The sequence below is a fragment of the Pyxicephalus adspersus genome, chromosome 9 (assembly GCF_032062135.1).
Source record: "Pyxicephalus adspersus chromosome 9, UCB_Pads_2.0, whole genome shotgun sequence".
In the NCBI taxonomy this organism is placed as follows: Eukaryota; Metazoa; Chordata; class Amphibia; order Anura; family Pyxicephalidae; genus Pyxicephalus; species Pyxicephalus adspersus.
The window spans coordinates 40,455,389-40,568,431 of NC_092866.1; the positions used below are offsets into that span (position 1 = coordinate 40,455,389).

Below are 113,043 nucleotides of genomic sequence, written 5' to 3' on the forward strand. Positions count from 1 at the left end.
ATATATACAGTATGTAAAGATTTATTTCTTTAAACTCTTTTATTGAACTCTGAAGCTGGGACAAAAATACTGAAGTTATACAATATGTCATTGCAGAATTCACAGCACATAGTAACATTTTGGCTCATGTAAATGATTACAAATACAGTATAAAGAAATGTAATTTATTATATAGAATACATGATCATAATATATGTCACCATATGCAGTTCTGAAAATAAAAAACAGGCACAGTAAAAAGAAAAAAAATGAGCAGGCTCGGTATGAGATTAATAAATGATGAAAAACATGCAAAGCAAAATATTGACTTCTGCCCAGCTATAGCTATAAAGTAAGTTACCCACAGAAATGGATTCATTTGCACTTATTCTATGAATATTCAAAGTGCAAACAATAAGAATAAAATACAATAAAAAACGTGAATGACTGAAGTGAGTCTAAAAAGTGAGTCAAAGACCCACACATCCAGTCAGCCATCTTTGTAGACAGCAAATTTATCATAACAAGAATACCAAAAATATTGCATGAATACACAAAATTTGTTTTTAAAAAGCAAGCAGTGTAATTTCCCCTTTTTTGGGGTCAGCCTTTTTGCAATCCCTACACAGCAGGGAAGGCGTGGAAGTAAGAGCAGCTCAAGCAGCCAACAATTTTATGTGCTGACAAGAAGCATGAATTTTACCTCTGGATTAGTGCTGAATATTGCAGCAGAAGCTCATTTTGAAATTTTATTTTTTTTAAGATACATTATTTTTTACGTTATTGAAGAGGGGACATATAAAAAATGCTCTTTGTTTACTTTCTACTTCCCTACACACATTACAACCTATCCTATCAATAAAAATTGTGGCACAGTGTTTAGGCAGCAAACACTCTCTTTATATAAATTATTCCCCCAGCCGAATTCTCTGAAATTCGCTGGTGGTATTTTTCTACAGGTCTCCTATTAAAGCAATGACTGTCGCCTAGTGTTCAATCATCAAAAGTGCACAACTGTCACAATAGGAAAATAATTGGAAAGAAACTAATTTTATGAGCAAACTGAAGATGGAATAATTTATAAATAGAGTTCACTGACAACTCAATGGCTACTTATAATGAACATATCTCTGTAGACTTAGGTGATCTATATTGTCAAGTGATTCCCCAGTGATCCATTTGTGAACTGCAGTGCATAAAAAGTTCTGGTCCCTGGGATACCAGTGGTGAACATTGTAACTCCAACAACTGTTTTGGATAAAAAATTTTCTACCTGGAATATGATAATACTGGTATTCCAGTGAAAAGTGACCACCAATGTCCAATGTCTCCAGTATCCTAAAATTGAGAATTATAATGTATATAATATTAAGCAAATTCTTTGTTTATTTATTGTGATTATTTCTGTCCCTTAATACCTACTGATTGATATCCTGAATCAGATATGCATATCTGGGGACGTAGTACCAGATGGTGGAATAGTTTATTGCAACCTGGAATACCACCACCAGAAGGAGATGGGCAGGGAAATGGTTAACCTGCAAATACTGCTCTTCACCACTATTCCAGAGCCTAGGTCAGTGGCCACCAACCTTTTGGAGCTCACGGAGCACTACATTCAAAATTTTAAATCCTGCACATGCAAAGGGGAAGAAATTTCCCCAGAGTGACATCATGATGCCAGAACCGCCCACTCTCCCATCGCAGGCTCAGACCTGCTTGCTATACAACCTGGGGGATCAGTAGCGCAGGGCTGTGACTATGGGGGACATGATCACCAGGGCCAGGTGAAGGACCCCACTGGGGTGCGCATCGGCCAGGTAATTTTTCTGTGGACCACCAAAATTTTCTCAGGTCTAGTTCACTAGACTAACACAGGTGTAAATAATTATGTGTGTATTAAAGCTGTTAGCCATTACCCTTGTGACCTGTTGCATGTTCTGAACCATTATTACTTGACCTCTACTTGACAAGCTGATTTCACTTGCTGACTTGCTTCTTTCTATCAGCACTATCCTCCATTACTATCCTTGTTTGGGCATGTATTTTAATGGAAGCAACCTGGTATCAGCCTACAGTGCAATACCCTTATTACTAGAGGCTCTGGAGACGACTGATACTTGGATTCTGCATCTAATGGTGGCAATCAAACAAGATAACTCCTCTAATGAAATTTACAGTTGTTGTTGTTCACCTACTCTTACAGCATCATCCAGCTAGATTGAACCCTGATGGGGAGACACTGTTCAAAATTCTGACCCAACAATTGGCTTATTTTACTGAAGAAGTGCATGGTCCATATACAACCGTCCAGCAGATGCGATTCTAGTTGGTTACACATTAAGCCACCCTTACAACTCACTGAGATTTCTGCCTCGACCCAAGCATTGGTTGTTTCTCCTGTGCCTCCAGTACCTCTTGAACCTTGGGTTCCCCTTTCATTGAAGTTTGATGATGTCTACTCCAAGTTTAAGGCCTATTTTCTTAGCTGCATTTTGTTTTTTTTGTGTTGCAACCTCGTACCCACACTAAGGAACAAGTTTGTGTCAAAGTGACTATTTCGCTCCTGCAGGGGAACCCTCATGCCTGGGTTTATCATGTTTCTGACACTTGCAGTCCTCTTTGAACTCAATGGACTCCTTCTTCTCAGCTATGACCCAGGCTGGGCATCTATGTCTGAGAATGCTATTTATAAACTTCAGCAGGTCCACAGACCTGATAAAAATATATTTCTGAATTTCGTTGTCTCTCTCTGACAAGATCCAGCGGAGGATGCAGCCCTCAAACACTAGTTTTAACAATTAGATCCTTGGACCTTGGTGGAATTCGTTATTTTGGTGACCATGACAAGGTAGGATTTCCAATTTTGCTTATCTTGACCTTCACATTACCTACCACCCAGGATACAAAAATGGTAAACCCAATATTTTATCTTCTTTGTATCTCCCATCTCCTAAGACTTCAGAACCCAAGGGCATTCTGAGCAAACATCTGTCCGGTTCTTTTGCTGACCTTTTAGCCTGCATTAAAGATGCCAGCCCTCTGCAGCTTCATTGTCCCCCCAAGACTGGCCCCAAGGGTGGTCATCTGTTCCACTGTAATAAAATCTTCATTCCTGAGAACCTCTGCCAATAGATGTTCATGTTCACACACAACCTCCCCCTGACAGGGCATTTTGGCATCCAATGTACCAACCAATGTGGCCTGGTTCAGCTAAGGAGTGTGAAATATTGGTACCAGAAATAATGGTTTTCCAGACAAAGTTAAAGGCCGGTTTCCTTGTTTCTTTGCAAAGCTCACAACATACCATGCAGCCATGTTACAATGAGCCTAATTCGTAAACTCTCTACTGTTAAAGCTTTTTTATACCAAAATTGCCAAAGATGGCCAACTTTGTCCCTCTTCAAAGCCTCCCAACCTCTCCTGAACTTGCTCAGATGTTCACCAAGGAAATCATCAGGCTGTATAATAAGTCTGACTAGGTGACTTCTGATCATGGATCTTATTTGGTATCTATGAGCTTTGAAAATCAAACTTTCCACCCAACCCTCTTTCTGTTCTTCCTAGACCCTCTAGCTCCAGGATTTTGTTGACAAGACTTCCTGACATGAACTACTGCATACCAGTCTGGAAGCTAGTCAAGCTAAGAACAAGAAATTCTCCGACCAGAGAAGCCTTCTCTGTCAGTTGGGGACCAAGTTCTGTTGTCCACTCTCAACCTTTAACAGTGTTACCATTCCAAAAAACTTGATCCCAGATTCATTGACCCATTTCAAGGTATAAAAAAGATTAACCAGGCAGCATACAAGCTCTGCCTTCCTGCTCCCTCTTTCAGGGTAATTCTGTTTTTCACATTTTTCTGCTCAAATCATGGTATCCAGGATTACGCTTTCCAGAAACAACCTACCTGTACTAGTTGTTGAATCCAAGAATTGTATATGAAGTTGTCACACTTACCTCCTCCTCGCTAGCGACAGTGTCTCTCCTCTTCACATGCAGACAGTTTTGACCTTGGGCGCCCCTGCTCTTCCAGATTGAATCAGTATCGCCCCTACCGCGGGCCTTGGCAATTTAGCTGGCTCAGACACAGCGCTCAGCATTCGTGCAACATGTCTCCAGTAGTGCCGAGTTCCCTAGGTCTGCTGAGCATTTGCAATACACTTGTTAGTTATTGAGTGTTTTCCCAGTCCTGCTCCTGTTTTAACCCCCTGTCACCCAGTCTATCATTTCTCTGCTTGTTTCCTTATTTCCTTGTGCTGTGTCAGTGTTCCCCTTTGTCTGCAGTGCCTCCTGTGTCTCCTGCGTTCCCCTGTGTCTCCAGTGACACCCATGTCATTTGTTATTTTTTGCATTTCTGGCTCTTCACCACTAGCTTTGTTCCTGATTTCCCTTGGCCTGCCTTGACCCTAGCCTTTTTTGACTATTCTGCTTGCTGCGTATTGTCCCACTTAACCTGGTGTGTGCAAAGACCGCAACCTGGCAGAAGCCTGCAATGGAATATCCTCACCACTAGAGGCTCTGGCGAAGACCATGCTGCTTTCTAGATTCTGCACCTTGACCCTTCTCAGGGCTCACACCACTATTATGCAAGCCACGGCGCCCCCTAGATGCTATGTCTCTCCAAGTATGAAAGAAGTCTATCTTGAAAATCAGTTGCAGATGCATACCCCACATTACCTGCTCAATGTAAAGTCTTCAATATAGAAAATAATGTATAGCCCTCATCAAAAAAGACCCACATGAAAGTCTTTTTTTGAACTCCATCCTAAAAAAGCACATTTAAGGGCTCATCTGGAGTCCTCCTTTCAGAAGGGGGCACTGTCAGGCCAGCACCTTACAATGCACATGCCTGAGAAAGTAAAACATAGTGGTCAAATAGTTTATCACAACCTGTAATACCAGAACCATTACCAGTAATCGGCAGTGTAATTCTTTGTAAATTTTTTAGTGCATAAAAAACTTTTAGTCTATTGGTATAAAATTATGTTCCAGTGTTTCCATTTTTGCATGAGGTCAAAAATTCTGATCTGCTTACCTTTTCTAGTTCAAGTTTTTTAATTTACTGGATCTGGAACAGAAAAAAAAATGAATATTTTTAGAAGAAACCCTGCATATTTTTTTCCATACAACTTAGTCCTTATGAACAGAAGATGGCACTATAGTTCTAATGTAGAAAAATAATACGCCTATTTGTTGCCTAGCTTAGTTCTCCAATGTTAGCATTGGGACTAGCATAGGTCATCCTTGTCTAGTTTTATAATATTTTTGATTGAAATAAACTTTATTGTTTTATAAAAAACATTCTGTGCCCTAAAAAAGCCTGTCTTTTCTCTATCCCTAAAAATTCACCTTCTCGTAGAAAAATATTAGTTAAATAATGTCACATCCATTGTATGTGCTAGTGTAAAGTAAATGACAGAAGGCAAATTTCAAATAAAAATGCTATTCCTATTTACAGCCATTAATTATTTAATATTTTCAGTAACAGGGTACAATTTATTCTAAAAAGGAGACTAGCAAATCCCAAATCCTGGCAGGTATAGGCAGTTCAGTTCTATTTCTAAACAACATATCCAGGCCCTTTATCCCATTTTTCAAGTATAATTGAACTAAATGCTGCCAAATACACTCACTATGTTTAACACACTAAAGTGCATCAAATAGGTTTTTGTACTCTAAATGAAAAAATATGTTTTTTCATTTAGTGTACAGCAAGATATTGACCTTAAAGTGTCAAAAAGTACCTATCTGTGCCTCTAAAAGATAAATCTCTCTGTAGTGCTGTTTTAGTGTAGTGAGGTCACATTAGGAAATTTAGGGGTAGACTTAGTAAATTCTGGATAAATTTGTAGCCTGGTACTTCACGGAAGTGATAGTTGGCTGTCTGATGCTGCATAGGAGGTACTGTACATATTAGGATAGCAGTCCATTACTGTCCTGATGCACCACCTTTGTGGCCAATGTTATGTGACATGTTATTGGGTGGGTAGTTGATAACAATTTGAATGGTTGGAAAACTGGGACCTGGACGTAATTGTGGGGACCCCTAGAGGTATGGAATGCTGACAGAGTAAAAAGACTCTTAGACCTGGCAAAGGTTGGGCCTAAAGCTACGTACACACATTCAATTTTTCTCGCCCGATAATCGGCTCAGGGCAGATATCGGGCGAGAATCTGGCGTGTGTACAGCCCGCGACGTTCATCGTCCGTGGATTCACCATGAACTACGAGCGATCCTAATGCAAGGGAAGGGGAAGAACGCGCAGCAGGGTGCTGGTCCGTCGCTCTCCCCCTCCCCTCTTTATAGAGCAGAACGGTGCTGCACTCGTTCATACATTGTGCGGTTCATACATCGTGAAAGATCCTTTCCAACGACAAGAATTGCACGTGTGTATGCAGCTTAAATCTTCAACTTCTTCAACAAAGACAGGATCCTGTAAGTGCTCGAATTCAGGACTGGGACTTTATGGACAAAGTTGCTCAGGCTTGGATATACTATTCCCCTGGAGCTATATAAGAATGTCAGTGGTATTGTGACTGAGATATACTGCAAGGAAGTAGAATGTGTTCTATTGATACTCTGCTGCCCTCATTCTCCTTATTGTGTGTGTTGGATTTTACAATAAACCCCCAAAGATGTAGTTCAACAAGCCCGTGGGAGTTTTTTCATCACCCCCCTACCCCCACCCCGAGGGAATAAGCGCTACTTTTCTATGACATTTTCCACAAGTATCAATGTTGTGGTCCTCTGATTTACTCCATTGTTACTCCTAGTGACCCCTAGTCATTGCTGTCCCATACAGGGTCACTATCTCCCCCACCACCAAATGGAGTGGCAGGAGAGTGGATGCAAGGTAAGTACCTTACTAATTTAAAGTGGAGGTATTGCTGTAACCTGTGTGAACTTATCTCTTATAGCCTTGTGTGCTCACAAAAAATAATTATTCTTCACTACAAATATGGCAAATATCTTCTGCCATAGAATCATAAAGTGTAAGTTTACCAAAAAGCAATATTTTCTTTTTAAGTGAAATCTGATTTGCTAGGTCATACCCTGGCTTTTTGTATGTCTTTGATGGCTTAATGCAATGCAAGTTACGGCATGACATAGATATTAGAAAGTCACAACTCCTGATCTGATGTGTTCCAGCTAACTGACATAAAAATATTAAAGCCATTGGATCATCATGGTCAGTGGAGAAGTAGAGGTCAACCAATGCAAGTTGGATATTCGCAGTACAGATTTTCTTCTGCCGAGCTCATAAATCCAACAAGCTGCTCACCATAAATTTCATTCTGTGACTGCCGTGTGGATATGTTCTTTTCAGATTAATTACCCAATAAACATGGGGCCAAATCTTATAGCTCCACCAGAAGCTAAGAAATTTACATATTGCAAATTGTAAATAATTAGTGGTCACATGTTTCCCATCTGTTGTAAAAGTGTTAACAATAATGGTTTTCCAGATGTTTAAATACAAAATATTGGCCTTTATTGTGCAGACCAGCCAACCTGCTGGGTAGCAAGCTGTGTCCTAAAAGAGTTTTAGATATGGAAAATCGCCAAAATATAAAACAAATCACATTATGATAATAATTGAGATTTAAAGATCAGCAGGGTTTTGCAGGTCCATACTGTGTACACCTGATGCCACCAAAATTAATTAACCATTAAGGGTACAGGAAGGTTTGAGGAGGAGGAAGTAGAAATGCCTTCTAAAATAACATTTTTCAATATTTATATGGACATTATAATCCCAAAATTATTTCTTTTTACTTTATTGAGGATCAAATTTAAACACTGGACTGCCCATGCACACCCAAAAAATAGCGCCTCCTTGTTCAAGCTTCAAATACCTGTAGAATTATTTTAGTGAAAGCTGCTAGAATGTGCGATTTGAGGAATCATGTAAGCTGTTATAAATGTATCCATTTTTAACTGTTTACAACCAATAAACAAGTGAAAGAAAAGGTCGTATAACATTTTTTAACACACTAAGAAAATCAAAAAGTCAATGTTTGATGCCTGTTTACTTAAAATCCAGCAACTATATTTTTCTGCTGCAAAATGACTTTAGTCTGATGATCAACCTTCATCCCCTAAACCTATGCTTGCCCTACAGGGTGCTGATACTAGGTCGAATTCTGGTACATAAATTGCTTACATTTGTACTATTAATCCATGTTCTTCATAATAGGAGACAATCCCTCAAAAACTGAAAGGTATTCATTTCAATAAAGCCCACCAATAACAAAAATAACAAAATAACATTTTATTTAATGATGACCATTGGCAAGTCCCTGCCCATGTCCTTTCCCAATGCCAGTCAGCGGACGCAGCAGTTATATCAAGTTACCAGAGACTGTAGTGCTTGTCAGTTGATCTCATAGCCTGAAATAAAGAATCCCACCAGTACCACCATTGTGGAGCTAGTTGCTTAGATATATTGGTGATATCCCCAATTGTCTGGTCCTATTCGTTTTAGAAATCAATTTGTAATGACCCCAATGAAACTAAATATTTTGTACCTGTAAAGTAACATACACACAATTGGTAAATACATAAATATATATTTATACATATATTACTTGTGATCTACAGACAAAACTTTTTTTTTCGTTTTAAATGTGGTAGGGAATGGTTAAATCCTTTATTTTTGCTGTCTGTTTGATGCCACAACAGGAAATGAGAGAAACTCTCCTAAAAGGAGTGAAAGAATTTGCCCTCTTAGCTGTCTGAACAGTGTCCCCATTGGAATATTTCCTCTTACTTCTGGGACAACACTTTAACTTTTTGGATTTCCCCTCCCTTCCTTGCTGACAGTAGTTTGCAGTACGAGTATAGGGATGATCTCTCCAATGGAAACCCAGACAGCAATCACAACAGAAGATCTTACTTTTTCTCACTGTATTCATGTTTTGCCTTTAGATAAACTTAAACAAATAACAGGTTACAGCCTATAACAGCCTTTCTCAAACTTTTTCACTTAGGGAACCCTTGAAACAACTTTCTGGGAACCCCTTCTATAATTACTATAGCCACAGCTTACAGCACATTATCTCGGTGGTCAGTAGGATGAATGCATACTTATATGAAAGTTATTGCTGACCAGTAGGAAGAATGTCACTATACAAATAACTAAAAATATTATGGTGTTACTTAAACTGACCCTAGAGACAAAAAGTATTTCGTAGGGAACCCCTAGTAACCTCTGGAGGAACCCTAGGGTTCCACAGAAACTTGGTTGAGAAATTTTGATCTATAGCAAGGGTGCCCCACCTACGGCCACGTCGGGCCCGCAGGGCTGTCAGATCTGGCCCTCTGCTCATTGCCCCTCCCCTCTTTCTGCACATTGTCTTGCAGGGGATGGGGTGTACATCACCTAAATTCCTCTATGAGATTGTGCTGCCAGGAAAGGGAGAGAGTGAGCATGTCCTATAGACCTAGCAATCAGCTGAGACTGCTCCCCGCCCACCTTGTACTGTGAAATAATCCCAGTCGCAACAGTATGAGAGTTGTGTCTGTGTCCATGCTGCTGTCATTATACCCATGTATAAACCTTTATTTCTCCTACACTGATTATCATAAAAAATGATATTTTCAGGGTATACAGTGGACCCTGAGAGCTGTTACTAAACTAAATTTCAGCCCTCTAAACATAACAAGTTGCCAGATATGGGGTCACAAGAATAAAATCATAAAAACAAGCAGGGATATTTTCACATTAAGGGGAGCTATTTCAGACCTAGGTCCCCAAGTTTACATATTAGGGACCTCGGGGGTCACTTGCATGGCAATGAATATTAGGGTACTGTCAGTTCACTCTGTGACTGACTGTGGCTGTGTTCAGAGGTTGCAGTGAGGTTACCCCTTCCTCATGCCATAAAACCTGCCTAAGGGGGGATACTCAATACCTCAATACCTCCACCTGGAGTCAAATCTACAGATGCTGCGGTGTGACAGACTGAGCGGCTGGTGGGGTGCCTGTTAAACATAGCTGACTGCTGACCTTCTGCGACCTTCAATTTATAAGAAAAGGGATATTGTAACTGCAAGTAGGGGACTCTTGTGAATAACTCCCCCTAAAATGTAATCACTACAGCACCATCCCAAGATATGAAGAACTATACCTGTTATACCATGCTATCCTGTAACACATATCTGGCCACTTACCTTCTGTGAACCCTCAGGAACAAGGAGATGTAGGGACCTGGAGATGTAATAGTAAGGACATGTCCCCCTTGGCTATCTGTTATATGAATTGCATTTCTCTGGAAGTATCCATTGCAGAGATTTTGGAGTAAAAAAAAGGTTAGCGGCCCCCTATAACATACAGGACGCATTGTATGGTGTGGTTTCTACCCTATGGTACAGGAATAGTGAGCAGGGAGCAATACATGACCGGCCAGCACTATATGATAGCTTTAGTTTTGTATCATTCAATAATAAAATGAGCGTCAAAAGGTAAGTGCAGAAATTCTTTATTTGTCATTTCTTTTTTATTTAGTGCATGTACATTACAGTAACTAGAAACATTTGAATTTATTTTTATATTAAATTAAAACTATCCTAGTTTTATACATATATCTTTAATGTTTGTTTGTATTGTGGACCGCAATTTTTATCTCAGTGTCATCAGTGGCCCCCAGATGCAAAAAGGTGGGCACCACTGATCTATAGCCTCATCCCTTGCCCAGCAAGAGGCCAAACCTGTAGACATCTTGCACCACAAACCAATATGATCCAATGGTTACAATAGCATCTCTTGCATTGAAGAGTCCCGTAACCATCAGTACAATTGGGCTGGTTCAATGTTACAAAAAATAACATTAGGATTTACCATCTTTAAATTATTTTCACAAATATGTCACTTAGCTGATTGGTCAGAGATAAATTTGGTCTCTGTTAGACAGTTCTCTGTGAATTCTGATATGTGCAATCCATTCTAATAACGTGATATGATTACATAGGAATTAAGCTTTACAGTAGTGAACATTAGTTGTGATGCATGTAGCCAGACACTTGTATGTGAATATTCTATAATTGTATTTATTAATCTCTGACTGACACATACGTGATATAAAAGCCAGGAAATATGAAAGCCAGCCAAGACATCCAGCAAACTCAAAAGTGTCAGATCCTGCAGATTTCAGTGGATTGTGCAGCTCTGCAAAAAAGTACTAATCAACGGATCAGGTATTGCTAATTAATATTAATGCACTTTAATATATTTTATTGTTTCTTTTTTCAACAATGTGACTTGGAGTTAGTGTCAGAAATGTTTTATTCTTTTTGTAATAACTACTTAGACATATCATTATGACTCCCACACCTAAAAAGCAATTAAAGCTGTCCCTTTTTAACATGACCCCTTTGTATTACAGCAATTTTTCAAATTCTGCTCGTTATTTCTGCTCGCTACTCGTTATTAAATGAAGAGAAACTTTACTTCTTACCAACTATGAGATAACAAGATGGAGACAAACTGGGCCTTCTTCTGATAATGTTGGTTTTTAGAGTTATTTTCTTCTCTAGAATTTTTGATTAGTTGTATTAGTACTAGTAGTTGTATTAGTATTATTTGTAAGAAAAAGGTATTTTTAGTGTAAAATCCTGTAAAATCTTGCTTCTGTGCTGTGCCAGATCGGGTGACATGTCTTCCTGGAAATGTAAAAATAAAGTACCATCCTTTTATATAATGTTACAAATCTGTTGATAAATGTGCTTTAACTCCCTCCAACAACTGTAAAACAAGTATATAATGTTAGTGGTTCTTTAAAGTTTCAGAAAATGAATGTTTTTCCAAAATGATATGGAATGTTGCAAGGGGGAATTGTTGTTCCTCGGGTTAAAGAAGTATGGAAAGTGCAGGCCTATGTTATCACAGCTCTGGAGGGATGTAATTAAAAATTATGTTTTTGCTTGGATTCTGCAGAATAATGAAATTTATGCTTCAATAAATGTGGTTAATTCCTTCTGAATCTGTAATTAACCAGTACTACACAGCAATGTTTGGTATGCAGAAACAGCTACAGTAAACCAGAGCCATATCGACATTTCACAATGCGTAATAAAACCAAGGTTTATTAATATAGAGTAAAAAATAAATGTGCCACATTCCTAAATAATTAAAGTGTAACTTTTTCTTATGTAACTTGGTTACGTAACTTGGTTACTGAAGAATGTATAAATAAAGTAGGCTCAAGTATGAGTGGCAACATGTATATGGCACCTTTATTTATCATAACCACTTATCCTCATTTTAGGTACAGTTTACTCCCTTGCTAATTACTAATTTAGTTCCGTTTCTTGAAATCTCCTTAACAAAAGAACCACCATCTTCAAGTAAATCCTTCTATTTTTTTATTTACCCATTATACTGATACCAATGACAATCCTACTTGTTAATTATCCATTAATGCTGGGTGCAATTAATGAGGTATACTTAAATCAGTTAACTTTAATAACTGTTTCTATACTTCACTCAAAAGTTTTATAGCACTGACACACCAATTGTTCAAACACAACTTGCTCCAAAACGTATTTGCCTACAAATAAATTGTTCTTTACATCTAGTACCAGCTGAATGATCTCTAAATTACCCAGAGGAAGCCAGTAAGTATAATGTGTCAGGTGAAGAAGAGACATTTGGTTCCTCTTCTCTCTAAAAATACTGATTTATCAGGAAATTATATGTAAAGCCCTGTGGTCATCAACCCCAACGTATTTTATGAGGCAGACCTCTTACCATTGTTTCCCTGCATGTAACCTTTTGTATAATATTGTATGACTTACCAAGCACTGGTTACTTCATTCCTTGCTTTTTTCTTGTTTATCTCGACAAGTGAGTGGGGTTTGGCTCCTCATATAAAATTACCCATGGAAATAAGTCTGTGATTTCCTATGTATAGCTATGTGATAAAATTAAAAAACGTAATGCCCACCTTAGCTTTACCTAAGTCTGAAGTCATGTGACTATACGTTTATTAATGTCTTCTCTCGGCCTTGATTTAAAGGTGTAGAGGTCTTTCTTTGGATGTCTACTTCACTCAAGCAGTGCAAATCAGTTCTCCATTGACAATGCCTTTAAAGGATTCAAAATAGTAATCATAACACTTATGTTGGGAACTGCAGGCCTATCCAAATCACTGGGCCTATGGTCCCATATCTCAGGATACAACACTTACAATAAGACCTGGATGGCAGACTTACATAATATATACATATATATATATAAAGGTGTCAGGTAGGCTGAGGGTGTTAATTTTTGCTGGAATTGGGCTTTAAATGGGATATTTAAAAAAAGGTTCTTGTTTCATATTATGTTTATACTCAATACACAGCAGGCCACATGAAAGCTTTCAGACCTGGAAAGGGTTGTCAAAATGGATTGTGACTTCAGACGTCACTTGGAGGTCAGCTCTGCCACTTGCTGACTGACACCAGAAGGACGTTATAACACAGAATCTCACAATCCCTTTAATTCAATTAGAACTATCAGTACTGGGTACAGATCAACATCTCTTTATTATGTAACACTCCATAAACAGCTTTTCCTACATAAACTCCCTTATTCTCAGTCAAAAAATAAAATACAAACCATCAATAATTTGTAATACCATCAGGACTTCTTTGAACATTTCAAGTGACTGAACATGTTGACCTGCATATTTGCATTACAGGATATTATTTGTGTTGTGTCTTTGTATACATTGTATTTATTATAAAAAGCACATAAAGCCATGACATACAGACTCAGATAAATGTGCCATTACCTTTTTTTTATACAAGGACCTAACATACACTTAGCAGAATAATGGCCTTCCATTAAAAATAATGTGTGCCGAAACATCTAATTATAAGTACATTTGTACTTGTAGTTTTACTTTTAGCCCCTTGCAAAGACTAAGAAATACCTCTTTATGTACATGTCAAGTCTCCTCTTTCACATTCATTTTTTTTTCTTTTACCCTATGTTCTTTTCTATCTTTAAACTCCCATTTAAATCTATTAAATTCACATTTTTCATTTTTTTTTTAGAAAAAAAGATAACCCAGCATTTGTAAAAATACAAAATGCAGCCTTTGCTGGAATGCTCCACTTCTCTGCACAATACCTCACTGCTTCATGATCAAGTGCAGTTCCACTTCCTTGGTAAATAACATACAGGTTTATACAATCCAATCCCTATGAGCCCAGAGGATAATGAAATCACCCTTGCATTAACAGATAATGCAGAAAAGAGTAGCAATCTCATTATGAATGCCATGCTCTCTGCATCTTAGAAGACCACCCAGTGCCAGTGAAGAGCACAGGAAGACCATGTGTGCTGTCTAACTTGCATTAGATCTTTGATCAGTCTTTGGATAACTTATTAAAAATTCAACAATTTCATTTAGGATAAAAAAAATAACTTACATAAAAAAAGAGAATAATTAGAGTCAGCCAGCGCCATCCAACCTAATTCCCGTGGGGCCTTTCTGTCATTACATGAGCATTAGTGTAAGGTAGTGGGTAAAGAATAGCAGCCTATTTGCAGTACCCAGCACTTGGAGAAACCAATCAACTGTAACTGTATTCATATTTTTGCTGCTTAATCCTTACATTTTCTAATTGCATGAGAACTTGTTCCTCCTGCATACTAGATTTATAGTGCAACATTGCACATATTTAGGACCTGTACAATTTGTTGCATGGTTTCAGAAGCACAATACCTAAACTCACGACAGTATCCAGATATTTTGCATGCCAACATTACCCCTGAGGAAGCCTGTTTAGGCTAAACGCGTCAGAAAATATGGGAAACATTTTGAATTAAAAAAATGTCATGAAAGATATTTTAGGAAGCCCCTTTGAAATTTTTCTTGATGTCTAAAGGAGTGTCAGTGGAATAGCAAGCAAAATAAGAAAGATTTGTTTTATTTGGGTAGCTTGCAAATCATATATAATGAATGCCTGCATTAAAGAGGACCAATAAACGTATTTTTTACTTTATATAATGGTAGATGTGTAAAAAATGTGTTAGTTCTTTTTCCTAAAACACTATTTTTTTACCGTCACAGTGGTAAAGACTAAGTGGGAAGCCTGCAGCCTCCTGGTATACATATGACACGTATCCCAGGAGGCTTCTGCTGCTCCTTCTGCGGATGCTTGGCCTTGGGCATGCACAGAGGGGGCTTTTTCTGCAATGTTAAAAAAAAAAAAAGATCGGGTAACGTTAGCAGAAGCAGGGAGAAGACGCACGTAGATTGTGGCGCCCGTTGGTTCCTCTGCACCAGAACAAAGAAAGAATCTAAAAAGTACATAACCAAATCGAATCTGATTGTGGGGGGGATTGAGGGCTCTGTGAAGTTAAAGGTAAGTGTAATTTTTTTTATTTTTTTGAAAGTCCTGTAAATGTCTATTTACTGTATGGGTAAGTGTGTCTGTAAGGTTTTGTGTTTGTCTGTATATGTTATGTGTTTGCCCTACATATAGTTCATGATTTCTAGCTTCTTTACCCTTTCATTTATAAATAATCTCGGAAGTCATCAATAATCATATTAACCACATCTGGTAACTGGTAATAAGGTTATCATCAAGCAGGTGCGTCATTTTGCTGGAAAGGAGTATAGCTCTTCATATTATTTGTTTTTCTATACAAAATGACGGGACATGAATGTGTTCTTTAAACTCAACGGTTCTAATAGGCTTTAGTCTGTGCTAGAAAGTTACTGTGAATCATGGTTGGGCGAAGGTTTAGGATTAGGCTTCATCTCACTTTATAAGCATACCCTCCGACATTTTCAGGACTTGAACCTGGGTAATCCAGCAAACCTGGAATGGATCTGGTCCTGATCATACATTTGCCAAATAATAGCAAATAATTTTAAGAAATCAATTCCAGGTTTGCTGGATCAGCCACGATAGTCTATCTCCTGCAGTCTTGGAGAGCTTTAATACATCAGGCTTACTTTGTCTTACACATTTTTTTATCGTGGCATCACCCAACAAGAGATTGGCTGAATATTAGATAGAGAATGATACTACTCCCAGTATACACTGAAGACCTCTATAGCAGATTTTACAGCCTAGAATCACACAATAGGGGGAGGGGTGGTCCCCTGGGCCCCTAACCTATCCTCCTGTGCGTGGTGGCGAAAGAAAATAAACATGGCATGCTAAAAATGTTTTTTCATTTTTCATTAAAAAGCAACAATAACCGTTTTCAGTGCTAAAACTATGTTTCAGCGCCATGGAAACTGATAGTCAGCAAGTGAATGAATGGATTCCCCTTATTTAACAGGATTATCCAAAACATTTTCAAAATAGCTACTTTTGTAGTATCAACATTCAATTTGGCAAGATTCATCTGAAAAGAATTACCCAGTTAATGTCATATTGTATAATACATGAATACTGGTGAATACTGTCAAATTTTACTTGCCTAAATTTGCTATTTTTTTAACTGGATGAATTTTATGAATTTTTTAACTGAAGTGAATAATTGGTAACCAAATTGTATTGTTTTACAAAAATACATTTTTCTGATGGAATGGTATTTTTCTTAAAGGGTACAAAGAAATAAACTGATAAGTGTATGGTGTAATACCAGGTGCAAATGCACAAACCTAAGCCAATTACCAACAAAAGAATGGCAACATTAGGAACTCTCCAGCTTGCCCATTCTTTGGACGTTAATGCATGCCATATAACAGATCTGAAATCTAATGGACCCTCCATCACATTAAATCTGCTTGTCATTATGAAGTCAATGGAACTGGAAGCAGTGTGAAATGCAGTCATACTGACCTTGTTTTTCACAAAATCTCTAGAAAACAGCTGCACATTGATTTCTTTTTGACAAAAAGACCACTTTTCATAAAAAAAAAATCAGGTCATACTGACACTTTGTCTAGTATTAACATTGATGCAAGGTTTACTGAGAAGCACTTAAACCATTGTACATAAATGCCAATCACAGTTTAAATGGTGATCTCTGAAATTTAACTAATATGCCTGTGATTAATGGTCTTCCGTAACTTGCGGAACACCAGGTCCATATATATCCACCACACAACTAAAAAAAAAATGAGGCTACAGTATATTGTATGTTCAGGCATTTTCCAAATTTAACCCTGACTTCCCTTTCTTCCTTTAAAACAGGAGTGTCAAACTCAAATACACAGTGGGCCAAAATTAAAAACTGAACTGAACGCTACTACAATTCCCTGCGTCTATAAAACAGTCCAATGCTGGGCCACGCATAGGCAGAGAGGCCGCTGGTCTATAGAAGCGAGTGATGCCGGGGAGTGCAGTAGCGGTGCTATTTCAATGCAGCGGTGTGCCAGCTGCAATGCCTATTTAGGATTCCTTTGGGGGCCAAAATAAGGACGTTGCAAGGCAGATTTAGCCGAAAGGTCAGAGTTTAACCACCCTGCTTTAAAATATGTTTCAGAAATATTTTGTTTTACTTTGTACCTATAGTGAAAATAATTTCACCTCTGCCGTGACATCATAAAAGGCTTGTAAAATTCTTACAACTGCTTGGAGCTTAGTTTCTTTTGCTGACACAGCTTCACTATATTCAAACCTAATATACTTACCAAGAACCTTTCCCCTACAGGGGGCTGATTTATTAAAGTTCTACAAGGCTGGGGAGAAAACACTTTCATCAGTGAAGCTGGGTGATCTAACAAACCTTGAGAAAGAAGTTTGAATAAATTTGTATTAGGTTTATGGAATAATTGTGCAAAGAAGCACCAGAAATTATGTAGGCACATGAAATGCACCTGTATGTTTTTAATTATTATTTATTTTACCATTTAGACTTTTTAGACTTTGTTGTGGTAATAAAAGAGCTTAGAATTTATAGAATTTATATATATATATATATATATATATATATATATATATATATATATATATGTTTTAATTTTTTTTTTTTTTTTAAGCCCCTCGGATCTGATCAAAATGATGATTGATTGATTGATTGATTGGGCTACTGAGGATAGTGTAGTTAGCTAAAAAAATCAAAATTATTAATGGCTTTTCTGGGACAGTGTCCACAGTAGTGATTTTGTATTCACAATTCTGACAGCTCTCCTGCTGTGTAAGAGTGCTATATGATTGTGAAACAATAAGACATCAAAGCAGCCTTTATCAGCAGTCACACTGAAGTCTGTAATATAAAACATTTATTAATGGATGGCCCACAAAGAAATTTTTTAGCTTGCATGTCCATTTTTTTAACCTGTCCATCACAAAGCCACATAAAACGCCTTATTGACCTGTGCATAGCGTCTCTTCTAAACTTATGTGAGCCATGGAGCTGTGCCTTTTTCACCTTGGCTTTGCTCCTGTTTGCAGGCTTTTCTACCCTATCTGCCCATCCTGCGTGCTTTGTTGCAGTGAGTCCACAGGAGCTTACATGGATCACTTTCTGAGGAGTCCATCAGACACAGTCCGTCAAACAGTCACCACTACAACAGTCAGGAGAGTGAACCCAATATTATATTCAAGAAACCAGTTTAAAATTATTTAAGCTTTGTGACTTGGTGCATTACCCTGCAGCAAGTTCTTCTTAGAATTTATACGTGCTTGCTTCATCCTCCTTACTAGGATAACATGCAAATTTATAAAGCATTTCATATTTTTGATAAACTGTTTACTAAGATCTTGGCCCCTAGGCTGCAACAAAGTTTGCATGAATTAATACATTTTGATCACCCTCCAGGGAAGCCAGAGACAACAGGATCAGTGCTTAATTGGATCCATACAGATAGACTTGGGAAACTGCCTGTTCTCTTACAGTCCACTGATGCAGAAAAGGCTTTTGATAGGGATGGATGGATTGGTCTTTTATGATCCTTACCATGTAGCATATTGCTTTGAGGTTTTATCATGGATAATTCAGTGTATTGTAGCCTTAGGCCTGTGTGAGAGTTAACAATTTCAGTTCTAATCTTTTCAAACTCTCTATGGAATGCATCAAGAACTGCCCTCTTATTCTTATTGTAACCTTGGAGCCTTCTGTGTGCTCTATCAGACATCAGAACATCATGGAGGTAATGGCAGGAGGCTCTCCCCAGAAGGTGCCAACTTAATGCCCGACTTAATGTTTGTTATCTCTAACCCAATCTCCTCCCTCACTAACCTTTTTAAGAAATTGGATGAACAGGGCTCTTTATGCAATTTTAAAATTACTTACATGTCTCTTATAAACAATGGATTCCACTGGAACAAACTTTTAGTGACATCCTACTTCTATGCTGCCCTGGGTGAATCGTCTTGCTGCGTATACAATTGAACAATACTGTTCACTGTAGGACCTTACCTTGTGAATATACCTAAAGCTTCCCCTCTATTCAGCTCTCTCTCTGCAAATGTCACCTTTGAGGCCAATTGTCGGCTTTTTCCCAAAGGTTGACAGACACAGGGCTGTGCAACCTGGGACCCATATTTATTTGACAGGATTAGCAATTGATGTAGTCTCCTGCTACTGTAAGCTTCTTCAAGGTTCCATGTGTTGTACATTCACATATGCTCTTCTGTAAACCTCAGTTTTAACAATTGATTATTTGGGCTACTGTTGCCCATCAGCTTTAGCGGGTTTGCCCATTCTCCTATGACCTCTCCTCTGGCAAATTCGCAGAGGCGGAGAACAGCTACTCACTGGTTATTTCCCCTTTTTCATACCATTCTCTAAATTTTGAACTTGGAAAGAAAACAGGACCTAAGTTTGATAAGTAATAGTTGAGTTCAGGTGATGACTTTCTATTTTTGCAGATATAGACACAACAACAAAACTCATATATTACACTTGGTGGCTCTGCTACCAGATGCTAATATTATAGCAAATGCTTGTACAATATTGTCTCTTGCAAAACCTCATGAATATGATGTAATTTTCTGTCTCTGTGTTTTCATTTTCCAGTAAAACAAGAAGGGCTCAGCCATGTGTGCAGCATCACCTTGACTGTCAGAAGTCATATTTGCAGCAGCTTTTACATTTGGGTACTCTTTATGTTAAAATTAGTGACAATATCCTCATATTTGACAGAGTTGGAGGTCAGAGAAAGAGGTTGCTGATTGTTTGCTTTGGGGCCCGTGGACCTATAATTAAACCCATGGCAGCAGTGATATTTTTAAAAAAAATATATATAAATGTGTGCATGTGAAGGAACACAGGGAAGACGCACTTAGTAGAAGTAAGTTCTAGTACTGTATGCTATACACTGAGCTGCAGCAACTTTTGTTTATTACCTTGTAATTACCTACAAAGACACCGTAAGTATTTTTAGTTATTTGTGGAAATAAAATTTATCCTACCCTATTGGTAAATTTCTACTGTACCCTTAAAAGTAATTGCAATTTCATTGACTGACAGCAGGACTGCATGCTGAAATGATCACAACCTTGACAAGACTGGCTGGGATTTCTGTGCTGCAAGGGCATAATCTTGTCAACCAAACAAGAAAACAAGAGCATGCTTGGATTTATTACAGACAACAAATATGTTTCCGTTTTTGATGCCAGGAGTTTGCTTAGTATGTGCGCTTATATAATTTGATGATTTATAGAATTATTCAAGTCTTACCGTAAGTGTCAAGTTACTATGGGTTTGGAGCAATGATGTGGTTGCTGAACTGTAAATACCATATTGATTGACTAAACATTCTTGCTTAGTAAGTAGTTTTTCTGTTCTTAAAATAACCTTCCATCAGTGAAATTTGTAGTCTGCTGGTGATGCTCTTCTTATCAAAGTGTTAGGTGACTGGTTTCAGTATCTTCTGCATCAGTGACCTGAAACAAGAATACAGCAAGTGAAGTCAAAACCTCTGATATGCATGCTTGTTCTTGATCAGTCACTATAATGGAGTAATAGATAAGAGAAAGAACAGAAAAGCTGATCCAGTGTGTATCGTATAGAGCTTCATTCTGAAAGCAGTGCCAAAAACAGCAGGAAGAGGAATAAAGACTAATCACCAGTATTACCTATGGTCTCCCTGCAGCTGATAATTCCCCCACTTACCAGGCCTTGCTTTGCATTGTATCTCTGTATGGAGATTGCCATCTTGGTAGACACAGGACTTTCCTACTTAACATAGAAAGGGCTATAAGTAAAGAGGACTATAAATAAAAAAAAAATGCAAACAAGTTCTTTATTGGAGAAGGGTGCAATAAAACAAACCTACCTTACTGTTCACAAATTTCAAACTGAACTCACCACTCCTCGAACATTTGCAAGCACACTAATCCTAATCTGTTTCTCTTCTGGGTTAGAGAATTTTGGCCATCTTGGGGAGTTTGTTAATTCCCAGCAACCCATTTATACACTAAGCTGCACATGCCTCAGCCATTCTTAGATCTGCAGTACATGTCAAAATCAGGTATTACACTGCTAATATTAAAACAAAAATACATTTATTGATTCATTTATGAATATACATATTCATTTCTGTCTTTCATATCTGTTTGGATTTCAGCCACATATTTAGGACCATTATGCCTGTGTGCTTCTGCTCCTTTATTGAATAATCAGAAGGCTGAAGGTATAATCTTGATCACAATATATTGTCTGGACAGGGTTGTCTGGATTATACAATTGATTGCACAGAATACCAAACTATTTTTCATTTGAAACATCTTACATACTGTATTTTCATTCCAACTGTGCATTCAGATTCTTGGAATGTGGAACTAAACTTCCGAGTAAAAAAAATAGTGAGCAGACAGGTTCTTCAAATAAAGCTCACCTGTATGAAATTATTTAAGTGAACTCGTCTCATCTTCACTGGGATCTGTACCCAGTCTTTTTCCATCTTTGACCATCCTGATTGGCCAGGTAGGAATGGCATAACTCTGCACATGTGCATAGGACTTCATTCATTCCCAGGATTGTACACTAAACAGAAAAGCCAGGAGATAAAGAGGAAGGAGTCAATTGGAGGGCCAGCATGACCAGGGGCTAGGGGATCAGGCCAGCCAAGGGCTAAGAGAGAGAAGGAAGGAGTTAGGTTGCGAGTGAAGTGGCGAGAAGAAGTTGCGAGTGAAGTAGCGTTCTTGAGCTGGTACGTGAAGTTGCCTCTGGGAACAAATATAAAAGAGGGTGCAGACCTCCTAAGGTATGTGAAGTAGGCAGTGCCTTCCTGCAACCTAAAGAGAGTGATGGGAATGGTAATTTTAGGGTAATGTTAGCATTGATGTTATGCTTTAATGTTTATGGTAATGTTCTGTAATATATATGATGTGGTTGGATTTAATATATATATTGCTAATGGTATTTTGTATGGCTTTGGTATATTATAAATGTTTGTTAATAAATGGTCATCTAGCCATTTTTTCAAAATATGTGATGGGAAATGGTCAGTGGTGATGGGATGGGGGGGGGGGTCTGCCTAAACATTTCCTAGGTACCTGAGTCATGTCCATGCACAGCTCACTGTATATTACACAAAAGATTACAAACAGGTAGGTAAGTCTCTTTTATTGTAGAGACATACCCTGTCCTTTCTGCAATAAAAAGCATGCCTGCTCACATTTTTAATAATTAGGTATAACTCCTCTTTAAGGCTAGCCAGGAAATATTTAGATCTGCAATTCCATTTACTGTATATATGTGTGTGTGTTAGCTGAGGCTCTTATTGCTGATTTTTTTTACAGTCTTGTTTGATATATATTCTTTTTCTTCAATCTATAGAACAGAAATAAATTTTGACCCACATTCTACTTTCTGGTATTTATAAATCTTGTGTTAGAAAGACATTCTAGTTTACAATACTATAATGAATATTCATAAGCCCCCCACTGGTTTCTCCTGCTATGAAATCATTTTAACAAGATCACATTGAAGAGGGCAGTAGAGACACTCACCGTTGTTGTTATCCTAGATGTGCCTCCCCCATGGATATTTATTTATCAGTGGAACTAAAATTTACATGCCTCCAGCAGCCTACGCACTGAGAAATGTCCTAAATACATGTAACAGAAGTTTGAAAGAAAAATGATTTCATCTTTTAGTCAAAGAGAATATTTTTATTGTTTGATTTAACCTAAATCAGCTAAATATATTTCAGGCAGCTTAAAAAAAGTTGTGCAATGCTTTACAGTTTGTGTTTTTAGAAAGCAGCTAGAGCCTGAGTAGAAAGCTATGTCCCTTACAGAGAAGAAAACTTGATGACATCTTTGGGCCTGATTTATGAAAGCTCTCTAAGGCTGGAAAAGATACACTTACATCAGTGAACCTGGGTGATCCAACCAACCTGGAATGGATTACTTGTTAGCAAATGTTTTCAATCCTGGAACAAATCTTTAATAAATCAGGCCCTTTGTGTAGAAACAGTGGTCTTTCTGCAAAGGGCAAGCATGATCCCTTCTGAGTCAGCATCAGAGTTCTCCATTCAACAGGGACCCTGGGATTTGCTGATTGCAGGGGGTGTATTGGACAGATAGACCCCTTCTTTCATACAGAGATAAAGGGTCCCTCTTTCCAGCATGCCATCACTACAGAGACTTTATTGTTTAGGTTGTTGGTAAGAAACAAACTCTAAAAGTCTTTGCACAATTTTAGTTTTGATGCACTTGGAAATATTTAGCTAAACAAAACCTCACATATTCAGAGACTACGAACATTAAACTTTTTACATATTCTTAACAGATAGTAAAATCACTGACCTACCTTGCTGATCTTATTGTGAAGCTATTATTTCTCAAATTCCCAGCAGACACTCCATGCTTGGGTTTCTAGTTGGTTACACTATGAAGCTGGCAGTGTGCCAGAGTTCTATTCTCATAAAAAAACTCATAGTGCCCAAAGGGCCCCACTTTAAAGCACTTTAAGGTCTAGGGTTTTCCATTCTTTTAACACCTAGTAACAACCTAACATGACTTTGTTCAAGTTGTGCAATGTAATAGTTTACATGGAAACAAGTCCTGCATTTCTTAAAAAAAAAGTCAGAGCACAACATTTAAAGCAGGCAATACAGAAAACTATTTTAAAACAGGTCCATTTAGAATTCATTAGGAGCCTTCAAACCATTGTGGTGTTAAAGTTTAAATGTCTTCTCATGTTTTTGGAGTATTTTCAGCAAATGTAATGTGTTTCCTGTGTTATCAACCAGAATGCTCAAACTCATATTGTGATGACAAAATTAAAAAAAAACATTTGCAACTAGGCAGGTTCTTTATTGTAAAAGAGACAGGTTAGGTCTCTTCTGCAATAAAATAAACTTATCTGTCTCTTCATAATTTTTAAAAACTCACCTCTCCCTACTTCCTGGCTAACATCTTTACTTTGTCCTCTTCCAGCTATGAGGTCGTCATCGACCATCTTGACTGGCCAAGCTGGAAGGACAAAACTTCTGTGCGTGCTCATGGGCGTTCATTCATTCCTGGCAGCCAGGTATACTGAGACTGTACATTGAGCTTTGTAAAATATAAAGAATATAGCAAACAGGCAGTAAACTTTGTTTTCCTTATTGCAGAAGGGACAGGTGATATCCCTTCTTCAATTAGGAACCTACCAGCTAGCATATTTGAATTTTTTAGGTGGACATAATCTGAGCACAGATTAAGATGAAAGTTCATCTGGGCTCCAAAGTCTCAGTTCCTAAAAAGTATATAGTTCAGAATTTGACAGATGCATTGTTGGTTATTTCATTTGCCTTTAAGTTACCAAGTCCAACTTCCTATTAATTGTCAGTCCAGCTTGGCAAAAGAGAAAGGGTAAACAAAACTAGCTCGTAGAATAACTACATCTGGAAAAAAATGAAAATTAGTCTTTTTAATTATTGCGAGAGCCTTTCATCTACATATTCATAATTTCTAACTTTCTAACACACCCTAGGGTGCTCTACTGTGAATGGGTAAACAAGTAATTATTGCCAATTACTAAAAATGTAATCACTTTAGAGCATCAAAGGCAGAAAACATTACCAGAAAGAGGTCAGCAATGGCTTGGCTTTTTTTATGAGAGGTTTACTTCAAAGCACTACTTTGGGCATCTTAATAAATAGTCCCCAGCAGTAGTGGAAAATAAAAATCTGTAATGCTCAGTGCTGTTCCTTGCAATAGTTCTATTCACCACTAGAACATACTGTATGTGCAGGCTTCCATGGACTTAACCCCTGAGGGGGCATTAGCAAGGCATTCTGTATTTACAACATCGCCTGCCCCCCAGGAGAAGATCCAAAACTGGCACTGTGCCACACTTAACAAGCATATAGATTTAACTAGTCTATGGCTAGCCAAACATCAGTAATTTATTAGAGGTATAATATCCCAATCAATTGGTCTGGGTGTCCAAAATCGTACTACATTAAGAAGAACAGGGAAGGCCCAATTAGGGTTCTTCGGGGGATATAGAGACCCTAGGGTATGATATAGTGTTAGATTCAAGCCAGTTCAATTATAATTGATGTAACCATCGCATAGCCGTTTGGATATTTTGGTCTTGAGTGAAGACTTAGTAGTGTGTTAGTTCCTTATTTTTGTTGTAGGGAGTGTTAATGTGGGATAACTCTAGCGATTTTTTTGGGGGGGTTGACCTGCGGCACTTATCAAGTCCCCTATCATGTCATTTTTTATCATAGGCCTATCATTGTTTTAAAGCCTTTTGTATTCGAAGAATAATAAAATTATACTGTTTTTATACATAATTACTGTAAACCTATAGTGCCTCTGTAGAAGCCTATCTCTTTTCTCTTTCTATTCTTCTCTATCTTTTTTCTTAAGCATATAAATTTCACAAAATTTTTAAAGCAGAAAATACAGTAGGGGAGCGATACAGTAGGAGGAGGGGAGTACACAGGGGGGAGGGGAGTAGCGCACACACAGGGAGGAGGGGAGTACACAGGGGGGAGGGGAGTAGCGCACACACAGGGAGGAGGGGAGTACACAGGGCCTGGAGAGAAGAGCTCAGAGTTGGGCTTTGCTCTTCTGGTTGCCTGACATTTCTCTGTATGTTTGCATGGAGCAGCCAGGTCGTTTTTGTATTTTCTTTCAAATAAAAATTTTTACAAGTGAAGGTTAAAAGTAAAGCATAAATAGTGACCCTAGTTTTATTTTCCCTCATACCCAATGTGTATCACATAATTGTAACTGATGTATCTGTGTGCATCTCATGTCCTTATATTTTTTCATACAGACATTGCCCAATTTCTTTTGCCAAATGTTCTTTATTCTTACCTTCTCATTACTGAAAAGTCCACATGTGTAAGTATAAAAAGGCCTGGAGTCAGTGACTAGAAGGGAGACAGACGTAGGGCCGGCATGACTGGGTGGAAGGCCGAGCTGACTAGGCTGGGGGTCAAAATTGTTTAAAAGTTTGTTTAAGAGTGTTTAGAGAAAAGATAGGTAGATAAGGTAAACAATGGGTGGAGAATAGATAATAAAAAAAGAGAGAACGGGGTGGAGAATGAGGTCAGAATTTAGGCAAGTAAGGAAGATTTCTGCCCTCCCTCCCTGTTGGTTTGTATTCAGGGGAATTTTGTAGGGGCTTGAGGTCCTCAAGGGGCAGTGCGTGGAAAAGTTGATGGTATGGGGAGCCATCTATGGTATGTGGTCTCCTAAAATGGTGTAATTTGTCATTAAGTGAGAGGTTTCTTGGTTGGAGATTGTTGCATATTTGATATGTTCCTGTGGTGGTGGAGTGGCCAATGGGAACCTGATATATATCAAGGAGTGCAGACCCCTGGGGTTATGGTGGTGACAGAGTTTAAGCTATGTATTAAGTTAATGTGTTAGGAATATGTTAAATGATTAAAATAGGTTTATTAAACGTCTGCAAGGCCATTTGTACCATACCCACAGGTGTCTTCATTAAGTTGGGTAAGGGTAAAAAAGTTGGAGTTAAGAGGAGGGGAGGGGGAAGGACAACGAAAGATCTTACCTGCTGCAGTCATGTGTAGTGAAAAGTTCACTTTATAGAGACATTAAGGGTCCATTAGGAACCCCTTGCACTTGTCCCTTAAAGAGAACCCAGCATGCTCTCGAAATCCAAAAATCCTTCTACTTTCAATACATTGTTCTGCTACTTTGGCATGATACCTTGGCATTCAACACTGATTTTCTTTTTTTATAGATGCGATAGTAAATACAGCAAAGTGTGTTAGACTGGGCAAAGGCAGTACATAATTTCCGTCCTTACAAATCTCCAGCATCAGAATCCCATGCAGGCACTGATGCAGTCTATACTTCTCACCAACTAATACTCATCCCCTAACCACCCAACCATCCTGACTAGTGTGGCATTAGAAACATATGGTCTGTTCCCTGGGCAATCTGATGATTTAAACAGACAGAACTTCCAGTAAGGTGGTGCTCATTAATTAAACAAGCATTAATTAAATTACACAAGTGCTAAATTAATTTAACAAGTACTAAAATATATATGGGGGAGAGGGGGGTTAACCTACACAATAATCACACAATGCAAAACCAAAAATAAAAATTACTTCTTCTGCAATCTGTAGGAGGTGGCATATAAACATGGTCGATATTTAAAAGATTGACATTTATTTTAAAAATAAAATATTAAGAATGGAAGTGGATATGCATTGCTTATTTGCTGAAAATATCAACTAATGTTTGTGCATATGGGACACGTTAACTGATTAAATATTTTCCCTCACCGGTCATCCTTATAGTCCTGTGTTCCCTGAGAAGGAGGAGGGCACAAACACTAAAAGGTAGGGGGTAGTCACAAAAAAGGATGTCCTGTAGAAGTGACTCAATTCTACATGAAAGCCAGGGGGTTGCAGATAAAATGTTGAAGAAGCTAAGGCTGCTATCATGTTTTTTTTTCTTCATAGATTTTTTTTTTGGTTCAGAACCAACAAACAGGTTTTCCAATAAACATAACACAATAGAAAAGCTTATAAAAGTTAGGATGAGTACAATAATGAAATAATTGCATCAAACATTCTAATAATAAAGAGCAAACAACAAAGGAAAGATGAAAAGCATAAAAAAGTAAAGGTTAGATAACCTCACAGTAAAAGAATCCACAAGAAATGTGAAACAAGAAAAGAGATGTTCTGTCCATTATAAAATAAAAGTAATAAATGTTTACATGAGAGATCCAGGGTTCAATAGATTCCATTCTATTGTTTGTTTTTTTTTGTATAAAAACAGAGCATTTCTCCAATATAATAATTTTTGCAAAGCATTGTGACATTCTAAAATATAACCATTTTTAATCAGAGTTCCATAGGCACATAGAGTTTCTCAGGGGTTGCCTAAATTGTGGCTGACTGTCCTCCCATCCAATAGGGTCTGTATAATTGGGGTTTTAACACTACTAGGCAGGGACCAATGATACCTGTCTATAAGGATTGAATTTGGACCACCATGGTAAGGGGACATTCTTCACATTGATCTTACTTCACACATAATCTGAATGAAAAGGAAATTTATTGATGAACATATATTTTGCTCCAATAGAAGGTACATTTCTCACTTTCCAATGTCCTAATAAAATAGGTTTGGCAACAATTTATATTGTCTCTAAAGTGGTACAATTGTATGTATCATTTACATATTGTTTTTGTCTTAGAAACATTTTAGGATACCATATAGCCATGTTAACGTCTAAATCTTGTGTACTACTGGGATGTTTTTATTGTTTAATATACTAACATTCTGCCTCCACTAGTTACAACTTATTTTTCCCTACAATCATTGCTAATGATAAAACTGTACAGCCATGTCCATTGTAAATACATATGTGTTACATTTTTGCTGTACCTACAATACCAAATGGTTTTTTTATGGGGGGGGGGACACTAGTTCAAGTAGCATACATTGCATTTAATTTTTTTTTTAATATTGTTTAAGCACTTTGGTGCATACCTAAAAAAAAATATTCATGTCAAAGTGTACCATCTTTGTTCTTCCGCCTGTCACTGGAAACGATTACAAAGATGGCGACAGAAATCTGATGTATGTAGGCATAGCTGACTCAGTCGTGTGGCAACATAAGTGGAAGCTTAGAGCCCATGGGATGTCCATAGAGCCCTGTTACAGTCAAACCATCAACTTGTAGGTTTTTAATAGGAAAGGCAATGCTAGCTTGACTGTGGGGATGGTGCAGCATTACCTGTACCTATTGCAATCCTTATTGATGTAAATAAAAAGTGCAGGGGCAAAGTTGTTACCTTGCCTAGGGTCTCATTCTCTATATTCTATATTTATGTAGTTTTCTTTCAACAATTGTGTGGTTTATATCTTATGTGATTTAACATTAAACACTGATTGAATAGAGGAAGCTGACATTAAATCTTTTCACTGTAATTGTTACATTATTCCAGTATTTTCATTACCTGCCACAGCAAAATGTAATTAACCAGTTTCTTCCAGATGTATTCCTGTGTACTCTTCTCCACTTCCTGCACTGTAACAATTGTTCTCAAAAGTTTCGTCTTGAACACTGAGCAATATACCATGTTCTATAGAGTTCTATAGAGTAGGACTAAGTAAAGATGACCATTCATTTTTTTTCTAATGAATTGAGTAGATTCCTGGAACTGACTTTTTTGCACTTGAAATTAGAAGTATGAAATTCAGGATGCTCATTTATCATAGAAAGTGACAAGTAAAATCATTCTACTAGCAATGTTCAATATTGAAAAGGTTTTAGCTGAGAACATACTTTGATGCCATATCCATGTAAGATGGTAATTTTCCTGTCAGATCAGTTTTAAATGACTTGGCTAGAGGCATAATAATCAGCTGGTCTGGCTTTTTTTTAGAAGGCTGCAAATCTCACTGGTCACTCCAAAACCAAAATAGCACACTTTCTGGTTCTGGTTCAAAATTAAAAACAGACCAATAAATGTTTAATAATCTCTACCACAAGCATGTAAGCATTGGGTTGAATCTTATATTTGGTGGATCATTTATCTGATTTCTAAGGCAGTTGTGTGCACTGCCTTAAGCTTACTGATGGTTTAGGGATGCTGGGTAAAATTCTGTAGGTGTGCCGAGCTATAAAAGATTTTTAGTGATAGTTCTACATACCCTCACAAAGGATCCACAGTACTTTACGTACCCATTGATTTTTTTTTTATTAGTGTTAATATTTTTTTTTTTGTAACATTCTTCATTTCACAGAAAAAAAGTGGGTGGCATAGTAAATAAAAGACTTGTACATTATTGTGAAAAGAGGACACTTTAATACACAGATAGTCAACATCAAAACTGTTATTGATAATAGGGGCTCAACCACACAAAACAGAAAATCTGGTGCACCCAAAAAAATGTTTGCATAAAGAACAGCTGAGGCATGGAATGCGGTCCTACTTAATTTCTATCCTTAAAACTTGCAGAGGGAAGGACACCATGTCTTCCCAGGGCCGACCTCATGCTGTAATAATATATTATATATATAAGAACGTAGAAAAAAGGAAGGCCCCCCACTGCATATAAATAACAATCAGGTCCCCTGTATTACACAGAAAGTATGAGGAAAGCCATAGAAGCCCCATGGATGAAAAGTGGTAGTAAGGGGCTGTAGACAGGCCATGTGTTGGCTGCCCGTGCCATGACTCGCTGAACCCCATCAACATCTACGGCATAGGAGGCCTCCAGCCCATTGAAAAATTTGGGAAAGGCCTGTAGTCAATCTCCCTGGACATTGGGTCCCAGAGAGGATATAGCCAATCGGGCCCAACAATACACCAGCAATATCATCCTTGTCCATAAGAGTGTAGAGGCAGGTTGATGCACTGGTTATAAAGTTCCCCAAGGCAGCAGAAACTCTGTGCCAGACAGATCTTTTCTCTAGGGGGCCAACAAATTGGCCTCTTTCCACTGATTTTGGCTCCACCAGGCCTTACCTGGATATAAAAACCATCCTGGTAACAACAACACTGGCACCACATTGACATGTCCCACATTTAGAAAAATAAGCTCTAAAAGTTTTCCAATTTTTCCGAGCACCAATGTACATGTGCACCAAAAATAGGTCAACACATTCTGTCACCCATTAGTGTTAGACGTCCAATATTTGTAAGGGCAGAGGGGAATTTTGGGTGACAGAGCTCCTCAGAAGTGCATGCTCAAGCTATGTCAGGAAATGATACCTCCTCCCATCCTACTATAATTTTTTTAAACAAAACCTATAGTGTTTTATCAACCAGTGCATTTTTTTAAATTTTTTTATTACGTTTGTGTGAATGGTAATATATATCACAACATATTTTACATGCTTGCTCTTTTATATTTGAAAAATTTGTGTTACCTCTATAGATTTGTAAATGCTTCCTCCATTGGTGCACTGGACTGGACAGCGATATACTTGAAATAATGACATACATGGCTGATATGGTGTATGTATTCTCATATTCTGAAGTAACAATAATAATTTGTCACATGGAAAATTCAAATGAAATAAAAATCGTGTGTTTCAGTTTATGTTCCAACAATAAGTACCTCCTATGCAGGTAGAACCTGTCTTATTTTGATCTCAGGGTATGGTATCCTCTTTGCTATTGACCTGTCAATAACTTATGTCATTATGACAAAACCAAAAGAACTCTCTAACGTCCTCAGAATTAGGGACAATCCTGACAAAGGATTGAAAAGATCACTAAATTATAAAAAATTATTAATTTCACTGTAAAGAAAATATTCTACCAGTGACTGCTAATTTGTCCAGTAACAGCTGGCCCCGCAAAATTGACATTTTGGTGCCAAAAAGTTTCATCATCTAAATCTTCATTTAAAGGGGACCTTACCTGAAAAAACAAAAACAAAGTTCAGGAATTAGAACTACTTAGAACTATTTAACGAAAGAGGCATACAATATCTCTTTTGCCAGAAAAGTATGGCCCTGACTTCTGATGACTTTTTGTTTTGGCTGTATACTGAACAGTGAATGTGCTGTGTAGTGTAGAGATTGGCTGTGTATCCAAAGCCAATTACTACAGACTATGTAACTCCTGCACATACACAGGAATTTTCTCACTCATCTATTAAAATTGGCTGATATGCACATGCACAACTCGAGTTAATTTCTAGGATGCTCAGAATATCCCATCTTTCCTCCTCCCACTGCCACCTCCTCTCTTTACTTTCATTACGATCGTTCGTCGTCTCTCGTTCATGGATCCACCAAGAAGGATCCTTGAACAACGAAGGACGGGCACTGTACACAAGCCAGATTCTCATCTGATATCAGCCACGAGCCGATTATTGGACGAGAATCATCTGATGTGTGTATGTAGCCATAGACTAGGTAAGGAAGGGGGTAGCACTAGTAGTTTTACCACTTACAGGAGCAATACTGCAGTGATGATTTTGTCAAGATCATTTCTTCTTAACCATTCAGTCCACAGGATGGTAAAGGATGCTAACCAAGCTGTATTGCTTGACTGTAGTGGGGTAAAGTGAAGTCACTGACCTAGCTATGATGTCTGACATAGGTATCTACAGCAAAAACCTGGCTAAAATGAATTACAAATATTTTTTGGCAATTGTGGATTTAGCTGTCTGCTGGAGTTTAGCTTCAAACATTTTGTGTCCATTAATTTGTACAGTTACCCTCCCTTTTATTTATTTTATTACTCCCTGTGGTCTTTGAAGCTGTAAACACTGTGCAGCTTAACACAGCAAGCCTAAGAAAACATAACATTTCACACACTAAACCCAGCTAATCCCTCTGTTTTCTAGCACTCTCATCTCAGCAAGACACAAAGATTTTCTCATAACATACAGAACAACCATGTCACTGCTCGCCAGGACTGAATATTGTAAACATGCAGTGACTGCAAACCTCACTGACCCAAGAAGTACCAAAGGATCACCATAAACATAAATGATCTACAATCTAAAAATCACTGTGGTGCTAGACCCTGCATCACAGTTCATCATGGTACAAAACTCATCACACGTGTCACTGTATTATACCAAGTTTTATTATCAGGATCAGATTCATTTAAACAATGATATTTTATTGATTTTTCTACTCACACTCTTTAAATCAACCCATGTGTTCTATTATTCAATAACATATTTTGGTGTTCATTCTAAAACTTCTGGGACTGGGATACAACAAACATAATGTTCTGTATTATAATAGTTGTAGACCTTAAAGCCCAACTCTAATAAAGAAATGTAAAAAGTTCTCTCTAAAATTTGTGTGTTGCAGTTCAAGATGCTGTTTTGTTTTATACCTTTTCCAGGGCCTTAATTTATTGTTAAAAAATATACTGGATATAATGGAATGACATTTAGTCCACCAAGGGCATGTTCAGATCTGAAGCGGGGTCAAGGATCCCAGATGGTTCCCCAGCTAGCACTTTACCAGCCGCTCAGTAAATCACACGGCACTACAGATTAAGTGGCAGACGACACTAACCAGTACTGAACCACCCCTATCCATTTTCAATGGGGCTGTCTTGTGTAGAAGCTACTTATATCTTGTGTGTCCTCCAAGGCAGCAGTTCAATGGCATTAGAGAATGGTAACTGCACCACAAACTCTAAAACAAACAGGGCCCCACCATCTTCCTTCTCTTCTTCCTCCTACAGATGATCTTTGGACACCTTGTTTGGCCATTCTGGGTTGACATACCTCCCATGCAGGCGGACGTCATTCATCCTGGCACACACAAGGAAGCCGGGGTTGCCGATTGCAACCAAAGCTGACATTGTGCATGCGCAACTCAGCTGTGAGGCCAGAAGGTTTTATTGCGATAGGGACATTGCCTTTCCCTTCTGAAATAATGATCTACCGGATCATGCCAACTTAAAAGTGGAACTTTAGTTCCATTTTAGGCACTGTGTATTATAAACAAGTGCCTCTTGTTTTGCCTTTTTTATTCATTGTTGCATTTCAGTGCTGCAGACGTCTTGTCTACATGCAGTGGCTGCATTGCATTTCTCATGGAAGGGGTCCGTATAATGTTACAGTTGTTATTATTATTATTATTATTATTAATAATATTATTAATAATGATAAACAGGATTTATATAGTGCCAACATATTAAACAGCGCTGTACAATAAATAGGGGTTGAAAATGACAGATGAATACAGAAAGTGAAACAGGAGTAGAGGACCTGCCCCAAAGAGCTTACAATCTAGGAGATTCAACCAGTTCACCATGCCTGTAAAGTGTATAGAAATGGCCATTTTTAGTCGCCATTAGAAGACTATGTGACAACACAAAAGCTAAACTGAGGGACACTGACAAAGCATTATCACCCTTTAACAGGAAATTTCCGGCTGAACAAGGATCGTCACATACAGATTGAAAAATATTGAAAATTACTTTTGATATAACACTTTCTCACACTAATCTCATACAAGCCTTGAACTTTTATCAAATTCATCTTTATATTTCATCTAGAGATCTCCATCCTGCAATTTGCCAATTTCCACACTTTCACATCCTGCACTCCGATTTACAGCCAGTGTTATTTAATTATCATGTAATCTACCCAACAAGTACCTCTGACTGTAAAATTCAATCAACAAGATCATCTAGCATCCAAGGTGGAAATTCCAAAGTTCCCCCATTTGCAGATTTTCTACAGTTCCTGGCACATATATTTTCTGACATTTTCTGTCCCTTTCTCCAAGCTTCAATAATTAGAACTAGAGTGCATATTGCAAAATTAGTAAATATTACATTCAGCAAATATTTCCTGCAGGGAAAACTGCATTGTTTGTGTTTTAAATGACAGTGTTTAATTTACCACCAAGGAATGTTTGGTGAAAGTCACATTCACAGCTTTAAAAACAGATGTCTAGGTGTGTATTGGCAGTTCCCAGTTTGTATCTAGGTGCTTGTTACAGAAATAGCTGATGTGACAGCCTATGATATTAGAACACAAAATGAGAGTCATGTCACCTGGATCTGAAGACACAGCCATCAATAAAAACCCACAATAGGTTCTCAACATTTCCCATTTCATTGAAGAACTTTAATAAATAGATACTGACCACAGTAAGTTGTTCAGTCTTGAATAGTGTGTTAGAGCAGTGTCAGTGGACAGATACCTGATACTGGGTATGAATAGAGGAAAATCAGAATGCAGTATGACCTCTGTTTTCCTATAGTTTTATGGAAACAGTGTGTGTGTTTATGTGTAACTTATGTACCTTACAATAAAGCCATATAATCCTTCTAAAGGTTACCTTTTATACTGGTGAGTAATAGGTAACTCAGCCTGTAATTAGGTAAAATTGAATGAAGGTTCAATGTCGTTTGTGATCACCCTCGGATGGTCAACAATTTTGCTCTGTCGGATGTGGGGACAGGCTGCTGGACTTGGTGAAGTGGCAAACCGGAGACAAATCTGTGTCATTTTTATTATTACTATTATTATTATTATTATCATTATTATTATTATTATTAATAATAATAATAATAATAATAATAATAAACAGGATTTTTATAGCGCCAACATATTACGCAGCGCTGTATATTAAATAGTGGTTGCAAATGACAGACATCATGATTAGTTCTAGCCAGGATGAGGTGTCTTTAAGAAATAGGAGAACTTTACCAGCATACAGTATTATTTTACCCTTCCCATCCTATCTGGTAAAGCCTGCAATGTTAGGATTTTGCCTAATGGAAGGAGCCAGGGGTATAATCGCTTGTGCAAATAACAATGTTTATAGCAGACTATGCAGTGAATATTGCCATTCCTTATGTTTTGGGTAATGGACTGAATGTATGGAAATACATGACTGATATTTGTTGCAGTAGTTGGAGGGGTAAGGATCAGGTTTAAACGGATTTGTATCAAGTTTCGGGATAACCACCCAAAACTCATATATGAAAGACGTCTGAGCTCCATTCTTGCAATATTGTCAAGAGATGTGGAAGTAGGGGTATAGGTACTTTATGTACACTTCAACCAGTAGACCATCTTCCCCTCTGGCCCTTGTTATGGGGGTAAGTAGTCCCAGACCACTTCTGGACCCTCTGCTCAGTGATTTCTGCCTTCAGCGTTGGGAGAGCGATAACGACACCACGCTAGCATATTGTAAGGAAGTAAGGAATGTAATTTTGCTGAGTCTTAAAGTTAAGTTGTTTTTTGCTTTATTTTGTAGACAATTGAGTTGTGTCAAAACTAGTTATATCCTTCTTATCAGTAAGTCAATATTTGCTCCATCCTTACCATGAGGCTTCTTACTTTGAAACATCTTGCTCAGCGAAGTTGTTAATTAAGTTTCTTGTTATTGACTAACTACTAAAGTGCCTTCCACCCTGCTGTCTAACTATATAAACTGCAATGTGATAATAAAGTTTTGAGAAGTGATATAACTACATGCTTGAGCTGCATGTGTGTTATTAATTGCTCCCAGCGCGTTGAAAACAAAAGCCACGAGAGAGAGGGAAACTGATTTGGGATCAGCAGAAATCGCCTTAACACATATAGTTACATCACTCCCAAAACGTTATTGTTTGCACAGGGTTTATATACCAGTTCAAAGGCATGATCAGTGCATGATTGCGTGACTATAGACAACTAGCAGACATGACAAATGTCCTTGTGGTTTTCTTAGAACAAAATATTCATGTCAAGGGAACAGATAAATAGACGAAGGGAGGAAGGGGAGAGTTTCAAGGTAAAAGGTGGGAAGCAGACATTAGTTTACTAAAATGAAGTGTACAACTAGTTTCAACATAACTCAATCATCTACAAAACATAGCAAAAGCACAAAAATAATTTAACTCCAACATTTCCCTCCTTTTATCCTTTAACAAAAGATAACTACTTCCTCACCTTTGTTCCTTTACATACAAATACAGCTTCATGTTTTTGGGCATACATAACTTGAGGGAGTGATTTTGATTTGCATATTGACAATAATATAGGAGTACATTGTACACAGCAGCATGCAAAGATACATATACCGATGATAGTAAAGAGAAAAGCTATTGTAAGAAACATACCTTTCCACTGAGCCCGCGGCGTCCCTGGGGATCACAGTCGGGGAGGGAAGTGCCGCTGCAGCAGGCAGCGTTGCCGAGGCTGCTACCCTGCTTGCAGCGTGTCTCTCCCTGCAGGCAGAGGGATCCGTTCTAGCCGAACTAATGTTCAGCCAGGCGGCATCCCCAGCATCCCTATAGACATGAACAGAGAAAGTCTTGTTCTCAGCACTCCTGCGGATGTGCAAAGTAGGGCACATCCCAGGGGTGCTGTTGGAAGCGGTGCGTGCGCTACCACGCGTGCCTCTTGTACCCCCCGGGGGTGAGGCACCCAGCTGCCTCGCCGCAGGGCGGGACATAGTTAGTTTGAATTTTCTGCAGGGGATTCAGTTATCCTCCAATCAAATGGAGCCAGGTGCCGCAAGGTCATTGAGCACCATGGCCATTTAAGGAGAACCTGTCCTGAACACCATTGCCTGCTATAAGCCTCTGTGTGTACAGTGTGCTTGGGTGCGTTCTCTGTGTTGGTTCATATTAACCTGTTGTCGTTACCAATAGCAACCCGGTCTGATACCTTATTCTGCCTGAACTCCACCTGCCCTGACCTTGGATTGTTTGTGACTACTCTTGCCTGCTGCCTGCCCTGACCTCGGATTGTTCCTGACCTGCCATTGCCTTACCCTTCTGTACCACGCTTATCGGACTGATCATCTGTGAATAACCCTTGTCTTGTTTTATGATGACAATAAAGCATGATAAAAGGATTCTTGGAGTTGGCTGTGGTTTGTGTGCCCAGGTGCATTACAGCTATAAATGGCTTTATCCATAATCCAATGTTGGGAAATAGATTCCTTAACTAGTCAAACAACCCAAAATCGCTATTTGGTTTAATATCTTCAGCAAGATCCTTAAGAGTGTTAATCGCATTGTGGACAGATTCTGAGTGATCCGTCATGTTAAAATAACACATTCCTGCAAAATGTTCACAACCAACATTATGTTTAAGTAACAAATAGTCAATGGGTGCTCGATTTTGTAAGATGCCTTTCTTAGCATTAGTATAATCAGTCAATTATCCGGATAGGGCAAGGGAAGTTTTAAGTCCCTTTGCTACTATACAAGCCAGGTGTGTGAGGTCAGTGTATGTAGCTACTGAAAGTCCTGGGACACCTACAATTGAAGCAGCTAAGGCCACAACTTCTGTTTTGGATAGTAAATGTAGGTCAGCTGAACATGTGTCACTTACAGCTAGGGGCATAGGTTTATACGCATGGGTGATAATTGTTTCTTCTGACCCATGGCTAGGGCTATTCTTGAGAAAGTGCAGGGTCCTCCAGAGATGTTAGTCGGGATATAGTTATAAGTTGTGTTTTCACAGGACCACAACCAGCTTGTGGGTAATTTAACATGTTGATAATGGCTAGGGGACAATTGAGTGGAATTACAGTACAGGGTTATGAACACCTGTGCAATCCTTTGAAGTTTGCTTACATAAGCGAAAAGAATGGGAGGTAAAATTTTGGAAGTTTGTGACTTTCCGTAATGCTAATATCCTACAGTGGGATATTTCAGAGCGGTTGCAAGTCATACAGTAACATACATCTCCCTGGGTAATATTAATAGTATGTGTAAATATCATACATTTTTCAGGAAATCATAGGTTTTACAGTTATTGCAAAAGGTATATGGGTCATGAAGTAAACGTATATCACTTTCAGTAACATGAGTGTCATTGTAGATATTGCTAAAGACTCTAAGTAGTATTCTGAGTGGAGTGGAGAGAGCAATCAAACAGGACGTTAACATATCTTGAGTACTATGCATATCAGAAAAGCAAAAACTAGAGCTTTTATATATTTCTTTGGCAAGACGTTCCCATATGTTACCCCGGAAGTCAGTCCATTCACTATACTCAAGTCCGCGCCGGTGCATAGACAGGGCAGAGTCATTCTTTGGGTTATGGCTTGATTGGAGACAAATGAAGGGCAAATCATGTGGGTGATAGTGGCAAGTTGTTGTGACCCAAACAAGACAGAATATGACCATTAGGGCTCCAATACTGCAAACAAGCATCCCGGTTGGTACTCGTGGATCAAGAAGCATCATCCTGGCTCTGGATCGGCGGTGCCTTTTTCACTTTTGAGGCATGTATCTAGGTGGGTACTCCACTGGTCAGTACGGCTGTTCTAGTAATGGCTTGCACGGTGACCAGGGGTCCAAAGGGCAGATCCAAGGATTTGTGCAGGGCTTTAACCAACACTGTCTCCAGGCTTGAATGGGTGCGTCGGTTGATCTGTAGGTAGAGGAAATGAGAGAGAGAGACATCTCCATAGTTGCTGTTTAGCTTTTCAATTACCTTAGCTACATATTGATCCTGCATTTGTTGTAAGTCTCCAGTAGTAAGATAAAGGGTTCTTTGACCCAAGGGGTGGGGAATGGGCGTCCCAATAAATTTTCAAAGGGGAATTATTTATTGACAGGATTTTGGTGTCATTCTTATTTCAGCTAGTACAGCTGGCAAATATTGGTCCCATTTATAAAGGGTCCCTCCTGTCGCTTTCCTCAGTTTTTCTTTTACTATCCTATTCATCCTTTCTACTACTCCTGCACTTTGGCGGTGATATGTCATTTGGAACTTCCATTCTATGTTCATCATTTTCGAATTCTCCTGCCTAACTTTAGAAGTGAATGGAGTGCCATTGTCTGAGCGTATTCTCAATGGGCATCTAAATCTAGGGATAATCTCCTTGCATAGTATCTTAGCCACTGTCCTTGCATTTTCTTTCCTGACTACAAAAGCTTCTACCCATCTGCTAAATCTATTTGTAATTACTAACATTATCTGACATTCATTGGACATCCATCCCACTTCTGACACCAAATTGTTATGGTGGTAAGTAGTCCCGGACCACTTCTGGACCCTCTGGTGAGTGATTTCTGCCTTCAGCGCTGGGAGAGCGATAACGACATCATGCTAGCATGTGGTTAAATCACTCTCAAAACTTTATTGTTTGCACAGAGTTTATATACCAGTTCAAAGGCATGATCAGTGCATGATCACATGACTATGACAAATGTCCTTGTGGTTTTCTTAGAACAGAATATTCTTGTCAAGGGAACAGATAAATGGATGAAGGGAGGAGGAAGCAGACATTAGTTTACTGATAAGAAGGGTACAACTAGTTTCAACATAACTCAATCATCTACAAAACATAGCAACAGCACATAAATAATTTACCTCCAAGCCTCAGCAAAATTCCACTCCTTACATTTCCTTACAGCCCTTTTTGAAGGAAGGGAGTAAGGTAAGGTGCGAATCCAAAAAAGCTCTCTCTAGTATCATCAAACCCACTTACTGTTAGATCTGGCCATCATGGTTATGCTCTCCAGAAGCATGTCATCCACAGTAATCCTAAACAATGCAGCAATCGTGTAATTATGTATAAAGCACAACAATCAACACAGAGAAAGTAGCTAGACACCAGTGACCTGGTCTGAAAATTGGACAAATAAAGGTTAGAATAAGGTGATCTTTTTCAGAAAGTTGGAGCTGTGTATGGGGGATTGTTGAGCCAGGCTTTATAATACTAGTTCCCTGGGTATTATGTTCATCCAATGGCTTCACTGACTCCACTATGACTATCCTAATTCAAATGCTTATTCTTTGTCAGATATATATTATTAGAAGCAGTGCAGCCTAATTTAAAGTTTTTTTTAAGGATAAATAAATCTGAGAATCAGAACTGGAGTCCCGGTGGTAGGCTGATATTTGGCCTCTAGAACAAACACTGGGCACATTATTTTTTTTTCCAGCACCAGCGGTTGGCTGATATATATCCTTGTGAAGCTCAGCCATTAAGCTTGGACTGATTTATGTCAAGAATTCTTTTATCACATCCACAAAATAAAACCCTAATGTCAGATTACTAACGTGCCTTTACAGATCCTTGTTAATGCTAATGAGATAATTGCTGGCTATCCTCACCTTCATTCCAGGGTGTTATATGCCTTTACCTCTTCTTTTGTTAATTTCACTAATAACTGTTCATCCTTCTGAAAGACTTCAACTGAGTCTTAATCTGCAGTGAAAGAGTTAATGTAATCTGCAGCTTAGATGCTTGTTAACAAAGGTTACAGCAAACTCATCCCTTTTACCAAGACGTTTTTTCCTTTCCTTTTTAGCAAGCTTTGCTCACACCTTTTTTTACTTGTGATCAGAATTGTTGCATGGATGTTAAAGAAAAACTAGCAGCCTAATTACTGAAACCTAAACCTATTACTAAAACCTAAAAAAAAGTTTAAGAAAAACTAAAGTTAAACATTTTTCTCTGCTTCAATAGATTTGCCACACCATAGTTACTTCTAGGAACAGGCACCTGTTTAACAATAAATACTTGAAATGGTTAAAGTGGTATGATTTCACTGTCTCATGGACACTGAGCTGCCAGGCTGGTTCTGGCAATTGACATTTCATAAGTTTAAAGTATAAGTTAAGCTCACATGAGAATACTGTTGCTGGAAAGATCTTTATGTGTACACACAGAGTGCCCTTCTGTTCTATGGAGAGGGGAGGGGTGAGCATGAGCAAGTGACACCCCCACTGTGATCTTCTCCATAGGAGTGCACAATGTTCATTCATCAGTCCATCATGGCGGATTGATGGATGATGTACTTAATACCCCAAAACCTGGACATTTCTAAAATTCTCACTTCTTCACCCAGGAAGTTAGCAAGAAGCTCAACCTCCTCCTGCATTCCACGCCACTCAAATGGTCAGTAAGACCATTCATTATAATACTTAGTCAATACCACTGGGGAACGCATTTTTTGTTGAGTTAGATTTTACACTTGTTTTTTTACTAATTTTTGGGTGGTGAATCCAGAAATTACCCCAGATTTTTGCTAACCAGTTTTTACGATACAGGGTACCCTCCATTTTTGTTAAAAAAATTGTACAAACAATGAAAAAATAATTAAATAATAACATGAATGTAGTGTTTATTTAAATTTCTTTTGTTCATATAAAAGATTTATTGTTACCCTGACATTTTTTTCACAGTAAAACATTTGAAAATTAATCGGGTGAGCAGTTAAGGTAGAAATTTACACCTATAGCTTTTCCTGGAGTGTTAGTGTTAGGACAATCCTGCTGGATGCTACGCTAGGAAATGACAAAATTAGGTACTTGAAACAGTCTCCTTCAGTTGGCAAAGCTTTAACCAACTGCTTCATCAGACCCAGTTTCATGTGCAAAGGCGGGAATATAATATTCTTTCTATCAAGAAGTGGCTCATGTAGAATTTTTGGATCATCTGGTTTTAGGGCAGATCTTAGAGGCCAATTCCTTTCCACCCAATGCCTCCCACGAGCTCTGCTGTCCCACATGTACAGATAACAGGAAGCATACCATTTTAAGACTCAATTGTGCTGGTGATATTGCAACAACTCAATGACTCTCTTTATGTCTGCATATTCTTTATTCAGAAACTGAATGGCCAGTTGGGACTGACCTAAATATTTTTCGATTGTGAAGGAGGACACACTTTATGCTCCGCTTTGAGCTATCGATGAATGGTTGCCATTCAGTTGAGTTATAGATTAGAATTTCCAATTTCTCCATTAAACCAGGTATGTTATGGAAATACACAAAGCCACTATTAGTTCTAAAGTACTGCAGAAATGCAATTTCTGTGGTTCGAAAGTACGATACCTTCGTTCCTTTTTTAAGTAAGTTTTTCTCACACAGTCCTGATGCTAGGGGTTCTGAAACCTTCTTCGATAGTCCCAATTCACGTGCCAAATCACTCAACTTATGCTGATCAAATCTTTTACAAAGAGAGTCCTCGTCAATTTAAAACTCTTCATCATTGTTGTCACCTAGTTTATCACCATAATCATGTTCTTTAAGAGAGGGTAGTGTAACAAAAACCGGCACTGGGGTTTCATTTGAATGAGCCACTGAGTGTATAGCCGATGGAAGACTAGGATACTCCATGTTACATTTATTTTTCTTGTTATATCCTGAAGTTTTCAGTATACAAAAGTAACAGTCACTGAAATGATTTCCTAGCTCTCACCAAACCATAGGTATACCAAATGGCATCCTATCACGTGTTCCCTTTGTCCACATCTGTAAACCCTCGACACACTGTTTGCACACCTTATGAGGGGCCCAAGACTTATTTTGATCACCAAGTTTAACTTTGAAATATGCCAAATAGGCTTGCTCTACAAATGTGCTGATGTTTGCCCTTTGACTGGGAATGGTGAAACTGCCACAGATATAAAAAAATGAATCAGGGTTGTTTAGGCACTTACGACGAGAAACAGCAGAGCCAGACATGATCTGATATAAAGGCAATTTGTGTGTAAGTATAAAAATAAATTTTGCTTATTCACTACGTAGAGCAGCGCACAACCTCTGACCACACTGTGAAGGTATATGGGGCACTAGCTATATCAACCCACCACTGACAGGTTTCGGCACTTAGACTAATTATATTGAGAGCAATTCTGTGACATCAGATAGTTATCCACCATAACCTGCTTTCTTTTGGGGTATCTGAACCACCAAATGCCAGCACAGTTATAGTAAAAATCCCCTATGTGTATAGGCAGGAGGCCATAACTGTCATTTATACATAATACCCCTAATTAAATATGTTTTGTACAAGGTTTATATTGGGAAAATAAAAGTTGAACTACAGCTAATGGTTTAATAGGTTATGAATAAAAAAAGGAACAGCAGGGTTAGAAATAGGGTTCCTCTAGATTTTTATTGTGGTCTCCAAAAGACAGTGAATAGGAACATAGCATAAAAAATTTAACTAATCTAGTTTCCTAAACTACACAGAAAACTTTACTGAGAGCGATATGTAAACTGCCATTCCCTATCACCCTAAAAACTATTTTGTTTGTTTCTCTCTAGAACAGAGTTTCTCAACCTCTATAACATAAGGGAAACCTTGATATAACATTAATACCCTTGGGAAACCTTTGCTATGACCACAACATCCACAGTTCATTATATTTTATTGTGATGGTCAGTAGGAAGAATGCCTCTTACATTGCTGGCAAGTGGGGAAAATGTCACCCATACAGATAGCCAAAAGAATCATTGGTGTCACTTAAACTGACCTGAGAGGCACAAATTGCTTTTTACTTAGGGAACCCCTAGCAACTCTGGAGGAACCCTAGTTGAGAAACACTGATCTAAAACAAGCATGCAGTAAGAAAGTCAGGACTCCTTGTTATAAGCCAGGAAACAAGCATTTTCAAAAGAGAGTTCAGCAATGACAACTGACAACCTGTCTTAGAACATTGCTTTAAAACCACTATTTGGAGCATATTTGAAATTGTGCAATATTGCTGGCTGAGAATATGTTACCTGTGCAATCTACCTTCCTATAAGCTCCCCACGGGCAGATCTTTTAAGTGTCGCACACTTTATATTTGTCACTACTTTTATTATTTATTTATCTGATTCTGTTAACATATTGTAGGGTGCTGTAATGAAAAGTGTTAGTGTGTACTGGGTATAGAGACAGTATGGCTGGGAGGAAAGGGTTAAATTATGTTAGATCTCCAGCATCCAGGAAATGGGTCAGGTTCTGCCTGTCCTACTGTCATTTCTAATGCACACTGTGTGCAGTGAAACCATTGTAAGCAACTTCAGTATAGGAGAGGAGTCTATACAACCTTGCAAGAGTAAATAAAAGGCTGGAGTTCAGCTTTAAGTTAACCCCTGCTTTGCTAATAGCATCACTGCACAATGCCCTTTAAGAGCTCATCTCCACCAAAACCATTTTTTCATGGTCAGTCATTCAAAGATCCTTGTAGTCTCTGCATTAGCATACTGCCATACTTTTTAAAAGAGAGTTTAGCAATTGGAACTTTAACAGCAAAAAATAGGCTGATTCTGCAGACTGATCACTGGTAAATGTAGAGAATAGTAAGTATACATAGGGAAGAAAATAAAGAAATTGCTGACCTATTGAAAATTCTAGTTGCTTGGTTGTCTTTGACCTCATTACTAAAACACCCTGCAATCACCCTGCAAATAAATAAAATCAGAAAGTCACAAATTCTAATCTGCATGCATGCTAATGCTTTAGAATATATACAGAAAACTCAGTCATTTTTTCTGTGTGCTTTCCCATAAAGCAGCACATGCAATGATTGTTTATTATCATCTAGAATAAATGTGCCAGACATCCTCCATGCAGTGTATATATGTAGGAGCCAGGTGACAGAGCTCAGACATTGGGCTCCCTCCCTGTACTGCTGTCACATCAATAGGCTCACAGCTAAACTAAGCCAGGCTTTGTGTTGGGATGTGAGCAGTTCCCAGATCTTTCTGCTGATTGGAGAAGCTCCTGGACAAACCCTCTCTACCTTAATCGGCTTTCTTCTCCTGTAGGCGACCCACTTGCAGATTAATCACCTTGGGATCATTCAGTTCTTCACAGAGAAGAATAGCAAGGAATTTCTCTCTGCATTGATCATAGGGAGACCACAATCAGCTGTCACCTGGGCTGTCAAGTCTTCTGGGGGTCTTCAACATGTGGACAACCTTCAAAAGCCCCAAAGCTCCTCATCAACAGGTCAACATCTACTTTTAAGGTTACCCTTAACCTTCTTGTAAATCCAGTCTTTATTTTGGAGGAATTTAACCCCTTGGTTATAGTCAAGAAGAAAATGGAAAGTAAGTCTGAAGACCACAGTGTTGAGGATCTATGTGCAAGAAAAAGGAACTTATGATCTACTCAAGGAGACCATCCCTACAAATAAAGAGGAAATAGATGAATTCTCCATGGGACAAGCTACTCTTTCTGGAAGACAAAGGAAAAAGAGGGAAAGTGCTGAAGAAAGAAGTCCATTTAGGTGTATGCTTTTTTGCTTTGATGGGACAGTTGGGTCTTAGCGCAGTAAGGAAGCCATGCACAGAAATAACTCTAACCAAACTTCTGAGTCTTCAGGAGATACTCACTATAACTATCTGGCCTTGGTCTTTGGACTCATACTGATTGTATTTATCATCTGTGGAAATGTATTAGTGTGTCTTAGTGTCTGTACAGAGAAAGCCCTAAAAACCACCACCAATTATTTCATAGTTAGCCTGGCTGTAGCTGATCTTCTTCTGGCTGTCTTGGTCCTCCCACTTTATGTGTATACAGAGGTAAGTGTGCCATAGCTTGGATTTATATTGCTTTTTTGCATGTTTGCTAATATTTTATGTTATGTAAAGTGCCAGCATAAGGTAACTTCAATGGGCACAATGTTGCAATGTGTTTTGCTTTATATATATATATATATATATATATATATATATATATATATACACACAGAGAAAATATGGTATCTTTTATGTTATTTTGACTGTGTACCTCTGCTGTTTTGTCTATAATGGGAAAAGTATTCTTCCTTCACAGGCTAAGTGAATTCATTTTTTCTAGTCCTCCTACCCTTATCAGCAGTGAATCCAAACCATGAGGAATCATTCAGAAGCCTTTATAGACCTGCTGTGTTGTATTTCCAGGTTGACATAAATTTAGAATCATTGTTATGCATGAGTGTCAATGATGCATGATGTGAAACAGAACATTAAGTATAAGGGATTGGGTTTGCTGACTATGCTGACTATACTGTGTCTGTCCTTCTCATGGTTGGGTGATTCTGTATTAGTGCAGGTACACTGTTATACCCAATAGAGAAAGTTGGCAATACTGCTGAAAGACAAAAGAAATAGTAAATTGCAATCCATAGAAAACAGGATGGTGTATATCTACAGTATAAAACACTTATTGTGAGGTTTACCAGGCTATTCATTTTTTGCAGCAGAGAGTAGGGGGCATTTAGATATTGATGCTCTGACAGTATATCTATGTATAGTTTGTAAATATAAATAAATATTAAATATATAGGATGTATAAGAGAGAGAGAGAGACATCCATAGTTGTTACAGATGGTCAGGTTTTACTTCCCTTTTAATAATAATGCACATTTAGTGTGAATTACAAGTCCCCTGTCTATAGGTTGATAGGTCAGGTCTGACCAGAATGAAAACAGTAGAATTATTTTTAAGAAAGGCTTCAGACAAGAAAATGACTGAAAGGTATTTAAAAAAATACTTTCAGGTACAAATTTTAAAAATTGCCCACACTGTGTAATTACTGTAAATACTCTATAGGCACCCTTTAACATCTGAAGATTCAATGTACTTTTCAGGCTCACAGAAAGCACTAGGGCTAATTTATAGAAATTGCAGTGGTAATTAAATTTGATGAATTAACCACATTAACCAGTCAATTTCCATTTTTCATTAGCACAGATTTGCTAATGGAAGCACCTGGCTAGTACTATAGGCTATTAGAATTCAGATTCAGTTATTTTGAAAAGACAGGTTCTGGGGTATGTGTTTATCTTGTGACATTGATGTCGTAAATAAATCCAAGCTTAAACTTCATGAATATTAGTATGAAATTAAGCTGTTTCTTGGAAGCACCAAAGATACTGGGTCATCATAGGCTTTTATGGTTGGATGGATTTGGAATCAGAAACATGGTGAACAGGAATTCTTTTGGGGATTCAGAAAGTTGCTTGAAATTGGTCCTTTTTTTCTATTAACAAATACAGAAAATCTAGCTTACTAATATATATTTTCAGGCCAAAGGCTTTGGACAATCAATGCCCAAGACAGAAAATATTCAATGCTTTACCTACAAAGGCAGCAGATTAATATCAAGGGCTACTAGTGGGGGGAGTGTTCTAGTGTCTGATGTTACCTAAAGAAACGGGTAATGCAGGGGATATTTGCTATAAATATTATTATTATTATTATTATTATTATTAATAATAATAATAATAATAATAATAATAAACAGGATTTATATAGCACCAACATATAACGCAGCGCTTTACATTAAATATAGACAGGCTCATATGATACAAGCATATAAGTCTCTGAGTCAGTTAGGAGATTAAAGATGTAGGGGTCAGACATTCATAGGTACACCATAATCATTGAGACTTAGAAAAGTGTAGAAAATCCAGCATTTTTCAGGTCTTCACTAAAAAAAGTGACCCATTCTTGCAACAACTGTTTTGACTTCTGAGGAGTTTCCACTCAATTACTGTGTCAAGACAGAACGTAAAGGAAAATCTCCAATTGAGGCAGCAAAACAAAAGCTTGTTTTTACAGAAGCTTGAAAATAATAAAAAGTTTATGAAGCTTCAAGAAGCAATGCAACCTTTTATTTACCAAAACAGAAAGAAGCCTGCCCTTTTACTATACACTAATCATGTTCAACTTCATTGGACAGCTTTAATTAAAAGTTGGGTTGAACTTGATGGTCTTGTGCGTTTTTTTAACGTGACTATGTAACCAAGAAAAGGTTGTGTCCACAACCCTGCGCTACTGTCCCCCCAGGATGTTTAGCAAGCAGGTCTAAGCCTGCAATGGGAGAGTGGGCGGGTTGTGTCCATACGGGGGACAGAGCAGCGGACCACCAAAACTTCCAGCTGCTTTAGACCAGGGGGTCCCCAAACTGTGACTTGTGGGCTGCAAGTAGTCCTTTGCTTACCTTTAACTGACCCTTGGAGCAATATTTCTTCACCTAAAAGACAGTATTACACTCAATTACACAAACGATGGGGCATGGTTCCTCCCTGTAACCACAGGCTGAAGGTCATTGTTTTTTCTACCATTGCAAGGCATTGTTTACATCCACTGACACTGGGGAATGTCTTACTCTCACTTGCCACAGTCTGGCCCCCTTATGTCTGTAGGACATTGAACTGACCCTTTGTTTAAAAAGTTTGAGGACCCCTACTTTAGACAAAAGGTGTAATTTGTTTTTTTCCTATTTTTTCACTTGAATTCTTTAAGGGTCCTGTCTGAAACTTGATGATCAATCAAGTGTGAAGACTTATGGTTCCCTTTCATTACAAGAAAAGTCAGTTGTATTACTAGGACCACACTAGCTCTGCTACTGGTTGTATGAATCCAAAATGCACACCAAACATACAGCTCAAAAGTATCTTTTTGTTGTACATATTAGGACAAATTCACCTTCCCTTGCTGCTGTGGAAGTGCAGAAATCTTGACTTGATTTTTGATTTGTGTTCAGGATATTTGGTCAACTTAAAGTGGAAATAAATTTCATTAAAGGGTCCATTATTGCAGAAAGGAACAAGAGATTTTTCCCTGTTTCTAGCATCAAAACTGGAACACACAGCGTCAGCGTTGGTTGGCAAAGAAAGCCAGCAAATTGTAGTTTCCCTTCCATGTCAGTCATGTCCAGGTCAGTTTTGTCATCCCAGGATGGCCAATGATCGTCTGTAGGAGAAAGAAGAGAGGAAAGATGGCGCCATGCACTGGAACACAGATAGGTAAGATGCATGGCTTTAGTTCTGCTTTTGTGTGAGGTATGAAAGGTTGGAAAGTGAGGAAGTTGAAAACAGGTGAAATATGCGCCAGGACCATGAAGCTAGTGCCAACAACAGGGGCCATCAGGGCACAGCACCAATGTCAAAATAGTGGCCAAAGAATTTATTACATGGCATTGAATGCTTTTTTATTAGGTTTTTGGCAGCTGTATGGGAGTTTGGTTCTAGTATAATATGCTAGGTCAATACAAGTTAGAGAGAATCATGCAGGCATGATTTCCAGGTACTTGAATAAAAAATGCAATGGTTTACAAATGTTCTAAATAATCTGGCATGAACGTGAAATAGTACTGTACAGACTCTTACAAACTTTCCTGTTTAAGAATGAGGTTTGGGTTCTACCCTAATTTGGACCAAAATTTTGTGGTTTAGGTTTTTAAGACCCATGGAAATTTTAGCAGATTTGACCTTTAATGCACTGTAGCTTTGCTTGACTTTTAAACTAAAATCAACGGTGGTAAAATGGGCATCAATTGTGTTGGGAATATCAGTGATATCAATGATAAAATATGGCCAGTGATATCTCATTAGCGGAAGACAGGGAGGACACCTTGATTAAGGGGGCTTCCAGATTCATCCATAATGCCCCAACAAGCCTCACATTCTTTTTGGGGGTCTGAATTTGGGAGAGATGTACTGTCCCTCAACATCATGACCTAACAAAAAATTATCCATGGGACCTGGTCTGGTACAGAAAGAGGGGACCTTGTTCTCACTGCCCCTCTCTTTGTTGTCCATCAAAGCCACATGCCTGGATAAACCTGGCTAAATCTACATAATTAAGGCACCCCCCCTAATAGGCACATGCCTATTAGCTTTGAAAATAGACACATTTTATTAGCAAATAAGGCCCCAAATACTTTAATAGGGTTTATTGTTAGGCTAGTGGTACCCCTACCTGTACCCTCCTAAGACTTAGAACATTGAACTCACTTGTCTATCTCAATGACCACTGTAAAAATGTCATGGCTGCAATTTCACAATAGTTTCAAGTGAAGAATTGGGTTCTGTAGGATACTACCAAATAGTCAAAATTGAAACTGATAGCTGCCATCTTTTGGGTTCCTATGTAATTATGCATTTTACTGAGCTAAAAAAATGAATTTAGGTAGTATGCTGAAGAATAAAAACCTGGATTCTGCTTTTACTACTATCCACAGTATGTCCCCATTATGGAGATTTTCCAATCCTTTACTTGACAAGACAGGGATAGGAAATGATGGGAAATTACTTTAGCAAGAATATCACTTTCTGCTTCAGAGAAACAGAAGAAAGTGGAGGAAATCTTTGCAAAGCTGCAGGAAACCCATCATTCAGAGCTTTCACTGAAACAGGTGTTTTGACTGGGAAATTTCTGTTTCTTTTCTAGTGGCAACCAACATTTCAGTGTATTTGCCAAAGCGTAATAAAGCAGTAATAAAACCAGACAAGATTGTTGCCTCTTTCGGTAAAAAAAAAGATGACGGAATTATTCTTGACACCATAAATGGCTATTTGCTCATAGAGTCCAAGGCAGCTTCCACTCAACGACATGACTAATTCTCACATCTGTTACACTGCGTTTGGTTACTTATTTCAGATTATTTTTAGAAATGGGCTTAGACCCAGCACACGTAACAATACATAAACTTGGAAAATTACAGTTGTAGAAGTTACAACCATAAAAAGTAAAGAAGGCAATATACTTCTATACACAAACCAGAGTGCTTCAAGTATGTTAAAAAAAATGTCTTCTCTAATTTCTGTAATAAATACTAACAGATAATAAATACTAATATTAATAAAAAGTAGTGGGCAAAAAAGGTAAACTCTATAGTAAGAATAGGAATACCCTTGGCCTTGACATTTTACATCTTTAATGTTTCTACACTTGTTTACATGTGAACAGATTACCAAGTATGGACTTCAGAGTGTAGGGAAACCCCATCAGGGTTAACTTGGAGTGTCACATTGTGGATGGAAGCCTCCACTCATCAATCTTGTGGTGGCACTGCCTATCGCCGTCTGATTGATTGGATTTAACACCAGGACCCTGCAGAACCATTGTAGCATTATTGCTTTTATCATAACTATGTGTGTCTCATAATCGTCTCGAAAAAATGTTTTGATATTATTATGGAATGTATACTTTTTCAGCAGGAATATAAATCAGTCTTTCATAACATAAGGAAATCCTTGAAACAAACTTCAAGGTCCTTGAGAATTACTGTTAATGTGGTTGTTGACAGAACAATAAATAAGGAATTAGGAATGTGACATACTGAGTGTATCTGACAAACAAATTATAAGAAACGCAGACCATGAAAATTGTAGTACTCCCTCACATGGGTGGTAAAGGAAAAATAGCCTATATATACTGGAGTTCAGTAAAAGAAAGTCCCTCTTACATTGGTGGTCATTGGGTCTTTTTGTAATTATGGCGATTAGGAGCATTGCTCTGTACGATGATGATCAGTGGGAAGAATGATCCTTATCTAATAGGCAAAAATTGCTGCAGGAACCCCTCGCAGCCCCTGGACGAGGTCTAAGGTTCCACAGAACCCTGAGAAAGGCTAATATAGATAGTAGATGTTCAAATATTTGATTAATATGTTAAGTAACCGTGCTCTAAACATTTTCCATATGTGTGGTACTTATTGCACAGGCTCTAACATTACAGGTGGTCAGAACCACCAGGAGTGACAAATTCATAGGCTGCAATAATTGGTTTCACTTGTAGAACAATGCAGGTAAGATTTCTCAAGGAAACATTGAAATAAACTTTATATACTCTAAATTGGAGTTTTATTGTTCAATCTAGCTCATGCATATGGTAAAAACGAGAGGCATCTTCAGAGACACATTTTAACTTCCAGTGCTCAGAAAACTGTGTATTCCTTTCAGCATACATTTATCTCTGTAGGGAATAATGCCGCATTCTGAAAATTGGCACAGTTGCTTGTGACACAGCTGTATCAAGCTCTTGGTCCCATGAATATTCAGTACCAGGAGTCTCACCAGTGCTGTCCTAATAATTTTGGGTAAAAATAATTTATTTTGCAATCATCAGGGTACAAGAGATTTTGGTAGTAGATCGATGCCATAATACCCTGCAAAAGGTTATTCACTGCAAGTCAGCCACACTCTATTACACTGCAAAATTCTGTGCTGGTATTTTGACAGGGAAGTCTTTAAGCAGCTTATAGAAGGGGAGAACAAAGGGTGGGCTTGGTGGTATTTTATAATCCCTTGAGCAAGCAGGTGACATAGAAAGTTGCAGAGGTGCAATAATGAACAATTAAGCCATGCAATATTTTAGTGTGCAAGTCTAAAGAATTGCTAACAAGAATTACTAATATATTGGCAAGTAAAATTTCTAGCATTGTGTATTTAGCAGCTTGTCTGGAATTAAAGGCTGATCGCTGCTTGTGTAGTGTAAATGTATCTGCTTTGTAAAAAAAATCTTATAAATATAGTTCATCAGTGTTATTAAAATCTCAACACGTCAAGTTACTGACCTATGGCTTATTCCTTAGTGACATGCCTTGGATTTGTGGAAAGGGAACACGGATCAAGGAATAAAAATGAGAAATAAAGAAACTGGGGGAAGTCCTCTTATTTCATGAATTGTGATATTTTATTTGTATTTTATTAAAATCTTTCTCCTACTTCTGCTCTCCTTTATACATATATAACTAATACTTTTTTTTAATTAATATTTAGTTTCTAGGAGGGGTGTGGACCCTGAGCCTTGTTCTTTGTGATGTCCTCATGACCATGGATGTCATGCTTTGTACAGCTTCCATCTTCAACCTCTGCGCGATCAGTGTAGACAGGTAAGTGATTCCCGCATGTACAGATAAGAACACCTCCATGATGTAGGAGTAGCTGTACATCATTTATAAAGACTGATAAGTTTAAAAGTAGTGCTGTAGATCAATAAAAAAAAATCAACGTATAAAGTAATTAAAAAACAGTTCGTATTGCACCTGTTTTATTTTTTATCGACTTTTTCTGTTGATTATTGATCTACAGTGCCACTTTTATTACTTGATACCATAGGATCAATTACACTGCTTAGTGTACAGCTATATATGTTATAAGCGCAGAAGCACACCTTTTCCTTATATAATGGCTGACAAAATGTACTTCAATATAGCTAACAAAGGCTTACATTAGTACTAAAAATCAATAATGCAGTACATTGACGTATCAAGCATCCTAGGTAGATTATTTTTCAGCACCCCTATCCCCTTTCTTTGTATCTGAAAATAATTTTCTGTAATAACAATTATAAAATAAACGTATAACCGTAATGACAAACAGAAAAAATCTGATCTGAGCGTTTATATCTAATCAAACCAGTAAAGATAAAACAATGAAAAGTAAAATTTGAGAGTTAAATAGCAACCTGCCTAGTGCAGCGCTGCTAAATTTGGGAATAATAACGTTGGATGATTATATAGTAAAATATTTATGTAAACAGTAGTAACTATATATTGTATGCCCCAAAATGTGAAGATAAATGGTGATCTTAATATAACCTAGCCTACAAATGAACAATTATATATAACAAACAAGCAACAAACAGTCAATTGTTACAATACATGAGCAACAAATGGGCAATATATAACTTTATGTGAACAGCAGACAGTTGTTGTGACAATATAGGGGGAACTCTATCAGCACCAGTTGTATCACCATCTGAACCCCTCCAACCCGTAAGCAAAAATCCCTTTTTATCTTCCTTACAAGAATTTCTTCCCGTGCAAAGCTTCCTCCTTCCTTCTCCCCAAGAAAAATCTCCTTTTCCTACACCTTCCAACCAAGATCTCAAGATGAAAAACGTACTAAATCTCAAAGTGGCATCTGATGCACAGCCTTGGTTGTGTCAAGTGATGTGTAAGAGCTATGAGGGAGCCTGGAGATAGACTTTCTCTGCTCTACACCTAGGTTCGGCACAGTTCAGGGATATCAAAGCTATGGAGGTTCTCCTGCAGGACCACAGGTACTTTTGCAAAGCGTGTAAGGCGGGCATTCCCAAAGTAGAGCATCTACACCCTGCCTGCCTCAAAGAGCTTCTTGCAACTTTTGGCTGTGTCCAAGATTTTTTTTCCTCTCTCTCAACATAACTTCGGACTCTGTGTTAAAGACCCCCATCAACCCTACCTATCCTGAAAAAAATTATAAAGACAATGAGCAATATTTTTTTCAGTGCAGTAGACTGCCAAGGAATGAACACTATTTGTATTTTGTGTTCGCCCATATTCCTGAGGTTAGTACTCTCAAATCTTCACCATTGTTCCTCCCATAGATAAAAAGGCTAACCCACACTAGTCTGGTGCATGTGCCCCTTATAACCTTATGACCTGTATATTTATAGGGTTTATTTCAATTAACTTTACTAGAATTCTGCTTTAAATCTTCCGAGCCAATGCAAATTCACAACCTACTTGTGTTGTTTTCATCTTGAACCACCCAATTTGCGTAATGTTTGGGTTTATCACCTTTGTCATTTACACTTCTACACTTCATTTTAGCATACTTCCTAGTTCATTAGCAAGTTTTTTTTCAGCTCTACTAGTAATTCACTGCTGAGTGAGTGTTTTATCCATCTGGATTCATTGAATTGTTCTATTCTATGCAGACTATACCAATTGTATTCGTTGGAGCTATAGTGCTAACAATAAAGAAAAAATCTTATTTGGTTGCCTCTAGGTTAAAGTTTTTGTGTCTGTGCAATTTATATCCACTCCCATTGCACCCGAAGGTATCATAAACCTCCACTCTGCACAGCCTTGGTGCTGTTTCGACCTTGATTTATTTGCACTTTACTATAATTAATGCGAAAACAGGTTCAGTTTGATGTTTTTCATTGCATCTACAGTAGCAGATTGGTCATATGGCCTACATAAGGCCTTTTGCTGGTCATCTTTCCCATCATTGCAATCTCCCACATCTGACACTTGTTTTTTGTTTTGTCTGATATAAGTCATGTTTGTATGCAAACAGTTGGTCCCTTTCCTATCTATTGTACTTTATTTGATTCAGTTTTGCCAAAGCAATTTTTTTATTCACCTAAACATTAGGCATCTTTTTGAATGAGATGCAAAAAGTGTTCCTTTGGTATGCAAACAGTACTGACTTAAGCATTTGAGCGAGTCCATAGTTAGGTTGAAAAATGACATAAGTCCATCAAGTTTAACCACTAGGGAAATAAACATATCCCAGATAAAACCCATATAAGATATAGTTGATTCAGAGGAAGGAAAAATAAAACCGTGGCTAAATTGGCTCCAACAGGGGAAACAAAATCCTTCCTGATTCTGCGAGGCAAATGAATGTTCCCTGTAGCAATTGAGCCAAACGAATATCATACCTTTAGAGTTCGATTGTCTTGCTTTAAATTCAGGGCAGTTTGCATACTAAAGGAATACAAAATTTAACTTATCTGCATCACACTAACCATTTCTACTAAGCATTCTCACGATTCCCAAAATATCAATTGAAATTGAAACTGGAAGATCAGCACCTTGACTAATAACGTTCTTGGGGGTTTTGGAGGAGTTTGTTCTCAATAAAATTTATTCTACATCAATAAACTCACCGGGGTTTATTAATAAAACATTGAATCTGACATTCACTGACATATTCTCTGGTTGGGAACCTTCCAGGTCTATGTTTTTTCAATGCTAATTGAAAATGGGCAGCATGGTGGCTCAGAGGTTAGCACTCTGGCCTTTGCAGCATTAGGTCCCAGGTTTGAATCTTGGCCAGGACACTATCTGCATGTAGTATGTAGGTTCTCCCTGTGTTTGCATGGGTTTTCTCTGGGTATTCTGGTTCCTTCCCACAAATATGTAGTTAGGTTAATTGGCTTCCCCCAAAATTGACCTTGGACTGTAATAAAGACATATGACTATGGTAGGGACATTAGATTGTTAGCCCCTTTGAGGGACAGCTAGTGACATGACTATGGACGTTGTACAGCGCTGTGTAATATGATGGCGCTATATAAATACTGTGTAATAATGACTGATTCTTCACCAGGGATTGTTTTTGTGAATGTCAGATTCACTGCTTTATAAATAGCCCTCATAATGTTTAGACAGCTTTAGATGACACAATAGACAAATTCTTTGTTCACTTACACTTTGCACTCTGCAATCGAATTGCCTGTTTTAGAGGTCACATATTAGTTTTATCTTATCTCCTACTTTTTTTCTTTAAATAGTAACTAAAGGGCTTAGGTTTGTTGTATCTGATTTTTTTCACATTTTCCATACCATAGATTGGTTTAAGAGATTGCACTTACCTCTCACTTTCATCTAGCCATGTGATAAGAGGTAGGTCACCCACATGTGCAAATATCAGCTTGTGTGTTGAGTTCTGTAAATTACAGGCTTTTTTGCACTAATAGATGACTGTAAGTATATGAAAAGGAGCCTAAAACTCCATGCTGTGGCTGAAAATATTTAAATAAGAATATCTATATTTCATATTTATATGATTAAAACAAATCTGAGACCTGTGAAACATTTAAATGTTTAACATATTACTGAAAGTTTACACCCCCCCCCCCTTCCCCCAGGATCAGGTTCTTTGTATTGTAGTTACGTTTATGTAGTTACGTTTAGTCGCCCTTTTGGGCTGGGTTATGGATTGTTCCTTGAATGTTGATTTGAAATCTTGGGGTCTCTTCCAAAAAATTTCAGGAAAATCCATCTTCCTTTATTGCAGCTGGCTTTCTTCAGCATTCATGTTCTTGTGCTTTTCAATAGACCTGTGACAAACGGTAGCATTGCTTTTATCTACATAGTTGCCATATTAAATATATATATATATATATATGTATGTATAGTATATATATATATATATATATATATATATATATATGTGTGTGTGGATACTAACCCATAATTCCTATTCTATCTTACTCATCTTGGAATCTTCTTTATGCACTTTCTTCCAATATATATCCGCAGTCAGACCTTAGAAAATTACTTCACTATTAATCCGCCAGGGATGTACTGACTCAACTGTCCCTTGAGGAAGCCAAAAGGCGAAACGCGTCGGGCACCTTGAGATATCTTTTTCACCAGCAAAATAGTAATGAAGACAACGTATATATATAATGATTTTTTTTTTGTAAAGTGGAGAACAGTAAGAACATTTGCTGAGTTTTAGTGATGTTTTTCATCTTTAGAGAAATGTTTCTTTCAAAAAAAATGTAAAACACACCTTTGGTCATTTTCATCAGAACATGTATAGATAATAGTTGGTAATAAAAAAATTGGCTGCAATTTCCAAAGGCTGTACATGTAGAGGATCCTGTGATATTGGATCCATCCAGAATTCATGCAGAACAGCAAAGAAAATGAATATTGCTTCCGCACAAAATTGCCTGATTTGTAGACATATCACATAAATCAAAATCCCCAATGATAAATTCTACACTTAAAACGTACCTAAACTCAGAATTTTCACTTTACATAACAAGGTAGACAACCCTATTTAATGTAAAGCACTTAGTATTATGTTGGTGCTATATAAATCCTGTTTATTATTAATAATATTATTAATATAATAATAATAATGTGTAAACATAACCTTGAAAACCTTAATGTAAGTCTTGTAAAACTTCATAGCTCTTTATACAATCTATATTTTCCATTTGTACTAAATCAAATACATTGCAAATAAAAGACATCAAAACAGAATAAAAAGGCAGAATAGGCAGGTCACAGTGTCTGACCACATTCTAGGTGGATTTTACTTTACAACACGACCTCTTGTTCTAGAATCTCTTGCGAACAATACGTGTTTCATGTGCTAAGACTTTTTAAACCTGCAGAAGTTACAGCTGGAGTGTGCTTGAGTTCTGATTTACGTTAAGTCTGTTCATTGTATTTTAATCCTTACTGAGCTGGTAGTGACTATCAAAAGGATTTATTGGGAAAATGAACAATCCATCTGAAGTACTTACAGAACTTTCTTAAATAAAATGAACAACGACATTCTCAAAAACGAGATTATTCTTTTAAAGTGATCAGAGGATTTGGGTGTGCATTAAGGAATCTGACAGCGGCTTAGAGATATTTCTGCAGGCAGGAAAAGTTTAGGATGAGCTGAATGTCTGAACTGTTGTAAAGTGTTGGTGGAGAGTTTTCTTACCACCTTCCAAGCCATACATATGCTGGCCTTCATCTCTCTAATAAAAGAGAAGTATAACAAAAAATACTGCTGGAAGAGCTCTACATCAGAGATCATAACATTTTTGTGATCCGTAGAGAAAGTAAAGTTAATGTCATGTTTTATATGAATTTATGAAAAAAGCACATAAATTGCATTTCTTCTGTATTATTCCAGCAATGTTCATAAAGCATGTCAAGAAACTAAATCCTTTTTATGGCAAGTGTTTGCCAGTTCAATTTCAATAAAATAGAATTAAAATAGAAGGCCAACGGGGCATCTGCAGTAATACTTGATAATGGTGAAGATGCAAAGAGTCACAGCAGTGACAAACACAGTAATACACAATCTGCTTATACATATTAGATAACACAGATATGGTACTTATCATTGTACTGTAAAGATGACCTAAAGAAATAAACAGCAGTTCAAACTTATGCCATGGTAGAATGACATTAGGTTCTAAACTCAACATCAATTTATGTTACCTATGTAATAGGTTGTGTTCTCTATTACTTATGTTACCCATATCAGCACATATAGGAAGTAGATACAAGACACAAACAAAAGCAGATACAAGCAACAATTAATAATGAAAGCAAATCTAAAACTAAAAATAATATTGCAGCTTACCAGTCTTTAGAAGTAATAGCTAATTCTGATTTAGAATTCTAAGTTGGATTTCTTTTTTTAAAAAAAGATTTAAATGGCCCAGATTTTAAGCTCATTTTTTTCAAAGAAAGAGAGAATGAAACTGGGACTTTTCAATTGGCAATTCAACTTGTATTTAATATCATAATGATACAAATATGATGGAATGTATATAAATCAATTATATACGAGTTCACAAAAGTTCATCAAGTTATGGGTCACATCCTATTAAGCCGCATGGTATGTATGACCTTCAACTATACAGAAAATTCCCTGAAATTCAAGAACAAAGAAGAGGATAAAGTCTCTATTCCTGATTCCTGATCCTGATATCACCTATTAGCTACTTAAGGGGTATATTGAAAACATTAAGGTATTGAACTTAGATAATTGTGTGATGGTGAAATGGAATCTCCAAGAGAAAACTGTCTGCAAAACTGGCTGCAATTGATTCTGCACACATAGACAGTAAACAGACATACAGTGGTATATTCCCCTCTATTTTGTTACTCCATCAAGGCACAGGACAATTGCAAGCTGCAGGTACCATTCATCTAGTTTCCTCTTAGAGATCCCTTTTATCTTATTTGTATGCCTATTGAAAAGCCCCAGTTTCTTTTTCTGTTTCTTTGTTCATGTATGACCAGGGTAGCTCGGACCTTCTAGCCCATCCCTTACCACCACCAACAGAACCTCCGCCTCTCCCGACCCCCACCTGCTTACCAACCACTCCCTCACCATTAAATACACAAACACCAATTTTTGACTCTAAATTGGCTGGCAAGCAGCCGTTTGTTAACCAAAATTAAATAAATTAACCATTCAAGCAAATAAATAAAAGGGGTGGTTCGGCAGGATACCTTTTTTTCCTTAAAGAGGGCCTCCCACTTCCATCTTCTCCCTTTTAACTCATCCTATGCCCGATCCCCTCCTACCTCCCTCTTCACACTAGCACAGCCCCTTCCAGCATTACTACATTTTTTAACACTTACCCTCCCTGGGCTAGGCCTCACACCCTGTCATGTAGGCCCTGCGCCTAATTTCTTACGGCTACGGGCCTCTCTTTATAGTGAGTTTGGCAACAATCAATTATCTATAGATAGAGGTTTGTTATAATTCATTTGTGATTAATTTGTGAATACATTTTTCTATTTTTGTCCACTGGCAAATTTAGGCTATACACCCAGCAGATTGTCTGACTACCTGTCAATGACAGGTATACGGCTTGGATCTCTTGTATCTTAGTTGAAGTTAACTCTGATTGGAACTATTAACCAAAGATAACCAGTGTGCAGCCTTAAAAAAATAAAAATGTTGCAGCCACCCCATATAATGAAAGTAAGCTAAAATATATAACATTTTTTTCTTGGGTTTAGATATAGATAGATGCTTCAAACATTGGATGGGGAGGTGGGTACACATTAGATAAGCTTTTCTCAACACTTTAACCCCAGACCAACTATTAAACTAATTTTCAGGTGTCAAGAAAGCCATCCTATAACCAATGCATTGAGTATCATTGAGGAAAATCCCCCTTACAATAGCGGTTTAAATGCCACCCTTAAATACAGATAAAATGATCTCTGATGTGATGCTGCTGGCTCTACCAAGTGATGTTGGCTCATGAACTTTTCAGGCACCCTCAAATGGAAGGTCAATCATCCTCAGTTCAAGAAACCACTGGCAACCCCAGGAGGAACCCTGGTTAAGAATGTCTGCTTTAGTTAATTATTATTATTATTATTATTATTATTAATAAACAGGATTTATATAGCGCCAACATATTACGCAGCGCTGTACATTAAATAGGTAATGGAGTTTAGTGGGTACTATTTCCAACATTCCAAATCAAGACATTTTAAAAAGACATTTTACTGGTAGTTTGTAGAGTGATGTACTGTGTTAGCTATTGATTGAAGCTGTAACTTGTTTGGCAACTTGTATTTGCCGAGTAAATTAAAGTAGCTCTATACTTAAACTGGATAATATTCATTTGTTAAGTAACTGTTATACATTTCTGTTATTTATTTAATAAAAGACAGTTTTCTTTAGTTTAGAGGGAGCTAATACTCCAAAAATATTAAGTACCAAAAGTTTAAATCCTTTTGGTTTTGTCAACCATCTTGGTCTGTTAAATATAGTATTGAAAGTATTTCTTTAGTACAAGTATGATGGACTAAAGAATAATTATTTTCTGTTGTACAAATCTGAGACAAGTAACAATGCCCAAAATATCCCCCCCCCAAAAAAACAAAAGCAGTAAGGCCAAAAGCTAATATATTGTTAACAAAACAAAAACAAAAAAAAAAATAAATCCAGAAAAATCAGTAGATTGCTAGGTGTCATTTTAATAAGATGAGGAAGGACTTACCAGTACCAGTGCCTTTAACACAGTATGGCGGCAGTGTACTTACAGTAAAAGGGGCTTAAAGTGGTGTCATTAACTGGAACCTCAGCCTACTCACTGTATACAAAGAAACCATGTGCACAGTCTTACAATATTTTAGGGTTGGTGTGCAACCTGGATCTGTGCCAAATTCGACTAAACCATCGGTCATTCATAAACACTCCTCAGTCGACGTGTGCACTGAATCCCCCACTGTGTCCGATCAATACAACTTTTTACAGGGGCCTTCGGTGTATCTATAGTGTATAGGAATCAGGAACTTTTAAGCCTCTATTTATAAAACGGGGAATCTGACATCTCAATCATTGCCTGGTGGGAATCAATTACTGCCATCGAGACACGTATAACTGGAAGATTCCCACATAGGAATGTTTCAGGGAATGTCTGATTCCCTGTTTATTAAATAGAGCACATGCAGTATGTGTGTATATTTTTATTTGCAGAGGATTTGCTAAAGCCGACTCAGCTTATGTTAGCCCTGGGTTTGCTATACCTGGTAATGATAGGCATGGCCAATATAGCAAGCAGATGATACACTGCTGAATTTTTGCTCTATTGAATTCAATAGATTGGGAATTGAGCTACCAAATGAACCTGAACATTGGGGTCAATTCAAGCGAACTTTTGGCAAAGCAAATAGCAAATTTGATCAACACTAGGGATGAGCGAGCAAGTTTTTAAAACTTGATCTTGCGGCGAATTCGGCTGTTCTTGCTTACCGAAATTGTAAGAGAGAACGGCCAGTGTAAATTTGCCGATCGAGCTTGAATTTAAAAAAAAAAAAAAAGCAGCACCGGCTGCATTCATTGATCAGCTTAGTGTGTGATCCCCGGCACTAGAGGTTAAGTGGGTTACAAGTCTCCCTATTCAAAACCTCTAGTGCTTTCTGACTGGCTGAGGAAAGCTTTTAACCTCTAGATCCGAGGATTGAAAACAGGATTCCCAGGGCTGCATAAATGATTGCAGCTCTTAGAATCCACTGGTATCCGTGGGCATTAGGGTTAAATAACCTCTAGTGCCCAGGGATCGCAGTGGAAATGCAGAAGAACTCTCAATGGCGTTTCTCCATTGAGAGTTCTTCTGTAGTTCCACTGCAATCCCCGGGCACTAGAGGGTAATTAACTTCTAGTGCCTGGGGATCTTCCTAATGAATGCGGCCATGGCTGCATTTATTGAGAACAGTAAGCGATCCGCTACACTAGAGGTTAATACTGTGAATCCCCTGTGAATCCTCCTGTTATAATTTCCTCGATCTTCCGATGGTTTCACGAAATCGGTTAGTCGAAATTTCACAGAACCATCGGAAGTTCGAGGAAATTTTTGAAAGAATGCCAGAGGCATTCTTGCTCATCCCTAATCAACACTACTTATTCACTGCTCCCCTCTACATCACTCATCCACTGCTCTCCTCTGCACCCCTTGTCTACTGCTCACCTCTGCACCCCTAAAGCCACCAATCAGTTGAGCACAGTTCTTCCAAAACTGCTTACTTGTGCACTCCTTTTTAGTCAATTCTCTTCACCTCATATTTTTCACAAATCCAAGAACTCAGCTCTGTGTTGTAATAAACTAGAGTGTGCACTTTGCTAGCTAAGCTGTCAATCAGCATGAGTTGCTTGCAACTTTTATGCTTCTTAAGAGCAAGATATTGATCATATTGAGCAAGATATACAACATGAGTATTTTACTAAAAGAAAAGGCTATTACACTTACCTTTGTAAGATATCTGTGTTTTTTCCACATTCACAATTAGCCTGACATTTGGATGTTGCTTTCTCTGTCTACCCCTTGGCCCGGCCCTCGCCACAGTCAGACATCCCATGTATCTTTATATTGCCCATCTATACAGGTAGAAAGAGCACTAATGTCATCCTGTTGGCCCTGCCAGATGGAGTTGAACCTGAAACTATGGAGGCACCATCAGATCGGAGGTCAGCCACTTATTAACCACTGGAAAAACCCTGGTTGAGATTGGCTGTTCTAATGTATTGTTTGGTTATAGGCTAACACATTTTTGAATCCTGGAATTTATCTCTTAGGTACAGTTTCAGCAATAATGGGTTGTTAATGTAGGCTTGTATAAGTTCAGCATCAGAATTTGTGAAGTCCACTGTGGACACATTCACTTGGAAGATTTACCAGCAGAGAATGTTGGTTAAGTGTCCAATTTGCTGCCCAATAAATAGACCCCTTAAAATTTTACCTGTACATTAGTAGTAAGGCCTTATAAGTAACAAATTGCTATAGAAAACATAGTTGCTGCTCTTTCCTAAACATTAAATATATCTAACGTCGAAAATGTTTTTCTTTTTTTTTTCTGAATAACAAAATATTGCTCTTTGTTTTTCAGGTTCATAGCTGTCTCCATCCCACTGAACTATAATAGACGACAAGTGGACAACCGCCAACTCTTCCTAATCTCTACCACATGGATTTTTGCCTTTGCTGTGGCCTCCCCAGTCATTTTTGGACTTAACAATGTTAAAGACAGGGATCCAACTGAATGTAAACTGGAAGACAATAATTATGTAGTGTATTCTTCTGTCTGCTCTTTTTTTATCCCATGTCCAATAATGTTGGTTCTGTACTGTGCAATGTTTCATGGACTCCGCAAATGGGAAGAGACAAGGAAGGCGAAGTTACGGAGTCATATGTCCCCAAGACGTAAACCACCGAGCCAAACACTCATATTTGATAGAATTGATAGGATTGAACGTAGCCACACAGACAGCAAGCTGGATGAAATTCTGTATGAGCAGTCAGACTGCCCCTTCTCCAAAGCATATGTGGACAATGGTCATGGGATACAAACTATAGCTTACCCTCATCTCAAATATTCATCAAGTATGGAGCCAGAACGAAAACATACCAAGATCAACGGGCGAGAGAGAAAAGCAATGAGGGTACTTCCAGTTGTTGTTGGTAAGTTGAGAGTTTCTTACATTATTACTGTAATTATTTGCATAAAAAATGATAGAAAGGGACAAATATAGTAAACACGACACTACTACTATAATGAATGAAAGATAGTCTTAAAAACTTTGACTTTATATTGTCACCTGCTAAAGATACAGAGATGTTCCTTCACAGAGTTCATGTCACATGAGATCCTTTTCCAGAATGTGAGATAGCAAAGATCTCTATATCATTTAAAAAGCTGTAATCATAATCTGTTTCTGGGCATTTCAATTTTCTTGGATAATAATAGAAAGAAAAGATGAAATCATGTTGAAAGATATCTACCATTGTTTGTCGTGAAAGTATGCTTTCAAGAAATACCCACTAAAAATCAGTATTTATCAGTCCTTCAAAGTTTTCAAACCTAGTACAATCTATGAAAAGTTTTTTAGCTTAGTGACAGTAGTATGTCAACTGCAGAGCCAAGGTCAATCTGGTAGTGCAGAATATGATGAAAGGTCTACATCTGGGATATGATAAAAGATTGTAACCTGCACTAGGCAGTCCAACTTTCAAAAATGTATCGTACAAGTGCTTTACTGTTGGTTTACTTGTAAAAAAAAATGTTCTTACCTAGTCCATATTGACACTTTTCCCTTAGGTTTTATTTGAAATTTTAATGTTTCTATTTTTCTATTTAAATGAAAAATATATTTTTATTTTTTGTTTGCCTTGTTTAATATATTTTATGGTGATGTATTAATACACAACATTTGAAAACATAAACTGTATTAGTAACTTTGACACACTTTTTGCTAAGTGTTCATCATCACTGTGGGACCAGTGGAGTGTAGCAATCAAAACCTTCTTAGTATGAGAACTGATCTTTGTGGTTGACACTATAATGATGATTATGTTCGTATCTCTGTTAAGTAACTGATTTTCTTTTGAAAAATAAGTGTAATAGGTTGTATAATAATTGCCTTTATTATACAAGAAATAGTTAATATTATATATTCATATGTTGGTCACATGGTGGGGTAAAATATGAACAGACTTGTTTATTTGTTCAACATGTGTAAATGAATAATTTGCTACATGTAACCTATCAAAGAGGTAGCAGTAGTTTATAATGCAGTGCTTGCGCACAAATCAGGTTTTTCGGGTGGAAGGATGTTGGCATTGTATAATTGCATTAGGTAAATGCAGTTAAAAAAGGGGTGAACTGCAGCTCAGAAAAAGTTCAAGTGATGTCTGAATAATCTCACAAGGGTCGCAAACTGATGTTAAATACATTTGCCTATCCACATGTGCAAAGCCTGTGCGAAATCCTTATTGTCATTTCAGCCTTGGTATATCTCTGAAATCATACCAACAGTACCAACATCCCAGCGCTGGACTTTTACAATTACCTTACTTAAGTTTTAGGGTCAGATTTACCAATGGGCAAAAGCAAACAGATGGTGTTTTTATTAATGGGCTCATATTTGTTTATTCAATAATAGTCATGTCTTAAAAGTTTATTCTTTTGTTTTATTATTATTTTTAATATTATGTTTTTTGGGTAAAAATGTGATTCCAGCAGAAGGGTGCTATTCAGTGCACCAAAGTATGCTTACAAGGAAATGTCTTCTTATTGTGCATGGCCTGTGCCTTAGTATTGTATAAAGCAGTCTTTCTTGACTTTTAAAACATGGGAGAACATTTAAAACAACTTTCAGGTCTTTAGGGAACCCCTACATTATCCACGTCTAACAGTATATTAGGGTGGTTGGATTGGGGGAAGAATTCATCTTACATTTGTGGCTATTGAGAAGAACGTCACTCTTACAGATAGCCAAAAAGATCATTGGTGTCAGTCAAACTGACCTGAGAGGCACAAATTGCTCATTGTTCAAGGAACCCCTGACAACCTCTGAAGGAACCCTGGTTGAAAAACACTGGTCTACTGGAGTCATTAAAGGGTCCCTGTGCAAGACCATTTTTTTGGACGGAGCCATGCAACTTCTGGCAAAGTAAAAACACTCATTCACTGTGTACCAATTTTCAGTTAGATAGAAGTAGGACACTTTTAATATAAATAGTCTCAGTTAATACATGTGGCTATAAGTATGCGCAAATAATATTTTTGCCCCCGAAAGATTCACATTGCTTTATGGGATGCAGAAATAAACTCAATTTTAAACTTCAATTCAAGTACAAATTTGCACAAATGGCATTCTGGGGGATCAAGGCATACAGACATAAATAATGGAATAAAGCTTTAGTAGCATATAGTGGACGCTGCAAGCTGTTACTGCTGGGTTGTCACTTATTAGCTGTAATTGTTACACTTTAATCAGCTACAGGTAAAGAAAAGTGTCAAGACTTGCTTTGTATTGGCATGGTGTTATTTCTGCCCAGATGGGAAAACGTGTCAGTCAGACTACAAACTTTTAGTAGATCTGTCCCAACTAATATAAAATTATATTATTTATCTTCTACATTGTCGCATTGCCTAAATGACACATTTGTACAGATTAGTAAATCTATAATAAAACACAAGAACAGCTGTTCTCCAGATATCTCCAGATGTTCTATTCACCATGTCAAGCACCACCAATCCTTAGTTCTTTCCCTTTTATTATGTACATAGGCATAAAAGGCATAAATATGGTAAAGCATCTTCACTGACTTAATTCTACTGCATGGCACCAGGTATATGAGCTGATATCTATATGACAACCCTGGTAAACAATTTAAATAGTTATTTTATATATTTTAAATAAAAAAATGTAGGCAAGGTTCAGACAGAAAATTCTGACAGCATCACTATACCAGGTGATACTTCATACAGCAATTAAACTGATTTAATTAAAAATATTTATACTGTTAATACACACTAGAGTTGTGAATAGAGAATGAATGAAAAGGAAGCGTAGAGAGCTTCAGTGAGGACACAGTTAATTCTGTAGCACAGACACCATCTGTGTGAACAAACACCTGCTGAACATCCAGTGCATTTTGGGAAACAGACGTCCTTCCAGATGGCAATGAAGGGTGAAATGCCAGACCTTGTTAAAGCCAATGATGCTGTGCAGATGCCAATGTAAAAGTGGATTAGTATGACCCTTTGCTCACTATGACACTGATTTCATAATTATTATATTCATGATGCTCTCCAATGCTGTGCTAATATTCAGATTACAGAAATGCAGTTTCTTGTATATTAGTTTTTTTTTATTATTTATCCCATATAGCCCCTACTATAATGAATACAGTACTGAATTCCAAAAGTTCCTTCCCCAATAAAGAACCCAGCAGGTTCGTTATTTTAGATCACCATCTGACATCTTTACATTTCAGAAATTACAATGACTCCACCCCCAGCCGCAGATCGGTATCCCTGCCTCCCCTAATCACTTGTTAATAAGAGAATCAATCATGGATAATTGAACAGAGAAGGGTGCACCATGATCGGGTCGGTATTGGCCCTGACATAGGGCAGTGCTTGAAAGATAGTAGTAATGTAATCACAAGGTAGTATGTAATTCACTATGCTATCAATCTCAGTTTGGGTGAATAGAATACAAAATTTGAGCTCAGGAAAATAAAGCAATGTCTTTTATAGGAGAATATTATTAAAAATAATATAGATACATCATGGTATTACAGATCTGTTATTAAAAAGAATAAATTACCTTTAAAATAAAATATTGCATCCATATTTACAGACCTCTGCTATAAACAGCCAGGCTGCTAATGCCACAACTTAATAGTGGAGGTGAACAGGACAGAAAATGTCAGATCTATTGCAATTGTTGAAGAAATCTGACCAGATTCAGAAATTCTTAATTTCTTGTGAAAATCACTAGAAATGGCCAGTTATAGGAATCTTGAACAATATAAGCCAGTTCTGTTCTGTTCACCGCTAATTGTGTCTACAAAACAGGCATATTGTATGCCACAATGGGAAAAATTGCCTTTTTGTACTTGCAGTAACAGTGTTTCCAAGCACTTTGCCAAAAGCTGTTTCCCTAAATCCCTTTCCCAAGAAACATTTTACTTAAAAGCATTTTCCTCAAAGTACTTTTCCCCCAAGTAATTAGCAGAAGGCAGGGATGGAATTTTGGGCAAGAGGACACTCTTTGCGTCTGGAGGAAAAGAAGTTTAAGCTCCGGATAAGGAAGGGATTCTTCACTGTAAGGTCTGTGAAAATGTGGAATTTGGCTCCCTCCACAAGTAGTTTCAGCAACTACTAGAGATTTATTTAGGAAAAAGCTGAACGCTTTTCTAGAAGCACAGAATTTACCTGGGTATTAGGACTTTAAAGTAAAAATAGCAGCGACTGTTGATTCAGGGAACATCCCATTGCCTCATGGAATCAGGAAGGAATTTTTTTCCCCTGGTGAAGCAAATTTTACCAGGGGTTTTTGGGTCAACTATGTCTTATAGAGTTTTATATCTGGGATATGTTTATTTCCCTAGTGTAACTTTATTTCCATTTAACTATGTAAAAAATGTAATGCCCAAGGCTGACCGGCAAGTGTCAACCACATTTTGCAGACAGCAGCATATTCTAAAGAATAGTACAAGTCTTCAGACTGCCGAGCCCCATCTACTGTATTGTGTAGTTACAGTTTACCCAATTGGCTCCTTATATCTAGAACTGGACTGCTAGGCGATTGCGGTGACGTTTTCAGCATAAGGCTCTAGGTTTACAAATACATAGTTTGTTAGTTTAGCCTCCCCAGACCCCACTCTTAGTTGTCCTCTATGTGACTATCATCTCTCACTTATCCTGTTAGTGTGATACTAAGGCTAGCAGACAGGCAGAAGGGGCTGTCATTTAAAGGGGCACATCTCCAGTCTTCTGTATGCATTGGTGTCCATAAGTTCTTTATGTTCCTGGCATTTGGAAACGTTGAGTCTGTTTGTATGATGGAATATATGGGATCCCATAAATAATAAACCTACATGCACATCACAAACTCCCAACTTATAGCAATTTACACACTTTAGACTATGTTTTTTCTTTTTAATTTTCTTTTTTTCTCTATTATATCCTGTTTTTCTGAAGTATCATTGTAGTGTATTATATAAAAGGTAAAAAATGCAGAATCCATTCTGAACACCAGGATACTGGAATTAAATTAAACCCAAAAATTTCAAAATAGAATTACTTATAAAATGGGCTTACTAGACAAGCCTGGAAGCATAGGAGCACTTAAAACTAGATTATTAGATTAAAGAGGACATAGAAGCCTATTTTTCAATTACACTGTGCTATTGACTTATTTAGTGACTTATTCAGTGACAGAAAGTTATTCAGGTGACTTTGACAGATCTGCTTTGCCCTATTCACATAAATTATTCTGCTCTATTGTGAGAAAGAATCCCAGTACTGCTAATTGTGCCCAGTATGTGCCATGTACAGTGTACAGAGAGATGCAATAGTGGAGTCACCAAAGGGTCCCACATTTTGTAACTAAAATTTCATTGAAAAATTAACATTTTTTTCTTATAGTAAGGACTCTTACTCTGTGTGTTAACTAAATAAACATATGGTGTACAGAAACCAAAAATAGCCAGGAGCTAACTAGAGTACAGTAAACTGGGCATTGCCCTAGTCCCCAAATCACATAATGGCAAGGTCAAAAAAGTAAATCCCATTCAACTGGCTCAACTGGACATTTTAAAATTCATCTAATTGGCTTTCTCAGCTCAAACATATGAATTGCCTTGTAGTCTGGGACCAAGTCAGCTCCAGTTGTTCTTGCTAATATCCTGAATGTTATGCTTTCTTTGTGATTTTTTTTAAGCGTTCGAAAACTGGAGAAGATAGACTATCATGGTAGAATCTGGGTGATTCAGCAAACCTAAAAAATAGATCAGGTCCAGGATTGAAAACATATGTCAACTAACAGTAAATATTTTTAGGAAATCCATTCAGGTTTGCTGGATCACCTAGGTTCTTCCATGATAGCCTATCTTCTCCAGTCTTGGAAAGTCTTAATAAATCAGGCCCAAAGTGTACTTTTCCCAAACGCTCATGGGCAAACCTGGGTAATCCAATAAATCTGTTTTTTGATTGATTTCTTATAAATCCTTTGTTATTATTTCGGAAAGTTTTCAGTCCTGGACCATATCAATTCCAAGTTTGCTGGATTTACCCATGATAGTCTATCTTCATCAGTCTAGGAGAACTTTAATAAACCAGGTCCATAGTGTAAACTAGTATAGGTATTTAAGGCTGCTCGGGCCTAGATGTTTTTCAACTAGTGCAGTGCTGGTCTGTACTGTAAAAAGGTATCCAACGATATTAATATGTCCACTGAACAAAGCTGAAAGAATAAGAGATAGAACGTACAAAGGGCTTCTTTTCTCAGGGCTCTAGCAGACAAACAGTGGCAGCAAACCATTGGTAAAATAAATATCCAAGTTCACTTTGCAAAGAGTTAGGTTGTTTGTTGGGTTGGGTAGAACGATGAGTGCAACTAATTTTTTTAAATAATTTACAATATATTGGCTTGCCTGGTGTAGTCTTTTTTTTTTTTACATGGTTCATAGGTAAATGAAGACTCACTCTATTTTCTGATACCGAGCCCAGGCAATATTTTTCCTGAGAAAGAAAGTTTTTTATTTAACAGGAAACTTCCAAACTGTAACATTCAGGGCACATCTCCCAATACAGGTCCAAGAGCAGTATGCAGTAACTCCCAGCAACCAATCGGAGATCATCTTTTACAGTTCATGCTTGACTATATCAGAAGATGGTATAATAGGTTGTGGCATTTTACTCTTTTTTTGTGTACTGTTTTATGAACTACCAATTAACTGTCAGTACAGTAAAGTTTGGGCAATAAAAGAGGATTTCTTATTGGTGGAGTTACTGCGTCCTACTTTTTGACCCATTAAATAAGTTGTGAGCTTCAGCCACACAACCTAAATTTGGAGACTTTTTATTTGAAATTATGATGGTACGTACTCCTAAATGTTAATTTAAAATTTAAAAAAATCAAAAACATAGCTGATATATAAAAAAGAAAAGCAGCAAGTCCTTTCATCTGTTTTGTATACAAAATAACATAAAACACAAGCCATACTGTAGATATATAATTGACACACATCCTGTGCCAGGAAATCATATGGTACTCAGTACCGTATCTGCCTCTCATCACTGATCTGACAGCTTTTGAATCATTCTTCTAGGTGTCTCACAGCAGCTTCATATTTCATTCATAGGCAATGAAATATGCAACAAGCAATTTTGGCTACATTTAGCCCTTTGGATGAACTGTATTCTTATCAAGGGAGAAGGTGAAATTGTTGGTTTTTGGTGGTTTTTGAAGAGCGCAGTGGGTTTTAAATGGTTGATGAGAGCTTTGGATGCTCCATTCATCTCTCCCGGACCTGTTTAATCCCACATAATGGAAAAGATAGTGCAAAAAGTACAATAAAAATGTAAATATACAGTACACAAATGATCAAACACACAATAAAAAAAGTACAAAGAACTGAAATGAAATTGATGTAGCTGCTTTAACACAATGTATGTAAGGATGCAACTTAAATCTCAATGGCTCATTTTAATTTCTTTAGCTAAATACACATAAAGGTATAGTAAATCCAAAGGTGTGAAAGGTTTTACAGTTAAAGTGGAACTAAAGTTGTGCATTCCAAAGTTGAAAGCAGGCAGGATTTTTATAGCAAAAGAGACAGGGGATGTCCCTGCTTGGTATTCCGGCATCCCCTGGAGTTAGACTGAATGAAGTCCTGCACACATGCGTAGGAATTATGTAATTCTGGCCTGGCCAATCAAGATTACTGAAGATCTGACACTAGGAAAAAAGCAGATGAGTATGGAGGCACCAGTGATGGAGCGAGAATAGGTGATTATTAAAAAAAATGTGATCAGGCAGGTATGTTCATTTTCTTGCACAAAATCAACCTTAAAATTGTAAAAATCTTTGTTTAATGCTCATTATTTTGCTGATTTGAACTGAAATTTGAGTTAGGATTTACTGTGCATTCAATACCACAGAACACCAGGCACCATAGATGTGAATAGTGCCTTACTATATTCTATTATTAAAAACAAAGTGTTCCTCACAACCAGCTAAACAGCCAAACCAAAGTATCTTCTTTATTTTATAATTCAGGACAGACCTTTCCCCGACAAGATCTACTATGTAACAAAAGCTTTACAGAGAAAAGCCAAATCACCTAGCAGGGAAGGCTGAAATCCAGACTCAGATCATGTACTTATCGGCTCAGATATTTTATTTTGTGTAGGCACAGTCCTCTAATATGACCTCACCTTTGGCAGAAAAAGCAAAAACCTGTCTGTTCTCAATGAAAAATCATTTGTTGAGCTAAGATATTTACATGCCCTTGAAGTTTTTTTTCTTTAAATTGTTCTACTGTATTTATGATTGAGGGTTTCTTTGCAATAAAATGTATTTTGCTAACAAATCCCCTTATTGCAGTACACAAAGTAATTTGTAACAATTGAATAAACATCAGAACGTCTCACAATGTAGAAACTTGTACCAATTTATCAGTACTAAGGCTCCAAAGGAATAAGAATAATAATGTAATACACGCTTTCTACAATATGTATCACACTATTTTATACCTAGAAATAGTTTGTAACTATCTATAAAAACAGACATTTTATCGGAGATAAACAAGACTTTCTTTGTTAGCAAAGTTTGGTATTTCGGATTAAAAATTAAATTCAACTTTCTGAGAATTGTTTTTATTATAGGATAGGGCAGCCTTTCTCAATCTTTCCCTTGAAATACCTTTTGGATTTTAGGGTTTCCCTGCCATAATAACTATATCCATACCTCAAAGTATATTAATGTGATGGTTAATAAGAAGAATGCCTCCTATTTTGCTGGTCATTGAGAATAATGTCACCCTAATAGATAGCCAAGGATCATTGGGGGGACTTAAACTAAACTGAGAAGCACAAATTGTTTAAGGAGCCCCTATCAACTTCCAGTGGTTGAGACATACTGCGAAATAAACTTTATGGTTACATACAGTATTCATTGCTGTTTTGATCTATCATAAACTTCTGAGAAGCAGCACATATAGATACACTCTATGCTGCATTTTCAGTTTTCTGCTTCCTCCAATTGCTGTTGCTTTATCTAGTTTATATATATAAATGTTTAAGATACATAAGAATGGAATGGGAGTAAATTGAACCTTTAATTTAAATTGCTACATACCTATTCAAGCAGCTACAGGAAAATGTTTCCTCTGGCAGCAGCTGCAGTTGAAATTGGACTATTGCTCTCTGTAGTGAAGCAGTGGCCTCCCTCCAGAGGTCATCTGCTGAGTAACAGCAAAAGTTCTGAAATCTGCAAAGCTTTTTCTCCCTAGGAGTTCCTTGGAGAGCTCTGACCTAGCAATGCATCTGCAGAGAGATCACCACTCTTCCAAAAAGAAAAAAAGTCCTCCTTTGCAGCTGCTGACGACTTTGTTTTGGTTCAAACTGAAAGTTCAATAGGATTTTAAAGATGATCACAGTTATTATTAGCAATATTTGAACTTAGAATCTAATTTTACTAAAATGTATTTAACAAACTTAACTTTCCCAGAGTTGCTTAATTCATCTCCTATTAGATTTTGTCCTGCTGTAGATCAGAACTATGACAAAATGCCTCCCTTTTTGTATTTGCATTTCTGTTTTATCTTTAATCGATAATCCTCACAACAGCGTTATAAGCTCCAGAGATGACAGATTCTCTAACTCTCCTTGCTATTAACTTTTTTCCCTGCTGCACATCATTCTTGTTGCACGTTTACTTGTTTCTGCTCCTCAGTCTGTTGAGCACCAAAATTGACTGTCATTTCTGGCTGATTCTCTGGTTTATGAACTTGTATACTAGATAGCATCTAGTGTACTCCCCAAGAGAGAAGATAGACTATCATGGGACAACCAGAAAACCTGGAATGGCTTTGTGCAAAATTATTTTCTACTAATTGGGAAATGGTTTCAGTCCTGAACAATACTTTCCAGGTTTGCTAGTTATTCCAGGTTCCCCTATGATAGTCTATCCTCTCCAGTCTTGGAGAACTTTAATAAATCGGTCCCTATATGTAGTTTCAGAAAAGGAACACAATAAGGGCTTCTTCTTTTTGCATTTAAATGCAGCATAGCTCATTTTCATGTATTCTAATGACCCATATCAAAATACTATATTTGCCCTTCTTAGCTGGAAAAGCTTTTCATGGGATCTGATGCCCTCACTGGCAGTTAACACACTTATCTGTCCCGGTTCTTCCAAATTTTTGTTGTCCAGGTCATGTCCTAGGGGGTACTGCACACTCACAGCCATCTGCTGTTATTAACAATACTTTTTCCAATAAAATCCATCAGAAGATATGACTTGTGCCACGTCCATGATAGTCTAATGAGCCTGATTTATTAAAGCTCTCCAAGGCTGGAGAGAATACACTTTCATCAGTGCAGCTGGGTGATCCAACAAACCTGGAATGGATTGCTAGCAAATGTTTTGAATCCTGGACCAGATCCATTCCAGATTTTCTGGATCACTCAGCTTCACTGATGTATCCTCCCCAGCCTTGGAGAGCTTTAATAAATCAGGCCCAATCTCTCTGGTCTTGGAAAGCTTTAGTAAATTAGGCTCTCTATAGAAGATGGTCAAAGACTAAAGGTATGCTATAGGACAGGCATGGGCAAACTACCGCCCACGGGCTAATATACGGCCCAATACAGTGGTTTCTCTGGCCCTTTGGTGGGTGCTCCGCGGCTCTGGCCAGTCCCAACCGGCCAGAGCCACTGAGCACGTCCCGGCTTGTTGAGGTGGGCGGGCTATGTCCCTGCACACAACCCACCCACTCCCCCATCACAGGCTCTGAGCTGCGATGGGAGTGTGGGCGGGGTTATGCCATCATGACGTCACGTCACTGATTTATTAAAGCTCTCCAATACTGCAGAGGATACATTTTCAACCCTGGAATAGATTTCCTAAAAGTCATTTGCTATTTGTTAGCAAAAGTTTTCAGTCCTGGACCACATCCATATCAGATTTGCTGTGTCACCCAGCTGCACTCATGAAAGTGTATCCTCCCCAGTCTTGGAGAGCTTTAATAAATCAAGCCCACTATAAGAGATGGTTAAAGAATGCAGCTATGTTAAAAGAGATAGTTAGAGACTACAAACATAACTGACAAATGGTCAAAGGCTGCTGGTGTGCTACAGGTGATGATCAGAGGCTGTTAACATGCTGTAAGATGAGATGTATGAGAGTGAAGATGCCATTCAGTAGACAGTCACTGGAAACACATTACATGGAACTGCTAGAGGTCACTGCAATTACAACCCCTTTAGAAAACTATGTGTTTACATGTATGTTCCCTACACTTTTTTCTTGTCCCACATTTGATTTTTCAATCTGCATTACAAAAGATCAAAGAAAGGGTAACAATAACATAAATAGCATGCAGCACAGAGGTATCTTGAAAGATATAAAGTAAACCATTTAACTACCAATACAGTCCAAAGAATTTTTCTCCCTCCTATGAACCAAAATACAAACTACCCTCTACCCCGAAGGCAGCAAGATCCCTGCATCCTTTAGGTTGGGTAAAAAGGAGTTAAAGGCAAATTTTTTAGCCATTTTTTATTTCTGTTTGTGATAAAAAGTTGTCTTCGAAGTAGTTTTGGAAGGAGATGAAGATTAAGCCAGTATTGCTGTCCCTATGGTCTTTTCTTTGCACTTCCCTTATTAACATTCAGTTTTCACCAATGTAAGTGCCAAGCAATGCCTGGCTTTAGTTAATAGATGTCACATCAGATGTCTGCTTACTTCTTCTCATCCCAGAAAAGTACAAACCACAGGGCCAAGATAATGGGCCTTGTGCCCAGATTTGTCCGGCCCTGTTTATAATTATTACAGGTCAGCATAAACATTTTCCTAATAGGCCTTACATACTTAGGACTAATCAGAGGAAATCCACTGTGCCTGAAGGAGCCCAATATTTATAAATTGGATAAAAATATTTATCTTCACAATTGTTTTGGAATGCATATTCTGACAAATACTAAAAAATAATAGGGGCTTTTTCCACTGGCTTTTGCATTCCCATAAAAGTCTATATGAATGCTAAAACTGCAGCAAGACAACTGCAGGTCAAACATGCCTCTTAATGAATGTTTAAAATTCATGATGCAAAATGTTTCCATGTCTTTTTATTATGATATATATATGTTTTTTATTTTCACACCATAATCACTAATTCCTATTGTAGCTTTGCAGATTTTGGTTTCACCTGTCTGTTCATAGGACAATGAATATACATTTTTACTTTGTTTTATACATTTTACCCAAACCCAATCATGACATCTCATATAGGCATTGAACCTGCTATTGAGGTCCCTGTTCATTCACTTATAACTCATTGTACAGCAGCCTTTCTCAAACTTTTTAACATAGGGGAACCCTTGAAATATCTTTCAGGTATTTAGGGACCCCCTGCTATAATTCCTAAATCCACAACTCACAGAGCATTAGCTTAGTGGTCAATTGGAAGAATGCCTATTACATTGCTGGCCAGTGGGAAAATGTTACAGATAGCTAAATAGATCATTGGTGTCAGTGGTAACTTACCTAAGAGATGAAAGTGTTCATTGCTTAAGGAACCCTGTTTAGGATCCACTGGTATACAGTATGTGCAGCTCTTCTAAAAATGCATACATCACCACATTATGAAAATTATGCCCCAAAAATATAAATGGTCAACACAAAAGCAACTCCAAACTCCATATGGAAATATACATCAATCAAACAGTATGTTAAATCAATCAATGGTTCCAGAAAAATAAAAAGAATATATAATTTCTTTATTTCCATTGTTACAACAACCCATGTAATTAGTATACTTTTGTGTGTAGACCCAGTAAAACATTCCTCTACACCTATTGGAGTTAGGCTCACCATTTTAGTTAGACTCACATTGTATAAGAGGTCATATGGACTGTGAGTCAAAACTGGGACTCATAATCCATACATTTTACCTCCTTTTTTCCCTACAATATGAAGTTCATATATATATATATATATATATATATATATATATATATATATATATATATATATATATATATATATATAGTTTAATGCCAAAAATATGTACTCATACAGTGAGTGAGTGTGTTGTCACTAAGACAGGCGTGTCCCAAGCAGGGTCAGCAGGTGACAATAACAGAAAAAAGTTAAGGTTAAATATTTAGGAAGTGAAGGGCTAGGTGTTAGGAGGTGTTTTGGTGTAGGATATTGTTAAAGATACTCTGTAACAAATAAAAGGTTTGAACACTACTGACCTATAAAACTTTCCAGTTGATGGCCTCAGTCTTTATTCTTACACACCATTTGTAAAAAAAAAAACAAAAAAAAAACCTACCCAACTTTTATAACTTTTATAATATAAAGCTGGATCTGAAGCTGAATATAGTAAAACCCACTACGGTAATAGGTTTTATCCCTTGATGGCAATTAGGTTCACTGAAAATGATACATTTAGTCTGAAAAGTCCATGGTATCATCTGTTTCATCCAGTGAACTCTCGTCATTAAAGAGATAAAAATGTACAGCACTCCAGCCATTCATATTACACTATAGTCACCTAATACATGTCTTGTTAAACACATTTAACACTGTTTTTATCCTAGTAACTATACCTCAAGTATAATTACATTTTGGATGATCTAGAGGAAAACATGACAGTACAGAAAGCTGTGAATGTGCAGATTATGATTGCTCACACTGCTTTCTCGTACAATTCTATTAATGGTTGCCATATGAAGAAAATAGGACATCCATTTTTTAACCTATTTTCCCATACTATTATTATTTTGTTTACACAACACTATCAGGTGCCCAAGTCCCATGCCAATCTTCCATTCATCAGCAACATGCAGGGGATCAGGACTGCTGGGCTGTGTGTGAGACCGGTGGTCTTTCACCAATGGTCCCACATGTCACCTATTCAGTAACAATTACTGTTCCCCAGTCAACATAATTCCTACTGATTAAGGGGGCATATAGGACTGCTGGATTTTTACATGGAGTGGAGGTAACATGATTTCCAGTGTGCTTCCAGGATAAAGGAGAATATTGAAGAATAAAAAGAATCCATCCAAAACCTTTTACAAAATCAGACCTTATAGAACAAACCATCTTCAACTGGACTTTAAAAGTGATTATGATAAGATAATAAGATAACAGCCACACAGTAAATGCATTGTTTCTATAGGCTGGCTGACTCTTCAGGCCTGATTTACTAAAGGCAATTCATGTTTGAATTTAGGTGTGCCAGTACTTAGCATATATATATGTATATATATATATATATATATATATATAGCTGACAGTTCATAGCAAATCACTTTTTCATCATATACTATTATGTACACAGTGGCAAGTACCTACATATCTATGCAGTTCTGATTTCCATGAGATTGCCCCTGAACTGGAACTTAATGTGGGTACCAGATCACCAACCAGCTGTACATGAAAAGTGATCTTCCAGTTTCTAGTCAATGTGGTCTATGGTGTAAAGGGGTTCTGGAGGGAAAGCGCGGAAAGGTGGAAGGAAGGGGTCAGGAAGGAACAATAGCATGTGTTGAATCTGAATGTTAAAGTTAGTTTAAAGGAAGGTCTGATCTGAAGAGTACTTTTAAGGGGGAAGACTAATTTGGAACCTAAAGGTTAGGTGAAACTTTAAACATTTTTTCTCCCACTACCATAGAGGCAACACCAGATTCATTTAAAAACCCTAAAGTCAGATGCTTACAATCAATAATTGAAATTTTTCAGACTCACTTCCGATCTGTTCATTGTATCAAATCACAAATAAAAACTTGTGAGTAGGTCTTAGCTGGAAACCCTAGCTGTCTGGCACAGCCATGTTCTTAAAACTGTACAATATACTTACATAGTTACTTATTATTTACTATATAAATATCTTAGCATTGAAGACAATACCCGGTTATGGTAATCTACAGATTGCAGATGCCTGGGGTTCATTGGGTTCTACAAAGCAATGATAATAAAAAATTTCAATGGATTAATCAAGGATTGCAGGAGGTCATTAAAGTATTTGAAAGGAGAAATCAAATTGCTAACTTTCACACAGCCTTTAAATCAAATACAATATTCAAATAGCTATAACAGCTTCCACTCTTCTGCAAAAGCTTCCACAAGATTCTGTAGTGTCTGTCAGTATTTGTGTCCTTTCAATATAAAAGAGCATTTATAAGATTAAATACTGACATTGAACAAGGAGACCCAACTGAACCAAAATGTACAAAGTGATGATAAAGGAATACAGCCAATTCTGCTGCCATTGCTTTTCAATCAACATTGTATGGCTATGTGCTTCATTTTTTATGCTCACAATAAATTATTTATTATAAGTATATGGGTACACATATTCTTCCTTTACATCCCTTTTCTGTTCTGTTTTCTAAACCTATTATAGGGATTGAAAGAGGTGAAATAAGCCCACTTGTGTTCAACTGCACTTTGCAGGCTTTGTCCGCCGTCAGTTCATGATTAGTAAAGGCCTCTGACATCAATGAGCTTCTAAATCACTAGTGACTGTGAGCTTCATTCAATCCCTGGATCCAAGTTTAGTAAAGCTTCTTTTAAAAAATAGATAACTGTCACTAATGTTTGCTTAACATGCGTGACGCACAGCTTGGATTTTGTCACATGATGTGACTGTGACCATTGCCGAAGACACACTGAGATATAGCAACAATGTCCTGCTTCTTTATAACATACTGGACCTATGACTGACCGCATTGGTATTATTCTTTATATACTGCTTTTCTTTTGGACCCAAATAAAAAAAAAAAAAGAAAAAAATTACCCAATGCACTGCAAAGCAACACACCTGTATTCTATTGCATTCATTGTTGCAGTCTGTGGGTCAGGCTACATGTCTATTAGAGTCTCAGAAGAAATTAGCACATGCTCACCCCATGTAACACACATTGTTGCAACATGCACGAAACAGTATAAATGGGCCCTAAATGATGGCAGCATGACCAGTGGTATGGCCCAAGTATACCACCAGCTGAGTATCCTTTCACTAAGAAGCGCCCATCACTTCCATCTCATAAAGTTAGGAAATATACTAAAGCCTCGCTCAACCCAATTATCCCAGGGGAACCCGTAAAATAATTTTTAGGTCCTGGGGAACCCTTGTTGAAACCAATTTATTTGGGGGTTCATAGAAAATAAGTTTCTTAAACTGGTGGCCATTGCAAAGAATGCCCCCCCCCCCCTACAGTGGCGGCTGGAATACCAGTCTTACAACTAAAAACATCATTAGAGTCAAGCAGTTACTATACAAGGATTTCCAACTCTATTGCAAACTGAAAAAAGAGAAAATGTAGTGCCTCTTATCCCGACGCATTTCACCAACTAGCTTCTTCAGGGTTTTGTTAAGACTGTTTATCAATAATGAAGATAAATTTCCTAGGTGATAGGGAAATCCAAATAGACCTGAATGCCTGATTGAGGGGCCAAAAAATATCCTTGATACTTTTAGGGGTATTTCCTCTTTGCTACTGGCAAAGTCCCTCAGGCCAGATGTAGTGGGTAGGTGCAGGTCCACTACATTTTTAACTCTTTTTTCTTTGACATATGTATGGAAAGCCTTGTATAGTAACAATCATATATCCCATGATGGTAATGGGACTGACCCCTCTATCAATTATATGTATATTTTAGATGTATTGATATACCTAATCTGTTTGCTTTGTTTCCAATATAATTTAATTTTCGCCAAAGACCAGTCTTCTCTTATCTTTTTATGTATATATTTTATTTTTTATTTGTTAATCACTGTATGTAGCAATGTGTATAAAAATCACAAAGGGGTCTACTATTTAGGCAGTGAATCAGATATTTATTGAAACATTCCATGGTGGAGAATCTTCCAGGTGCATGTGTTTCAATGACAGTAACTGATTCTCCACTAGGGAATGTTTCAGTAAATATCAGATTTGCTGATTTATAAAAAGACCCCAAACTGTAATAAAAACCTGCAACGGTTGGTACTTCTGGACCAATGAATACCTTCAAATTTCAATTTTTGTCTGTATTGCATCATGGTAATTGAGAAAAAAATGAATGTTTTAAAGTAGTTTGTGGCCGGATTGTGGCCTACTAATAGGTAAGGCCTGGGCTGGACTAAACCCCTTTAGAATATTTGATTTGCACATATTTTAGCAAATTTTTATTTTTAATGTCAAGTTTAAAAACAAATAAAGCCAAACTTCTGTTTTTATTTTTATCTCCCCCTGTTAGTTACCCTATTTTACCTAGGACACAAAGTATGAAAAATCCAAACTGTTTATGATTCTGTTTATGTGGGATCTTGCAATAGGAAAATCTGTTTCTGGAGGGAGTTGTCCTCATTTTGTGGTATATCTCTGAAAAACTATAGAACAACTCACAAGTTTTAATTGCTATATGTGTCCCCATGACTGAAAATAAGAGAAATGTGTAAGTTGTCACTAGAACAGAAATCAAGAGAAAATGTTCCAATGAGGACATTTGTTCATAAGAAAATACATCTTTCCAAAGGCATAAAACTGACAAACAGACAGAGGTTCTCAAATATTCCTTTTCTTTAAAAATGTCAATATAATTTCACTTTCCCTACTCTATACGAATATATAAAATCAGTCAAACAAAACAATGGCAGATTCAATTGTGGGATTGGATCCCTGGTTTGTTGGATCACCTAGCTTCACTGGTGAAAGTGTATTCTCTCTAGCCTTGAGAGCTTTAATAAATCAGGGCCATTGTCTTAAAGTATTTTTTTTCTAGTAAACTATAAACAAAGATCTGACATTTTGAGCCTACCGATGCCTAATGTTATGCTGTACTCACATTTTAACAGATTTGAAGATAACTTGCATACCAATAATAACTGTGCAGTTATCACATTCTCATGCTACTTGAACAAGTGTAACAGAATAACACCTGTGTAGAAATAGTCGTCACAGATGTGGATTACCAGGAACAAATGGCAATTTTGGGCCACATATGTATTACACATTTTTTGCTTTCAACCAAAGATTTCCATATCCACATGTTAGTTTCATTTTGGACATTACTTATATTTTAAATAATATCCACATCATCATACTTATGGAATTTTTCTCTGTTTTTTTCTAGGTGCTTTTCTTTTCTGCTGGACACCGTTTTTTGTGGTGCACATTACACGTGCACTGTGCGAAACTTGTTACATTCCTGAACCTCTCTTCAGCACGGTCACATGGTTGGGATATGTCAACAGCGCCTTGAATCCTGTTATCTACACAATCTTCAACACCGAGTTTAGAAACTATTTCCGTAAAGTGCTTGGAATGTGCTGCTGACCCTTTTAAATGTTGGACAACCGTGTTGGCAGTGTGATCTGAGTTTTTACAAGCTTGAGAACTCTGCTCTTGTGAGTGTTGGCCTCACCTAAAGTTCATTGCTTACATGTCAACTCACTGTTAAGTTGAACAACTATACAGGGCAAGTCATAGTAGTGTGTGACCACAATGCATGAGTGGTCTATGGAAGGTTGGAAGATTATTTCTGTAGAACTGCCGTCTACAAATTATTAATGTTTACTACAAATGCTGGAATATGAAACATTTATAGCAGGAATGGTCAATTTCAGATGTGATTCTCAGTTTTCTGACTGCTATATTCCACTTAATTATTACTGGGAACAAGTACTTTCAACAAGATCAACTACTCCAGGTTCCTCACTGGTTAAAAAACATTATACAAAGGAAAAAGAAAAAAAAAAACAAAAACATACTGATCAACCAGTAGAGTTTGTTATAAGGAGCTTTCTGTAAGTGAAAGTACTGACTTTACTATCCCTACAGGTATAACCTCTTTCTGCTGTGCAGAAGCAGGGAGCAGTCATAGCTGTCCACAGCAGCGACCATGTTCTAATGTTTTATTCACATAAGGAGTGGTAATTTAACATATTATACCATGCAGTGGACAATAGAGATTCCTGTAATGACTTCCTATGATGCAGAAGATTTTGTATAGTTCAATAAACAGAATATTTGATATAAAAGTGTTTCTCTGTAGTCCTTGGTAAAATGATCTCTATATTGGTTGTCAATATATTCCATACGGAAATCATTTTTCAGGAAGTTCTGTTCCTATCCTAAAATATAATATTACATTTACTTCACCTTCCCTATGTAAACTTCATAGTTTTAAAATCACCAAAAGTTTTAAAACTTACACCATAATCCACGCTTCATAGCCCAGGTATAAACATTTACCTACCGTGTTTCCCCGAAAATAAGACACTGTCTTATATTTTTTTGGGCTTCCAAAAACACACTAGGTCTTATTTTCAGGGTAGGTCTTATATACTTTTTTTAATGAAAAAAAACACCATATTCCCAAATTCCCCTTCTGATCACTCTGTGCTTTTTTTCCACTGTTCGGCAGTTAGGACAGGGAACAGCAGGTGGCGCTGTGCCGGCTTCTTTCGCTTTGCTTTACAGACAGGAGAAAACACGATGCTGGCAGAGGAGAGAAGAGAGACACGCTGCAGCCAGAGACACACGCAGGATCGCGTATCAGGTGAGTATATTATTTTAATTTTTTTTTTTAACACATTTTTAAGGGCTCACTAGAACTAGCCTGGTTACATGCACTTCAGCTTCTGACAGGCGAAGTGCATGTAATATCACTCCGCCTGTGACAGGAGCCGGAACTACAAGGAAAGCATCGGCTTGTGCGGCTGTGTGTTAGCCTGCTGTGTGTACGCCCGCTGTCTCCCGCTCGGTGAGTACTGTTTTAACTTATGTTTGCTTTTATTTTTTTATTTTTTTTTTTTATTTTTCTACTAGGTCTTATTTTCAGGGTAGGTCTTATATTAGGGCAGGTTGGGGGAAAAGTGCTAGGTCTTATTTTCGGGGTAGGTCTTACTTTCGGGGAAACACGGTATATGAGAAAATACTGAATCTTTTCACATTAGTAAAAACATTGGAAGAGGCTACCAAAACATGTTTTATTACTTTATCTTTTCCTATGATAAGGGGCATAGTTTACTACAAGATGAGGAGGCTTCCTGAAATTCTGTTGTATGTATAACACATTTTAGGTCATAGTAAGTCTTCACATATGCGAACATGTAGCCAAAACAAGCAGCAAAACAGAAAAGTGGGGCCTTTTAACACCTAATAATTTTATTTCTACTTCCCAATGTGTTGAGTCTTACGCAGAATGCACCCGTTTTTTCTCTTGCCTCTGCAAAATAATTTCACCACAACATACATCCCTTTATTTGATCAGGGAAAACACCCTCTAAAAGAATGAGATTTTTGTTGTCATACTGTGCTGGCGGAAGTGTTGCCAAATTTCATATGCACACCTTATCTCATCAAGTCAAATAATTAACAACCTTTTGTTTCATGTTCCTTTATATGCCTCACCTTCCTGTTTTAAATTGTGGTTATAATTGTTGTAAACCTTTAGAAAAGTTTTGAATTGTTGAAACCTTTGCTTAAATGGTTTCATATGTAGAAAGCAAATGCAAGCTTGAAAACCAAGGTGATGCAGCCCAAGACACAGTTCTCACTTAAACGCTTACGCCTCTATATAGAAAACAGAGGATCTAGCAATCCCTAATGGGAATCAATTGCTGCCATTGAAACACATGGGCCTGGGAGATTCACAGGAGAGAATGTCCGATTCCCTGTTTTATAAATAGAGCCCTTAGGAATAAATGGCTCTCAGTTCAGATATTTTTAAACTATGGTTATCAGGGTAGGTAAGACAAGATAATCTTATCCAGAACAATTTATGATCATAAACCCAATCTTAGATCAGACATGGCGAGCAACCAAATTTCTAAAAAGTCAGATTTTTTGTGAAGAAAAAAAAAAACATTAATCATCCTTGTTCATGTTAGCAAATGACAAGCTGTTTCAGCTAAGATTTGTAATGATCAGACAGCGTCATAGGTCATGTGGTAAAAGAGAACAATTCAGTTATTTCTTACAGACTAAAAAAATTTCTAAAATAACTATGACAATTATCGGAAAAGAAATCAAACCATGAAAAAAAAAAAAAGGCAAACGTTTTAAAATATATTAACAGTTTATAAAAAAATGTCTTCCAAGGTGATAAATCATTCATGAAAAATGTATCCATAGTGTCAGAATACGTAAATAATTTAGTAATAATGTTGTAAACTCCACAGAACTTTCCAAAAAGGCAATTAAAAAATTCTCTGGATTTAATAAGTCAAGTACAGTCAGAACTTTTGTACAATTTAAGATGAAACACTGCATAGAATTGTAAACAATATTAAATTCTTGGAACATTCTGGATCAAACATGTGACAACCTTTTGATCCTTTAACTATTGGGCAACAATATACTGGGCAAGATTTCAATTTTCAGCTTCCTAGACTGACACATGATTGTGTGTCTTATTCTAAATTACCATCACTTGCTTCCTACAATGCCTGGCCTAGAAAACCAGCACGCTGTTTCCAGATACAAGGTGGGTATAATGTAGCATGTACCCTAGTCCCAATAACCCAGGAACCTAAACAGATAAGAAAACTCAAAGAACTCTTTTAGAGTTAAAGACCAAATAGGGCCTAAATAGCCAGTCTCGGATAGATAATACCAGAACCATTTCCTCAGTCCACTACAGACATAACAAATCTGACCCTACTCTAGATGTATACAATACATCAAGCATGGCATCAGGTTTTTTGATGGTGATGATGCCATGATAATGTTTATATTAATCAATAGTTATGTCACCACAGTTGGCATAAATTTAATTGGGCAAAAGATAGGGATGGAGAGTTCCACCTTGTAGGTCCAGCATAAAACCCTTGATGCATTTTTGGCAGAACATGGTGTTACATAAGAGGCTTTTTCATTTTTGTTGGTGCATAAAAGTCCATGGTACCAAGCCTCCAGGTTCAGCCATTCAGCTAACAACTCCCATTACAACAGGAAGTATAACCACCAAATCTAGAGAGGTCAGTGGTCAACATTTAGGTTGGTATTTCACCATGACATATCCTGCAAATCAGTACCCTGCTAACTTTTGTCATACTGTCAGGAAACACAAATAACTTAATGCCCCACAGGTTAAGAGCAACAGATTGACCACAATTACTTTTTATAGTACATGCCAAATTAATCTGGTGTCACTAGCTTGAAAGCCAAAAGATAAGTCATGGAGAAAATTATTATTACTGCATCCTTATAAACAAACTCTCAGCAATCAGTTGTCTCTTAGACATTACCAAACTCAGGAATCTAAAAAGTTCAAAGCAACTATTGCTTCTGTAGCATGAGGTTGATTATTTATTGAATCCACAACACCACACAAGCTCCTAGCTTGTCTTGGTCATGCCAAGTTTAGAAGGAAACCTCCCCACTGAGGTCCAGACAGCAGGTAATACTTGGCGGGATCAATCTAATCCATATACTGCCATAACCTGGAGAAACCAGTTAAAGTTGCCTTGCTCTTGTATGGCTAGCACGTCTATGGAAAGTAAAAGATGATACCAAACTTCTTGATTTCCGCTATAGCTAACAATGTACAGGAGTTTGTAAATTGTAGCTAGACGACTGCTATTGTCCTAGCAAAACAAAAGGAATCTTTTTAAAACACAGTATAAAAGAAAACAATATTGATTTCTTAATTAGTAAAGGGTCCATGGAATTTCATTCCAGGTACCAAGAAAGTTTTTTCCCTGCTGGAGTAGTTAATCCTGTTGCGGTTATAAATCCACTCTTGGTCCTAGGCAAAACTAGAATTAGTAATGAAGCGGATTCCTGGACCTTCATATACACGTCTGTCAGGGCTTTTTATGGCTCTAGTAGAACAATTGTAGTAGCTAATCAGACTGGATCCTTCTCTGTGACATGATCATCCTCAGCATGGACAGTCAGGGTTTGAGTTTGGCCACAAAGATGCTGGTGATCTTTCCAGTCCTATAAAAAGAGAAAACACTCACTGATGCCAACGTCCAATTTGAAGATTTTTTTTTTAATCAAAACATGTAGAAAAACAAAATTGTGTGGCTTAACACAAACATTTAAATTCTAACTTGTGAGGACACCGAGTAAGGCTGGCTTTTTTTTTCAGACACTATGAATAATGTGGATTTCACACACAGAAAAATAATTTGTAGGTTAAAAACAATAAGGTAACCGTTAATTGCTATATAAAAACTCTTGCAACAAAAAAGCTGGGGAAATTCTAACATTACGGACTAGCTGTACTACTATCCAAAATGAACTTTGTGTGAAACATATATAGGGAATTAAGTCCTGTGAAAAGACTACTACTTATTTGGGTTTGTTGTAAAATATAAATTTAGTGTGCACATCCATCTTCCCTGTAAATCATCATAAAACACTTGTGTTTATTCTGTAGTGCCAAGAACAAAGTGCAGCAACTAAACCTGCTATATTAATGTTAAATGTGTTGCTCATTGTTTCATGTCATCTATCCATGCTATCTACATTACCTTACTGTATTATAAAATAAGTATGATTAGACTTCCCTTAAGATTATTTCATCAGGCCAAAATCCCACCCAATATCATGCATACTATATCCAGATGTAGAGTGATAGGCGAGATTAGGCTTACCTTGCGTTGGCAGAAAATGGAGCAGTAATTGACTTTATGGCAACCAGTACATTCATTAAAGGCTTCTCTTCCACAATTAACACAGGACTGCTAAAAACAGAAAAAGGCAAACAGTGTTAGAATGTCAGGTAAATAATAGATGCAATAAACTGAGATCTACTGCAGAATTTTTTTAAAAAATGAAGACTACCGAGACACAACTGTGGCCAATTAGTTACAAAGACAGAGACTAAACCCTTCCGGTTTGGGGTCAATTATTCTTTCATTTCCAAAAGCATTCCCTTTATTACCAAATGTAGACTGTGGAACTTTGGCTTGTCTTTACCCCCCATGTAAAGCACAAGCACTGCCAGGTTCCCATAGACATTGAGCCTGAGGAATGATGAAGGGTAATGGATTGCACGTATAGCATGGGCTCTTAAAGAACTTTATTTAACAATTAAGGAGGTTTTGTCACTTGTCACCAGCAGTTCTTCATGTTTAGCTATGTTGTACTCCAACTTATCCTCTTTCTCATCTCAGGTTCCCCATAGACATCACATTATCTGTTATTAATCAGACAGATATTCTGCACTCCACATTTTTGTCAGTGTTTGTGCTCTATACTCCTGCCTTTCAACAATCAGCATAGGAAGTTTTTGGGTTTTTTTTGTAACACATGTGTTGACAGAACTTTTGCGGTGCTCTAGTTTTTCAGCACGCACCAATACAGCACATTGACATGAACTAAACCCATAGGACATAAGGAAATTTGCCTTATTCCTACATGAGGAATGTGCTAGACAGTGCATGCGCAAATGAGCCCACATAAGTTTGTTAGCGAAAGAAATAGCTAAAAGAAGGTTTACGCAGATATTTATAATTGGGATGGAGTACACAAGCACAGCACTTGTGATGGTAATTAGAAAGGCATAATTAGAAAGCAAGGAAGAGCAAATGAGGCAAACAAGCTATAAAAACAACACTAATGAATAAAAAAAATCCAGCAGACAGAGTGAAGAGAGTGTGAAGACGAGGAAGTAAAAATTCCTCAAAATAGGGAGAGGTAATGAGATGCAGAGTGAGAGAAGAGGGAAGTGTGACTTTTGCGTGATGATACATTCATAAACCTGTCACACTTCAAGTACTTTTCTGTGTGAATGTATATTATATATAGGACACGCAAATTCTAAAGATAGTACTGTGCATTAATATTCAAAAAAGTCTGTTTTAACGTGTAATTTTCCGGCAGAAATGCAGTTTTCACATATAGAGAACAGGCAGACGTCACTATACGAAGCCCAGGGGTCTTGCTGTAGAATGCGCCATTCTCTAGAGACAAGAGATTAGAGTGGAAAAAGAACAGGGCAGATGAGTAAAAAATAGAAATTTAGGCCTTACCCGAAGTATTATCTCATGTTTGCCATCCATCTCTTCTGTCTGCTGAAACAAATGACTTGGAAACTGTTTGGATATAAATGGCAATAAAATAAATAGGGTTTAATTGTCCAACACAATAGTCACTGGCCTACAGAATCCTTTTCTGGTATAAAGTACTTTAATATTCTACTTTTTATTACTTTTTTTTATTACTAACAGGAAAGGGTTAGATGGGCAACGATGCCAGGGGTTAATTTATGCTGGGCAATATTAAGGTGGGCTGAACTGTTAATTCAAAAACCTAAAAACAATACTCCAAAATAGATATATCATAGTATGTATTTTACTACTGTTGGATAACTTTGGATAGGCACATGTTAATTTTACACCGCTTTTATTTTGCAATTTTTGATCACATGCAAAACTCCCATTTGCAATACATATACAATAAATAAGAAATGATCCTAATAGCCAACAAATTGTTATATTGGATGATAAAATATATTATTATATATGCAATCAATTACTGAGGATCTGATTGAAGTTTTGCATACCATACAGCTAAACTCCAGCAATATATAAAAAAACAACATGCTGTGGGGCTACCACTGCATTGCTAGGGTTAAATGCTTGTTTAGGTCTTGGGGGAAAGGGGGGGGGGTAAAGAACAACTTTACCTATCAATCACTTCCTTCTAGCAACAGGCACCTTCCTTCCATCAAACCTTTGAGTTAAGAGCAATCCCTCAGCATCTTCACTTACAATGCAGGACTACTGGCCCTTCATTCTATGTGATGATGTTATTGCCTCCGACTACGGCACACAGTGGCTTATGCCACAGGAGGCAGAGGACAGGTCACATGGAGAAAGAGTCTGCAGGAGAGAAGGAATAAGACAAAAAATCTTGTTCTTTACATTCTCCCCAAACATAACTAAGCAATTTACCCTAGCAGTAAAGGGTTAGGCCCACTGAAAGATGTTCTTTTTTTAATGGGCTTTAGGGTATTTAGTCCAGTGCAAATTATCTCAGTAATATTGGACATATGATATTCAACTCGGTTATGATAACTCAGCTTTTGAATTATTCCAGAGCAGGGGAAACAATCTTTTCAGACACCAAGGATTTAAAGCAGGTCTCAGTCGGAATGGGACCTGTCTGTCAAATAAGAAGATTACAGATTTAATTACAGATCATCTCGCTGACCTGTGTCATGGGCATACAGAGGGGAGGGCGAGTATTGCTGTGGTGAGAGCTGCTCTGGAAACAGGGTTATGACCTCTGAACCTTATGTACAGAAATAAAGAATATATTTCAAGTCAGTCTCCAGTACAGTTTATAGAGAAGCAATGATGATATTACTGGGCTTAAAATAAGGTATGCAATAAAACTTTTTTTTTTTAATTTATTTAGCATGTTGATGAGAAGAGGAAGTGGAAACCATGGAAGATAAAAATAATAAACAGGAAAAACTTCAACTTTACAAAATAAAATTGTGCATCCGGCACCCAGAATTTTCTCATCCTGGGCACATATGTATAATATATTTGCACAATATGGCATACTACCAACACACCCCAGTGCAGCACTAACAGGGCATGGTGTCCCTTATGGCTCTGTCATGGCCATCTTTACTTGGTCTTCATCCAGGTTAACCATCTTTAGCTGTTCTTATTGGCCAATTCAGGATGGTATAGCTCCCCAGCATGAATACAGAAGTTGTTTGGTCTGAGACTGTGCACTGTACTGTGCATTCTTCCCTCAGTATACACGTTTAGAAAAAGAAGACTAAACAGTCCCTTCTATCCTAAAAAGCCTGTCGGAGCATTTTTATTTAATTCAGCTTTATTTGCCTTAAGCTAGCCTGAGGTACACCCACACAGTAAGGGCCATTTCAGATCTGCGGTGAACAGAAGCATATTGCCACAGGCCCTAATCATGGAAGTGATTCCCGAATAGAATTGGGAAAGATTTTGTGCATATGGTTCCAGCAGAGATCCAGAAGTTACTTTTTAAAGAGACCATTCCACAGCTGGAGCCACAACAATGTGCAAATGTGTTACCTGCGGTTTTCTGCTTCGGGGTGCCAAGCAGCAGTTTGCTTTGCCCCGAAAGTGGCCACCTGCATGTTTTTATTGTGGGGATGAAAAGGTCCTAAGTAAATGTAAGTAGTAGGTGTGCTAGGTGGTGAGTGTTAAACAACAGTTCTGAGTAGGAAAGGTTTACAAGCTCGGTCAGGTTTTTGTTGCCGTTTTGATGTCCCTTGGGGGGATTTCTGATCACTTTCTATCCATTGACAATGTAACTGGTAGAAGAACTGAAAAGTCTTCAGCATTCAAATATGAAGGAAACTTAACAAAAAGGCTTTAAACCTTCCCAGCATTACTAAATATTTTTTTTATTGATGCTGTGTTCCTGTTAGGAACAATTCACCTCTTCTCTTGTCAATGTAACAATGTTGTAAAAAGACTGGTAGCCTAATAGCCCCACTTTATGGTTCCCTCATAAGTAGCCCAGTGTCCTACACCTCCATGTGTCGTGAGAGTGATGACATGCCAAAATTACATAAACACTGATCAAAAATCTGCATCTCTCTGCTGTGGAGCCTTCTAACCGGAAACTTTACATTAATGATAGCACATTAAATTTTTAGAATCCAGTATTTCACTCCTACCTCCTTCCTTTCAGAGGCAGCTGCTACCTCATTTTTGGCATGTTCCACATAGTTCTTCAGCTGCTGTGCAGTGCTGAGCAAAGAATTCACCATCTCTTCTAGATATAACCAAGACCTCTGCTGCTCAGATACCTCCAATCCATTCACCACAGCAGGAGAGGTATCCTTGGGGAGAGTACTGGGGGCCAGAGCGAGTGCTGGGAGAGCCGACAACACTGCAGGAAAACAAAAAAAAAAACACACACTTGTTGTTACATGAACAGGACATCCTTGAAGATAGATTGTTTCAAATGACCTTGTCATATCAATCAGAAGCAGATATAAGTTTTATATATATATATATATATATATATATATATATATATATATATATATATATTAAAATCATTCAAATGTTGATCCTGTGCTATATAGTAACCTGGAAGTATCCTGTCCCCTGTAAATGATATATCCAATGAATGGGATATATATGTGTATGTAATTTTGTGCTTGTGCATTCGAATTATTGCATTTCCTAGATGTCCGCACTGAGCTATAAATCTGTCTATGATTAATTTCAATCAGTCCAACTGGCCCTGCTGATGGTGGTCTTGCCCAACAAATTCCCTCATATTGGAAGGTTTAGGGTAAAAGACCAGAGGTAAAAAAGAAAAAAACAAAAAGAACACACAGGACTATCATGAGTTCAAGAAACCTTTAAAATGTCCATCAGATGATTTACCGACGTGTATGCTGCTGAAAATATGTGTGTCCATATTACCATGTTCATCTGTTTACTTTGAATTCTTTCAGTCCTACATATTTCATCTATCATGGATTATCTGATCCCACCTAAAAGTGATGGCGGTCATATTTATTGGATGATTAAAGTTTTCTTACATTCATGTGAGTTTGGCATACTAGATCTGATTTCTTTATCTTTTGGTCAAATCACAATTGCAGGCATCCCCTCCAATAGGTGTGACACATCCTTGCACACTGCCACAATATGGTAATACACAAACCCCAATATGTTATAGTGCTATTTACTAAAAGACACCCGTATGCACAACAGCAGGCAGTGCACTCAAACTGCAGCACACTACAACTCACCATGGGTTGTATTTTGAGCATTAAGGTTAACTGACAGCCCAAAGTAGGAATAGGTCCTAAAGCTAATCATATACAGGTTCCCAAGTTTACCCATTAAATAATAATTCTGCATGTGTAGTTGGCAAACTCCAAACAAAAATATAAAAAAAAAAGTAATAAACTTTAAAAAATGGGTTTGCAATATTCAACCTAAATCCAGATTTCCTTCACAGTATTTTTTTTTTTTTGCCACTAGATTTCCTCATTCTCACTGTCCTGGACCCAGACCCCCCCATCTTTTTTTTTGTCAGCATATGATCTAATTGGTTGTAGATACTACTTCTCTTAAATTCAGGTGCTTCCAATGCTTCAATTTAAAAATATATTTAATTAATAATTTATTAAATATATGATTATGTAATAATGATTACAGCGCTGCATTGATCTGTATCTTTTATATATTTTAAAGCTCAGTTTTAAAGAAAACCTAATGTAGTATGTGGTATCTGACATCACCTTATAAATAATATTTGCCCTTTTGTCTTATGCTCAATGCTTTGAAGTAGGTAGCCTAGCTTTATGGTCATACTAACTTTCAGAATGTCAGTATGAGCAAAAGATTTTCCATAGTTCAACAATCACTTTTAGTTTATTATTATTTGATGCACTCATTTGACATTACAAATTTTGAGGGCTTGTACATATCATAGCTACTTAGTCCTGAATCAGGAGCATAGGAGAAAAAAACCTGCACCCATAAATTATTAGGAGCTTTCCTTCTTGCTGGCTAATTATTAGTCATGCTATTATAGTGATTGGGGACATGTAAACCTTTGCCATAAGCCTTTACATTATCACAGGCAGAGACAACAAATTATTCATATGATCTACCTAACCAAAATGAAACAATTTTGTTAACAGGTATATAAGTTCCAGATGGCAGTCCCTTTAAACTTACTGTTTAGATTTATTATTTCATAAGCACAGAGGATGCCAAACCAGAAAGAGGACACATGGAAAACAGAAATAAGTTTTTAAGCAAGGATGTTCAAGGATAAGCAGCCAAGGGTGACAGAACAGAGAAGTTTATCCTGCCAAGTCTCTGATTCGTCTCATGCCAATTTGCACCTCTGGGTGGCAGAGCTCCAAGCACAATATTGAGGATATATATTTAGCCCAGCGAGATCTCACATCAGAGGTTATGTACTGCCAGGGTGATGTCATATAACAACAAGAACCAAAACAAGAATTCAGACAGCATACTATAAACAAAAGAAACTGGGGAACAAGAGAGGACACAGACAACAAGCAATATAAGCGAAAAAAGATAATACTGTCAAAGAATGCACAACTTTTAGCAAAAGACTCACTAAATAAAAATAAATCAACAAATAAACCTCATCTAGAATGATCTATGTGTTACAATGTCAAATATTCTACCATCAGAATAACAAGATTAATGCATTGTGGGAAGCTGCAGCAGAATTGCATTTAAGATGTCTCTTACCTCTGCTAAACAGCTAAATCATCATCAAGTAAAGAGGACGTGTGAAGTTTGTTACCTTGGATGACAAGATCTGCACAGTAAGCTGAATAGGGCAGAGAATAATAAAATCCAAAACCAACCAAAACGTATGTTTAGTTAGGGAAAAGTTTGAATATCTGTCAAGACTGTATTTGCTGTATGTGCACTTGATGGGGAGGTTGTCCATCAATTGCTGTCTATTTTATGGCAGTCAGACAAAACAGAAAGTGGTTGGAGATCCCCTGAAAGCAATAAAAATACTTTTTAGTGAGGCAAGAATGGATTTCGATAGCAGTTTCTGTGGCCACTGGGGAGATATTCTCCCATTTCCTGTCCAGGTAATAGATGCCAGATTGAATAAGAAGTTATTGGAAATCGCATAGTCAGCATATGAAACCCCACAGAAGTTCTAAACTTTAAAACTTACATTTTCGCTGGAGTTGGGAGTTAACCTAAAATCAGGCTGCAATATTGAAATAATAAAATCAGGGGGCTTGTATTCCTTCTCATTTATAGAACTACATCAGAAGTGTAAGGGTATAATCTCATTATCATGCAGAATACCAATTCATCTGCATCAAACACACTCCTGAGTGTTTGAGAGCAAGATTATGGAACACTTTTTATTCCATTTGGCTTCTTTAACAGTATATATATATATATATATATATATATAAAAACACGCCACTATAAATCCTTGCAATACATGTAGAAGGCATTATTATTATCTGATATCACATAAGTATAATACAAGTTTCACTACATATGGTAGAACAGGGCTATAACAGGTTAGGGTTAACCTGTCTGGTGCAAGAATACCTAACGCATGCCTCACCTGTGGCTCCAGTGTACACATCCCCCTGTGTAGGGCTATCCTCGGTGAGGATAGCGGTTCCCTCTGCAGTGGCCTCTCTCTCAAAGGTCAGGGAATCTGTAGCAGTGATCTGCCCAGATGAGGACACAGTGACTGCAATGGGAAATATAATAATATAATTAGATCACAGTTACACTGCTCACCATTATCATTTGAAGTTTGAGGTTAAAGAAGAGTTAAACGTAATCCTTTACAAGCTTTAACATGTCAATGTTATTTTGAATATAATTTTCAATTATTTTTAATCTGAAGTTTTTAGTAAAATAATAGCAGGTGATCCTGCCATGAAGGAATACAAAAAAAAAAAAAAGGATTTCCAGTTAAAGAGTGACAATGATCTATCCCTGTCTTTTGTTCCCCTGCATTGTCATTCTGCATACACAGCACATTGCACAGGCATTGTCCACTAATGTCTGTTTTCCGGCCATGTCAGAAAGCATGGCCTGAAAACTGATTGGTGAAATCTTGTAGACATAAAGCGTCTAATGAAAGGCTGCAGGAGACAGCCACCAATATGCAACAAAGGACAAAAGAAAAAGTCTATACATTCAAATGAAATGTCTGTTAGTTAGGGATCACGTGTACTTTAATTACATACATAACAAGCTGTTATTCTTGCCATTAGCAGTGAGAATTCAGGAACATGTTCTTCCATAACAGTTTTGCAAGCTGTGTTACCTCAGATGATTTCTAATGTAAAACTGTAATTACTACAGAGCAAAACTTTTACAAGATACTGTATAGGCCCAAGCATCATTACACATAATTTTTGCAGGAAATTCTACCTGAAAATCAATATTCTCATTAAATGAAATAAAAAAATAGAATTTAAAGCTTGTATTGGTTAGTATTGTCTCTCCACCTCAAATCTTTCTACTCTCAGTGGAGAACTCATAAAACTTCAGAGTCATTAATGAACAGAAGCTAGTGATATTTTATTGAGTGGTCATCTATGTAAAAACCTTTCAACAACTGACCCTCCAGGCTGTCTGTATCAGTTTGGAAAACACATTTACTTTTTTTGTTTATCCTGCTACTTATCTCACAAATATTTTTGCATCAGCTTTACCGAAAACACAAAACATAGTAGAACTATCCAAGCATACAAAAATAAAATATTTATATATATATATATATATATATATATATATATATATACACTGAAGTTTCTTTTTTACTTTTGACTGTATTACTCTCTTTCAAAATGTCTGCTTATCTACAGAAAAAGCCTGCACTGCAAGAGACAGGAGTCAATATATAAAACAGCTTCTATTTCTCAGAGATGTCACAGTTTGGTAAACAGCATATAAATCATTTACTATCTACAATTACCTAACCCCATATATCACATTCACTTTTAATTAAACTTTAGTCTCCAGCCCACCCATGCCTTAAACTCCCTTACAGGTGGTTTCTGCCGTCGCTGGTAGAAGGCTGATATCCTTTGCTGGGTCTTTTTTGGCTGATAACGCAGACATCTCTACTTCCTTCTTTCGACGTTTGTATGGAATAAACAGACGGATGGGGCCGCTCTAATGAAAAACAAATTATTGAAATATCAATATACTGTATATCCTATAAATAAGTGAATTTTTTTAGTATCCAACGGCAAATAACAAGCAATCATAAACTGGTACTATTAGTAGTAATTCATTCCAAAGTTTGTTCACAGTATGTTTTTTTTTTTTTTTTGTTTTATTAATTTGGGGGTAACAATTTTCTCAATATACATACAGAGCCTGTTTCCTGCTTTGCAGTGCAGTAGGCAAGCTTGTAAAAAAAAAACTACAGCAAATGTGTGCTATTTTCATCCAGGTCAAAGCAGCAGGATTCCTTTAATACTCCTATTCCCAGCAGTGCTAACCTTTGTTTGCACGCCTGACACTCTGTTCAGCGCTGGGAGATTAGGGATATACACAGTATTTTTAGGTAAGGAGGAGCATTCATATGAGGACAATCAATGACTGTGCAAGCTATGACTCGGGTGTTGCTTACACTGCTCTTTGCATTCACTTCTGGCAGCTGAACAGTAAGGTGGGGAAATAAAAGGAAGGTAAGCAAATGCCTCTGTAAAGGTATGCACTTATTCAATTAACTATATATAAAAACTTATAAAAACTAAAAACACACATTGCTAAAGGTATATATATAAAAAACACATATTTGATATTAGTATAAACTATAAACCTATAACTCCAATAATAATGTATATTAAAAATATGTAAATTATATTCAATATAGTAATCCTAAATATATTCAAAAAAATTATGTATACATATGGTTTAAACCATCATTTCAAGGTAGTAGCACAAAAATACTTTAAAAAGTAAACACCATAATAACCTAAAATAAATGTTTACAGAAAATCTATTATACTTTCCTTGCATGCTCATAGTGAAAAATAGACTGCATTCTGTAGTTCTGTCATTGTTTTATGCCAAGGACTATTTGAATGTCAGTGGGTGACAGGAAAGGAAGCTTCCTCCGGCAGAGTAGCGATTGGCTATCAAGTGTTTCATTTCACCTGATTAAAATGAAATGCCACAGGACATTGCAAGTAGACTTCTCCTTCAAGAACTTGCATAGCTAATTAGGTGCTATAGAAGACAAGCTGAGGTGGCAGAATCAGCACAACATCAAAAGACTGTGAGATCTATCGCTGCAGACAAGATTGACATATCTTCTGAAAAAGGTACCAAAATCTGTAAGTGCATTGGAGTCCTCCGGGAACACGAAGCTAAAAAACCTAACAAATCAGCAAAGCATAGTCCCATGGGGGCAGTAAAGTTTATATACTGCAATCATAAATTATTCCATGGTTCTAAGAATAAAATAATTATTGAAAACTGGAACTGACCTCTCCAATGAAGAAGGGAAACAAGTCGGTAATAGCATAGACTCATATCTTCAGAATGACAGAATTCAGTTCAAGTATGATGGATATTACTGAAGAGCTCTTAGGATCAATTACCAATTGTAATGGTTTTTATTGAATGTTGTAAACCCTGCAAATAAAATGTAAGGTCTGCTTTCGAATGCCCCCTTCCTCTTTTTAAAAAGCTGCCCCTACAGGAGTGTTTTGTTATAGCCTTCGGCTAAATATGCCCTGCCCATTAACAAGAGGGAGGGTGTGCTTAATAAAGCTGATAAATATTGTCTTGGTTGAAGAGCCATGTGTATTCTCCATTGAACCTTGGCAATCCTCCAAATCTGTGCAGTTATCTGCCAATTAACATCTTCTGCTCTTTGCCTCTGTTCACTTGTTTCCTGTAATGAAGACCAGTGCCTGCCGCTTCCCTCCTTGTGCAAGGTGACTGGTCTTGCGTCCACCCTTTTCCGTAGTTTAATGTATGCAGCCTGTAGTGGGAAGACCTGTTGGGTCATGTTCCACATCACTACCATTTACAAGGTAGAAATTTACAATATCTCTGTGTTTGCAAAGGCATTTGTTACACACAAAGTAGATTTATATCCTTAGAAGCTATGGAGGCTCAGCAAACACTTAGGGATATCTTCATGTAAACACAGTCAGTATAAATATTTCCACTGCTCCAGATGGACATCCACCCATTAAGGCATTTTGACTTTTCTATACCACCTCTCAAGTGCCAGTCCAGCACTTGAATAAGGGATCAGGAATTGTGGGAGGTGCATTGAGGAAAGGTGCTGTGATTTTGTCAGGAAGCCATGTACAGCCCCTCTCATCACAGATAGTATAAAGTACCAGTGATAACATCACTGGGTGTAAAAAAAAGTGTGTGAGGAAAACAAAAGAGTTTATTTTAAAAATGTCATTAGCATGTTTATGAGGTGGAATGATCCAAAATATTTGCAGATTGAAAAACAGGGTTTGTTCTCTTGAAAACAATGTTAAATAATGATTTTAAGTATTGATAGCACAGGAACATTTATACTTATGTGTGCTTGTTAACATTAATTAATGTGTTTTTTTAATAGATTAGGCTTTAGGGGCTCGTTAAACTAAAGAATATGTTCCATGTAATATAACACAAGTGGCACTTACAAGACTGAGGTCATCACAGCAGGCTGCACACGTACAGGAAGCAGCATGAGGGGTCAGCAGGCCATCCTGTAAACACAAACACACAGTTCAGCATTAGGATTACAGCATACTAAAATGTACAAACCTTTGTGCAATTAATATTATTATTATTATTATTAATAAACAGGATTTATATAGCGCAAACATATTACGCAGCATTAAATAGGGGTTGCAAATGACAGACAGATACAGACAGTGACACAGGAGGAGAGAGGACTTGTACAAGAAGATTACAGCACTGGTAATGACATTTTCCATCTATGTTTCTATAAAGGAAGTAGACCTAGACATCTTATGTTTTAAGCACAAATATGGTTTGAAATCATGAGCACAATATATATGCCTGGGGATATTTTAGGGTTTTCATTCGTAAGCATCTATTGATGCATTGTGTAATGAATGAATCCTAACAGCTTCTACCATTGAAATAACTGAAGCAGAGGTTCTTTTAGAACCTGTGTTAAGGATTTTAAAATAGGATGTCAGCACAGACCTGACCCAGGTATGGGTGCATTGCCTTCTACTGTTAAACAATTTTTAATTCAAAATAAATGGCACCACAATTTATGGCACGGATATGACCTCTTGCTGCAGTATGTGGTGGGATGTACTATATACATGCTATATACAGTAGGAATCTATCGGAAAATGCTAATTGTCTGGTAACATCAGGCATGTGTAGGTGGCATAAGTCACTCAAAATACTAGGAAAAGAGCCACGATGATAGATAAGCAACTAGCATTATTAGAAGGGGAAAAGAACAAAGTACAACTCTTTGTTTTAAAAGTCAGAGGAAAACAAGCTATGTTGCCCCCCTCAGTTTTTAGTGCACACTAGAAAACAAAAGAATATTTTTATACTTTATACTTTTATACTATATTTATTTTAATATTTTATACTGTAGGCTAGGTTCTCTGTGCTTACCTGTATAAGGCACTGCAGGGGTCTTCCTGCATATCGGATACTTCTTTTCCAGTCTTTGCTGCTGGCTCTTCCTGCCATGGCTTCAAACTCAGTTGGAGTGTACCACCCATCTCCATGCTTCACACAGCGCCCACGGCCTCCTATCAGAGTACAATGAACATACCAGAAATATCAGTAATATATTTTTTAGTGTAAATTGCATTAAATCATGAAATTAAACTGAAAGTTGGCAACTGCTAATAGCTAATGCATTTGGTGCACATTTACAGCTGAACACAGGCACACAATGGGTTTTTAAAGCTAAAAAGTTAAATTTAAATTCTTATATTATGTACTGCTCAATTTTTTGGCTTTTAGAGTAGAAAAACTCGCCTATCTACGTCCCCTCACAAGGCACTGCCATTCTCCTCCTCTTCTTCCTCCCACAATTGATCTTTTGTCTTTTTGGTTGGCTGTGCTTGGATGACATAACTCCGACACCTGCCATTAGTCAACCCCGGAAAAGACGGGGGAAGCCGAGAGAAAGCTGACACTACACATGCGCAAGAAACCCAGAGCGATCAGGCAGGTAAGACAGATTATTCAGGAGGGGTATCACCTGTCCCTTTCTGCAATAATGATTTGCCTGTCCATGGAAACTTAAAAGCTGAACTTTTTTTACACTTTAAGGAATTGGAGTTATGTTCTTCTTTTGATATAAAGCCTTTACCTTTCCTCCTATCAAGGAAATGTTTATTTTTGGAGAAAAACTGATGTCCTCCAATCATCTGTATATTCAGGGTCACAAAATTTATTTTTAAAGGGCTCCATCTTTTGGCCTGTATTAGAAGCAAAGAGCAAAGCAATGTGATCAACACAGTAACTGCATTATGTATCACCAAAGTCAAACAGAATAAACATCATATTACTTTTGGAAACATCTCAGAGCAAAAAAATTTGCTGGTTTTCACTTGTCCAAATCAAGTTAGCAATGATCCTTGCACTGCGTCACACCAGTTTGGCTTTTTGTGTGGCTTCCCCCTATTACAGGCAAAGCTCCCCCCATACAGTAATATGCAGTTTGCTGATACCAAGTCATGTTTGGGTACTTGCACTGTTGGCATGAACACAAATACATTTATTGTAAAAGACAGGATGCCATATATTTGTACCTGTTGTATCTTACTTTATGTTATCTTACTTTATGTTATGTTTTACCTGATCCGAGTCGATTCTTGTACAAGATTCCACTTATATTACGACACCTCACAGGTAGTTCATTATCATAAACTGAATGATCCCAGTTGTATTTTGAGCCATCTTTCTCTGATCCCGGGGACTGCGAGTTTGGTGACCTTTCAGGTCCTACACACAATGCAAACATTTAATAGGCAGTTTGAAATGCAACCTATCTATGTAACTTTTAGTAATATAGTTCCAGTAAATAAAAATCAGGATTACTACATATTTTATTATGTCATTGCTTACTACATCACCAGTGTCAAACCCTTAAATTGACTGTTGGATGCAAGTTTATATATACAATGTTATATTCTATACCACACAAGATTTCAGAAACTGCAAATGAAATAATACCCAGCTGATTGTCAGTGGTGCAATGCTCTGACCCTTACGGTGTTATCCCCAGGCCCTTCTAGCCAAGTGCACCAACTGGCACTTTTTACTAACCACCCGGCTGTTTGTGAGTGGCTACTAAAAAGCTGGGTGAGAATGCAGGGGCGGCCACCCGCTTACACTTCCTTTCCACCCAGCTTTAGAAAATACTGCACTAGGCACTGCTCCATTTTGTGACAGTTTTTAGTGACTTTAAAGCTAAAGTGTAGCGATAGGAATAGTTTAAGACTGCCAGGCCTCATAGGAAGAACTTTAATAAAACTGGTCATTAATAATCTAGAAGCCTAGCAGCACCTTGTGGCAGAGAAGTACTGTGAAGGGAAGATAGGAAATAAAGGCAAGTATTACAGTAAAAGCCCTTTATGACATTCCCTGAATTCCTATTTGGCCGTGAGTCACTCTGATTTATCTCTGACTTTACTTAGTACATACTTTTTCATGTCAGTGACAAAGTACTGATCTCTCATTTATTCAGATATTTAGATTTATTATATTTATATGTGTCACATCTTCTCTTGACAGGCTGATAATTAGGTATTATCAGTCAACTGAAAGAAGAATTGTTATTTTCCTTCTGACTTTCCTTAAGTTATAATGTAAATAATGTATGGAGGAGTACAGGAACATTTTCACTTGCACACTTTATATAGTGATAATCTAGTCTTTCATGAACATAGGGCAACAGGCATCACAAGTCACTTTACCGAAGTGTGCTGGTGAAGTTCCTAATTCCCTTAGCATGTATGTTGTTACCATCCAATAATTCAGTGCCGCCATCAGTAACTTCTGGTTCTCATACTAAGTAAACATCCAAGCCCCCACCCTATGTCTAAAAGTTCCAGCAAAAGTCTTTTGATTAGACCTGATACTAAAGCCCCCCACCCCGATGGCAGCCCAGCATCGATTTGTCACAAATCCCTTTGGGTAAGCCTGTAAGATATACAATGGATACAATACAAGTTTGTAAAGGTAAACAGCTCATCATCTCACCAGGTGTCATGGGGGTTGTTGGCACTTTGATGTTCTGCGTTTCCATAATGCTGCCATCAGTATGTACTACAATCAGAGTGGCTTTCTCTGTGCTCAGGCTGTCTCCAATTTGTAGGGAAGCTCTCTCAGCCTGAAGGTACAAAGGATACATAAAGTATGAATAAGAGAAGCATTGTGACATATCAAAGTGTACCGGATGTGATTATCAGGAAAGTCTAATCCACTCACAAGGACGTGCTCAGAGAGGGAGGCTGTGCTGGCCACTGAAGTGGTGAAGACATTCTCCCCCGGAGCTCCAACACTGGACACTGTGACCTCTGAAAAAAGGAAACACGCTATTACATTTTATTCAGTACACATCAAAGCGGAAGACTCAGATAGTCAATGTGTTAAAAAAATGCTGACATCTAATGCTCAAAGTGCATAAGAGAATTTTTCATTTCCAGAAAGAAATAAGATCAAGGAATGCCAACCTTTAATGGTCTTTAAATAAGCCTTATATGTATTCATAGGGCTGGATATGGATACAAAAATCAGATTAACAGGGCTGGATACAGACCTTGGGGGTTATATACTTCAGACTGGGTACAGATGAATAAAGGCATATTCTCAGGACTGGATACGGTCACATATAGGTACTGAATATTCTTTTTTTTTAAGGATACAACAAAATACCGGCTGATCTGCAGGAAATGCACTTAAATCTTTTTTCAGGCAGACAACTCACAGCATTTATGTGGACTGAGTGGTGTCCGCCCTGTTAATTTGTCTTCTGCTAAACTACCTAAACCAGTGGTGGCCAACCTTTTGGAGCTCACGGACCACCAATGTCACGGATTCTGGACGGCGCATGTGCGGGTAGCCGTGTGTCACTCAAAAGGCGCGAAACTTCCCCCAGAGGGACGTCATGATACCAGAACCTGCACACTCCCCCATCACAAGTCTGAGCCTGCCATGGGAGAGTGGGCAGGTTGTGTCAGGCCACCGCTTTGAGCCTGTGATCCATGCGGTAGACATGGACTGAGGCTCAGTCCGGTGCGTCCTCCCAGCAGAGTCCTTCTCTTTTTCCTGACCCCACTGGGGGGGTGCACCGGCCTGAGCTATGGACCACCAGTTGGCGACCGCTGCCCTAAACCCTCCCAGTCATTTCTCCAACACAGACACAATTCATTCTTTAGTCTGAAGAAAATAACTTGTTTGTAATAACACGGGAAGAGCAGCTCTGAATTTCTGATATGATCAACAGGTATTTTATAATGAAACAGATATAAGAATTGGTTTTCATACCCTTGTCAAAACTAACCATGTCCAGGGGGCACCCCATGCACTGCTAGGGGTAAATTCTCGTTTTTGGTATCATACAAAGCTTTTTGCCATGGCAGCCAGCGCTATTCTCTTCCTTCCAATGCTCTGGGTTGTGGGAGGCCCCCGATGCCGTGACTGCTGGTACTGCGTTGCGCTTCTTGTTGTCAGAGTGGCTGTGACCAACACTGAAGTGATTTTGTAGCAAGGGTAGGTAAGTAAAATGCCTTTATTAGTAGCATAGACAAAAATAAGCAGGAGGAGGGGACCGGCCTCAGTAATTTATTAGTCTCTCATTCTGTCATGGGAAGTTCTCTGCAGAACTCCTAAGGACATTTCGGTTCTCTTTTTTAACTCAGGAATGGTGTGTAATATGTACCACAGCTTCCTGCACAGAGCAGAGTGAAGCTCCCATTGTACATTGGCCCCTGGATAGACTGACTGCTCTGACTGGTCACCAGCATACAACATTGTACTTAGTTTTGTTGCCAGGCAAATACAAGATATTATTTATAGTCTCACAAAACCACAGCTCCATCTAGTGGTCAATGCTGAACATTACATCTAAAAATGTAGATGATAAATACAGGGTACGTGGTTCCACCCAGCGGTGATATGGCGGTATTACATTACACCTCACCTGTATATCCGTTTGCTGCAGCGCTTCTACCATCAGGCCCAGTCATGACAGTGACTGAGGCAACTTCTGGCACGTCCCGTACAGCAGCAGCTACTGCAGCCACTGCTGCTGCTGCTTCTGATAACCCGAGCCGGGATGCTTGAGCTTCATCCATCTCTCCGGAAATAGCCGAGCAGGCTTCCGGAAACACACGAAAGTGGACCTAGCTAACACCCGACCACCCTCTTCGGAAAGTATTAGATAGAAATTGAATATTGCGGAAAGACCCGACGGGCTACGAAAATTCCCGATCTCTCCGCGATGTCAAGCTGCTTTCGCCTGCTCACGGAAATCACCGAGAAAAGCCGATTCTCACCGAAGATGGCTCCGGGCCCGATTGTACACACCCGAGCGCCAACACCTTTTGCGCATGCGCAAACCACTTGTTCCCTATTGGAGAAGGTTGTGCTTCCGTAACCTGAGATTTTATTTTTTAGTTAAAATATCTTGTTTAATATTTATTTATGCTAAATTGCTGTCTCAGTGCACGTTATACTCTTGTCTCAGCAAATCTACATACGATAACATACAACGTTTTATTCTCACGTGAACGAAGAGCTATGCAAAACAAAGCCTGCAAGTTTGCCCTCATTAAAGATGGCTGCCTCGAGTATTGGCGGCTACTGGTGACTAAGTGGCGGAAATAGCCGAGAATACTCGATTTCAGCAGAAAGATGGCGCTGTCCAGGAGAGGTACGTGAAAGACGCGTTACCATAGTTACGGCAATTTTCCCCAAAAAACTACCCATAGAACCTTAATTTTGGTTTGTGTAAAGGTGATAGAGGCTAAATAGACACTAAACATCAAGTACAGAAAACACTGGGCTGTATTACTTCACTGAAAAGCTATGCTTGCTAGTAACTATGGACCCAATAAGGGAAAGTAGTTATAAAATACCACGCTGTTATTAGAATGTGTATGGTCACGTGTTTTCATTCAACCAACAGAATTCCTTGCATTACAGTAAAGGTTATCACTGATATTTATAAAGCAGTGAATGTGAAACATTCCCTGCTTTCCTGCTCCCAGACCCAAACCTTGCTGCCTAATGTCTTAAGCCCCGTACACACACATTTGCAGTTATCGTCATTGGAAATAATGACGAAGGAAATAATTTTTTATGATGGTTTATAGCGACAAAGAGTGACAGATGAATGAACAAGTGATGTACACACAGCCCCATTCTGTTCTATCGAGAAGGAAGAATGAACAAGCAGCACCCCGCTGTGCACTCCAATGACTTGTTCATGGATTCATCAATGATGTCAGTCAACCTCTGTACACATTGTCAGATTCTCGCCTTAGACAATCACAACCATTTCTATCAGGAGAAAATCATCTGATGTGTTTACAGCTGTCGTCCGACGCCATTCATAGATCCATCTCTCCATAGAACACAACCAATGCTGTGTGTACAGAGCTCATTTGTTCATCTGTCACTCCCTATTGCTGGAAATGATCAAGAAAGATTGTTTCTAGCAACATAAATGTAATGTTTGGTAACCTATCACAAACCCATCACCTTACCATCCAGGTAATAAAATCTGACCTCACTCTCAGGTTTCAGCATGCTGCCTCTTCCCTGGGTAGGACGGCTGTCCTGGATGGCATTTACTCCATGTGGCCCAGTGCTCAGTCACCGCCATACTCACTGAAGACATGTCCAGTGCCAATAAATCTGGAGTCAAGGGATCAGACGCCATACTGCATCTCCCTGCCATCATAACCAGATATTCTCATGCCAGGTTCACTTCTGTATGGTATAACATCACACACATTGCCACACATGTGACCAATATACCTAATTGTATGATGATAAACAAAACACAAAGACAATGCACAGCCTTTCTTCAATGGTATCACAATGGTATCGCTACCAAATAAATGTGAGCCAAGCCTCTATCTCCATGATTTACTATATTTATCAGTTACCAGAGGTAAAATCTTTTCTTTAACCAATGATTCTTTTTTTGTTTGTTTTTTTACAGGAAAGAGCTCCCTGGTTGTATCCTTCAGACTTCATATATTATTATTTGAGTCCTTTTTAATTTGCTTGAACTTTGTATTTTTTAAAAGCACATTCTATAATGCATTATCTGGATGTAATTTTCCCCCTTAAATATCTATTGATACCTTGACTGTACCTCATTGATATTGTAATGATTTAAAGTAAACCTTTACTTCCGCAGAGCCCCTATTCCTCTGGCGCTGTCCTTGTTTGGGCTCCATGCCATCCTGTGATCCATCTTCATCAGGACATGGAGGAAGCAGCGATCGAGTGATGTAGCCTGCTGTAAATTGGGGAAAAAATAGTGCCAATCTCACTGCGCCCTGTGCTTTAGTCTGGACAAAGGAGGAACCCAGGATGGCGCAGGACCCAATCAAAACAGCCCTGGAGGGATCTTCAGAAGTAAAGGTTTTTTTAGTTTAGTTCCGCTTTAAGACTTATATGGACACACATTGTTGTTGTGTGTTTGGAACATACCTCAAACTCAGGTAGGGAAGGATTTCACCAAAATGGGCCCCAGGCACATAAAAAATAGGGCCCCAAATACACTGCATTCCAGCTCCCTGCACACCTTGCCATTCTGGCATTAACCAACATATAACCATATTGCAATCTTTGAACGCAGATCAGCAAAAATCGAATTGACTTTATTACACCAGGACTCATGGCATTGGAGAGGCTGTGTTTGACTTCCAAGCTCTTTTCAGAGGAGAATCCAGAAAATGTTATGTGCAATATTTTCATATTTGTAAAATACTTAACATTATTTATATCAGCTGTCATCTGTTCCACTCCAGATCCTACTTCATGTCAATGTTTTGTATTATGTGTTTTATTTTCTTGCTACACTACTTATGATCATCTATAAAAGTAAGTAAATCTTTTGTTTTATGGAAGTAGCTAATTCTATCAAAAAATATTGGAGATTACCATGTGTTAACATGTAAAAGAAGCTAGTAGGGTGTCAAAGAGATATTTATTTTAAACTCTACACTATAATCTTTACAAGGTGACAGATTTCCTAATTCTATGTACAGGCTGGTGGTGAGGTTGCAATGAGGTTACTGCTTCCTCACACCCCTGAAACAAGCCCTCAGGTCAGACACTTTGGGCCTGATTTTTTTAAACCTCACCAAGGCTGAATAGGATACACTTTCATCAATGAAGCTGGGTGATCCCAATCTTGATGGCACCCAAAATTATTTTTTATTAAACATTTATTATATAGCACAAACATTACGCAGAGCTGTACAATAAATAGGGTTGCAAATGACAGTTAGATACAGACAGTGACAGAGGAGGAGGAGACGACCCTTTAAGCTTACAATTTAGAAGGCGGAGAAAGTATCACACAATAGGAGGGGAGATATGTACTGGTGGGAAGTAGTGAGGGATTCAAGAGACAGAAGACGGGTATGCAAGTTTGAAAAGATGGGATTTGAGTGCTCTTTTAAAAGAGCAGAAGATAGGGGAAAGCCAAATAGGACGGGGCCAAACTGCACCTTTGAAGCACCCTACAGTGCGCTGTGTGTGTTATGGCACTGCCACACGTTGCCTTGTGCTTCATTAATTTGTTTCTAAAACACAGTGGTAGGTTCAAAGCCTTAGAAAATCAGCTACAATATGTTTTTTCACAAAAATATCTACATGTAATTTCAAGGCTATGTCTATTTTATACAAAGTTATCTGGGACAGTGATCTGTTTTATCCATGTTGGGACATTTCTACTTCTACTACCTGTTTCTAGTCATTGCTGTTTATAACTAACTATTCTCTAGCAAAGCAACCACATGCTTGTAGGAGCTGCCTCCAACCCTTACATGGAACATAATAGCCATTTTAAATTAAGTTTAGGAGTAATATAATTTACTATATTCATAATTTATTAATAATATTATCATGTTTTTCTTAATGGCAGGTCAGGAATTCAGTTACCCGGACTCTAACTTGGCTTTAGATCTCGGTCTCTTATTTCTTATGGCAATCCTTGAGTCTGTGCGGTTGTACTTGGGTAAGTAACAAGATATCTCAATATTAAAGCAAATTTGTAGAAAACAATGGGACGTTTAAGATGCATTAACAAGGGTAGTAATTCTATAATTAATTTATTTTGAAAACATAATAAAATACAACAATCCTGTGAACATTTCAAAAGTCCATGAATATGCATTAAATATGCATTAAATTATTAAAGATTTTTTACATATTGGGTATAATACTTGGTAACGTCAACACGTTTGTGGTAATTTAAACGTATCACCTCTTCTTCAGGAAGAGACAGAGAGTTGTCACTTTAGTTGAAACATGAAATCTCAACCACGATAAAGACACATATCTAGTATGGTTAAACTCATCCAAGTCTTAGGACAACCTTTGTCCAATATTTAGTTGTTATGGTGCTGCTAGGAAGAAAGCTGACATTTGCTGATATCTGTGCATATGTAGATTCATAGATTTAATCTCTATGTGTGAAATACACTCAGAAAGGAGAAGTAGAGGCCTTTGTTTGTACAAAACCATGTGTTAACACTTGAGGAATCTGACCTGTGATCTGTCTTAACTTAAATACCTCTTTCTGAAGAGTATACAATATATTTACATATATACAATATATATAATTCTCACACAAGCCATTATGTAATTAATTGTCCCACTCCTTTACATTTCAGTTTGCATTCAGATTTACAATTTTGGTTTCTGATTTCTGCTTCTCTAAACATTCAGATACACTGGGGATGAGAATTGAAGATAAAATGTGTATATGTTTCCTACAGCACAGGTTTCCAGCTATTATGGATTGTTGTAGGCAGCACCAGCCTTTTCCTGGTTTTAAACAAATAGCTCCATTCTTGTCCTGAAAGCTTGTATGTGTTTAGGACTTTAGGTTTTAACAATTTTTTAACACTCATATTATTTAATTTGTTACAGGTACCATGGGCAATTTGACAGAAGAAGAACTTCCCTTAGGATCCAGCTTGTTCCTCACTCTTGGCAATGTTCTTCTGTCTGTATATTTCCTGGTGTGGGAGACATATGTTCTAAGAGCAGATCTCATCATAAATGGCATCTTGTTCGTTCTTTATGGTCTGGAAGCAATCCTGGAAATGTTCACCATTGCTACATTTTTCCGTTAACACCAACAGCACATTGTAGTATTGTAGTAAAGACTCTGATGTTTGTGGCAGCCCTGTGGCGATAAAGACAGATGGAGAGGAACTTCACCCTTTTTTTTAAGAAATGTTTTAAAAAAATATTATTTTTCGGAGTGATGAGATCCCCGTAAAATATATTTTACCTAATCTAAAATTTTAGCCTATCGAACCCATTAATCAGCTTCGATAAAAATACAGGTCGGCGTGCTTATGGCAACGGCGGTAAATTTTAAAACAGGTCCATAAAATTAATATTATCTAGGATTTTAGACATTTATCCCTATCACGGCGGCTTGAAGGTGTGTATTATAAAGGATTTAGGTTACATTTAAATTCGGTGAATGGTGAAAAAAACACATTGCAAGCCTACATTTTATAACTAAAGCATTGCACAACAATAATTCTGTTTAGACTTGTTATACTAGTTGTCTTTACCAATAATTAGTTGTAAAAAATGTAAATTTATGGAATTTTGATATTTATTTTTATACCAATTTTGTACTCCACTTTTATTGGATCCTTTATTAAAATTGGGTTGTAAATTTTTCTGTGAATAAATTACCTAATTATATTTGGAAATAATATCCTGTTAAGATGCATTATTACTGCAAAGTATAAGTATACAGAGCTTCAAAGATTAAAGCCCATAAATGGGGTGTTTTTAAAATGTTCCCAACTGGTGTTATATGAATATATGTTATATAAATACTTACCTGATTGTTCTCTATCTTCTTTAAAAAATTGCAGTACATGTGTAGTACATTGTATGATCGTTGGATATTCCAGGTATCCCAGCATCCCCTGAGGCTGCTGGGACTGAATGAATTCTTGTATGCATGTATGGGAGTTACATCATGCCAGCCCAGAAAATCAAAATGTCAGAGTATTAGAAAACCTGGAAGAGAAGAAGATAGTGGCACCTGCGACAAGAAGGGGGCAAGGAAGTGTATTAAAAAATTGTGATCAGGCAAGTATGTTTATTTTAGTTCAGAAATTATATCACCTGTCCCTCCTGCAATAAAGGACCTGTCTGGTCAAATTTTTACAAATTAAGCTGAAGTTCTGCTGGAAGGGGATCTACAAGACGATAATAGAGTACATAATGGAGGTATGTTTTCTCTGCCTTCTCTTATGCTTTAAAGCTATGTAGTAACTGTACTGCATGTCCTATCAGTATAATGATGCATTTTAATATGCTATAACCAAGTTACTACCTGCTTTAGGTGTGAACCACCAGGTGGCACATGTGGACTTTGCATCATCTTTCTTTCTGTACATGTGATATCTCCCTGTAGTTGCCATGCTGTAAGTGTTGGCAAGGTTTTACTGATCTTAACAGTTTATAATGAAGTTAACAATGAAACACAGGAGACACCTTTATAGGTCCTATTCAGAAAGCCAGAGCAAGGTGTGATAATGTGCAATCACTCATAGTAACCCATCAGATATTAACCTGAGCCTACTAGGGTAAAAAAAACAGATTTATTTGCCTTATTTCACTCTACATTGCCTTTGCAATCTTTATAAGATATTAAAGAAAAACATAAATGACCACTATATATTTCTCCTTTTAAAATTTTGATTGCATGGCTGATATGCTTATTTTTAGGCTCCATTGACCTGGTACAAGTATAGAAATAAAGAATTGTGAGTTTTCTCGGGTTGTCATTGGCTTCATGCTTGAGTCATGTGGCTCAGAAATTGAAGCCAGAAAAAGAGGATTTGCAGACTAGCTAGTGATATCAGCTCACGTATTACTCTCATGATAGGTGTACTTGTGTACCAGAATAGCACAGTATGTTGTATGTGTGTATGTGTGGTATGTGTTGCTAGTATACACATGACATTTATCTACACATAGTCTTTTACATACTGAGAAATGTTCTGTTTAGGATATTTTACAAGTTTTTTTTATGCAGCAGTGGTCTATAAATATTGTTTCCTTAAAGACAGAAAGTGAATTATGGGCTACTGTAGCACCAAGCACCAGGCAGACAGAAGAAAAAAACACTCAATAATTCAGTTAATAATAAAAATAAACTAATGTAAATACCTGAATGTGGTCTGGTATCAGCCACTTTTAATCCCTTGTTCAGTGTAACTAGAAAAGGAAGAGGAGGTGTGAGGAGAAATTTGACCGCATTAGTCTGCAGTTGTTGTTTCTGTCTATTAACAAACTTGTAGATGGGATAGTTGCATAGCATAGTAAAGGAAAGTGAGGTCACCTGGCTGTGCTGTCAAAAAATGTCACTGGTTGGACAGAAATACAGATCTTTTGAAAAATACACTACTTACCTATAGGTAGTCTGGAATCCAATTCAAATTTTAGTGAACTCTGCCCACTTTTTGTTCACTTCAATCACATAACCTTAGTTTCAGCCCCCTGGCTTTTTCTGACACATTTGTACTGACTTGTTGGTCGAGGGGACCCAAAATGAAGTTGCAGGCTTCACACAATCTTCCTTCTTTCTTACACGTCTCAACCAGCCTTTCTGCCGGAGCCACCTGGCCTTAGGCTCCAACTCTTTCTTGCCGTAAAAACACTCTCTTTAATTTCATCCACCAGGTGCCCCCTACCTAGTCTTAAATACCCCCCAGCTACCCTCTCTCTGGAGGAGAAATGGAGTGCTTGGTTCACCCATTCCTTTCATGACATCCTGTGGACCTGGATCCCAAAAAAAGATTTACAAATCTGGA

General features: G+C 37.6%; 3 protein-coding genes across 4 annotated transcripts; 2 read left to right on the forward strand and 1 right to left on the reverse strand.

Moving 5' to 3' along the window:
- The first annotated feature begins 45,271 nt into the window (after window positions 1-45,271).
- Window positions 45,272-83,694, forward strand: DRD4 (dopamine receptor D4). Its single transcript, XM_072421664.1, has 4 exons — window positions 45,272-46,024; window positions 52,996-53,108; window positions 63,873-64,444; window positions 82,636-83,694. The coding sequence occupies exons 1-4, from the start codon at window positions 45,785-45,787 to the stop codon at window positions 82,836-82,838; spliced, it is 1,128 nt and encodes a 375-aa protein (XP_072277765.1). The 5' UTR covers window positions 45,272-45,784; the 3' UTR covers window positions 82,839-83,694.
- A 1,976-nt stretch (window positions 83,695-85,670) lies between these two features.
- DEAF1 (DEAF1 transcription factor) lies at window positions 85,671-105,310 on the reverse strand. 2 transcript variants are annotated; one of them, XM_072421662.1, is made up of 12 exons: window positions 105,147-105,310; window positions 103,433-103,521; window positions 103,205-103,334; window positions 101,798-101,944; window positions 100,601-100,740; window positions 99,637-99,702; window positions 97,018-97,144; window positions 95,574-95,705; window positions 92,143-92,357; window positions 89,492-89,554; window positions 88,112-88,201; window positions 85,671-87,449 (listed from the first exon to the last, which is right to left on the reverse strand). In XM_072421662.1, exons 1-12 carry the CDS (start codon window positions 105,298-105,300, stop codon window positions 87,357-87,359), a joined length of 1,446 nt encoding a protein of 481 aa, XP_072277763.1. In that variant the 5' UTR covers window positions 105,301-105,310; the 3' UTR covers window positions 85,671-87,356. The 2 variants fall into 2 exon arrangements, with proteins under 2 accessions (XP_072277763.1, XP_072277764.1); XM_072421663.1 differs by lacking the exon at window positions 103,433-103,521.
- A 238-nt stretch (window positions 105,311-105,548) lies between these two features.
- Window positions 105,549-110,449, forward strand: TMEM80 (transmembrane protein 80). The gene is made up of 5 exons (XM_072421665.1): window positions 105,549-105,878; window positions 107,175-107,191; window positions 107,971-108,064; window positions 109,113-109,205; window positions 110,123-110,449. The coding sequence occupies exons 1-5, from the start codon at window positions 105,860-105,862 to the stop codon at window positions 110,326-110,328; spliced, it is 429 nt and encodes a 142-aa protein (XP_072277766.1). The 5' UTR covers window positions 105,549-105,859; the 3' UTR covers window positions 110,329-110,449.
- The last annotated feature ends 2,594 nt before the right edge of the window (window positions 110,450-113,043 follow it).

Coding starts and splice junctions, on each gene's coding strand:
- TMEM80 (XM_072421665.1), top strand. Junction 108,065..109,112: donor ACTTATGATCATCTATAAAA/GTAAGTAAATCT, acceptor TCTTAATGGCAG/GTCAGGAATTCAGTTACCCG. Junction 109,206..110,122: donor GTCTGTGCGGTTGTACTTGG/GTAAGTAACAAG, acceptor AATTTGTTACAG/GTACCATGGGCAATTTGACA.
- DRD4 (XM_072421664.1), top strand. CDS start 45,785: ATGCACAGAAATAACTCTAACCAAACTTCTGAGTCTTCAGGAGATACT. Junction 46,025..52,995: donor CACTTTATGTGTATACAGAG/GTAAGTGTGCCA, acceptor ATTAATATTTAG/TTTCTAGGAGGGGTGTGGAC. Junction 53,109..63,872: donor TGCGCGATCAGTGTAGACAG/GTAAGTGATTCC, acceptor TTTGTTTTTCAG/GTTCATAGCTGTCTCCATCC.
- DEAF1 (XM_072421662.1), bottom strand. CDS start 105,300: ATGGATGAAGCTCAAGCATCCCGGCTCGGGTTATCAGAAGCAGCAGCA. Junction 95,706..97,017: donor AGCGACGGCAGAAACCACCT/GTAAGGGAGTTT, acceptor TTCCCATTGCAG/TCACTGTGTCCTCATCTGGG. Junction 88,202..89,491: donor AACATGAGATAATACTTCGG/GTAAGGCCTAAA, acceptor TTCTGTTTTTAG/CAGTCCTGTGTTAATTGTGG.